This window comes from Hippocampus zosterae, chromosome 2, assembly GCF_025434085.1.
Source record: "Hippocampus zosterae strain Florida chromosome 2, ASM2543408v3, whole genome shotgun sequence".
Classification (NCBI taxonomy): Eukaryota; Metazoa; Chordata; class Actinopteri; order Syngnathiformes; family Syngnathidae; genus Hippocampus; species Hippocampus zosterae.
In genome coordinates, this window is record NC_067452.1 from 41,268,454 (window position 1) to 41,399,182 (window position 130,729).

The 130,729-nt window shown below is 55.5% G+C and overlaps 16 protein-coding genes and 1 long non-coding RNA gene across 37 annotated transcripts in view; 11 read left to right on the forward strand and 6 right to left on the reverse strand.

The window, feature by feature from the left end:
* Positions 1-324: 324 nt before the first annotated feature.
* Positions 325-8,244, forward strand: LOC127593626 (monocarboxylate transporter 1-like). Its single transcript, XM_052055207.1, has 5 exons — positions 325-470; positions 3,438-3,719; positions 4,974-5,117; positions 5,197-6,003; positions 6,761-8,244. Exons 2-5 carry the CDS (start codon positions 3,503-3,505, stop codon positions 7,024-7,026), a joined length of 1,434 nt encoding a protein of 477 aa, XP_051911167.1. The 5' UTR covers positions 325-470; positions 3,438-3,502; the 3' UTR covers positions 7,027-8,244.
* A 2,043-nt stretch (positions 8,245-10,287) lies between these two features.
* On the forward strand, positions 10,288-25,389 carry LOC127593146 (constitutive coactivator of PPAR-gamma-like protein 2). 2 transcript variants are annotated; one of them, XM_052054395.1, is made up of 17 exons: positions 10,288-11,845; positions 14,605-14,851; positions 14,978-15,060; positions 15,171-15,299; positions 15,617-15,719; positions 16,745-16,818; positions 17,229-17,503; positions 18,064-18,226; positions 18,327-18,410; positions 18,497-18,698; positions 19,082-19,331; positions 19,498-19,612; positions 19,680-19,889; positions 19,967-20,195; positions 20,287-20,422; positions 21,054-21,117; positions 21,199-25,389. In XM_052054395.1, the coding sequence occupies exons 1-17, from the start codon at positions 11,318-11,320 to the stop codon at positions 21,424-21,426; spliced, it is 3,120 nt and encodes a 1,039-aa protein (XP_051910355.1). In that variant the 5' UTR covers positions 10,288-11,317; the 3' UTR covers positions 21,427-25,389. The 2 variants fall into 2 exon arrangements, with proteins under 2 accessions (XP_051910355.1, XP_051910365.1); XM_052054405.1 differs by having other exon boundaries at positions 18,497-18,668.
* Positions 25,390-27,746: 2,357 nt separating this feature from the next.
* Positions 27,747-29,473, forward strand: LOC127594112 (uncharacterized). The gene is made up of 3 exons (XR_007960601.1): positions 27,747-27,957; positions 28,851-28,972; positions 29,055-29,473. It is a non-coding gene; the product is annotated as an uncharacterized LOC127594112 (long non-coding RNA).
* Positions 29,474-30,565: 1,092 nt separating this feature from the next.
* Positions 30,566-33,697, forward strand: LOC127593853 (3-hydroxyacyl-CoA dehydrogenase type-2-like). 2 transcript variants are annotated; one of them, XM_052055578.1, is made up of 6 exons: positions 30,566-30,719; positions 31,714-31,878; positions 32,033-32,197; positions 32,469-32,597; positions 32,714-32,822; positions 33,370-33,697. In XM_052055578.1, exons 1-6 carry the CDS (start codon positions 30,696-30,698, stop codon positions 33,558-33,560), a joined length of 783 nt encoding a protein of 260 aa, XP_051911538.1. In that variant the 5' UTR covers positions 30,566-30,695; the 3' UTR covers positions 33,561-33,697. The 2 variants fall into 2 exon arrangements, with proteins under 2 accessions (XP_051911538.1, XP_051911528.1); XM_052055568.1 differs by lacking the exon at positions 30,566-30,719 and adding an exon at positions 30,798-30,933.
* A 1,294-nt stretch (positions 33,698-34,991) lies between these two features.
* LOC127593963 (SAP domain-containing ribonucleoprotein-like) lies at positions 34,992-39,463 on the forward strand. Of its 2 annotated transcripts, none has more exons than XM_052055754.1 (11): positions 34,992-35,120; positions 36,102-36,201; positions 36,689-36,738; positions 36,819-36,889; positions 37,295-37,346; positions 37,470-37,543; positions 37,862-37,899; positions 37,986-38,011; positions 38,117-38,185; positions 38,618-38,704; positions 39,339-39,463. In XM_052055754.1, the coding sequence occupies exons 1-11, from the start codon at positions 35,088-35,090 to the stop codon at positions 39,378-39,380; spliced, it is 642 nt and encodes a 213-aa protein (XP_051911714.1). In that variant the 5' UTR covers positions 34,992-35,087; the 3' UTR covers positions 39,381-39,463. The 2 variants fall into 2 exon arrangements, with proteins under 2 accessions (XP_051911714.1, XP_051911724.1); XM_052055764.1 differs by having other exon boundaries at positions 36,695-36,738.
* A 2,120-nt stretch (positions 39,464-41,583) lies between these two features.
* On the forward strand, positions 41,584-48,355 carry LOC127593366 (cyclin-T1-like). 3 transcript variants are annotated; one of them, XM_052054769.1, is made up of 9 exons: positions 41,584-41,789; positions 42,835-42,916; positions 43,008-43,136; positions 43,469-43,529; positions 44,175-44,243; positions 44,358-44,403; positions 44,528-44,691; positions 45,196-45,266; positions 45,922-48,355. In XM_052054769.1, the coding sequence occupies exons 1-9, from the start codon at positions 41,617-41,619 to the stop codon at positions 47,140-47,142; spliced, it is 2,016 nt and encodes a 671-aa protein (XP_051910729.1). In that variant the 5' UTR covers positions 41,584-41,616; the 3' UTR covers positions 47,143-48,355. The 3 variants fall into 3 exon arrangements, with proteins under 3 accessions (XP_051910729.1, XP_051910739.1, XP_051910747.1); XM_052054779.1 differs by having other exon boundaries at positions 44,175-44,237; XM_052054787.1 differs by lacking the exon at positions 45,196-45,266 and having other exon boundaries at positions 45,922-47,103.
* A 407-nt stretch (positions 48,356-48,762) lies between these two features.
* Positions 48,763-52,953, forward strand: LOC127593636 (KAT8 regulatory NSL complex subunit 2-like). Its single transcript, XM_052055218.1, has 10 exons — positions 48,763-48,812; positions 49,756-50,016; positions 50,138-50,286; positions 50,406-50,523; positions 50,682-50,845; positions 50,919-51,082; positions 51,357-51,453; positions 52,099-52,352; positions 52,430-52,612; positions 52,689-52,953. The coding sequence occupies exons 2-10, from the start codon at positions 49,763-49,765 to the stop codon at positions 52,722-52,724; spliced, it is 1,419 nt and encodes a 472-aa protein (XP_051911178.1). The 5' UTR covers positions 48,763-48,812; positions 49,756-49,762; the 3' UTR covers positions 52,725-52,953.
* A 1,013-nt stretch (positions 52,954-53,966) lies between these two features.
* Positions 53,967-63,873, forward strand: LOC127593061 (nck-associated protein 5-like). 7 transcript variants are annotated; one of them, XM_052054318.1, is made up of 13 exons: positions 53,988-54,128; positions 58,047-58,129; positions 58,321-58,452; positions 58,600-58,668; positions 58,759-58,797; positions 58,881-59,000; positions 59,143-59,235; positions 59,315-61,665; positions 61,737-61,863; positions 61,926-61,983; positions 62,228-62,494; positions 62,784-62,938; positions 63,172-63,873. In XM_052054318.1, the coding sequence occupies exons 3-13, from the start codon at positions 58,321-58,323 to the stop codon at positions 63,430-63,432; spliced, it is 3,672 nt and encodes a 1,223-aa protein (XP_051910278.1). In that variant the 5' UTR covers positions 53,988-54,128; positions 58,047-58,129; the 3' UTR covers positions 63,433-63,873. The 7 variants fall into 7 exon arrangements, with proteins under 7 accessions (XP_051910231.1, XP_051910249.1, XP_051910278.1 ...); XM_052054297.1 differs by having other exon boundaries at positions 53,989-54,128; positions 58,212-58,452; XM_052054312.1 differs by lacking the exon at positions 53,988-54,128 and adding an exon at positions 56,568-56,824.
* A 105-nt stretch (positions 63,874-63,978) lies between these two features.
* Positions 63,979-69,290, reverse strand: LOC127593891 (probable Bax inhibitor 1). Of its 4 annotated transcripts, none has more exons than XM_052055639.1 (10): positions 69,134-69,290; positions 66,979-67,055; positions 66,796-66,904; positions 66,357-66,477; positions 66,222-66,270; positions 66,054-66,151; positions 64,958-65,037; positions 64,725-64,825; positions 64,575-64,650; positions 63,979-64,502 (listed from the first exon to the last, which is right to left on the reverse strand). In XM_052055639.1, exons 2-10 carry the CDS (start codon positions 67,032-67,034, stop codon positions 64,479-64,481), a joined length of 714 nt encoding a protein of 237 aa, XP_051911599.1. In that variant the 5' UTR covers positions 67,035-67,055; positions 69,134-69,290; the 3' UTR covers positions 63,979-64,478. The 4 variants fall into 4 exon arrangements, with proteins under 4 accessions (XP_051911599.1, XP_051911618.1, XP_051911609.1 ...); XM_052055658.1 differs by lacking the exon at positions 69,134-69,290 and adding an exon at positions 68,663-68,778; XM_052055649.1 differs by lacking the exon at positions 69,134-69,290 and adding an exon at positions 68,227-68,369.
* Positions 69,291-70,418: 1,128 nt separating this feature from the next.
* Positions 70,419-77,507, reverse strand: LOC127593863 (carboxy-terminal domain RNA polymerase II polypeptide A small phosphatase 2-like). Of its 2 annotated transcripts, XM_052055591.1 has the most exons (7): positions 77,240-77,503; positions 75,441-75,607; positions 74,446-74,547; positions 74,131-74,187; positions 73,521-73,613; positions 73,065-73,250; positions 70,419-71,653 (listed from the first exon to the last, which is right to left on the reverse strand). In XM_052055591.1, exons 1-7 carry the CDS (start codon positions 77,298-77,300, stop codon positions 71,528-71,530), a joined length of 792 nt encoding a protein of 263 aa, XP_051911551.1. In that variant the 5' UTR covers positions 77,301-77,503; the 3' UTR covers positions 70,419-71,527. The 2 variants fall into 2 exon arrangements, with proteins under 2 accessions (XP_051911551.1, XP_051911559.1); XM_052055599.1 differs by lacking the exon at positions 73,521-73,613 and having other exon boundaries at positions 77,240-77,507.
* A 4,144-nt stretch (positions 77,508-81,651) lies between these two features.
* Positions 81,652-88,252, reverse strand: LOC127594101 (natural resistance-associated macrophage protein 2-like). Its single transcript, XM_052056036.1, has 16 exons — positions 87,967-88,252; positions 87,080-87,166; positions 86,744-86,883; positions 86,438-86,560; positions 85,934-86,053; positions 85,754-85,860; positions 85,615-85,685; positions 85,484-85,551; positions 84,860-85,015; positions 84,625-84,783; positions 84,459-84,545; positions 83,918-84,037; positions 83,693-83,842; positions 83,420-83,493; positions 83,184-83,337; positions 81,652-82,149 (listed from the first exon to the last, which is right to left on the reverse strand). Exons 1-16 carry the CDS (start codon positions 87,986-87,988, stop codon positions 82,042-82,044), a joined length of 1,746 nt encoding a protein of 581 aa, XP_051911996.1. The 5' UTR covers positions 87,989-88,252; the 3' UTR covers positions 81,652-82,041.
* Positions 88,253-88,711: 459 nt separating this feature from the next.
* On the reverse strand, positions 88,712-96,080 carry LOC127593801 (E3 ubiquitin-protein ligase MARCHF9-like). Its single transcript, XM_052055451.1, has 4 exons — positions 94,596-96,080; positions 90,884-91,039; positions 90,434-90,626; positions 88,712-89,514 (listed from the first exon to the last, which is right to left on the reverse strand). The coding sequence occupies exons 1-4, from the start codon at positions 94,950-94,952 to the stop codon at positions 89,183-89,185; spliced, it is 1,038 nt and encodes a 345-aa protein (XP_051911411.1). The 5' UTR covers positions 94,953-96,080; the 3' UTR covers positions 88,712-89,182.
* Positions 96,081-97,928: 1,848 nt separating this feature from the next.
* Positions 97,929-102,935, reverse strand: LOC127593975 (tetraspanin-31-like). Its single transcript, XM_052055776.1, has 6 exons — positions 102,667-102,935; positions 101,507-101,674; positions 101,351-101,431; positions 101,107-101,247; positions 100,853-100,963; positions 97,929-100,435 (listed from the first exon to the last, which is right to left on the reverse strand). Exons 1-6 carry the CDS (start codon positions 102,727-102,729, stop codon positions 100,361-100,363), a joined length of 639 nt encoding a protein of 212 aa, XP_051911736.1. The 5' UTR covers positions 102,730-102,935; the 3' UTR covers positions 97,929-100,360.
* Positions 102,936-106,580: 3,645 nt separating this feature from the next.
* On the forward strand, positions 106,581-117,783 carry LOC127593121 (arf-GAP with GTPase, ANK repeat and PH domain-containing protein 2-like). 5 transcript variants are annotated; one of them, XM_052054350.1, is made up of 18 exons: positions 106,581-108,530; positions 109,940-109,998; positions 110,076-110,163; positions 111,763-111,848; positions 111,929-112,064; positions 112,684-112,818; positions 112,878-112,996; positions 113,769-113,915; positions 114,062-114,136; positions 114,216-114,320; positions 114,714-114,888; positions 115,117-115,251; positions 115,729-115,788; positions 115,931-116,082; positions 116,177-116,267; positions 116,500-116,722; positions 116,806-117,058; positions 117,159-117,783. In XM_052054350.1, exons 1-18 carry the CDS (start codon positions 107,525-107,527, stop codon positions 117,357-117,359), a joined length of 3,246 nt encoding a protein of 1,081 aa, XP_051910310.1. In that variant the 5' UTR covers positions 106,581-107,524; the 3' UTR covers positions 117,360-117,783. The 5 variants fall into 5 exon arrangements, with proteins under 5 accessions (XP_051910310.1, XP_051910320.1, XP_051910337.1 ...); XM_052054360.1 differs by having other exon boundaries at positions 114,714-114,858; XM_052054377.1 differs by lacking the exon at positions 115,117-115,251.
* A 1,798-nt stretch (positions 117,784-119,581) lies between these two features.
* Positions 119,582-124,299, forward strand: LOC127593265 (zinc finger and BTB domain-containing protein 39-like). The gene is made up of 5 exons (XM_052054582.1): positions 119,582-119,717; positions 120,698-121,700; positions 122,081-122,137; positions 122,270-122,572; positions 122,807-124,299. Exons 2-5 carry the CDS (start codon positions 120,723-120,725, stop codon positions 123,683-123,685), a joined length of 2,217 nt encoding a protein of 738 aa, XP_051910542.1. The 5' UTR covers positions 119,582-119,717; positions 120,698-120,722; the 3' UTR covers positions 123,686-124,299.
* Positions 124,300-125,028: 729 nt separating this feature from the next.
* LOC127593751 (G-protein coupled receptor 182-like) lies at positions 125,029-126,250 on the reverse strand. Its single transcript, XM_052055404.1, has one exon. It carries the CDS (start codon positions 126,228-126,230, stop codon positions 125,154-125,156), a length of 1,077 nt encoding a protein of 358 aa, XP_051911364.1. The 5' UTR covers positions 126,231-126,250; the 3' UTR covers positions 125,029-125,153.
* Positions 126,251-127,365: 1,115 nt separating this feature from the next.
* The window catches only part of LOC127593673 (phosphatidylinositol 5-phosphate 4-kinase type-2 gamma), a 6,857-nt gene continuing 3,493 nt past the window's right edge, over positions 127,366-130,729 (forward strand). For both annotated transcript variants that reach the window (XM_052055263.1, XM_052055272.1), the window contains exons 1-4: positions 127,366-127,705; positions 128,788-128,885; positions 128,963-129,059; positions 129,228-129,377. In XM_052055263.1, the coding sequence (XP_051911223.1) occupies positions 127,532-127,705; positions 128,788-128,885; positions 128,963-129,059; positions 129,228-129,377 (519 nt within the window). In that variant the 5' untranslated portion in view covers positions 127,366-127,531. The remainder of the gene's footprint in view (positions 127,706-128,787; positions 128,886-128,962; positions 129,060-129,227; positions 129,378-130,729) is intronic.

Genomic DNA, 130,729 nt, shown 5'->3' on the forward strand with positions numbered 1-130,729 from the left:
CGATTCAAAACATGTCACGTGGCTTTGATTATTTTTATGAGGAACGCGCCTTGTCTCGAAACGACGCGTCCCATCGGGGCTCGCCGCACGCGACCAGCTCCAGGCGGGATTTTTTTTTTTCTCGCCAGCCAGCTCCGACGCAGCACGCCCATTAAAAGAGAAATGAAAGAAAAATCATCTCTGAGCGGCCGATGCATATGAGGGCAATGGAAGTCCCCCGAAAGGACAAGTGGGTCCCCCCTTTTCTTCCACCGGTTTGGAAGCGTGGCTCGCTCGTGCGCATGCGCGCCGCTTTAGTCATCGTCGTCGTCATCATCCCGACCCCCCCGCCGCCCCCGCCCCTTCCCATCCCTCCACACATGCACTCGTCCGCTCTTCGACCGCCGCGGCTTGTTCGCTTGCTACCGCGAGCACCGAGGCGACCTCCGCACGTCAGGAGCGTGTGCGCGACTCCAATTCCTCAACGCCAGGTCGGTGCTCCTTCCTTCCTTCGTTCGGCGCCTTGAAGCGCCTTCGGCGTTGGGCAATTTGACGGGGGCGTAGGGGGGGGGCGCTTTTCTCTTCCACTTGGCATCGCGTGCGAGCCGCACGGAGCCTCGCTTCGTGCCTCGGCGGTGGCGCGATGGATCGTGATGCTGCGGGACACGCGATTCCCTCGGGCGCATCTGGGCGGCCTGTGGAGCACCACGCGGGGTCGGCACCGAGCCAGACACGCTCGCCCCGCGCGGGGGGGAGGGGGGGGGACTGACGACCGTCGCGTGTTGGCCTCGATCTTGTCCTTGACTTTTTAATTTTGGCCGTCGGACGTCCAGCTTGAGAAGACTGTCCGCGCAGTGGTCGGGCGCTCGTTGTTCTTCTCATGCAGACGAATCGGTTCGGCGCGCAGGAGCACCGGTGCAAGTCGTCGTTGCGTGACGAGCTCGAGGCCTCCCGGCGCGCAGCCGATGGATGACGGAGATGAGCACTGAAAGCCACCACTTGATTCAGCTCACGTTGAAGCGAGCGCTTTGGTCACGACAATACGAGAACGGGAACATTTGGCATGGACGGAGGGAGCGAGCGAGCGAGCGAGCGAGGGAGGGGGCTTTGACACGTCTCCTCGAATAATGTGGGGCCAGCGCTCGTTAGGGTCGACGCGTGCCCCGCCATGGGCCGGTGACCGCTTCGGCGCACCCCCCGCCCGCCCGCAGCCCGTTTGCCTGCGCGGCTGACTCTCATGAGGAGAAAGCACGAATCACAAACGTCAAGTCAAGAGTATTTCTATTCAAAGAGCCACGGCTGCACACAAAGTGCTGCACACGGAGCAATTGAACATGCACAATATATTTGTTGTCTTGTTAAGTTGAGGAATGTCACGTTGCTATGAGTACTACTGATACTCGTCTCTGTCCTAAACGACTGCTAACGAACTTCAAAGAAAGAATGTCAGGTGAAGTTGGGGTCCTATCTCCCCGAGTGTCTTCTTTTGCGTCCCCCACCTCAGGAAAGTCCCCGAAGACTGGAACCCTAATCTCAAGATCTATGGCCCGTACTTTGTCATCATGTCAAGATCAAACTTTGTTTGTGATTTTTACCGCCCGCCCCTAATTGACATCACTGACATAGGAGGCCTCCAGATACGTGCGACTGCGGTTGCTCGGGGCTTCCCGATGAACTCGCGGGAGCCCCGATCGATTGGTGTTGCCTTGCGGTACGCTGAAGAAAGGACGAGGCGGTGTTGGGTCTTCTTTAAAGAACCTGCGTCCAAGGAGGGCCCAGAGCAAATTGAAAATTCCTCAACACTCCCCATTTCTCTTTCTGCTTCGCTAGCTAGCTCTGTGGCTAGCTCTTTATCAAGCGCTCTCTCTTTCTCTCTCTCTTTCTCTCACTCTGACAATCATCCACCCGCTCCCATTGGACTTGGGCCCCGACTCCAAGTTTGCCCGAGCGAGCGCTCGCCGTGCGTTTGTCTCCAAGTGGAACGGTCGCTCGTTGACCCCTTTGCGGCCGCGTCGTGTTGCGTCACGCGCTCCTCTTGGATGCTTGGCCTCCTCCCAAGCCATCGTAAACCACACAAACGTCTGTTTGTTTCCCTCACGTGAAAAAGTCTGACCCCCCCCCGCCCCCCGTACGAAGGCCAGTTCTGAGGGCCAAGATCGATGGTTTCAAACGCATCAATTGTGCGTCGTTCCCCCCTCCCCCAACAGAGAGAGAGAGTAAGAGAGAGACATCTTTTCAAGCGTGGGAAAACGACCCACTGGCAATTGTGAACTTTTTTCTTTGTTAGTTTTAGCGACGGCCGTTCAGACGCATGGCCAACATGAAACTGACGTCTCCCAACGGAGGGACACGCCGATGATCACGCCAGCGCGGACCTGACGGGCTGCGGCCGGACGGCTTTTGCCGAAGTCGTTTGGTGTCGGGTCGCGTTGCGTCATCGCGGCGTAATTGGGAGCGGCTGCGCGCGCGGGGGCCCGCCGCTCTCCCCGCCAACTCAACCGCGCGGCCGTTTCGTCCGTTTGCCGGAGCGGTCGACAAAGTTCAGCGCTCACTTCCTCTGCCAGAGCGGGAGCGAGCGGCCGCATTTAATGACCTTCCTGTTTGCTCGCTTGAGTTTCGCCTTCAGGCCAACTTCCTCAAGCGCGTGCGCTAAATGTTATTTTTTATTTTGGGTGCTTTGTGTCACGTTGTGCTGGTGGTGGAGCCCCCAAAAAGCAGGCGGGAGGGAGGAGCAGCTTGTACTTGACCAATTAGATTGAACATTCATTGGGCAAGCCTCCTCGCTGGCCATCCCTCCTCCACTCCAAACTCACTTGTATTCTTTGGCATTCCACTCGGCATGACTTTGATTTGTTCTTGCTTTTACTGTTTGCTGCTTTCTTTATTGCCCATGTGTCTTACTGTTTATTGTGCATTTGCTCCATGTACAGCACTTTGTGTGCAGCCATGGCTCTTTGAAAGTGCTCCACAAATACTCTTGACCTGACTTGAATACAAAAGAAAAGTAAATCCAAAACAAAGTCCAAAGTAACCAACAAAAACTTCAACAAAAGCAATCAATAACAGAAACATGAGAGGAGCAAGAGCAAACAATGAGCCGACACCGAGCGTGGGAGTCATTTGAAAGCCCCAATGACCTAAAGACCAACAGGTGTGCAGCTGCAGGGGGAGCCCTACAGTGCCACCTGCTGGTCACAAACGCAATCATGACGCTTTGTTTGGGCTTCGGACCTTTGTTTACGTCGGGCAAGGGCGGCGAAAGGTTTTCAGCGCACGCCTTCATATCATAACGCGTCGATCATTTGATGACGTCTGTCCTCTTTTATGTCACCCCTGTCGGCCGCCCTCTCGTCCCGCCTCTTGTGGCGGCTTTTCCATCCTGGTGGCGAGCAGGCGCTGGTTGGGCCCGCGTTCCCGCGTCGCCGCACGGAGTGACCCTCGTCTCGACCTCTCTGCAGGTGCCGCTCCCGTCGAGGCTCGTCGCGAGTCGGTCCGTCGACCGCCGCCCTCTCCCCGAGCAGAGATGCCTCCTCCGGCGGGGGGCCCCGCAGGATACGCCCCTCCCGAGGGGGGCTGGGGCTGGGCCGTGGTGGCGGGCGCCTTCATCTCCATCGGCTTCTCCTACGCCTTCCCCAAATCCATCACCGTCTTCTTCAAAGACATCGAGGTGATCTTCGACGCCACGCCCAGCCAAGTGTCCTGGATCTCCTCCATCATGCTGGCCGTCATGTACGCCGGAGGTGAGCCCGCCCCAGACTCTTCACAAGTTTTTCCTTCAGAATCAGGACGTGGGAGCTTTTTGAGACCACTGAGGAAAGAATAGCAGGAGTGCTCCGAGGCATAACAGGAGCCAGATGTTGAACTGCTTGTGAGATCCCCCCCCACCCCCCCCCGACCCACCCCCCTTTGAATTGCCCTCCTCTGACAATTTAGTCTGTTCTCCTGGGCCACTCAGAATTCAGTTGCTGGCAGGGCGGCGCCTGCTCCCACGGCCGCATGGCACCAGGGGTTGGGGGGGGACAGATGTGTCATTTGCGACTTGAACCTTGGAGTCAGATGGCAAAGAGCGCCGCCGCTCAACGTTCAGGATTGTTGGCAGACAAAGGCCGTTCCAGTGGGCGGGCTCGTAGTTCACATCTCGCGGGTGCCGGGAAAGGCCTGACTTGAGTGTGGAGGTGTGGGGGGGGGGGCACATCAACAAAGCCGAGCCAGAGTAAACGCAGAATGGACGTACGTCTCCTCTTCTTAGCCTTTTTCTTGGCTCGCGTCGCTTCCCTCGGGTTTGGGGTCCCTTGACGGTGTTTTGTCTGCCAAAAACAAAAGTCTTGTCTTGTTTGTATCCTCTGGCCAATGCTTAAATGTGGGAAAGAATGCCTTCTCATGTTTGCCCCCCCCACCCCCCCAAAAAAAATGTGTCAAGGGGCACATCGAACAACAAAATGGACGGTGCCTGTTGAGCGGTTTTCTTTTCCCCTGCCGTGGCACAATTTCATTTCCCAGCATAAAGCATGAAAAAGCCACGAGCAAGTCTGACCTCCGCTTTCACGACGCGGAAGCACCGTGCGCTTGGCGCCTCCCCCCCGTCCTCGTCAAAACGAGCAGACGTCCGTTCCGAATGGAACGGGGCGGCGGAGACCAAAGGTCACCACCATCTCCCCCCGACTTGTGGGTGCGAGTCGCCGTGTGCTGCTGCGCCGGTGGTGTTTTTCTTTCCCTTTCCGATGGCTCGACGGGAAGCCACTGTGCTCTTTTTGGCTTTTGAGGCGGCAATTTTGCTCCTCTGCAAGCCATTGCGGGGCTTTGATTTCTTCAAGCGACGCGTGAAAAAGTGGTTTTGTCCTTGGATGAAAGCCCCCCCCCCCCCCAATGTGTTCCAGTTGTGGTAAGGCATCATTTGGAATTGTCCACACCGCTGACGGTCCATATTGACTTTGTATGTCAAGTTGTGAACAGACTTTCAAATGCCCCCCCCCCCCCCCCCCCCATGCCCTCAGGTCCCATCAGCAGCATTCTGGTGAACAGGTTCGGCAGCCGACCGATCATCTTGCTGGGCGGCTGCCTGGCGGGCTCGGGGCTGGTCGCCGCCTCCTTCTGCGACACGGTGTCGCAGCTCTACTTCTTCATCGGCGTGGTGGGAGGTGGGCACTCGCTCGCTGGCGTTCGGCCGCTCGCGCGGCCCCCCCCCCCCTTCCTTCAAAGTGTGCCCCTCTGGTGCAGGACTGGGCCTGGCGTTTAACCTGAACCCGGCACTCACCATGATCGGCAAGTACTTCTACAAGCGTCGCCCCATCGCCAACGGCATCGCCATGGCGGGCAGCCCCGTCTTCCTGTCCACGCTGGCGCCGCTCAACTCGTGGCTGTACGACCGCTTCGGCTGGAGGGGCAGCTTCCTCATCCTGGGGGGTCTTCTGCTCAACTGCTGCGTGGCCGGCTCGCTCATGCGCCCCATCGGGCCCCGGCCCTCGCCGGCCGTCGCCCGGGACGACGGCGAGGGCGAGGGCGAGGGCGAGGCGCGGCCCAAGAAGACGGCGCTGCAGACGGTCAACTCCTTCATCGACCTGACGCTGTTCCGGCACCGCGGCTTCCTGCTCTACCTGCTGGGCAACGTGATCATGTTCTTCGGCCTGTTTGCGCCGCTCGTCTTCCTGTCCAATTTCGCCAAGAGCAAAGACGTCAGCAAGGAGAAGGCGGCCTTGCTCCTGTCCATCCTGGCCTTCGTGGACATGTTTGCCCGGCCCTCCATGGGCCTGCTGGCCAACACCAAGTGGGTGCGGCCGCGGGTGCAGTACTTCTTCGCCGGCGCCGTGCTCTACAACGGCGCGTGCCACGTCTTGGCGCCGCTCTGCAGCGACTACACGGGCTTCGTGGTCTACGCTGTCTTTTTCGGCTTCGCCTTCGGCTGGCTCAGCTCGGTGCTCTTCGAGACGCTGATGGACCTGGTGGGGGCGCAGAGGTTCTCGTCCGCCGTGGGCCTGGTCACCATCGTGGAGTGCGCCCCCGTGCTGCTGGGCCCCCCGCTGACAGGTACGTGGCGCCGCGTCTTTGGCCGCCAGGACGGGCTCGCTCGCAAACAAAATTCTGCCCGCTGTCGTTTGAAGTTTTCATCTCAGCCATGACCACTAGGTGGCAGTCATGTCTTAGTTGCGTGAATAGGCCCCATATGCTATTTGACGGATTTGGAATCAATCGTAACATTTGGCAGGAGGGGTGGGGGGGGGGGGGGGTTGTGTGTGAAATTCTTGCTCTTCGTGGAGGAGGGGGAGGGCGGGGTACTTGTTCAGCGTTTTGGGGCCATTTTAGAATGGCAGCCGGGATCAGCTTCCGGCACGCCATTCTCAAGCCCCCCTTTGGAGAGGGGGGCATGGAAAAATGGCCGCTCACTCATGACATCTATTCAGCGCACGTAGCCTGTGCGCATTTTTTCAAGAAATGTGTGCTCCGATGTCGTCCCGCCAAAAGCAACACTGAAAGATTGCAGGCCCCCTCCTCCACTCAAGTTGGCCGGCTCCGCTATTTTCCGCAGACGTGGTGGAATCATTTGGCTGGGATGTTGCGGGGGCTTTCTGGAATGTTGAAGGGGGTAGTTCAGGTCTCTTCATACTGCGTCTTGCCATCTTCAAACGGAGTCGTTCACTTCTTCTCGCCCCCCCCATACCCCCCCCTTTGATGAAAATCTTTCCACTTGAATGAAACGTCACCCATCGCAATTTGTCGTCCGAGGCGGGTTGCGGAAAAGGGCCCCCCTTGTTGCAAGCTGACGCTGTCCCGTTTCCTCTGGCAGGAAGCTTCTACAACTACTACCAGCACTACGACTACACGTACATCTCGTCCGGCGTCATCCTGATGGTGGCCAGCCTCTTCCTCTTCGCGGGGATGGGCATCAACTACAGACTGTTGGCGCGAGAGGAGAAGGACAAGGAGAAAGGAGAGCCCAAGGAGGAGCGCGCCGCCATGCTGGCCCCCGCCTCGCCCCCCGAGGCCCAGGCAGACCCGGAGGCCGCCGGCAAGCTGGAGGAGGATTCCAAGGTGGATGAGAACACGGTGTAGGAGCGCCCGCCGCAGACTCGGCGAGACCGACGCACGGCATCACGCAAAAACGCCCCCCCCCCCCCTGTTTCAGTTCCCAATTTGCAGCGCACTCTCATCTGGTTTTGCTTGCCTGCGTGTTATTGTCGTGACTCTCAGGGCCTCCGGCTGCCAAAAGGCGGCGCTCGCACTCACACGCACACACCCACGTCATCACAGAGTGGTGACGTCAGCACAGTATTTGAAAGATGTGAAGCGCACGCACGTCGCGTAGCCCCGGACAAATATAGGAGCTCCAAGTAGATGGACGATCAAATTCCAAGGTGCCACTGTGGTGTTTTTTTGTATTTCACTTCCAGAAAGTGTCAACTTAGTTTTAGAAGCGACCGAAGTCACCGCGTGTCGTCTTTTTTTTTGGTTTTGTTTTTAAGTTTAGGAGAGGAGCGTTTTGTTTGCACACGGCCAATGGCGGTGATGAAACACGTGCCAACAATAGCCCGCGCTTGCCATTAGCGAACACCAAAAGCGGTAAGAGAAAATAGCATTTATCGTTTGTTTCCCCTCCTATTAGCCACGTATTTGTGAATGATAACTTGGTTCCTTTTCTCCCCCGATCTCCTCGCGTTGCTCTCGATCTTTCGCTAACTTTTTGGCTTCTCAAAGCGCGTCGGTGCATTTCCCCAACGGTCGGCCGCGTTTTACAAGCAAAAGCGTTTCATTGGACAAAAGTAAACCCGAATCTCCTCTTCGTGTGCAATGCGGGCCTGTTGGGATTGATTCAAGGCTGTCGTTCCGGTGTCCGTATTTGGACGGCATCGAGTGATGATCCACATCGTGCCTTCTGCCATCGCCCGGAAGGCTCGCTCGTGATCGTTGTGCGGATACACAAAGACACATGATTTGGAGTCGGCGAATCCTTTTCTGAGCAACCAAATGAATTCGCGACGACCACAGTGCCGCTTGCGGTCCGACATCGCCCTCTGGTGGCCAAATACTTGTGTTTCCGCTCCAATTTCGTCACACCCACATATGATCGATACAACTTTCCACGCTGACCTGCCCAGCAGGATCAAGACGCAAAATCTGAAGCCTTTCGCGGTGAAGAGGGGATGGGAACAACCAAGTTTTCTTTCGTACATATATACTGTATGTTTTTTGCCTTTGAGTTTGACATTCTGGAGGAGAGGCGTTTTGTTTTCATGAAATGTCTGGAAAATAGGCCGTGTTTGGGTTTTCAAATGTCATACTAATTACCGTGATTAAAGGAATTAAAGGTTTTTAAATCGTGTCACAATGTATCTTTTTTTTTCGACTGTCATCCTGAAGACATACGAATCAAACTTGACAAAAACAAAAAAAAGGAAACTTGCCACAGTCGACTTTGGAAGAGGAGCGGGGGGTTGCGTCCTACCTTGGCCAGCAACCGGTTGCTAAGCCGAGGCTTGATGTAGTTGAAGACGCGAGCCGTCATGCTGCCTCTCCTCCTCGCCGGTGGGTTTGGAATCTTGGACGGCCCAGAGACGTACGCGGCCACTAGTTGGGCGCTCACGAGTCAATATTTCTGCCACGCGCCGACCGGCTCATCCACGACAGAAATCCGATTTTAGCCAATCGAAGTAACCGAGACCAAATACGTCTTGACCGCGTTAGGTAGAAATAATTCGTGATTGATCGACGACTTTGACGTCATCCCTCACCACAAACAGCGCTCACGGGACAACAGCGCTATCTGTCGGGACATTTGCTGCACTACCACCGAGGAACCCTTTTTTTTCTTTGATTATTGAACAATTCTGTTGTCAGCGGCTTACTTATGCAGTATACCCGCGTGTTCCCCCTCAAGGCGGCTGGATAAACGGAGGAAAAATCTGCGTCTACGTGACAGTATCTTGCTTTATTAGAATTGGTCAGTAGTCAAGTATAACACACAGTATATATAATGGACAAACCGGACGTTGGAACACACCCTTCAAAGTAAAACAGGAAATAATTTAGAGCATATTTGTCTGTTCACAACAAATTCCATTCGCGAACACTCCTTCGGTCCACAGCAGTAGACGGGGGAGTCAGTGGAGAAACCAGTCAGAATGTAGTGATTAGTACGGTACAATATTTGGTATTTTGTGGACGCGATCATGGCTTTCCCTCATAGGAGCTCTTTCTAAAATATTGTGCCAATTGCTTTTCCATTTACCCAGCTTGAAGTGGACATAAGAAAGGCTGCGCATATGAAATTTGGTGACGACTGATCACGCTTTTCAGACACGAGATCAGGGGTCAGCAAGCTTTTTAAGAGCGAGAGCGACTTCACGTGTGCTGATTGTCTGAAATAACATCTGTACAAATTCCATTTATTAATGTGAGAATGTGTTCTTTTTAACACTTAAAATTACTTTTGTGTGCAATGACAATATAGGCAATTCATTTCATGATGTTAATTTTCAGGCTCTGATCATCTTAAAGATGTCTCACAATACTGCCAGTGTTTGCATTTTTAAATCATAATCTCTACTAGCAAATCACAATCCTCGCAACCCTAAAGCTTGAGTATCTACTTGGACAGTGTTTTAATTTGAAATGTGTCCATTTTTGTCATTTGCTTTTTCAAATAACCTTTACATTCATTTTCATTGAATCGTCAAATTTGAAATGAATATGTTTTGAATGTCAACAAAAATTTGTCGGTCATTCGCTAGATAAAAAAAGGTTCAAATAAACGACCGTGCTCTTATGCCAGAACAGCAAAGTGCCATACACTTTGACCCGGAAGTTGATGCTTCACATTTCCGGCGTCAGGGCTTGCAGTGCCGCTTATGACCGACGAGGGGAGACAGACACGCCAACTTGAACGGAAGCGAGCCATCCTACCTGTTACTGACGGAAGATGTGAAGCACGGCATTTTCGTGGGGGAAATCAACACTTAGCCAACCCCCTCGCGGCAATACGTGAATGTGTCAAGCTTACGAGTATCCAGGTTATCTGACCAATATCGGTTTTTTAAAAAAGCACTTGTAAATATTCACATGTTGGGGAAGACACTTGCGGGGCGCATTTTGATGTTGTCACACAAACGCCGTTTACTCGTTTCATTGTGAATTCCAACACTTTTGGGAGAAATCGCCTCTCGGCTTGACGAGTCTGGTACGATCGGTCGCTATCTAGCGTCGGTATTTGTAGTTTTTTAGGGGAGGTGGATCCCCAGATGCGTAATGGCGGCGATGTTAGGATGGCACTACATTTCCCATGTGGCGCCGCGGTGACTCCTCCTCCTCGCGTTTCCTCCGCCTTCTCTCCCACTCGGCTGGCCCGCGAGGAAGTCGCAAGATGGCTGCTGTCGCTTGGAAGTGAGCTTCTCCTCCGCAACATGGAGCCGTGAGCCCGGACGACAGCGAGGGAGGCACCATCGGGCTTTTCGCGTTCTCTTCTTTTACTTTATTTTCTTTTAATCCGTCAAACATCCACCCCATTCCGCGTCGGATCCGCCCCGGACTTGTGTCGGGAGTTGACGCGTCAAAATCACGCCGGGGACCCTTGCCAGCAGCTAGCCGCACGCACGCAGCTCACACACTCACACAACCCAGATGCGCGCGCACTCGCTCGCTCGCTCGCTCGCGTGCACACATACGTACACACTTGGCAAATACAACACGCCGCGAGTTTTATTGCGCATCGTCTTTCAGAGCTGGTCACTCAAATGCGGAATTTGAACCCGCTTTCGAGCTGACGGCGTGGCCAATATTGTCGCTGTCAGTTGAAAGAGTCGCGCTAGCCGCTCGCTTCAATATGTCCGCGAAGTGTCCGTCCAGCCCCGCTAACTAGTGCGCAGTCTCGCGTTCGTTGCACGCGTGAGCATTTCTCCACGTATTGTGTCGACATCGGACACTTTTGGGACACGACCCGACGAGCGACCGCGTCCGAGAGAGCTGGCGATGGTGCGTTTGGAGCGAGCCCGAAACTGACAACTCCTCGTAGCTCCACCGGCCTTGTGGCTCTCTCGGCAAAACCCACAGAGATGGTGGACGCGGCGCTGCCAACGAGCGCCTAAAAAAAATCGGAAAAGCGTAATTGTTTGGTCGTGCGGAGGGGGGGTTGACGAAAGTCGTCAAGCACAATCGGGCGGCGATCGCGCATGATCGGTCGCCTGACTCGTTGGGGTGTCGCCAAAGCGGACCACTTGTCACTCAGTGTTTGGGCAGACGGTTAGCTCGCAGTTAGCTAGCTCGTCTCGCCCCTCGCCCCGTTCCAACCACGGCGTACCGAACGTATTCCGAGCCCGCTCCCGGACACACGCACCGGCTCAACACCACCGTCATGGGCGTGCAGGGCTTCCAGGAGTATCTGGAGAAGCGCTGCCCCGGCGCCGCGGTGCCCGTGGACCTGCTCAAGCTCGCCCGGACCGCGGCCCGCCAGCCCCCGCACCCCCACCCGCACCCGCACCATCATCCGCACCACCCTCACCACCCGGGGCCCATGCCTCCCCCGCCCCCGCCCGCCAGGATCTTGGTGGACGCCGACTCCGGCCTGCAGCGCCTCTACGGCGGCTACCAGACGGACTGGGTGTGCGGCGGCCAGTGGAACGCCATGCTGGGCTACCTGGCCGCCCTGTCGCAGGCCTGCCTCTTCCAGGGCGGCCTGGAGCTGGTGGTGGTCTTCAACGGCACGCTGGGCAAGGAGCGCTGGCCGGAGTGGGCGCGGCGAGCTCAGGGCCAGCGACAGACGGCGCAGCTCATCGTCAACCACGTCGGCGGCAAGGCGACCCCGCCTCCCCGGGCTTGGTTCCTGCCCCCGGCCTGTCTCAGCCACTGCGTCCGCCTCGCCATGTTCCGCTTCCGAGTGCGGGTGAGCCACCTCGTCGTCCTGCTCCTGCTTCCCGCTCTCTCCCTCTCTCTCTTGCCGGTTTTCCTCTCTTTTGCTAAATTTGGCATGCCCCACCTTCTCCCCCCCCAAAAAAACAAAACCCAAAGCCTTTTGATAACTTGGCACTCGTGGTGTAACAATCACTTGCCAAAGTTATCCACAACAATTTCGATCATAGATGAATCATTTTGGAAACATTGTCCACATTTCATTTGGCCTCTCAACAGTCATTTATTCTCCATTTTATTTGGTCCTCGATGATCGCAGATAAGAAGACATTTGTCTACATCTACAGAACACCACTTTTTTTTTTGAACAACAAGCACAGTGGCCCCTAACCTCAAATTTTATTGCCTCACACACGCTGTAAGTTGACATGCACAGTCAAGACTAGATGAAAAATGTACTTGCACCGTCTCAAAATTAATGAGCAGAATGCTAGCATTTAGCAAAAATCAACATTTTGCAGATTTTCTGACCGATGTTACCGTCCACGACAAAGCAGTGACCGAATCTTTGTCAATTTATGGAGGAAAAAAAAAATGAGGTGGCTTAACCTCTGCCAAATGAATGGTTATTTGCACCCGTGGTATGCGTAACCCGTCAGGGACATGGAAGCCGAAGCGGCTCGCGTCACAGCGCAAACTAGCAGCCCTGCCTTGGCATGAATCACGAGCCACGTCGCAGCTCTCTGCTTCAAAAAGGTTGCCGAGTACATCAGTCCCTCTTCCGTGGTATCGCGCAATTGTTTATTTGTTCTTTTTTTTCACCGTTCAATAATGCCAAATAAACACCAGTCATCGCTTCACAAACGGATGTCGGGTACGGGGGTGGGGTTTGCAGTCGACCTCTGCACGTGGTCAATTTTTATCCGATGGATCAATCGATGGAATAATCATAGAAATATTCCCCGGCGACGGGTGGAATTACTCGCCCGGGATGCAAATTCTGCCCGTGTAGCTGCATCGATAGCATTTCTCACACATATGATCTCACAAAGTACATTTGTGTCTGTACTAGCATGGATTTCATTTCTCCTCCGGACAAAAGTGTCCGTTCATCACGTAGTCGATCTTCACCACTCGCTCTAGTGTCTAGAAGAGTCCAAAATGTTTCCTGGGAGGAAGTGTGTTTGCATCCAGCCGTCACACGCTATGTTTTTGACCAAATTGAGCCCTAATTAAAGTCGGCATTCAAACGGTCCCGCTCGCTTAGGAATTGCATAACACCAACTCGGTGAACTTGACATACATAGTTGGAGAATTGTTGAGTGGCTATTTATAAGCTCTTGGTACCGGACGGTGGCTTGTTTGGAGTATTTTGTTGGATATGGTGTGGGTGTGGAATGATTCCTTCATTTAAAAAAAAAATCGTTCCCCCTTCCTGCCTGACATTTGCTTTCATTTCAGCGGGGCTCCTTTCTTGCAAAATGTGAAAGAAGTGGTCCTTTGGCTGGTGGCGGTATCTTTATTTTGAGATGTATATTATATTTCTATTTTTCCCCTCCCCCAAGTACTTAAAAGATGTATCCCAATCCATGGAAGGGATTATTTTAGGACTCTCGGGTGTTTGCGGTGAACACCTTTTGTTTGCGCGTCCATCTAAAAAAAATCTCGGACTTGTCCAAGTTCACAGAAAGCGTCTTGAAAACGCGTTTTGACCAAACGTGGCAGGACAGCCGCAAATCAGACTCGTGCTTGGTGGCGTATGACCAAAAGAGGCCTCAATGTAGCCAAAGCAACAATTGGCAGTTTTGACTTTGGATCCGTCATTTTCGCATCAGCAGTTTGCGGGAGGATATTGCACAAATCGCTTTTTGCGTCGGTCTTGGAGCCGGCTTGCTCCGAAGCTCCCTTGGCCTGTTTCCGCACCCCAGCTGATCAGCAAAGAATCTCCAAATAGATCTCGTACGCGGCGGGTGCCGTCTGTGACCATTTTGGGATGAAGTCTCACCTTAAGCAGTTCACGCGTCTGGGGCAACCTACAGGGGGGGCGCTCTCTCTCCTCGACAGCGTCACCTAATTGAAGCGCGTTGAGAAACCCGGTCCTCTTTGGCCGCGCGTCGACACGGATAACGCCGTCATTGATTTCTTTGCCGTGTGACACGTAAGCGTTCCTAAGCTGCCCGGCGCTCGCTCGCTCGCTCTCTTCCACTTTCTGCAACATGACTGACACGCATTCTTGAATGAATAATGAATGAATTCTTTTCAACTGAATGTTACCGGAGGACTGCATCAAGACCACTTTTGGGGTGGGGGGGGGACACTTGAGTACTGTACAGTGATCCCTCGCTATTTTGCCGCTTGTTTATCGCGGCTTCAGTGCATCACGGATTTTTTTTCAAACATTCATTTTTAAAAAGTTCTTTTTTCATGTCATAAAGTTCTGTTGCTCTATGTGAGTGGCTGTTGTTTTCCGACTTTCGCAGGTTCTCGCGGACCGTTTGCGGACTTTTTATGGACTTTAAAAAAATGTAATGTTTACTGTATTTTGTTATTCATAAAGGAACCTAACTTATACATGTTTACATCTATTAGTATACAGCATTAGGTCAAAATGTACTTCTACATGCATGTATTCCATTAAATTTGGCCTCATAAATATGATGGACATGTACCTATATGGGGGGGGGTTTCGTTTATCGTGGGTGGTTTACTGTACTCGCTCATACCAAGTAGCAATGCTTTCGGCGAAAGACCCGCCGGCAAAGTTTGTGACGACCTTGTGCGCTCCCTCCGCAGGTTGTGCAGACTTTGGAGGATCATCACCAGGAAGTGCTGTCCCTCTACAGGGACTACGGATTCTGCGGCCTGATCGCTCAGGATTCGGAGTTTGCGCTGTGCAACGTGCCCGCCTATTTCTCCTCGCACGCCCTCAAGCTGAGCTGGAACGGCAAAAACCTGACCACGCACCAGTACCTGCTGTCCGAAGCCGCCAGGCAGCTGGGGCTCAAGACTCAGCACCTGCCCTGCTTTGCTGCTCTGCTGGGTAAGGAGCGACCCACGCCGGCTTGATTTCCCAAGGCGCTCGCCTACGTCCGCGGCGTCTCCGTGCGTAGTACGTTGGCACCCTCAAAGGGCATCTCTTTGTGTGTGCCCTCCTCCTTCGGCGAAGGAAATCATATTCTGCCTGATGAAGACCTGGCTGCCTTCCACTGGAGCCTGCTGGGACCAGAACACCCACTAGCATCCCTCAAGGTAGCGTGCCTCTAAACGGGTTTAGCTCTTCAATTTGATCTCGCTGTGGTTTTGCACAACGTTGCGGCCCGCGGCGCTCAACGGGCCCGTTGGCACTGTCGCCGTCACAGGTGCGAGCCCATCAGTTGGTGCTGCCGCCCTGCGAAGTGGTGATCAAGGCCGTGTCCGAGTACGTCTCCTCCATCAAAGACCTGGGCAACCTGGACGCCATCGCCAGAGATGTCTTCAAACAGTCACCGGTGGGTCACGTTCAAGGAAATGCGCATTGCATCGTTGAAAAAAAAGATCGTGGGAACGTCCTCCATGCTTGCGGCTTCGTCGGCCGTTCCGTGCCGTTCGCTTTTTTTCCATTTCCAATTCCTCAGGGGCGAAATTCAATTGACGGCTCTTCTGTACTTAGCGGTCACCCCCGCTACAGGTTTCGGCAGCTTTTCAGATGGAAAAAAGCCTCTTTAGTTTTTCCCGCTAAACACTTGCATCTTTACTTTTTCTGTCAGGAAGTAAAGCTTTCCACTCTAGGAAAATAAAAACACGGTTGTCTGTTTCCCCCCTGCAGTCTCGGATGGAGGACAAGGTTGATCGCTTCAAGAAGGCCGTGGACTACTTCTCAGCGGCCTCCAAGCCGCGATCGCCAAACGTGGGACCTCCCGCTTTCATTCGTGAGTCGCACCGATCGGGTTGATTGACTGAAGTATTAACGTGAAAATAATTGGGTTGGGTCGTATGGTAATACCATCGCGAATTTTAGACCAAGTTCAAATGGGTTGCCCCCCCCACCCCCCCGAATAAAAACCCATCCAATTTGATCATCATCAGGAAATGAAGAGCACTTTTCTGGTGCTTTATCCACACCATGTGTTGGCCGAAGCGCTTTTTGACTTTTTGGGGAATGCCTAGCAACATGCTAACGACAACCAAGCATCACCCTTGAGTTGAAAGTAAGCCCGTCCTTGAAAAAGCCGCACCATCCCTCGGCGTACACTCGCCGCGGGCTGTTCTTCCAACCAGCCAGTCAACCATTTTCTGGACGGCTTCTTCTTCTATGGAGTGACTCATTTGTTGCGAGCCACCCAAGTCCAATAAAAGGGGTGACTGTGATTTGCGCGCCTGTGACGTTTGAGCGCACGCGGCGTGTTGCCGCTTGAAAGCTGGTCGTCAAATATTCCCAGGGTACATTTGGCCCGATGTTTCGGAAATAAACCCAAAGACCGGCTAAAAGATGTTTAATCAAAGAGAGGTCGAAGAGCGTCATGCCTCCAAAGATGTTCCCTCACAAGCAGCCATTAATCTTACTTCTGCCTACCCGTTAGCGGGTGTCATGGTCCAATCTGGAGATCGAGATCGATGTAGGCTTTCATGTTTGTTTTATGATGTTGCCTGAGTGAATCGCAACTTTGAGGGGGGAAAAAAATTGCAATTGCGTTCTTCTCTATCATCATGCCTTCAAATTGGCAGTTGAAAAGCAATCATTGATATTGGATGATACGAAAGAAAGCAATCACGCTCGTTTTTGGGGGCTAAGCCAAGTAGTTCCTTGGAAGTATGCTCACCCCCCCCCCCCCCCAACCCCTCCTGACTATGAACACGATTAAACCGGCGCCTCTGGCTGCCGTCATTTCAAACAAAGCAATACACAAGCAAACGACTATTGATGTCCATGGCTAATGACCGCGTCTGTGTTTAGTACCTGGGTTTGGGCCCACTCCGTTTGGGGGACCATCTTGCCACATGGGACTGATGCATCCAGGAAAAAATCAGGTACTGCAGTTGTCTTTTTTTTGTTTTGTATGAACCCTACCTGGTGTGTGGGCTTGTTTTCAGTTGAGCAGAGTGATGCGTTTTCTGAAGCCCCCCTCAGCCCCCCCAAATGACAGTCTGTGAAAATGGAACTGCCGCCAATGCAGCGAGGTGGAACGCTCGCAAGGGCTTTGGTGTACACGTGCCACAAAAACGGAGCCTTATTGGTGTGAAAGAGTAGAATAGCTCACGTCCGCCATTCATCCATTTTTGTCTTTGTTTGTGTGCATGGATGCGTTTTGGAGGATTTTGGAAGCACGTGAAGTGCTCATTTCATATTTCTTTGTTATTAAACTTTTTATTGATTGTTTTTAATCACTTACGTGGTGACGGCGCAGCGTCACGTTCATTCTTTCTGTCCTCGCTCCCAGTTCCCCCCTCCACAGGTGGCCGGCTTCAAACCGCCTTTTGCAAACGCTCCATTTGGACCCGGCTCCGCCCCCCTGTTCCACAACCCGCCGCCGCCGTCGCAAGAGTGCAACGATTCGCCCACAGCAAAGATGGGCTTTTCCGATTGGTCGGCGCCATACGATTCCTCTCAGGGCGGAGGGCGTTTGCCCAATCACCACGCGGGCCCTCAGTCGGGCGCTTCTCCGTCACCTTCCTCGTCATCGGATGGAGACGAACCCAATGACAACAATGCAAAGTAAGGCGCATTTCCGTGACGCGTACTTTGAACGCCAGAAGAATTTTGGTTCCGCGGTGAGGGCTTTTTAATTGAATGTTATTTTTTTTAGCTCATTCTCTGCCCCCGCGGCTCCGGAGACCAGCAAGTCAGCAACTTTGTTTGCTCCCTTTGTTGTTTTTCAATTTACTGACTTTGATTTTTGCTCTCGCTGTTGATTCGTTGCCTGATTGCGGATCTTCAGCCCTCATTCCCAAAGTCAAGTTGCCACACGTGTGGCAAAAACCGGCCCACTTTTGAACAGCTCGCAGACGTCGCCGTCCGCTAGCACGTTTGGTGGAAAGTTTCGGATTAAAGGATTTGCAGCTTTCCAGGAGACGGCTGGAGGTTAATCGTCCCAGTAGGATACACTTGCGCCTCGTCGCGCTGGTAGTCACACAAATACTGGTTTAACACCCCCCCACCCAAAAGAAAGAACGAATGAAAGAAAAAAACAACAGCAAAGCAATGGAAATAGTCCTGCAACAAAAGTTTGTTGTTGTTTGTTGTTTTCGCATCTTGACCGTTGCCGGTTGTCGCAGCCATTTGACAGACAAGTCATCCCGATGGGAGGACGCCGGCGGAAGGGAGCGCTCGGCCTCCGGAGACGCTTCCCAAGGCAACGGGAGCGGCTCGAGCATTCCGTCGCTGCTTTCTATGGCGACTCGCAGTCACATGGACATCACCACACCCCCTCTGCCTCAGGTTTGTCAGCAACCCCCCTTTTTCGAAAATAGAGGACCTGAATGGTGCTGAGAGGAACCACCCCCTCCCCTTCCCAACCCCGCAATGTTTTTTTTTTTAGGTTAGTGCCGAGGTGCTTCGTGTAGCTGAACACAGACACCGAAGGGGGCTGATGTACCCGCAGATTTACCACATCTTGACCAAGGTGAAAGTCCCGCCGGGCTTCCTTCTGCGCCATTTGGCGGCCCGCTCTGCCCCCGTTTTGACAGCCGACTTTCTTCTGGCCTACAGGGAGAGATGAAAATGCCCGTTTGTATCGAAGACGAGTGTAACGCCGAGCTGCCCCCCGCCTCCCTGCTTTTCCGCGCCGCCAGACAGTACGCCTACGGCGTCCTCTTCAGTTTGGCCGAAACGCAGCGGCGGCTGGAAAGACTCGCCCTGCGCAAGCGAGCTCCCTTGGAAGGTTGGGGCTGGGATGGTCAAGTATTCGGAGGTGGCAAACAACGTCGTATTTTTCAAGTTGTGTCAAAGGGCTATGTTCATACTGAAGGTCGATTCAGTGGGTTTTTTGTTTGTTCCCAATGACCCCCCGAGCCCACATCAATGCAAACGGTCCAATTGGGATTCACCTGGCATGTTTTGAGATTTGGCCATAAAAAGATGGGCTCAAGTCCAAAAGGGGGCCATCATCCCTTGCAGTGTGAACATGGCTCCTCGAGCGTCTTGGCTCGCAGATGCTTTTATTTTCTTGCAGTTCATTTCGCAAGATGCAACGGCCATCGGCGCCGTTGTCGCAATACGTTTGACTCTGTTTAGAGACGCACGCGTATACCGACTGGATGAACTGCTGCAACTGGACCCATGTGCCACTTTCAGTTCCTCCGGTGATCGTCAAAGAGTGGAGCAGCGGCAAAGCCAAGTCGGCTCTGACTCCGGAACTGATCCCGGCGCTGTGCTTCCGGGAGTGGACCTGCCCCAACCTGCGCCGCCTGTGGTTGGGTCGCGCCAGCGAGGACCGCTCCAGGAGAACCCGGGCCTTCCTGGCCTGCCTGCGCTCCGACTGCCCGGCCCTCCTCAACCCGGCGCAGGTCCCGCAGCATCTGCTGCTCATGTGTTGCGTGCTCAGGTAGGGGAGGGGCTCGCCGCCGCCGCTTGTTCCACGGCAAACGTTCGTACGCGCAGCGAATTGATGAGTGACAACGGTTTGGCCATGTTATTGTTTGAAAAGAGGGATCGGTAAGGAAGATGCTTTGCACATAAAAGGATGGGGGGGGGCCTTCCTTGTTGCTCAGGTATATGATGCAGTGGCCTGGAGGAAGGATCCTTCAGAGGAATGAGCTGGATGCCTTCTTGGCCCAGGCCGTTTCCAACCAGCTCTACGAACCCGACCAGCTGCAGGAGCTGAAGGTACGCAGGCGCAGGCACGCGCGCAGGCACGCTGCATTTTCTGCCTCTCGCTTTGTCGGGCTCCCAGGTGGAGAAGGTGGACGCCCGCGGCGTGCAGCTGGCTGCTCTCTTCATGGCCGGCGTGGACACGGCGCTCTTCATCAACGACGTGTGCGGCCAGCCGCTGCCGTGGGAGCACTGCTGCCCGTGGGGCTTCTTTGACGGCAAACTGTTCCAGAGCAAGCTGGCCCGCGCCACCCGCGACCGCGCCGCCCTGCTCGACATGTGCGAAGGCCAGGTACGGAGCGCCGCCGGAGGCCTTTTGTTGCGAGAACGCCCGCCCACCCCCGCCCCCGCCCTCTTTGCGCTCGGCAGGAGGAGCTGGTATCCAAAGTGGAGAAGATGCGTCAGGCCATCCTGGAGGGCATCAATCTGTCTCGCCCCCCTCCTCCCCCTCCCCCTCTGCCGCCCCCTGCCTTCTTGCCGCCCGCTATGGTGCCGCCCTTCTACCCCATGCCCCCCCTCTACCCGCCCCGCCCCATGGGCGGCATGCCTCCTCATCATCCGCACCACCCTGCCCAGCACAGACCCAGAGCCTTCCCAGGTACGCTCACGCCAGAAGTTTTCGTCATAGGACTCGGTCGTCATCCCTTGATGGATTTCTCTTCTTGCCTCCCCCCCCATCCGCTCCCCAGGCATCCAGTCGATCCCCCCTCAGGGAGGAAAGTTGGAGATTGCCGGCATGGTTGTCGGCCAGTGGGCTGGGAACAAACCCATCCGCAGCAGAGGCGGCTTCAACATGCAGGTGGTTTCGGTCGGAGCCGGCAAAGGGTGAGCCACGAGTCGCTTGCCGTCAAAAAGAGTCGGGCCTTCAATTCACAGTTGAAACGAAGTCGCCTCGGATGGTTTCTTTCTGGTGGAGAGCCTTGGAAATGACTAAAAATGACCTTTTTCGAGTCCCGTTTCTAAAAGCACGCCATGTGAGCACGAGCGCAATGCGCCAATTCCCGGCGGTGTGACTTGTAGCCGCATCAAAGCAAAGCGGCCCTTTCAGTATTTTTAATCTCGGCGCGTGTGGCGATTGGCGCCATTCTTTGGTGGCTCGCCCAATGACGTGACTCAAGCTGCACTATGAAGAGCCCCGCCGCCGCCACGCATGCAAACGCGTCAAAGGTACCGCTTTCGCTTTGGAACGGCCCACGTTTCCAATGTCAGCCGCCGGGTGTGGACCGCTTGGACCACATTCCGAAATTGGCCCTAGGCCTGGATTTGTGGCTTGATATCGATGCTCTTACGCAGGCGGAAAGATGCCAAATTTGTATGTAATTAATTAATTAATTAATTAAATGTACCGACCCGGACCGCTTGGGATCAAATTTGGGGGCGAACGAGGCCCGTGAACTCAAATGGGGTGGACGCCCGTGCGCGCCGATTGAAGTCTTGCCCGTTTTGCTCACCGCAGGAGGGGTAAAGAGATCCCGGCCAAGCTGAGGGGAGGCAAAAAAGGAAGCGGCAACAGAACGCAGGTACGGACGGCCACCTTTGAACGCGCAGCGCTCTCCAAAGGAAAAGCTCTGGCGCCCCAACTTGTTCTCCTCTTCCCCCAGACATCGTCGCCCCCTCCGCCCAACAGTCCCCCCAAGCCCTCGGAGGAGGCGGGCTCGGCGCCGGAGGTCGCCGCTCGGCAGCTGAACGGCAGCTCGCCGGCCCCCCTGGCCCAGCCCATCCAGTGTGCCTTAGCCAGCAGAGACAACCAATCAGAGGGGGTGCAAGCCGAGGGCCCCCGTTGCCTTGACGACTGCCCGTCGGACGGAGCGTTACGGAAGGAGGAGTGACGGACGGCGTCCGCGGAGAGCGTTTGTGTTTGACTGCCTTTCCCCCCCCGTCTTTGTAGCCCCTCCCACCGACCGTCGCGTCATCGCACGGAGCGGCCGCGAGCGCGTCCGCCGCTCCGTGCGATGCGTCCCAACGGTTGGCCCATTTTTAGTTTTCTCATGTCGTTTTATATCGTTGGGGTTTTGGGTTTTTTTGAGAGAAAGAGAGAGCGAGATCTTCTCCATGAGCCTGTAAGCACCCCGCCCCTCCAAAGATGCCCCCCCACCCCCCTCCCGCACACAAACTCCAAGAAGTTCTGCCCCCATTGCCGCCACGTAAGCGGGCCCCTCCTCCAGTACGGCCCAGCGCTGTACTTTGTCGGCACGCGCGGGTTGGATGCGGTTTCCACGGTTACGGCCCGCCAGCCCGCTCGCTCCGCGGGCTAGCGCGCGTGTCGCCGCGTTTTGCCATCGCGGTCTCGTGTGAGGTTTGACTTCCGGGAGACGTCGGGCCATCGGCGGCTTCCAACGCAATCAAGTGACCGACGGCGCCGCTAAAATCGTCCGCCGCGATATTAGGAGGCTCTTCTACTTTGAGCCGTGTAGCGGAGCCCTTGCGCAAAGAAATCCCACCAATTTACGCACCTTAAAGTATGCGAGGTTTGACCCCGCCCCTCCCCCCAAAAGTGCATTATATGAAATCCCCCCTGGCCCTCCCGCCCCTTCCTTCCTCCCGAAAGCTTTGATTGTACTGTCCCAACACAAGCACTTGATGTTGTATTTAAATGTAAAACGTTTTTTTTTCTGAAGAAAAAAAACAAGCCCAAACAACAACAACAACAACAACAACAACGACGACAACAGAAGCCCCTGCGAGCGATGAATTGACCGTTTGCGGGGTGCGCGCATCTCGGTCAATGTTCATGATGAACAGAGAACTCCGTTTAAAGCTAGAGATCTATTTGCCAGACGTCAGAATGTGCGCAGAGTGGTTCCACTTTGTTTTCGAGATGTAAAACCACACCGGCCGATCGTCCGCCAGGTGATGGACGAGTCAAACACCTTGAAGCACCTTTTGAGACTTCCAGGCCCCAAATAAAATAAGACTGCCGCCAAGCAGACCCCGCAAAGTGGCCCCAAACGTTCGCTCAAGAACTTTTGAAGGACGCCCGATTTTTGGTTGTCCGGTCCAAAGTGTATCTGAACACCGGCGATGGAAAAAGGGGTGCGCCGGCGTAGCCCGAACGATCCTCGGGCGGCCGTCGAGAAGCGCCGACGGCTCCGGCGCGTGTCACTTTAGACCAATAGAATGCACTTTTCCCGCCCGACGGGAGCGAGGCCGAGGCCGAGTAGACGACGCTCGGCAACCGTTTGCTTCCGGCACTTAGCTTGGGATAGAAGCCGACGTCCCGCGCCGGAAATACACGTCACCTTGACGCAAGTGCGGCTTTGAAAGCCGAGCGGCGTGCGCGCGCGTCGCAGACTCGACTCGCAAAGGAGAGTCGACAAAAGAAAGCACCTTATTTTCAGACGACGTCGATGACTTGAGCGAGCTCTTTCGCGCGACACGGATAAATGGCAAACGGAACGATGAGTGTGTGTGTGAAGCGTCAATATCGTCGCGTCAGACATCCCCCCCTCGTTAGCAACGCAACCATTACATTAGCCGCGAGCGGACGGCCCGCCGGGGCCGCGCTCGCCCTCGCCTCTCGGACGCCAAACGAAAGGAAATGATCGGACGCTCGGACCGGCGCCGTACCTTTTCAGAGTCATTGGATTTAAACAGCCGTGAAGAGATCGCGGCTAGACTCGAGAATATCGCTCCGCGGGCCAAGAGCGCCCGACGGCCAGACTTCTCGGGAGCCGCGGAGTACTTAACCGCTTTCAACTATTTTGACATGAGGACACGTATTGCTATAGTACGTGTTCGAGGACAGCGTTCCCGTCACGGGTCAGAGCGTGATCTGCTATACGATGCCCTCTACCCATTTGCTCGCCACTTGTGCGCATACACACACACACACACACACACACTGGACAAAGAGATATTCAGTTGCGTTTGTTACCAGCAGCATTCTCTCTGCGTTTGTGCCGACGTGATATATTTGTGCAGTTTCAGTTGCCAGTGGCGTGCTCGTCAGTTCATTGGAGATCATTTGGTAACACATTCGACTGACTCGCAATCCCGACACACATGAAAAATACACTTTCCAAGTTTCCGGGTAGGCACACGCATGCACAAACACACACACACACGCGTAGATGTTAAACCACCCGAGTTACACAGTAGCTAGTATGCTTCAAACGGCGACGCAACACATCACGTAGTTCTCCCTCTTTGGTCCCTGTATGTTTTCGTTCAATAGGGAGTTCATGAGTGATTTAGGATGATTATTTTTCTTACGCTTGCTAATTCAACCACCCTTCCTTCCCCCGCCTTGACACGGCGCCTCCTCTACCGACAGTTTTCTTTTGCTGTGCTCTGCTCGTTATCTTCCTTAGCACACACAAACACACTCACACACACACACACACACACACGTTTTGGTCCCCACAAAGCAACAAGACGACTTAATAAGGCTTGGGCTCTCCAATTTCATGTCGTGTATAAGTGCAAGTGTTCACAGCCTTAAACGTAGGACCTTTGGACCATTTTTCCAAATATTTTTACGTCATTGTCTTATGGAGTAAGCGTCGTTCGGCTTGATAATACGGTACTTCCAAATTTCAAATTCTTGCAAGACACAAATGTGCTCACATTCAGTTTGAAAATACTCTGTAACACCTCCATGGTGAAAACCCTCCCATTCAAGCAAGGTTGTTCATGGAGCTGTTTTGCCTCATAGCTAGTCAGCGATTGCTTTGCGGGGATCATGTTGTCACTTGTGGCAGTTTTCTAGTTCACACACACCCCCACACACACACACCTAATGATATAAAGTGTTTCTGAATTTCTCCGTTTTTCCCCCCTCCCCACGCCTCCTCGCTTGTCCTGTAGCCCTAGGATGATTTGTATCGGCCGCTTTTCTCTCTAGGCTGCCCCGCCCCCTTAATCAACCCGACTAACAGTAAAGGTTATATTAACGTTAATAATCAGTTTCTGTATGTATCTAGCCAGAGTTCAGAAAAAAAATCTGAAAAAAATTCTGTTGTGCAAATGTGTTTTTCTTACTCTTTTAATGTTATCGCATCTTCTAATCCTTCTACCATTGCTTCAGTTAGTACTGAAATTCGCTTAGCCAACCTAGAGATTTGAACTGTAATCATTGCGATTTTCCTCACCTTTTTATGGCATCTTTAGACACTCTCACCATTCATGTACGTAAGTAACTATTGCCCGTTACCGATTGACAACCATCGTCTGCACTGTTGATTTTCATAATATCCCCGATGATAATTTTGTGGTCGATCCAAGCTGAACTCTGCACCCTTGCACAAAGCAGCGGAACGTCTCACTTGAGAGCCAAAGTACACCTAGTGTCCCCCCCACCCCGAGCCCACGTAGTCTATCCCCACCTCCTGCAAACGTTGACAGCTTGCCCCGAGTTTACAGACAAGGTTGTGAGGTCAGGGCGGCTGTAGGCCTCGGTTGTCTTGGAGACACAAACAGGCAGGGAAGTGTGAACAGCGAGCGCCTCCAGGTCCATTTGCTCATTCCGCACGGACGTGCCAACCACTGCGCACGCGCGTCAAGAAACGACGCTCGACAATCAGTCGGCTTGTTTGTGTCCTCCTTTCTCTCCCCTGGGATGTTTTTTTTTTGGGGGGGGGGGTGGCGGCCAATTGAAGTGCATTTCATGTCAATTTGTTTCCACTCGTCACCAGCTGTTTTAGAGTGGAAAGCCCTGCCTAAGATTGCAGAGGCCATTTTATACTCGTCAATTTTTACATTTTGTAGGTTGAAAAAAAAGGAGTTGTTTTACCAATTGGGGAATAGATTGGGCGTTATCAGGTTAAATGGCAAATGGTATTGTTTCAACATTCGGCGAATAGATTGGGCGCCATCAAAATCTCGCCCGTTGTTTGGCGAGGACAACTGGACCGAGTGGCCAAGCCACGCGGGGCGCTCGTCTCGTTGCCCCAGCTGGCAGGAGGCGCTCGTAAGAGCCCGACCAACAATGTTGGAGCAGCTCGAGTCTCGGCCGGGGAAGAAACGCGCCGTGCGGTGTCGGCGCAAAACGTGAATTGCGTATTCGCGTGTGGAACGGCGTGCGCTCGTCTCTTGCGCTGTCCTGATCTGTTTGCAAGATTCTCACAGCATTTTGTCCGGTTTGAACAAGGTCCAGATCCGTCTGTCTCTACACTGCCACTGCGCCCTCCCGCCCTCGGCATCCCTCCGAACTCCGTATTAAGAAATCGGCTCGGTGCCCCGATCGCCCCCCCCCTCCCCTCCCCTGCAAAGGTGCTCCTCGTGACCAATGTGGGCGTTTGCAATGCCACATTGCTCTAGCATGCCTTCAGCATCCGCATCAATACCCAAGACCGCCTGCCGAAGCTACCTGTGCAGCAAAAAAAGGGTTCCGATATATAGCCATGATATTATTGTTCGAGAGATATTATCATCATCATCATCATTGCTGTTATAACTATGGTTGGTATCATTTGTCATCAATGTTAGCATTATGGAAGCACCAGACTGTTTGTGGAAAGATGAGAGGAGGAAAGAAAGAGTCAGTGACATTTTTTTTTTCGTCCGGGGTGTTGGTGGTCTGATCTCACAGATGGAGAGGAGGAGGAATGGTTCGGAAAGAGACAACCACGGCAGTCATATTTGTACTGGTTGGGAAATGACTTACAGTGCTGAAATAAAATTTATTCTTTTAGTAAAAAAAAAAAACAAAGGTCTTATTTTTGGGGCGTGGGGGAAATGGGCTTTGATCAAGTTTTTACTCCATTGTGGCCTGCACTTGGTGGTTCTATTTTAAATGTGCAGATGTGGAAAAGGTATTGAGACTCTACTTAACCCTCGTGGCGCACCGCTTGCGATAAATGTAAAATGATGTCTTTGAATCAAAGGCAAAGCCATTCAAGAAAAACACGAGAGAGCTGAAACGTATGGAAGGGTTCTAAAATGGCCTAAATTTCATGACGTCACTGGCTGATAATTCTCAGGCATTGCAGCAATAATAAAAAAACGTTTTGATACCTTAATCTTCACAATTGACATATTTTGCACCATAGAGACCCATTATAATTCATATTTTTGAATGCATCGTAAACCTAATGTGTCGGGTTGAGGTCATTCCAATTGTGCAACTTTTAGGTGGCGCCAGAGGATCGCAAATGAGTTTGCCTTTTTGCAGGAGGCTTCAAACCGATGCATTTGACACGAACACGTCCGGTCGGGATTGTTAGTAGGGCTCGGTTGGGACCTCCAGACACAATTTTTTTTTCCCTTTTGCAAAAAATAAAGAATAAAAAATCCCAAAGAACTAATAAAAACAATATATGTATGGATAGCACAGATGCCTCTGAACATTTTGAGTGTTTGGAAAAAAAAAAGAATGTTTTTATAACACAAAATACATCATTACAAAAATTGTAAAATGCGTAACTTAAGGCCTTTTTCATTTGGAGCACACAAGGGTTAAGCAGAATACAAATAGCTTTTGGGGGTTTCTACAACTAATTCAACCCCTTTTAAGTTTTTTTTTCTATTATACAGAATTGTACTCCAGTACATTATCCCTGTCAAATGTATATACAGGTACAATGCCCATATTGGTAATTTGAAGATTGAGGAAAACAAATTCACACAAAAATACACATTGTCCGGTTTCAACTGAGTAAAAGTTACATGTCGTTTGAAAAAAAAAACCCAAACAAGTACAGTACGGCTCTCAAGTCCAGGATTGAAGTACTGCATTTGTATTTGGTTAAATGCTACAACTGTAATATTTGAGGCAGTTGGCAGAAAGTGTTGCATTTTGACGGTCTATCCATTAAAATACCAGTTTTATTTGACCGTAGATTTAAAACCATTTTTCCCACATGAAAGTGGTACTTGAGGACACTACGATTAGAAATGATCTTTGAAGTCTCGTCGCCGAGAGCTTCAAATCTCGTGATATTTCCCAGCCTGCTTGCAGAATCACGGGGGTATGTTTTTTTTCTGAAAATAAGATTCTGGATGAAATGTATGGATGTTTTAGCAAAAAAATAATAATGCCGAATGTACAAAGACTTAAAAACTGGCATACTGTAATGAGATTCGAGACTACTGAGTATGTACTGTATTAGAACGAGGTTAAATATCAGGCAAGAAAATACAGTACAGTACTGTACAATAGTCATCCCACGCACTCCTTTCAGACGGTGGCGCTAATGCAGCAACGGTTGTTTGCCAAGCGCCAAAAGAATGTAGAAGAAGAAGCCTAAAAAAAACAGAATGGCGAGAGACAATGACAGTCTGAATCGAAATGGAAAGCGAACAAGCTGTCTACTTTTTTGTTTCTTGTCACCTTGAGTAGGCTTCTTGGAGCATGCGAAGACCTGTTTTGTCCATGAAGGAATAGCCGCGGCTAGGCTCGCTCATTGCGCGGCGGACTTGGGGTAAGCACCGACCGCTGTTAGCTGTCGGCTAGCCGCTCGACAATCGCGCGTTCACGGACGCGTGAAGCCGTTTTGCCGTTCAAAGCTTATCGACAGCTTGGCGGGCTGCTTTCGAGATCGTTCACTTCCGCGGCATTTCGCATTTCGCCTTCCTTCACCCGACGACGAATCAAGAGGCGACATGTTTCTTTGGCATCAAAACAGAACGACAGCACTGAGAGGTGTACCTCTGACGTTGCCACTCTTCACTCCACGGATACTCCGAAAAGGCAAGTGATAAAAAATAGAGATGGGGGGTTGGGTCGACAATGTACCGAAGAATAAAAAACAAAGTGGTGTTGGGTTGAGCGCACCATCGGGGACCAAGACCGAGGTTATTAGGAGTCGAGAACAAGACAGACGGCATCAAAAAGAACCATGACAGGGTCGAACCGTTAAGATAAGATATCTTTTATTCGTTAGTGTGATTTAATGAAAATGATCTTTGAAATACATTTGACAGCTGTTAACAGAGTGTGCAAGGTTTGCAAAAATCATTTTTTTTCTCCAACGACATTTTTGATTAAAAAAAAAAAGATCCCTGTATCGTTTTAAAATAAACAGTTAAAGAACACCAAACGGCGTTTGAGAAACACGAGAGACTGCAGCCATCTGTGGCCAAATGATGCACGGTGTGGTCTCGTCTGCTCAAATCCTTCAGTCACAACACCGGCAAAGTTGCCTTTTTCCCTGTCGCATATGTTTTGGCATTGCTAAAAGAGTAAACCTCATGAGAGTTATTGAATACAACTTTATTGTCAAAATGTGATGACTTAATTTCAATGCCAATATTTTGATGCGAACCATTCGTGACCCCCCCCCCCGCCCCCCGCCCCCTTCTCCCTACTCCACAGGCTTGGCAAGATCCCCGTTTCCCCGCTTGAGAATGACGGCGTGCGTCCCTCACAAAGGCTGCAAGGGCACGTCGGTCATTTGGCGTCCCGGACAACGGCGGTGGGGCTGTCTGTGGGATGAGGTAGTAGTTTGTATAGTTTTAGGATCACACCAGATCTGGGAGATGACTATACAGCCTACTGTCTTCCTCACGGCAACCAAAGCATCCCGTTGATGTGACAAGAGGCCACCGGCGAATCCGGCGCGTCGCCACGTCGGCCACGGCGGGAGGGCCCTTCGGTGGCCGTGCCGACTTTGAGGACGTTAATCGGTGCTTGTGGCTGCGCTGTACTGCGGTGAACTTCATCTGGGGCAGCTCGCACGTGAAACGCGCATGTTCCTTTTCTCCCTTTGCTTCGCTTTCAGGGTGCAACGTAAACGTTCAGTCCAGGAATGCTGTTGCAGAGGTGGCAAAATTATTCACACTCTCGAGTAGAAGCACAGATAGTTGTGTCAGAAAATACGAATCGCGTCCCAATTCAACTCCTGCCCTCAAAGGCAAACCAAAACCAGGATGTCCAAACCTGCTATTTCAAATGCGCACGTTAGCCGCATTAGCTTGCCGTTTGTTTCTGTGCACCAAGTACTTGAATTTTCCATACTATCTCCAACCCACGTTGACAACATGGCACAAATAGTTGTGAGAGGGGCCATCTTTACACACAATTTGTTCCCCTCTCTTATTAACTGACGGAGAGGGAGAACAAAGTACTCCCCGTCCCCCCACCCCAAAAAAATGTAGAGTTGAAGCCAAAGGTTGTGTGAAAGATGATGTTCGGATAGACTGGAGCCTTGTATTCCAGAGAGCTTCCGTCGGAATCATTTGACTCGGAACGACGAGTAAACTCGGCTCGTCGGCGCCTCGTTTTCCAGACGGCCGCGAAGAAAGAGACGTCGGGCCTCAATGTCATATTTTCTTTTGTGCTAAATAAAGGCCTGGGTTGAAAAGTCTTTGTGCCGTGCGAATGGCATTTGCGTTCTTCTGCCTTCGCTTGACCATTGGCAATTTCGGCAGTCTCACACTTGTTTTTGTCACCCGGGTCACTTCAAACTGCTTGCGTCTTATGTGGACAAATTTGCTATTCAAAATGAATCAACAACAGAATATTTTTTGATGTATTTCTTTTGTAAAGCAATGTGATAAAAACACCCCGTAGGACATTTATTAGTGGTTCGGCTCATTCTTCGGGGGAAAAAAAACCCCAACAACAACGCTTGAAGTAGCATTTGAACAGTGCCGCTTTATTTTTATCTCTCACAGCTAGCGATGGCAGCCATCAACTAGAAGCTGACCCAAACCGTGTGCTTTCATTTTATTGGTGATGCTTTTAGAACACGATAGCTTGGAGGAGAAAAATTCTAGTCAAGTCAAGAGTATTTGTGGAGCATTTTCAAACAGCCATGGCTGCATACAAAGTGCTGTACATGGAGCGATTGAACATGCACAATAAACAGTAAGACAAATCGGTAATAAAGGCGCTAGAAAGCACCAAACAGTAAAATCAAGAACAAATCTAAGTCATGCTGAGTCGAATGCCAAAGAATACAAGTGAGTTTGGAGGAGGGCTTTAAAGATGGCCAGCGAGGAGGCTTGCCCAATGTTCAGTGGGAGCTCATTCCAGAGAGATGGACCAGCAACAGAAAAGGCTCCATCTAATAATTACTTTGAAATGAAACGTTTGCGGCGTGTCATTTCAGATTTTTAATTATGGCAACCTTTTAAAAAAAATAGTCGTCAGAATTGACGTTTCGTGACGCTCGCGTTCCTTGCTGGCACGTGACGTCACGGCCGCCTGCAATCCAACATGGCGAACATCCGGTGTGTGAAGGTGAGTAAAGGAGAGGGGTGAAAAGGTAAAGAAAGCTTTGTCATCCTCCGTCGCGCACGTATCAAAGTTGCCCGTGTGTCAAACAGCAGATGGTGTTCGTTCCGTCGCTCGTCTCGCGTACTGCGCGGCGGCCGCGGGCTGGGCGGGCGAACATGTTGACGCTACTAGCCTCATGTTGTCACAAGCGCTCTCCATTCAACCCAAACTCCTAAAGGTGCCCGCAAGTATGCCGCCGTCCTGCTGTAGAGCTGGCGCCACGTCGTCTCGTTGGAGTCGCGTGAAATTCAAAAAGAATTTGCTCAACTTGGTTGCAACTTCAGTGTTGGTGAATTTGATGCAAAATGGAGCAATTCCTTCCGGTTCGCCTCTCGAGCGGAGCCCCGCGTGGGTTTGCGTGTCTTCTTCGGGATTGTGAAGAAAAAAAACTGCAAGCGTTGCGAGACAGCATAGCTCGTAAGCTGGATCCATAAGACACAAAAAGGACTTTGCCAGTCACCTGAATCATCAGAATCCCCCCCCTTTTTTTAAATTTAAGCCAGTGTGGGCGGCAACGGCCTCCGTAGCGGTCGGTCGAGTATTTTGCACCCGGGGACCATTGTAATACGAACGCCAGATGCATACGTGTCAACTTTTCGGAGCGCCAACCTGTATAAACTACCAAAAAATCCTTATCACATGTCAAAATAAGGGCAGAACCCCCCCCCCCCCCACAAAATGTTCAATGATATTTCTTGTAGATCTCCTTAATAAAATGTCCGGTTAATGTCTAATCATCATTCTACTTTGTGGCATTTCTGTATTCAGAGTTGTATTCCTGCGTTACTGGGGGGTTCCACCAACTCCAAATCATTTGGAGTTGGTGGAACCCCCCCAGAAATGTTCAGAATCCGTATGATTTGTGCGATATATCCGGCCATATACGTAAGATTCCCCACAAAATCTATGGCTAAACCGTACGAGTTGACGGGTATGCTTCTTTTCCCCGCGTTGTCAGGGCATGGTGGGCCTGGTGACGGGCGGGGCGTCGGGCCTGGGCCGGGCCACGGTGGAGCGTCTGGTGCGCAGCGGAGCGTCCGCCGTCATCGTGGACCTGCCGTCATCGGAAGGGCCGGCGCTGGCGGCCGCCCTGGGAGACCGATGCGCCTTCGCTCCGGCGGATGCAAGTACACCGATGACACTTTCCCCCGCGGGGCCCTAACTAATCTCGCCGCCCTCCATTTCCACGGCAAGGGTCTTGAGTCGCGAGCGTCTTTTGCCTTGAGAGCGCAGAGGAGGTTTGGCGCGTGACGCGTCCCCCCGCTCTTGTCCCGCAGGTGACGTCGGAGGCGGACGTGCGGTCGGCCGTGAACTTGGCGCGAGACAAGTTTGGCAAATTGGACCTGGCCGTCAACTGCGCCGGCATCGCCGTGGCCGTCAAAACGTACAACTTCAAGAAGGAGCTCCCCCACAGCTTGGAAGACTTCCAGCGCGTCATCAATGTGAGAGCTTTAGCGCCCCATTTCCCCTTTCGGCGTCCACCTCCAATCAAAAGGAAAGACGTTTGTCCAAGCAAGCCTTGATTCGGGGGGAGGGGGGGGGTCTCGTTCCCTTTGTGGAAAACATCAACTCGGATCGCTCCGTCTTCAAGCGGGAACCTTTAGCAACGTCACAGAAAGAGTGACAATCTAATTCTCCTTTTGTAATTGAACTGAAAAGGGGGGGGGGGGGATCGTCGAGTCGATTGTGACGGCCTCTGACTGTGCGCTGCAGGTGAACATCGCCGGAACCTTCAATGTGATTCGTCTGGCGGTGGGAGCCATGGCCAAAAACGAGCCGGACGCAGACGGCCAGCGGGGCTGCATCGTCAACACCGCCAGCGTGGCCGCCTTTGATGGGCAGGTGAGCCGGGGGGGGGGGGGGGCACTCGGCACATTGCCATCGGGGCCCGCAAAGCTTTGTCGGAAGACCAAGATGAAGATTGGGCGGCATTGAAATGTTTTTTGTGTGGCACGCAGGTGGGCCAGGCGGCGTACTCGGCGTCCAAAGGGGGCATCGTTGGAATGACCCTTCCCATCGCGAGGGATTTGGCCCCCATGGGCATCAGGGTGGTCACCATTGCGCCGGGTAGGTTGGCCCACATCACGTTGCGCAAGGCTCCCGGAATGGCAACAGTCCTTCAAGACGAAAGTGGCATGAAAGCACTTGGACCCCCCCAATTATGTCAGAATCGTTCCTGGGGCGGGAGGGGGGGGTTCTTATTCAATTCGTATTTTTTTGCTGCCAAATGTGGCACTTCGGAAAAAGGATTGAAGGATCATTTTCATTGAACTGCAATCATTTTTTCTTTGTGCATTTTCTGCAGCATCGATTTCAAATAATGATCGTCCCCCCCCCCCCCTTTTATTCAATGAATCAAACAAATAATTGGCCGGTGAATCGCTTATTATAATCATCATTGTTTGCAGCCCTACTTCAAATATATCAAAGTCAGGGTGGTTATTTTTTTTCTGTGCCCCCCCCCCCCATACCCAAATTGATATGTCGTTCATTGTAACCATCTTGAAGAGGCGAGCGAATGTTTGGCATCGCGAATGTGTGTTGAAGCTACGCAGAAGAGCGAAGGTGCCCCCCCCCCTCCCCTGAGCGTCATGTGTGAATTTGCCGCCCCCAGGTCTGTTCTCCACCCCGCTGCTGGCCGGGCTGCCGGAGAAGGTGCGCTCTTTCCTGGCTCGCCAGGTGCCCTTCCCCTCGCGCCTGGGCGAGCCGGCCGAGTTTGCCCACCTGGTGACGGCGCTGGCCGAGAACCCCATGATCAACGGCGAGGTCATTCGGCTGGACGGCGCCATTCGCATGCAGCCCTGAGGCCGCCGCCGACGGGCCCCTTGGCGGTGAGAAGCCCGACTTTGGCCGCCGGACCGTCCCTTTGCAAAGTTTTCAGCGCGCGGCGCTACTGTCCACTTGTTTGATCGACCGCTTGGAAAATAAAGCTCCAAAGGGGACGCAGTCTTGCTTTTTCAAAAAGTCAAATGGCGGGCGGGAGGGAGGGATGCGAGCGCGGGCCTCCTTCGGTTGCGCCTTGCCTGTCACGGCTCCTCCGTGGTTTGTTGTCAAAAGGTGCGAGTGGCCCGCATTCTGGATTGGGGTCGGGGGGTCTCAACGTCATAGCACGCCGACACAGTGCCTCATCGCCGGGACGGTGATCGAAAGGGAATGAGGAGGTAGGAAATGTGGGGAGCTGCGGCGTCTGGGGGCATCAAAAGTCCCAAATCCCCCCCTTGCTTTGGGAACGGGTTGACAACGCTTTCGGGCAGGCTCGAGTCTTTCGCCACGGCTCTCCACAAATGTCCAATTCCGTTTTTGACTTGCCATGTCAGTCCACCTCAAAATCAGTCGTGCCGGCCTGCCTAACTTCCGCTCCATTAGCAAAGGATGTGTTTTTTTTTGGGGGGGTGGGAATCACATTTCAAATTCATCCTCACTGGTCGCCGATGATGTGGGCATTTTTCCATCCTTTGATTGGTTACAATCGACTTTGACTGGCAAAAAGCAGCAGCGGTGATCCGCACACGGCACACTTCATTATTTCCTGGTCAACTTTTTGGGAAAAGTTAGTTGGAAGAAAAGGTCTGCGAGTGAAATGAAACCTGCCATTGACACTCTAGATGTACAGTATTTTTCTCGGAGCCTCGTGTCTCTGTCTGAACTCAAAGAATGATGGCGACTTGCTTTTGAAAAGCTGTGACCCACAAGTTTTGGAATCCCAACAATATTGGAAACAAAATGTGCCCTCTGAAAACATTCAAAATTGTTGTTGCCATCTGCCAATTGTTCTTTTTTGCTGGGCTTCTCCTGAAACCGGTCGTATCCCGTAGCCAACTGTGAGACGTCGGAAGGATGTAGCAATACTTAGTGCTTTGTTTTATAAGCAGTTTGGGGTTCTTTTAGCAAGAGTGAAAAAAGACGATTGTGAGAAAGTCCCTGTGGTGAATCTGCTTATGATATGAGTTTTACATACATCCAGGTCGACTTGGAAATCACAAATCACTTTTGTTTGGGGTATTTTATGACGACTTGGTATCGATTTGAGCCTGCCAGAACAAGAAGGCCAAGACTTTGACTGCATGTGTGGAATTTCAATTTTATGCATTAAAAACAAATCGTTGAATGTATTTATTTTTGAAGGAGAAGGATAACATCAGGCGTGTGAGGGAAGCACTTTTTACATTTTTGTTGGGGCCATAAGTGTTGCACCCGCGTGTGCACTAGGTGGCGGTATGCACCTGACCGTTGCGTGCACTCCGCCAAAGATTGAGGTAGAAGAAGAAGACAGAAACGGCGGCAGCGGAAGAAGCGGTTTGATTGGAGGAAGGGCTTGATCAACAAAGAAAGATGGCTGAAGTGATCGAGCTGCACAAACTAAAGGTTGGTCGGGCCGTTTAGTATCGAATGTCGGAGCGCAGATGTCTAGCTTTGACAATTGTTTGGTGAACGGGGAGTCTCTCAAGTTCTCCGTTAGGGCGGCGAGAAAGCCAAAGTGGTCGCGTCGGTGTAACGTGCGTACGCCGGCTGCCCATGCTAATGCTAAAGCTAAGCGTGTGCTCACGTTGCCCGAACGTTCTCCGCCCAAGCTCGAAACACGCCAATTATCTTTCGAAATAGTACTCGGAAGGTTCCACTTTTCGGACTGAAAACGCGAGTGGGAGCACTAAGTGCCAGTGGCTCAAGGTCAAATGGAAAAGGGAATCTTAGTTGGCTCACGTCGAAGTTGAACACTGAAAAACGCATCTTACCTCTTAAATTATTATTCACGCTTTCTTTATGGCTGTATATGTATATAAATATATATATTACACACACAGACGTGTTTCATTGGTCGGATCTTTTTTTTTTATCTTGACGACTGTTGTTCAATTAATATTTGAAGGGATCTGGTGAAAACAATGCTCAAGATGTAATATCTGTTTTAAAGCATTGAGTGAAATTTCCCGCTAAGATCAAAATAAACCTTTTATGCAAGTGACATGAAGTGGACACACCTGGTTTGCTCTCGTGGACGGAAGGCATGATTGAGAAGCACACATTTATGTGTATTCATTTTGCAAAACACCGAGGGACACATCCATGTTCCAACGAACTTTGAAGGTCGTGCCAAATTCCCACTGAAGCCCGAGGCAAGATCTGCCAAGAAGGTTGAAGCTAGAACATCGGGCACATGCTCGTGCAGCTTCGGTTTCAGCTCCGCAGCCGCTAAACGGACCGATGCAGACCGCCGATGTGGCAACGAACGCCGAGATCGTGTGTTGAGGACCACCAAGCTTGCGATGTCTCATGAACCCGGGCAACGGGCCCTCTTCACAATGCGCAGTTGCAAGCATTTGTGAATGTTTCTCTGTTGGCTTTCAGCTTGCTGAGCTGAGGCAAGAATGCGATGCGCGAGGTCTGGAGACCAAAGGCAACAAAGGCGACCTGGTTGCACGCCTGCAGGCCTACCTGGACGAGCACGGTGAGCCCCGCGAAGCAGCGCGCCGGAGTCGGGCTCAAAGTTGCGGTGGGGGTTGTTTCTTTTCGGTGTAAAGCGGTCAGACGGCGCAGCGGGAAACTTTTCCAATTTGGACCTGTAGAAATAGTGTGACTACATTTTGAGCGAACGCACGTGGAAGGGGTTTCAAGAGGAGCAAATGGCGGAATTGTGGCACTTCTCCTTCCAAGAGCCACATGCCAAGTGGCCGCGCTGCGAGCGCAGTTGGCTCATAAACATGGATTTTGGGCATTTTTTTAAAATGGTGGATTTAAAAAAAAATGTATTTTTTTTTTTATCTGAAACCTGCGTCGCCGACAGAAGGGGTTCCCCAAAACTCGTAGATATGTGGAGAAAGAAGCAAGTTCTTCCCTTTAACTCTCATTTGATGGGGTTTCCGCCGCAGTTTGTGGAGGCGCTCGCGTCCGATCGACATGCTGTGTCTTATGTCTTGAATGTCTTTTCACGCAAGCCACAGATGAAGATGTGGACGTGGACGAAGTGCTGGCGGACGATACGGCGGTAATGTCGTCGAGTCTGCAAAATGCCGCTTTGATTGTGCGCCTGTGTAAAAATGACGAGCCTTTGCGTTTGCCCTGTAGGACTTCCCCAAAGGCGAGATTGTGGACAACGGCAAAGACGTCAAAGAATCGCCATCGCCTGTGGCCAAGCTGTGAGTTTGCTTGCCGATGGCTTTTTTTGAAGCGGTTTGCTTCGTCGTAACGGTCGATGACTTTGAAACGCGATGAAGCCCGAGCAGTCCCGCAATGCCAAAAACAGGGAGGCGGGGGAAGTCCGATTGCGAACAGCGGAAGGGCTGCCGGCTGCGTGGCACCGCGCTTCACTATATTCGCAATTATGGCCGCCCGGTGACGAGACCGATGCAGCGTACCCGCTAGGCGGTGCGCGTAGTTTGTGGCTTCTGACAACATGGTGCTATTAGGCTCTCGTTTCGTCAGACAGGAAACGATGTGAAAACGGGGGTGCTCGAGGACCCCCCCCCCCCCCCCCCAATAATCTAACAAAGGAGTGACTGCTAAAATTGGATGCCATTTTGTTCCCGCGTTTGTGTTTTCAGGTCTGCCGAGAAGAAGATGGTGAAGATATGTCCTCCGGCGACTGGCGGTGAAGTACGTGCGGCCCAGCGCCACCCTTTTGTCTTTCCCCTGTCCCTTTGTTGCGGCGCCTCCCGCTTACCAGCAAACGCCGTTTTTTTGTTTGTTTGTTTGTTTGTTTGTTTGTTTGTTGAGCAGCAGCTCCAGAAACGCGCCGAGCGTTTCAATCTGCCTGCGTCGGCCGAAGACAAGAAGGCCCGGCGTGCCGCCAGGTGAGAACCGGGGCCACTCGCCGCTTTCGGCTCCTCTCGTTTGGCCACAAAGCCAATTGAGATGGACCCCCCCCCCCCCCTTTCGCTTCAAGTCGCATTTGGCAAACGGGAAGCAGAAGTGCCATCTACAGGCCAATTGCGGCCAATCAACTTGAACGTTGGGGGGGGGGGGGTTTGACAGCCCAGTTCCATATTGATATAAGCCCAACGATTTGACACAATAAAAGCAAAATGATGCGATGGAGCCCTTTTCATCAAAGCTGTCATATATGTGACCGGTATTGCTCACTCTTGTCTTTTTGTGGAACTCATTTCTAGGTTTGGTTTGGCGATCGGCGCTTCGGATGCATCCACAGGTGCGTATGACGACTCTCGGGCGCCACGCCGCCGTCCGTCATGTCCAAGTGCCGCGCAACATCAATCCTTTCCTTCCCCCGCGCAGGCGCCGCCGTGGCTAGAAACGTGCCGGTAAGAGCCGCCGCCCCGAGCGAGCCCCCGCCCCCCGCCCCGCCCCCAAACGCATGCGTCGGCACCCTTCCCCTGACGCGGGAATCCTTTTGCCATCCATCACAGGTCAACGTGGACCAGCTGAAGAAGAGGGCGGAGAGATTTGGCATGAACGTCTCGTCGCTCTCGCAAAAGGTGGGCCCACCTGGCTCGGAAGCTTTCCCGCGTATCACCCGCACAAACGGTTTACGGGGCCCATTCAAGAGTCCCCCGCCCCTCACGCCGCGGGACAAAATGATGGAAGCAAAACAATAACTTGAGTTGGACTTTATACGGTTTAACCGTTGGCAATACACGAGCATTTATTTTTTGCTTTATTTTTGTCCTCCGGTTTTCTCCTCCTACAAGTAGGGGGGGTGAGGGGGGGCATCAGAACACATATTGCCAATTCCGTTCATTTCCACGGGCAAAATAGATGAGCCAATCAAGTTGGGGGCGGCTTCCGCAAAGGAATTCGGCTCCTAACGGAAGCTTAGAGTTTATTTGGAGATTGAGTCTGAAAGGCTACTTGTTGTCTTTCCATGGTGCTGGTGCTGGTGGTGTTGTCGTTGTCGGCGCTGGCGGCAGCTGGAAGCAGACGAGAAGCTGATGAAGAGGAAGGAAAGGTTCGGCATCCTCACAGGCGGCGGAACGGCCGGCTCGGCGGACGTCGAGGTATGTAGCTTCCCGTTGTTTTGTTTCCCGCCTGGTTGAAAGTAACGTAAAAATAGCGCCAATGATGAGCCTCAAACACTTGATTTCCCATCCCCCTTTTGACATCGTTGCACTTAAAAGAAACGAGAAGGTTTTCAAAACAAAAAGGACAAATTGTTTGGAGATGAAGGATTGGCCAGAATTGAATCTTCTGAAGTTTAGCCCTCCCACAATGCCATAAAAAAGCTCGCTCCTCTGGGAGGGGCTCAAAGGGGAGCCGGATGAGGTGGCTCGGGCATCCGCTTAGGACGCCTCCCCGATCAGTCCCATTGGCGGAACATACGCGTGATGGTAGAAAGAAACGACCGTCCAGAATTTGGAGCGTTTCTTGATTTGGGGGCGGGGAGAAAAGACTGCGAGCGCGGGCGTCATCGCTTTAGCCACCTGTTGAAAATGCGCCACTGTCCCGTTTCAGCTGGAGCTTTTCACCATCCCTCCTTCCTTCACACCCGTGACTGCTTCCCCGTTCGCCAGAACTTTGTTGCCGTCTCCGAAATAGGCCGATGGGCGATTTGGGCAATTTGTGCGCAGCAAATAGTCGAGTCGTGGCTTTGTCATGTGTATTTATGCCACATTTTTTCCTTCTTCTTCACAGGCAAAGAAACTGAAGCGTGCTGCTCGATTTGGAATAGTATAGTGGGTGTTTTTTTTTGCTTCCTTTGGAGTGTTTTTTTTTTTTTTTTAACATTTTCAATTATCACGTTTCTAAGTCATGTCAAAGGTCTTCAACTGTGACCTTGCTAATCATATTGAAAAAGAAATATTTGGAGAGCTTTTGGAACCCAGAAGGAGATTTTTGTTGTCGTTTGCCTGCTTACATTTAAATCATTTTCCCCCAACTCCTCCAGGCCCTGTCCACACTTGACAAATATCAGACATATTGAGTGGCCATGACTGATGACTCAAGTTTGTCTTTGCTATTTTGTTGCCCGTTTTTTTTTTTACTCTCTGTGAAAGAACGCAATCTCAAACGCGCCCCCTAGCGCCCAGTGTCTATCGGCAGTTTGGGACAAAAAGCCCCCCAAAATGGGCATCGTAGTGCTTCAAAACATGTTGGACACTTTGTGTTCATTGTGGCAATGATGTTCCCCCCAAAAATGTAAACAAAAACTTCAACTTCTCACGATAGTGAACTTCACGGGGAAATTGGAACATTTGGCCAGGGAACTTGAAACCGCGTCATCACTTCAGACCACTTATGGAAATGACGCGAACGCGGCTTCATTTTTTCACGAAGCAAACGCCGATCGGAGGCGAGCGAGTGTTTTTAGAGAATGACTCGTTAGGATGAAACTCTGTCATCTTTTATTTGTGTTTGTACATTTGACTCCTGTAAGCGCTCGCTTCACCGCTTCACTTGTCTGTTCATTTGATAAAATATCACGTTTTCATCTTTCTGAGTCTGGCTTCCTTTCGTTGGATCCTCTCCGTGTTCGCAGGCAGTATTTGGCCCGAGTTATCGGCAACGTATCGCCATCATCTCGGCGCTGTACTTCTGCATTCCGAATGCTTCCAATCGCTTGCGTGTCGCTGACACCAAACTGTCACAAGAGCGCATGAGAAGCGACGCATCCTGAATTGCTATTCTCAACTCAACTGTATTATTAGAGCACCTTCAAACAGCCATCGCATACTATTGCCACCACGTCAGTCAAGTCGATGCTTTGTGATTCAAGTCAATTATAACGGCAACTTGACAGCGTTGTGCACGATAATCAGTCGTCTCCCGAGCATTGTCTCTCACCCGCACAGTCTCATCTTGAGCTTTTGGTGACGTACAGGGCCAATCTGGGTGGAGGAGCCTTAACGCCACAGAAGCTTTGCATACATATTCAATATATAGTCACAGATGATAGATCACCAGGTCGGATTAAAACAAAAAACAAAAAAAACGGAAATTGAGCTGCAGTGTCAATAGCCTTATTTGCCTGGTGATCCATCCATCCATTTTCTGATGCGCTTCTTCTCAGAAGGGGCAGGCCGGAGCCTATCCCCGCTGTCTTCGGCCAGTAGGCGGGGGACACCCTGAACCGGTTACCAGCCAGCCAACCACAGGGCACACAAAGACCCACCGTGCTCGCACTCGCACTGCGGGACAATTTGGAGTGTTCCATTAACCTGCCACGCATGTTTTTGGGAATGTGGGAGGAAACCGGAGTACCTGCAGAAAACCCACGCAGGCGTGGGGAGGAATCGAACCTTGCACCTCTGCACTGTGAGGCCAACGCGCTAATCGCTCGTCCACGGCCGCCCTTTGCCTGGTGAATCAAAATGAAAATCTTATCATTATCATACTAAATTCATCATGTAACGTCAAGTCATTGTTATTGAAGTAAATGATCTTTTACCAGTGTTCCAAAAGGAGTGGGGGGGCTGACTTTTTTTTTTTGTGCTTGGCGCTGAGTTCCGGTGTGTAGCAGGCCCAGTGGCATTTCCATTCCATCCAGCGGGGAGAGTTGATTTCAGTTGCGAATGCCTCGAGGTAGCCCTCGACTGTATTTGCGGCAATGGGCTGGCTGGACCGTGAAGAGCAAAAATCGGCCATTAATTCACGTCCGTTTTAATTACATTGAGGGGAGAAAATTATTAACCCCCCCAAATTCTCGAATAAGCTGGGACATACTACCATTAAGCGTTTTTTAAGAAAAGTAGGTCATCCCCTCCCCAAAAAAACACGCCCGTACCCCCCAAAAAATCTATATTAAAAAAAAAGATTTGGGGAAAGGGGGGGAATCGCGAATTGGTCCACTGTATGAATAAGGTGGTGGTGGGGGGCGCACCTCCAAACGTTGGGGGGGCATGTTGGCGCATGACGCACTTCCGGTGACGCGCTGCAATTTTTAAACTAGTGCCCCCCCCCCCCCTCGTCAGTGATGGCGGCTTCGCTTCGTTGTGTCTCCGCTAGCTGTAATAACAAATGGTACTACAGCCGGCCAGAGATCGACAACAACCCATCTCGGCGAGCCGGGCTCGACCCGGACAAGGAGCTGTCGTACAGGCAACAGGCGGCCAACCTGCTGCAGGACATGGGCCAGCGGCTCAACGTGTATCCTTTTGGCCGCGTTAGCCTAGCCGCTCGAGCTCGTTAACGGCTAGCCGGGCTAGCGGCGGCTCCGGTCGTTCCGTTCGACTCGGTCCCTCCTGCTTTCCTTGCCATCTTCCTTCTTGTCCCGTTCATTTGTTTACGTAGCTCGTGTTTTTTGGCCGCGTTTTTGTGACTGTCGTGCGGAGGAACACGCCAGAGATTTTGATTTGGCAACAGCCGAGCCGTGAAGGCCTCGGGCCTTGACGCGAGCGCGTTTTCCTTAGCTTTAGCTCGCGCTGTAATTCCACTTTTTTTTAAAGGATTTTGCCGACTTCCCCTCCGACCTAAGGAAGGCTTGGCTTCCAGCGCGTTGTTTCGTGCACTTCAAGTAACCCGGAATCGTTTTCACGAGCTAAATCGAGAGAGGCACAATTGTCCTTGCTTCGCAGCAGACCGCTATGCGCGTTCCATTTCTAAGCGCAGTTGATTTGGACGAACCAACGCTATCCGGCAGATCATCTAAAAAGCATCCCAATGGAAGACGTATCGTTTTCCCGCTACCAAGTAATACAGTAACGACTGGAAGACGACTCGATGCGAAGACGTCGTTCCGTTGCGGTCCACATTCGAGGTGGGACCTTTTGTTTTGGACCAGAGCTTAACTCTGGCGTAACCTAATCTTTCGCGTCTTTTCCAGTGGTTGCTATCGTCTGAAAGCTTGCCGAACACAGAGGCAGACACTCTAGAATGATGAAGAACTTGCAAGTAATTTTCGAAAATCAAGGCCCTGGGTTGACACAAATTTCTCGCAGCGTTTGCGGGTGCCGGCGTGCTTGCTTGGCACTGAAGCAACGAGCAAACGCTCCATGAACCGGTCCCGTACATTGGAAGCAATCAACCGAGGGGTTTGAAGTCTTGAGATTTATTGTGGATTGTGCCTCGTATGTAATGTTGGGGGGGGGGGGGGTCACGCTGTGGTGTGAGTAACAGGCCCGACGTGACCACGTTCCATTTGATCAGTTTGACGCCATTCAAATGTTGACGCGACTTAACGAGCATACGCTAGGTCCCAGCTGACCATTAACACGGCCATCGTGTACATGCATCGCTTCTACATGGTCCAGTCGTTCACCAGATTTCACCGAAACGTGAGTATGATGCTACTTGCGTGCTTGGCAACACCTTTTCATTTGGCGCCTGTTGACCCCAGCGCCCCCGCCCCCCTCCCCCGTCTCTCAGGTCATTTCTCCAGCGGCTCTTTTCCTGGCCGCCAAGGTGGAGGAGCAGCCCCGAAAGCTGGAGCACGTAATCAAGGTGGCCCACGCCTGTCTCAATCCGCAGGAGCCCTCGCCGGATGTACGCAGCGATGTAAGTTTGAGCTCGTCAAAAGTGTCTCCCTTTTGGAACCGGCGCACTCCTTTTACCCAAATGGGCACCGTCGTGTCTTCCGGCCCGCGTCAAATCAACCTGCGGGAAGGTTCGACGTCGCCTTTGGCTATTTGGTTCCAAAGTGGCACGTGCGGTCGGTCACCGGGCATTTTGAAAAGATGGATGGCAGAAAAGTTGGCTTCCCGGGATCGCCTCCGGAAGCCGTCGCGATCATTTGACATGACCGAGAGCAAACTGCATGAGCGACCGAACTCGCGCGCCGACGCATGGCGGCCTTGCACTGAGTAATGTGCCTGTCCTCTCAACCTCAGGCCTACCTGCAACAAGCCCAAGACCTGGTCATTCTTGAGAGCATAATACTCCAGACCTTGGGTAAGTTGGGAAGGAAAGCCTGGCTACCTTGAATTCTTTCTCTTGTTGTTTTTTCATGCCCCCCCCCCCCCCTGCCTGTCATTCTCAAGAAGTCGTAACCTGTTTTGACTTTTGTCCAACAGAGACGCCACACGCACTTGGCAATGGCGCAAAATAACGTTTGTGCTTCACCAAGCCACTGAAATAGACAAATCCTTACAACCCCCGCACCTCCCCCCCCCCCTGCCAGATCCCTCCCCGTCCATGTATCCAGTCCGAGGGAAAATGGCATCAGGGATGGATGCCATTTTCCGCGGAAATCCGCCGTTTTATTTCTTAAACTGATCATTTTTGTGAATCGTCTAAATCCGTTGAGAAAATTTTAGGGGGGGGGGTTCAGGTACCTTATGGTCGAGTTTTCCCAAGCTCTCCCGATCAGTCTTTCCATCTTCCGATTGTAAACAGCCCTGCGATTGGACGTGTATGACGTCTTACTTGTTGTGATTGGTCGCCCCGTCCATGCCACGCCCCTTTGGGGATGTTTCCCCATCACTAGCCATTGCCATGCGTGCCTATTGGTTCTCGACCGCAGCGGATTTGGAGCGCGCCTTTTATCGTGATTGGCGGCGGACTCACCGTTTTTGTTTTGTCCCCCTGCTCTTGCAGCGTTTGAAATCACCATCGACCATCCGCACACGCACGTTGTCAAGTGCACCCAGCTGGTCCGAGGTGAATGTCAACGCCCCTTTGACTCATTTTTAGTCGCGCGTGCGTATGGGGGGGGGCCGGCGGCGTGCGTCGAACTGCCTGGTGTTTAAAGTGCGCTTTTGTGTTGTGTTGTTGTTTCAGCGAGTAAGGATCTGGCGCAGACGTCTTACTTCATGGCAACCAACAGGTAAGGGCTTGCTCACGTGCGCCGCAGGCGATTGCAAATCCAAGTCGATACACTGAACCGGCTTTCCCCTTCCCTCGTCCTGCTGCTCTTTTCTTGCTCTCCCGGGACGCACGCCGCCGCGCAGCCTCCACTTGACCACCTTCTGCCTGCAATACAGTCCGCCCGTGGTGGCTTGCGTGTGCATCCACCTGGCCTGCAAGTGGTCCAACTGGGAGATTCCCGTGTCGACGGACGGCAAACACTGGTGGGAATATGTTGACCCCACCGTGACCCTCAAGCTACTGGATGGTACGTGCGCCAAAGACACTGGCACAAGGTTCCTTTATTTTTTTTTTACAAAAAATCGGATTATTCCTCAACATTTCGACCTGACCCTTTGGTCTGTTTCCCATTGGGTAATCCGACGGAACCGAAAAACGGTTACCGTGAATTTCCACAATCCTCGGGCCTGCCGCTGAATTATTTGTTTGTTTATAATTTGTTTAATTTGTAAGCATTTGTTTATAATTGTACAAGTAGACCGTTTCAGAATTTGAAATTTGGGACTCTCAATGCATAATGGGACTCATACTTTTCTGATCAGCGAGTCCCCCGGGACTTTATGATCACTGTGAAACGGCTTCACTCGCCCTCGACGTGGGCTGACCGAAGGCTCGGCGGCGTGCATCTCGCCGCCGGCGTTTGCTGTCAAAATGTAGACGCGAGGGAACGCTGGATTCTGATGTTTGAATCGTCCTTCTCCCCCCTCCCCGCTGACATTGTTTTTCCCGTTTCTTCAATGACTTCAATCAGAGCTCACACACGAGTTCCTGCAGATTCTGGAGAAAACGCCCAGCCGATTGAAACGGATTCGCAACTGGAAGGTACATAAAATTGTGTTTCCAGTGTGTGATGAGCAATCTTGCTGACCTCGGGGTCCCGAATCGCCCCCCGTCGGCTGCCGGCCCCACCCCCTATAGTCGGGTTCACACGAAAGAAGTCTCATATTTGGCGTCTTTGTAGAAAACATGACTCATGTGGTTATTTTTCCGTGTCATTCCGTTGCCAGAGTACGACGGCCGGCTCAACATATTTTCTGGGCTTGAAATTCTGTTCTGTCCGTTCTGTGTCATGATCGATGCTGATTGGGCAAATGAAGTGGACGCGACTCGAAATGTCGCTCTCCAAATAACGTGTTGATGATTGCACCTAGTTTGGAATTTTTTCAAACATTGCGTGGCTGCGCACGGAGAACCTTGTAAATATTTCCCCGGCAAGTGAAAGTGGGGAACTTGGGAACGACTGTATTCCAAATTGGAAACGTCCCACGGGAAGGAACTTGAAATGGAGGCCACCTTGATGAACTGGAATCGCGGAGGGCCTTCCAGATAAATGTTTGCTCGTGTCATAAGTTGACCGTCGGGCCGCTCGTCATCGGGGGTGTGAAATGTGCTCGATCCCGGCAGGATCATGCACAAATGCCGTTTTTCTTCACGCGCGCAACCTCGCTCAGCGGCCCCGTCTGTTATCTCTTCTCAGGCGGGAGGTCAGACGCCAAAGGCCAAGCCGAAGGTCCAGGAGGAGGGAGAGCAGCGGGACGCCATGTTGAGCATGATCTCCATGGCCTCGTCGGAGAGCACCGTGGCGGGCCTGATGAGCCTCTCGGCGCCGCCCTCCGCCTCGGCGGCGGACGAGGGGAGGGGGACGCCGGGCAGCGCGCCCACCTGGAGCGGAAAAGGCCAGGGGGGCCCCGAGCAGCCATCGGGCCACGAGGCGCACGCCCCCGCCAAGGTGTCGTTGAGCGAGTACCGCGCCAAGAACGCCGACGTGCTGGCGGCGCAGAAGAGGAAGTTGGAGAACATGGAGGCCAGCGTCAAGCGGGACTATGCCAACGCTGCCCAGGTTCTCATTGGTCAGCAGCAGAGGAAGGAGAAGCAGCAGCAGCAGCACTCGGGCTCGTCTTCCTCGGACCCGGCCAACCCGTCGCCCATCATTCTGAAAATCCCGCTGGAGAAGGAGAGACACGATCGGAGCTCGCTGAAAATGAGGTTCCCCCTCAGCGGCGGAGGCGGCGCCCGGGGGCCGGAGCAGGACATCAAGGTGCGCATTCGCGTGCCCGACAAGCAACGGGGGAGCTCGGCCGAGGACGGCAAGAGCAGGGACAAGCACAGGGGGGGGGAGCGCTCCAACCACCACCACCACTACTACCATCACCACCACCACCACCACCACCCTTCCTCCAGCAGCACCTCCCTGTCCTCTTCGCACAAGCACTCGTCCGCTTCCGCCGGCGCGGTAGGAAGTGGCAAAAAGCTCCCCGGCGACTCATCCCGGACGACCTCGTCGTCCTCGCGCAAGAGGACGCATCCCCAGGACCCGTCGGCGGGATCCCACCCCGCCGCCAAAGTGAGCAAGGCTTCCCGCAATCCCTACCACCTGCCCCCCCTCTCGTCCTCCTGCGACATCCTGCCGGCGCTGGGCCTCCCCGCCCACCCCCCGGGGGGCTACTCGCACCCCAAAGGCGACAGGACGGACACCAACGGGCACGGCGCCGCCCAGTCTGACGAGTACCAGGACACGTTTGAAATGTTGAACTCTCTCCTGAGCGCCCAGGGGGTGCAGCCCTCGCAGCCGTCCGTCTTTGACTACAGGTCCCAATACGGGGACTACAAGTACCCGGGCGGGACCCGGGGGGCCGGCGCTCGACCCCCGCCCCTGCCTTCAGACCCCCCGCCCCCGCTTCCGCCCTTGCCCAAATGACTCGCCGTCTGCTTCGCTCCGTTCGAAGGTTTTCACGATTGTCAGATGAGCCGCACGTCTGTGTAACGTGCGGCACGCGTGAATCATGCGTGGCAGACGACTTTGATCCATTTTTATTTTTGCTGAGAAGGCTTGAAAAGCTTCTTCGTGTCCCCAGGAGGGTGTGCTTTGGCTGCCATTGTTCACCCCCCCAATCCGCAGATTGAGAGGATATTAAGGACGTTCGATTTGATCGCCACGCACAGGTTGTTGTTTGATCCTGTTTTTTTGCCCCCCCTCTCTCTTGCGCTGTCGTGCCCCCCCGACACCCCTTTCTTCATAAGATACATTTATAGACACTCGTTTTTTTTATCCCCCCCCCCAACCACCACAACAATCAACAATACATACTGTGTAGACGTGACTGAGTCAGTCTCCAAAGCAGCCGTGACCCAAAAAGATGGCCGTGGTGTGTATTTGCCAAATTTGGTAAATGTGTGCAAAGATTGTAAAATGTACAAAACATGACATATTTTTACACTTTGTTAAAAAAAAAATCACGATGTAAATGATCAGCTTTTTAAAATTGTTTCAAGTATTGCAGTCATTGTTTTAAATGGTTGTGAAAAGATGTTCAGCATACTTCTGGGCAGACATGTTTTGTGGGTCAAAATTGTCGAACGCATTGTGCCGATTTTGAATGGTTGAACCTTGGAATTTCTCTTGTCAGGTTTAGATTTAGGATGAGGGTGACCATAACAAGTTTCTGATTAACCAACTGTTGGCTGTCTTTGGTGTAGGTTTTTTTGTGGAAATCCAGTTTTTGCCTGTGAGCTAATACTGGTCTGATGTAATCCTATTCAAGTTGATGTCTCGCTCCGTTTGCGTTGTACGCTGAACTAACCTGTTGAGCTCCAAGGTCTGGTTCTGTCAAGAACGATCCCGTTGGCCTGTGAGGACAAAGAGGAGGATGGTCAATCATCTGTTGCGAGGATGCATTCAATCTTGTTGCGTTTCAACATCGGCTGTGGTTTTCAGCTGGGCTACAAATGACCTCTTTTATATATTTTAGATTGTACGTCGGCTTCATGGCTTTGAAACAACGCCACACAACACACGGTGTTGTAATCATGTTTATATCTGGAGAGAGTAAATGCACTGAGAAGTTGCACTGCGGTTTTTCTGCAATGCAAGTGCGAATCTAACTTTGTTTTGGGGGGGAATAAAAAAAACATTTAACCTGACAACTGCCATGCAACACAGCAATGCAAATCACTTTCTTTACCAGAGCTTTTCCCGCATTTTAGAGTTTTGTAATGTACCCAGGACTGGTCGTCAAGGACGTGTTAGCGGAAGTTCTTCCAGGTAACCTGTTGTATGTGAACTCATATACATCTCTCTCTGTCTCTCTCTATATATAATTTTTTTCATATTAAAGTCAATGCATACTTTAAGGGAATATTTTAAGATATATTTTGTGATATCATTACAACAGCGGTTTTGTAAGACAATAAACCGTCTGCCACGTTTAATTGGCAGCCTTTTAGATAAGTGAGCCCAATTGAAGTGAAGGCACTCGGACCAATCAGCGCTCTCGGGGGGCGGGCTTAAGTTAACTTGGCCTTTGTAGTAAACGTGTGGCGCTTCATTGTGCTTCAGCAGCTCGGCGACGGCGAATCTTTCGGTGAGAGGTACGTGGCGCACTTAGGTTTACCTGTCCGCTTGGAGCGAATAACTATCCTATTGTCGCGGGGATAATGATCGCCCTCTGTGAGACGTTGCTGTGCTTCACGGGCACAGAAAGGCGCAAAGTGTTGGCCGCAACCTGAAGCTAACGAGCGTTAGCTTAGCTACGACTAGCAAAGATGGCGCTGCCATCAGAGTGGCGCACTGAAAAAGATATATATATATAACTTTATTGACAAATGTACCGCATACAGCAAATGGGTAAGCGATGTAAAATGTGCTGTCCTGAAGGAATATAATTTATCATATAACATATATGATACTTTTTCCGAAAGTATAGATGGCTGCATCAAAGGGTAGAGGCGGGGTTGAAATGCGGCGTGCTCGGTTGGGTCTTCGGGAAGAAACCACCGAGCAAAACACAGCAACTTTCCTTTCCATGACTGCTCCTGTTTTGTTACTATAGAATTTTACGCACGAGTCGTCCACGCCTTCCGACCTTTTGTTGGCGTGTGTCCTGTCCGCCGTCCTACGTCACGTTACAATTGTCCAAACCGTCAGAAAACGTTAAACATAAGCAACCATACAAAACAAATAAAGACAAGCGGACACAAACGGAACTCACCACTGGGCCACGCTGACGACGAAGTGAGTGTAATAATTTAACGAAACAAACTGCGATGCCGTTTTTTTTTAACAAGTATAAGAACGGTCACCTGTCAGTGGCAACCCCGCCCCTCTGAAAGCACCAGGTGAACATCTCTAACGTCAACAATTGGCAGTGTTTGTACCTAATCGACACATCGTCGTTTGTTTAACCGGATACAAAATAACAAATGAGAAAGGGTTCACTTCAAAGTAGGGTTGATTTATTTATTCATTTTGGGGTGGGGGGCACTTTTGATCTCGGCCAGCCTAAGACGCACATTGTTGTGAACTTGTTGGCAGAGTCGCCATGAACAGGATCCGAATTCACGTCTTGCCGAGCAGTCGGAACCGACTGACGCCGCAGCCAGCGCGTCCGCAGGAGGCTCAGACTTGCGCCTTCGCCCAGCGTCTGTGCTCGCAGCCGCGGCTGGACGGCTTGGATTTCTGCATCAAACACGTTCTGGAGGACAAAAGCGCCCCCTACAAGCAGTGCAATTACGTCTCCGCCAAGAACGGCAAACGCTGCCCCAACGCCGCGCCCAAGGTGGAGAGGAAAGACGGGTAAGCGCTGCGGGAAAAGCTCGAGTCTCCTTCTCCGTTGCATCGAACGCAAATATTCTCCGTTTGCACTTACTCCGTCATGTACTCACGTCTTGGCTTTCCGTCTCTCTTTGTTTCGAAGCGTGACGTTCTGCGCCGAGCACGCCCGGCGGAACGCCGCGGCCCTCCGCGCTCAGATGAGGAAGGCGTCGTCCGGCCCCTCGCCAGAGGCGCTCTTGTCCCAGCTGAGCGGATACGATGGCGGTCGCTCGGAAGCCGCTCGCCTTCTCGGTAAAGGCCTGCCGCTGCCAGATGAATGGGGGGGGTTGGGGGGGAGCGCAGAAGCCTCGGAGCGTTTTTGACGGTTCACTTTGGGCCGCTGTTGTCATGCGCGTCTACGTTGCATCCAGATGAGGACAGTCCATTGAGTGAGGAAGAACAGACTCCGCTGGTACTGGATCAGACGTGGAGAGGAGACCCCGAAAGTGAGGGCGACAGCATCGACAGCGACCACGAGGATCCGCTCAAGTAAGATGGCTGCTCACGTCCGGCCAAGCTCTGAGCGGCCGCGGCCTCGGAAGCGCAAGCTTGCTAGCTTGGGAAGACGATGTCGGACGGCTGTTTGCTTTTGACAAGTATATTGCGACGTGTCCCCCCCCCCCCCCCCCCCCCCCCCCCCCCCGCAGACATGCCGGCGTGTACACCGCCGAGGAGGTGGCGCTCTTCACCCGAGAGAAACTCATCAGACTGCAGTCCCTCTACATTGACCAATTCAAACGCCTCCAGCATCTGCTGAAGGAAAAGAAGCGCAGATACCTGCACAACCGCAAAATGGAGCACGAAACCATCGGTAAATATGGAGCCGCCGCCCCCTCCCCGCAAAATGTCGGCATCCCGACCGGGCCTCTGCTTTTGGACAACAGGTAGCAGTTTGCTGACCGGACCCGAGGGCCTGTCCTCCAAGGAGAGGGAGAACCTGAAAAAGCTGAAAGCTCTCCGGCGCTACCGCCGGCGCTACGGCGCCGAGGCGCTGCTGCACCGCCAGCTGAGAGAGCGCAGACAGACGCTGACCGAGGGGGCGCCGCAGGTACTCGGAGCTGTCATTCTTGATTTGCTACTCAATGACAAAACAAAAAGGGGTGACGGTTTACTGCAAGCAGACCGATGCATGAACGTTGTCCCAAGTTTGCTTTGTCACGCCGCCGTGGGATCGCCGTACTTGCGCGTGCCTATTCAAGAGCTGATCAAGGCCGCTCCTGCCATCGAGTGACGATTGATCGGACCGGGGAGCTGCACCAAGCCCCTTTAGTCCATTTTTGGAATAGACGGACGGCCCCCTGACGCCTTTCCTCATTTTGCAGGCCCAGTCGCGAGCGGCGCAGGAGAAGTGCGTTTCCTCGACGGATGGCGACCGCTGCCCCAATCCCTGCCTCCCCCTGAGCCGCCACTGCCTGGCCCGTATCCTGGCCAAAGACGAGCCACGTTCTTGAGCTCGCGCAGAGGATCCACCTTCGCGGCGGACAAAAACCTCACACCCCGAGCGGGCCTTTTATTTTTAATTTTTTTTTGGTGCCCCGCGCGGGAGAATCTGTGTCACAGTCGCAGCATCTTGGGAAATATCAAGTGCAAAACGCCATTTTTAGAGGGGTGGCGGGGGCCATCAACAGCTCATCAATTATCATATGCATCAATCATTCTTTTGGCCACCGATGAATCGTTTAGGCGCCTGGCTTACCTTAGCATTTTTCCCAAATTGAAAGACAATTGCCAACGTCTGCTTTTACTTTGGGGTGGGGGGGGGGGATGGCCAGTCAGCCAGAGGTGGCCGCTTCACCTGCCTTTGCCGTTCTTCGTCCTTCCTGACCACCTGATCGGGGCGTCGTGGGCCGCGTTTGCCTTTTGAAAATGTGGTTTCCTCCATTGCGCAACGATTGGCGTCGCATTCAAGAGCGTTTCCGAGCCGGCGGCAAGGCTTGGCTGCGCCCCCCCCCCCCCCCCCCCCCCCCTCAGGCGGAGTCGCGACTTGGCCGCTCGGCTCATCTGCTTGGTTTCTTCTCTTGTGGTTCGGGCCCCTTTTTTTTTCCTTGACGGCGCCCCCCTCAGATATCTTCCAGGACGGCAACCAGGTCCTGTTCAAGAGCTGTCCGGGCACCAAGGACGTCCCGTGCGAGCGTCCGGTGCACATGGGCCAGTCGGACGACCCCCGCTGCCCGCTTCACCTCCCCCTGCCGCCTCCCATGTACCGGCCGGAGCGGGAGCCCCCCCAGCAGGAGCATCCCGCCCCCGGCGCCAGAGAGCTGTACCTGAGCGCCGCCGAGCTCCGGCCCACCGAGAGCCTCCCCCTGGAGTTCAGCGACGTGCGTGCAAGGGGGCCGGGGGTTGGGGGGGGGGGGGCCTCTCCGGCGTTTAACGGGTCCGTCGGCCTCTTCCGCAGGACCTGGACGTGGAAGGCGACGGGACGCAGGGCCCGCCGTCCCCCCTGCAGTTCGACACGGCGCTGGCCCTGGAGGACCACACCATTCGGGCCATCGCCGAGGCGCCCATGGACCTGCTGACCGCCGACGACCCGGATCGGGCGGACCCCGACGTCGACAACGACGACGTCGCGGGCGAGCAGGTTCGTCGGGGTCGCTCGCCGCGGCCGGGTGCCCGGCCGCTTCGCTTCGGGTGACTCCGCCGTGTCGTCCCCGCAGGCGGAGGCGCGGGCCAAAGACGACGCTCCCAGATGAAGGAAAGCCGGCCCTCGCTTTTGCTCTCCGCACAGACGGCGGCGACCCGACTCGACGCTTTTTGAAGCGTTCGCCGACCGCTCTTTGATCGCTCGCGTTCGACGTCGCCCCACCTCGGCCAAAATGTTGATTGGCGTTTGCCGCCGCGGGGAGCGAAGCCTTCGGCGGAGCGCTCCCCGTCGTCATCGGCGACTCGGTAAACGTATCGCTGATGTGCCGCTTTCCTCGCCGACGGGCCTTTGAGGGTGTGGAAGCGCAACGGAGTTTCCGGCAGACGGTGAGGAGGTCCCCAGATCTGAATACCGCATCGGATCTTTTTCTCATCGGGCACTTTGGTGCTGCTCTGCCGCATCTTTAGAATTGATTCATCCATCCATCCATTCATTGAATAATCTGGGGGGGTGGGGTGCGTTTTGGATTAAAGTCGAGTGCAAAATCATTCTCCCCCGTGACTGATGATTGTTGGCATTTTTGAACGGTGAAGCCGAAGTCTACACAGCAACGCTCGGCGGGCGCGACGTGGCGCAAAGGCGACCGATGCGGTTGCCGACTCATTCAGAAGGCCGGCCGGCGACCGATTCGTGCCAATTGGGAAAGGACGACTCGTTTGCACTCTTGCGCTTGGGGTGAAAGACGATTCCCAGAGGGTTAGTGATGATGGCTTTTTCCTCATTCTTGTGCCACGAATGGATGTCGCTTCAGCTCCCGGTTCGGTCCGTATCGCGTCAATCGTCAAAAGCGTTGGGCGCAACGTGTGCTTATTTGGCCGCTTCCGATGGACGACAACAGAAAAGCGGTCGGGTGAGTTGCCGAGAGGCCGAGATGGCCACGCGATGAAGGTCTCCGGCATCGGCAATGAGCCAAATAGTTGAGAGTTGCGAAGTTGTTGAGGAATGACCAGCGCGCCCCTTCTGCTCGAAGAACCGCGACCACGCGGGCTTCGCGTGGACCACGTCTCACCGGACCCCTTTTTAATTTTTTTCTTTTCACTTGTGAATTGTGTGTCAAATGAATGGAAAGATTTGGGTTGGCGGTCGTTGGTGCATTCGAATCAAATGACACTCGATCGATCTTTCTTTCCCCCAATATGCGGAAGTGTCCCAAACGAGAGAGCGCCAAATAAAAAGAGGACATGAAAAAGATGATGAAATGTTGGCACGAGTATGTGCCGGAGTTGGATTTGGCAACAAAAGGACGGCGTGTGTGTGTATGTGTGGGGGGGGGGTAGAGGGGCGGCGGGAAGAGCGGCTTCATGCGATGACATCACTTTTCCTCAACCCAAACACGCCACAGAGGAGCGACGGCGACGGCAGGAGGCGAAATGAGCCCGGCGACGGCGGCGGGAGCTTCTCTCCTTTTCCATGTCAGCCCCAATGGCGTCGACGAACCTCCCAAGAAAATGAGGTAAGCGCCTTTGTCCTCGTGTCCTTTTCGCAGCCGTGGACCAAGAAAGAGCGATGGGGGACTTGCTCCCGACTTCCGGCCAAAGCTTGGCCTGCACGCCGCGTAAGGGCGGTCAAGTTTGGAAACGGGAACGGGAACGGGGGGGGCCTGCCTGCCCGTCGGAGCCCCCGGCCCGGCCTTCTGGATCTTGGGCCCCATTATATCCCCCCCCCCCTCTTTCCCTTTTTTTCTTGGGCGGCTGCTTGCCACACGTCGTGAAGAATGCTCAGATGACTGAAGCAGAAAGACCCAAGTTGCCTTTCGGAACAGGATTCCTTTCAAGATGGGGTGCCAAACGCACGTTACACTTTCAAGCGTTTATGTTGGAGGGGGGGGGTGCTTGTCTTTCTTGTCACGGTTAAGTTCGTTGTGCCGTAAATCCTTCCAATGGCTTCGTTGATCGATTTAGTTTTGTAGCTGGCTAAGTGTTTTTGGACACATTTTGCGTGCTGGGGCAGCCCCCAAAATGCGGCTTTGACTCCTCACCATTCCTCAGCCCACTTTGGAAGAGAGCAGCCTTCTTGGCTTTCCGCTCACTCCTCTTGAACAGAGTAGAGCTGTAAAATCGTATCCGTGTGTTGAACATAGGCAGTTTTCATTTCATTTCATTTCTATCTTGCTTTGTCGTCATTCAGAAACACTCGGTCAAGTCAAGAGTATTTCTATTCAAAGAGCCACGGCTGCACACAAAGTGCTGCACACGGAGCAATTGAACATGCAAGACAAATGGGCGAGAAAGGCGCGAGAAAGCCCCAAACGGTCACATGAAGGAGTTGTTCTATTTTTGCAAAAGCGGCTCACGGCATGCCCGCGGCCGAGTGGCAGACGGGCCGTCATGATTGTGAATCGCTTTATTTCCCCTTCTGGAAATGGTCATCCGCGCGGCGTGACATTTTGGTCACGGAGCAAGAGCGAAAAGAAGGAAGTCCGCTTGCGCAAGTTTGCCGCCGCAACTGCGCGCTTGGCGTTTTTGGCTTTCAAATTGCTACAAGCAAAAACGTCACGTCACGTTTTAGGAAGCGCTGCCGACCGCCCTCCCTTGGGAATCCAGATTGCGTCGTCCTGGTTTTGAATGATATAGCGATTTTGGCTCTGGCCCCTTGATGGACGGCTTGCCCGGCCGGGGAGTAACGCCGCGGCGTCATTTTGCGTCGACTACCGGTGCAAAACGGCGCTCCCCTGAAATGGACAAAAACGCGAGCGTTTCACCGCTTGGCTCCTGTTCCACAAAGGCCATATTCATCAGAATGCCGCCGTGTTTAGACTAGGGGGGGGTGGGGGGATGCTGCCATTCCTCCCCCTGGAAATTGGAAACATGGCTTCAAATACCAAGCCAGACTCGAGAGAGCCAAAATCGAAAAGTACTGGTGGCTTGAAAGCCTTTGAGAGGAGTGTTTGGGAGGCCAGTTTTCGGGCCAAAAAGCTCCTTTCAAGCGCTAATCCCGTCCGCCGTGGCCGCTTGACAGCCGGCCGACCTCGGAGCAGCTCCAACCTCCCGAGTTCCCTCACCTGCGCGTTCAAATTTCGACTCCCATGTTACATTCACAAACGATTCCAAAATTTCATTCACAGCTGCGAGTTTCCTGAACGCAACAGACTCTGAGCCTTGCTACGTGGCTCCGCCATTGGCTGACCGAGCATCATCCAACAGGGACCTCACTGTCTAGTCTATGTGTGTGGATACGATTAGCCGCTCGGAGTAAATTGCTTGCGGCTCGACGGACAGTTGAGGAAAGCGACCTTTCCTGGCATGCTTTCCTTTGGACTTGTTCTTGTGCTGACTTGACTGGACTGCAAACCTTGCGCTAACCGGAGCGCTAACGAGAGAGAAGGCGAGTTTTGTGGCGCTCACTCTGGCCACGGAGGGCTTGGAAGCGTCCTGTGGCTGGCTCCGCAGGTTCATTGCGCCACATCAGCTGAGCAACGTTGTGTTGCGTGGCCATTGAGGCGAGCTCCAGTTAGACAACAGTGAGATGGAACTTTCCAGCAAATAGTCCGACATTTGTTGGACTGGATTTGGTTCTTTCTTTTCTAGCAGAATATTGACGGTATAGCGCAAGAGGCGGCATCTCGCCGCCTTTGCTTTGGCCGCCGCGTACGTCGCCCCGTGCTCCGAACATGGGGCTCCGGCCACCATCGGGCAGCTCCCCCTGAGCCCGCGGGCCCCCCTCGCCCCCTACTTTTGGCGTGGACTTTTCTGCGTCGTAAGACCCCGCCGCTGTCCGTCCCAAGCGGTGCGGTACCGATCCGTTTTTCCTAGTTCGTCCCTGAAAGGAGAATCCCACGGCTCCCCACGGAGCCCAATCTCCTTGCGCAGAGACACAGCTCCGCCCCCCCCACCCCCCTCCCTCCTCACGTGCAGGAAGGATATCCTCTCTGCCATTCCTTTGTGCTCTTCACCAGCGCAACCCCCTTCCTCTCTCTTCCTCTCGCCTGGTTACGGCAGCTGCGGGGTTAATGTTTAGCAGCGGCAGGGGCGGGATGCTGGCGAGGAGCTGAGGGGGCGGGACCACAGCCGTTGTCGCGGAGAGGCCGCGCCGGCTCCGAGGAAGGAAGGACTCGCCGGCCGCGGAACAACGGCAGAGGCCCGGCCGGCCTTTAGGCTTCGTGCTTCTTGAAAGTCGGGCGTCCGGCCGCCGCGGAAAATGCCGGCAAAGGTGAGCCCGGGGGAGCCCGTTCCGTCCTCGCGAGTCCCCCGACGGCGGGGGCCGCTCGGATGGCGCGCGCGCGCGCGCAGCGTCGTGTGTCGAGGCGGCGGCCTGCTTTTGCAAGGAGCGAACTGACAAGGTGCTTTGTCTCCAAGCAAAACAAGACACGGTCGTGGCCGAGATGCGCCCCCCCCTCGTCCTCTGCACGCATCGGATACGGCTAGCATCCAATACTCCCCCACCCTCCCCCAATATTGCATGTGCACCATTGGTCACGGTTGGCGCAGCCAAACGTCAGACAGGAAGCGGAGCGACCCCCCCGCGGGCCGCCCCGGCCCACCCGCCCGCGTCTTTCTCCCCCCGCGGCGTCGCATCTCTTTGATCGTCATCCGAAACTTGAGCGTGCTGCCAATGGCTTTGGCCTACATTTTCTTTGCCGGGAAGATTTGCCCGCATGGCGGCGCCATTTCAGGAGCTGTTGTGCACCTGTGGTGGTTTTGCCCCCGTCCCTCCCCCCTGCAGAAGCTCCTGACACATGTGTCCGTCCGCGGTGGCTGGCGATGAGATGTCGCGCTTGCGCTCTGAGCTCGGGCCCGGTTTTTGCACGCTGCAACGCCGGGAGCCGGCCCCCGCGCGTGGTGGGGGCCAGACGGCGAGGGCGGATGCCCCGCGCCTCTAATCTCATTTCACTTTGACCTGAGCCGCGAGGATCAGGCGCGGCTGGCTGGAAGACGCCTGTCGCAAAGGAGGAATTAAGGCGCCGGCGTCCCATTTAGGAGAAGTGACGGACGGGTCACTGGGTGGGCGGGGGGAGCTCACCTGGCCGCCGGCCGGACCATTCCAATGAATGGCTCCCCTTTCAACTTGCCGCATGAGGCCGTGACAGCAAGGCGAGTGTCCCGTTTTGAAAAGGAGGGGGCGGGGGGGGGAAGCGGCAGACGGCACCGCAACCCGCTTTCAAGCTAGGCCGTCCACGACGTCCCGATTTGGCCTCGCTTATTTTCCATTGGCCAATTTGGCGCACCACAAACACCTCCATCGCGTTGACTTCATTAGAACGACCCCACTAATTTAAAAAAAAAAAAAAAATCACCGGCCATGGCCATGTGACTTTTGCCGCTCTATTTATTTCAATGGCCACCAAGCGACGCAGAGTTTGGCGCGTGGCGGTCCGAGATGGCGATGGCAAAAAAAAGTGACCTTTTTTTTCTTTTTGGTCTCGCCTTCTCAGCTGGTTGCTTCTGCCGTCGGGAGAGCGAGGCGGCACGGTCTGACGCCAGAGTGACGGCGCCAAAGGGGGAACGGAAACCACAGGTGAGTCCGTACGTGCGCGTATGTCCATTCTCACAGGCACCAAATGTTTGTTGTTCGCTTGGCTTCTCTTTGCCTCATTCAGGTGCCGTCCACCGGCGTCTGCGTTCAACGCGAATGCGAGCGACGCCAAAAAGTGGATTCCCGAGCTCTCGTTGGCGGCGTCAGAATTGCCGGCCCGTCCGGCGTTGCAGATGACAAGCATGGCGGCCGAGGCGCAGCGCCGAGGGAGCGGCCGCGACTTTGGCCCGGACGACGAGGCGGACGCCGAGTCGTACATGGAGGACAGCGGCGGCGAGCTCGCCGTGCGGCTCAGGGAGCTGGAGGTGAGCCACGCCCCCAAAAATAGCTCTGCTCGGCTAAAGGGGAGCCGTCGCGTGTCGACTCTGCCGCGTCTCGGCTCCTTTGGCTCAAATCGGCCCACTTGGGCGCCGTGCAACCCAAAAACATTAATGTCCGACCTTCTCTCTCAGGCGGAAAATTCGGCCCTGATGCTGGCCAACGAGAGTCAGAGAGAAGCGTACGAGAGGTGCCTGGACGAGGTGAGCTCAAATGAGCCCCGACGGCCCAATGGCGGCCCGATGGCGGCCCGATGGCCGAGGTGCTCTTTGCTTTTGTTTGTTTGCTCGCAGGTGGCCAACCACGTGGTCCAAGCGCTGCTCAATCAGAAGGTAGCCAAGCCGGCGCGCCGCCACCTGCGCCGACGCGAGCCGTCCGTAAAAATGCGTAAACGTGCCTGTGTGTCATGATTCAGGATCTGAGGGAAGAGTGCATCAAGTTGAAGATGTTGGTGTTCGACCTGGAGAAGCAGAACCGAGCCCTTTGTGAGCTTTTTCAGCAGAAGCTGCCCGACCATCCCGCCGCTCACTACCAGGTGACCCGACGGCCTCCTTTTGGGACGCCCGCCCGTCCCGCGCCGCGCCCGCTTTTGTGCCATCGGCCAAACCGTGAAAAGGGGACATTGCGCAATAGCGAGCCAGACGCCCGCCGCGTCACCGCCGTCTGCCCGCCGACAGGTGCGGGCGGGACCCCTCCCGGATGACGACGCGCAGCCGGCCCATGACTCCGCCCCGCATTCGGAGGCCGCTCAGACCCAAGCGCAAGCCAAGGTGACCGTTGCCAGCCGGGGGTGGGGGGCGGGTAGGTCGTTTGTGCAGCACTGACGGAATTGTCGCTCTGTGTCCGAAGGGGGACGGCCGCTCCTCGCCGGGCCCTCGAAGCCCCGCCCCCTCCATGGAGGCGCTTTCTCCTTTCTTCAAGAAGAAAGCCCGCATCCTGGAAGTCCTGCGCAAGATGGAGGAGACGGACCCCCTCAAGTTCCACCCGGTCACGGCCGGCCTGTCTTTCCGCGACTACGGCCGAGCGCTGGCGTCGGCCGAGGCCGCGTTGGCCGAGGCCGAGGCGCTCCGCCGCGAGTCGCGCCCCGCCCGCTGCCACTGCCCCCGACCCGACGCGCTCCGGCGCGTCAACGGGGACGGGGGGCGCGCCTGCTGTTTCCACTGCAACGGGTGCCCGGAGGGAAGTCTGAAGCCGCGCGCCTGCGCCACCCGCAGCCGCAGTGCGCCCGCGGCCGACGGCTGTTGCGCCGAGCGCCGGGAGGCGGAGCGCGTTCCGCCGTCGGACGGCCCGCAACTGGATGGCTTCTGTCCGGCCCCCGAGCTTGACCCCGAAGTCCCCGAGCCGGGCGACTCGAGGACGGGCCCCTCCCTCGACGGCGCCGATCCGCCCGGCCCGATTCCCTCCTGCCTCGGCGAGGTCAAAAGCGACTCGCCGTCCAAGCTGCTCAAGTTCCTGAAGATCCCCCCCGCGGGGGACGGGCGCCAAGACTCGGGCCCCGCCGTCCGCCTCAGCCCCCAGCTCACCCGCAGCTCCAGGATCCCCTGCCGCAGCAACAACTACGAGGTGTACCGCTCTCCCGTCCCCACCCGGCGAGCCACCACCACCGAGCGCTGCGGGCCGCCCCCGCCGCCGCCGCCCGCCAGGTCCGAATCGTACCCCGCCGCTCGCTCGGCGCCGACGTCCCCCCCGCAAGCTGATGCCGCCCACCCCGCGTCCGTGAAAGACGGCGAGATTGCCGCTCGCCCCCCCGAGCCGGCTCGGGGCATCCCGCATTATGAAAACGTCTGCGGGCTATCGCCCGCTCACGCTCTGGAGAAAAGGTCCACCCTGCCCTCTCAAAGCAAAGGCGAGCGCAAGCTGGTCCAATCGCTTCCCGAAAGCGTCCTTGTCCCACCCGCTCAAAAAAAGCACTCGTCGTCCTCCGCGTCCGAGTCGGCGTCGGATGATGACAACGACGACGACGATGACGTTCCGCTGTGGGCGAACCACCACAGCCTGCCCAACTCTTTGGCCCTGGGCCGCGCCCGCCCGCGCATTCCGGAGGAGGAGGAGGAGGAGGCCGCCCGGCCGGCGCTTCCCGCCCGAAGGAACGACTCGTCCTCCATCCCCAAGAGGCCCGCGGCCAAGTCGCAAGCCGATTCCGGTCGCCACGCCTTCCAAGAGCGGCTGGCCGCGCTGGGCAAGCTGAGGAGCTCGGAGGAGGCGGACGCCAGCGACCCGAGGAAGACGGCCGAGAGGCGCGCCGCCGACGCCGAGCCCTCGGACGGGAGGCCCGGGCGCCCGGGCTCCACTCAGCCCGGGCGCCCGGGCTCCTTTCAGCCAGCGTCCCGCGCGGGCGCCGACGGCGGGTGCCCCGGCTCGCTCCATTTAGCCTGCGCGGCCAAAGGCGGGCCTCAGAGCGGCGGCGCTCCCAACAGAGTCCCGCCCAAGTCCCCGTCCAAACCCTGCGGGGGCCTCGTCAGAGCGGGCAAAGGCGCCGACGCCCCGCGCTACTCCTCCAAGTCGGAGGAGAGAGCCAAAAGGGGCGAGAGGAACCCGACGGCGGGGGACAGCCTCCCGCCGCCGCCGCCTCCCCCCCGGCCCGCCGCGCCGGCGGAAGGCGAGGACCCGGCCCCCGCCCCCGCCCCGCGCTCGGCCATCGAGCAGAAGGTGATGCGGGGCATCCGGGAGAACGCGCTGAAGCTGCAGGAGCAGGACCGGGGGGGTCCGCGGCCCGCCGAGGCCCGCCACAAGGCCTCCAACGGCATCGCCGGCTGGTTCGGCCGCAAGAAGAGCAAGCTGCCCGCCCTGAGCCGCAAGGCGGACGGCGCCAAAGCGCGCGAGTGGAAGATCAACATCCCGTCGGCCGGCGGCAGGGGCCGCGAGGGCCTGGAGGGCCTCAACATCTCCACGCTGATGGAGAAGGCGGAGGGGCTGCGGCGGGCGCTGGAGGAGGAGCGGGCCTACGTGGAGAGGTCGGCCAGGGGGCGCTCCTGCGAGGTGCTGCTGGACCAGGCGCAGGGACAGCTGGCCGTCGTGTACCGGGGGGGCCGCTCCGACGGCTTCATGCGCCAGCTGCTCAACAGGTGGACATCGGGCACCGCATGTTGCCGCGCCGCCGTTTCCTCGTACGCGCGTTTCCTCGTAAGCGTACGCGCGTGCCGACGAGGCGCTTGGCCTCCGGACAAAGACGACGCCGTCCGTCGCCGAGCCCCTTTTGGGTTCCTTGGCCACTCGGAATGGTCTCCCAATTGCGGGAGCTGACCACCCACTGCTTGCTTGGTGCTTGCAGAGTGGACGGCAAGGAAGATGCGGGCGCGCCGCGGCGGAGGCTCTGCTTCGACCGCAAGACAGCCGGGCCCGTCTTCCCTCAGCAAAGCGACGCCGTCCTCGCTCATGCCGGCGACGACGTGGAAACGGTACGCCGTCGTCGTCGTCTTCAAGCCTCGCTGAAAAATAACGAGCGGCTTTTGTCCCGCAGGCGTCCCATCGACTGGGCCAGATCACGTCAGATGAGAACCTGACGCAACGCTTTTCAGGTGAGACGGGCCGCCGCCATACCATCGGGATCGACGTCAAAATAAGCGCGTTCCGCTTGGGCTCCATCCGACGCGTTCCGCCGTCAAGCCGCGGCTCAAACGCCCGTCGGCGGTTTTGCAGTTGGGTTCCTTGCTGTCAGACAACCGCTGGCGCAAACCGAAAAGGCGTCCTGGAAGCGTTTCTCTTTCAGAGGACTTTATCATACCCCCCTCATGCTCATGACCCCCCCCCCCTCCCCCACAGGTTCTGGCGCATCCACCTACACGCTGGACAGCGGCATCGGCACCTTCCCGCTCCCCGACGGAGGGGCGACCGGACGGGGGCCGTCCAAGAGCAGGGCCGAGCAGCGGCCCTCGGGCTCGCCGGGGAGGGCCGGCCGACGGGCCCGCACCTTGGACCGGGAGCCCGCGTCGCAGGACGACTGCGAGGCCGCGCGCAAGCGGGCCCTTCCCGACGCGCGACACCTCGCCAAAATGGAGGCGAGAGGCTCGGCCGGCGTCCTCGGCGAAGGTGAGCGCGCGCCAGCGGCCGATGCTGCTCTGTATTTCAATCGGACAGATTCGGCCTCTGACAGATCATCCAATCATCATGCAGAAAGGCTGAGCGTCCCGTGGGCGGGCCTCATGTTGTCTTTTTTAATTACCGACCGATATAACTGACGCCATTTTACGAAGCCATCAGTCTAGTTGGAAAAGTGTCAATGATTGTCTCCAAATTTGCTCTCTCATGATGTCGGCGGCTTGAACCTTTTTCCTGGCGTGCGCTGACGGTGCTCGGCGTTGCCTGTGTCCGTTGACAGACCAAGAGGCCCCCCCTGGGGCACGCGTGTTCTCCCCTCGCTCCAAGACGTGGACCTTCCCCAACCTCAAGACCCCGGCGGGACCCGCCGTGGAGTACCTGGCCGTGGAGGAGGAAGAGCGGGAGGCGGCGACCTTCGGCACGCCCTTCAGAGCGGTGCGTTTGCTGCCTCCTCACACGTCAAATTCCACACACTGCCACGCTCTCACGTTAACATGTGAAACTCGGAAGGGGGTACCTGGCGACGACGTCGCATTCAATTGTGACAGCTGGCCGTCAATCATTTGTCCAAAATACGGACGCGGATTTGTGAAAAGTGACATTTGGACGTGGGTGGTTTCAAGCGCGCGCTCGCTCATCGTCCTCCCCGCTATGCCGATCTTCCGCAGGGCTCAAAGGCCGGCGGCCCGTCTTCCAGCCGCGCCGGCGAGCTCGGCGGCCCGCCCGCCCCGGCCCCGTCGGGACCCAGCCGCCGGGGGAAGACCCGCGCCCCCGCCGTGGCCGAGATGAGCCGGGACGCCGGGCTGGAGCTGCTCAGGGAGCGGCCGGAGGAGGCGCCGTCACCGGGCCGGCCGCGGGTGCCGGAGACGCCCGAGTCCCTCAGCGACTCGCTCTACGACAGTCTGTCTTCCTGCGGCAGCCAGGGATGAGCGGCCCCGCCCCCTCGCCGGGACGGAAACTCAAAAGCGCCCGAGGTCCGCGCCGGACTTCTCCTAGCCGCCGAGAGCACGAGCGGCGGCATCGTCGGGCTTCTTTTGTTGCGCTTGAGGAAACAAAAGAGGGGTGCTCCAAAAGTCCAAAAATGTTTTCCCTCAGTTTGTCGGGGAAAAACTAAACTTTGACCACGCCAAGGCATTTCAAGGTAACGTATACACGGCAGCAATAAGAAGAAAGAGAAATGGCTCCGCCAGTCCACGAATATGACAATTTATTTATTTTTCAATGTACATGGCTCTCATCTTTTTGTAAGCTTTGGGTGAAAATGGCTCCGTTTCGAATGTCAACCCCGTCTCGCTGTTCATCCTTTGGACGAGGGCTCCCCCCCCTGGCCGCCCCTTTTTCAACTTTCTATTAAAAGCCTTTCATTCAAACGTCACGCCGCTCAATTATTTGCCGCGCTCACGTTTGACTATCCAAATCGAGTTAACGGGAAATTGCGGGTCCGCCAAAGCACCGCACCTCGCTTGCGCCGGGCGTGCTCTCGACACTTTTATTCGGGCAAAAGGTATCAAATGAACACATGAACAAAATCAATTCTTCACAGTATGCGCTGGAAAAGGGAAGCTTCACTTCACTTTGTTTGGCAAACCATCCGACATCGGCGGGAGGGGAAAAGAAAAAGTCCGAGAAAATTCAAAGCGTGACGCGCGAGGACATCGGAGAAGGGCATCCAGTGTCAAAACCACACTCGGCTAAACATTTGAGAAGAAAACGACAACTAAGGGAGTAGCGGCGACTCGCTAAATGGGGGTCGGGCGTCCTCAAGTGACGCGAGCCGAGACTCCCCCTACAGGCCAAGCGGCGGCCCACACGGACGCAAAAACAATCACCCATGGAAATGAAACGAGAAAGAAAGATCAAAGCGTTTGCCATCCCGCCGTCGGATGGCAACAAGTCGGCCGCAGAAATTCAATCCAAAGTAGCGAGCGAGCGGGCGGGCGGCGCCAACTGGCAGCACTCGCGCGCGCCAAGCGCTCTACTTCTTCTCCTTCTTCTTGTCCTGGAACAAGCAAAGAGCAGAGGCAAGATGAGGCCCCGGCGGACCCCCGGCGCGCCCCTTTTACCGACGCACCTTGTCGCCCAGGGCAAGGATGACCATCAACTTGCGGAAGATGGTGAGGAAGTCCAGGAATAAGTCCACGCAGTGCCTGCGCCGGGCGACAGCGCACCAACGTTTACGACGGCAAGAAGTGTGTGTGTGTGGGGGGGGGGCCTCGCTCACCAGACGTAGTCCTTGTCTCCGTTCTCCGCCTTCTCAATGATGAGCTGAGTGTCGAAGAGGACGAAGCCGCACATGACGAGCAGGCCCAGGTACATGTGAGCCTGCGGCGGGGGGGGGAGGGGGGGGGGACAAGCAAAGGGGACGTGGGAAGAGGAAGGAACGAACAAATTCACAAACATGAAAGGTGAGGCGGACGCGAGAGCTGGCGGTTGACAAGGACGGCGGCGACTGACCTTGAAGAGCATCACGGACCCAAACAACATGTTGAGGAGCGACATCAGGAAGAGGATGGACACGCCGGACATCAGCGTGCCTGCCCGCCACCGCCACAAATCACACACACACACACACACACACACACACACACACACACACACACACACACGCACACACACACGCACACACGCACACAGATAAGGGTGATGACATCCCAAGTCCCGGGAGCTCTTTGCTTTTGACCGGCGAAAAAAACGACCATCTATAGTAAGCCGTTTTTAGCCCCCCAAAAAAACGACCATGTATAGTAAGGCGTTTTTCGACAAAAAAACCCAACCATGTATAGTAAGGCGTTTTCAGCCGAAAAAAAAAAAAAACCCATGTTTAAGTAAGGCGTTTTGAGCCGAAAAAAAAACGACCATTTATAGTAAAGCATTTTGAGCCAAAAAAATGACCATGGCGTTGTAAGGCGTTTTTAGCCCCAAAAAAACCCAACCATGTATAGTAAGGCATTTTGAGCCGGAAAAAACGACCATGACGTTTTTAGGTCTTTTTTTTCCCGGCTAAAACGCTTTACTGTACATGGTGTTTTTTTTCGTCTAAAAATGCCTTACTATACATGGTCTTTTTTTGGGCTGAAAAACGCGGTCGTTTTTTTCGGCCTTACTATACATGGTTGGGTTTTTTTGGCTAAAAACGCCTTACTATACTTGGTCGTTTTTTTCCTGATAAAAACGCCTTACATGGTCGTTTTTTTTCAGCCAAAAACGCCTTACTATACATGGTCGTTTTTTTGGAGGGCTAAAAACGCCTTACTATATGGTCGTTTTTTTTTTTTTTGGCTGAAAACGCCTTACTATACATGGTTGGGTTTTTTTGTCGAAAAACGCCTTACTATACATGGTCGTTTTTTTTTCCTGACAAAAACGCCTTACTATACATGGTCGTTTTTTTCGGCTAAAAACACCTGACTATACATGGTCGTTTTTTGGGGGGGGCTAAAAACGCCTTACTGTACATGGTCGTTTTTTTTCGGCTAAAAAGGCCTTACTATACTTGGTCGGACAAGCGAGCCTTTGATGCGCTGCCAGTTGGCAAATGAGGTCGGCTTACCTCCGAGGAACAGGTAGCTCCTGCGTTTGGCATAGAGGGCGCTGAGCGTGAAGCAAATGAAAATGAGCGAGGTTCCCATGAAGGCCGTAACGATGATGCTAAAGACAAACGGGGGACAAGGTCAGCGACCGCCTTACAAGACAAACAAATCATCCAAAAGCGGCTTACCTGGGGTTGACGGCGATGACAAAGTCCAGTGTGGGGCCGAGACCCACGCCTAGAGGGAAGAGAGCGGACAAACGGCGGGCTGAGTTTGCTCTCGCTATCCGGAGGACAGAGCGGAGGCCTTTGGCGAGCGCTAACCATTGAGGAAGGCGAATCCCGCCAGGATGGCCAGCCTCTTCTTCTCCGTGCGGGCGTCGTGCGGCGTCGCCGCCAGCCACACCATCATCGCCAGGGATGCCAGGGCAAACAGCACGCCGCCCTGACAAACGCGCCAGGCGTCATACGTCGTATGTCGCTCGCCCACCGTCTTCCGCCGCTGCCCCCCCACTGACACCTTGTGCGCGACGTATGCTACTTGCGCGCATTTTGATCGCCAAATCCGCACATCGACAATTTCCTTAACTAGAGTTTTACAACACACAAGATTGTGCAGTGTTGGGTTTATGGTTTTGTTTTTAGCAAGGTGTAAAATGGGTTAAATGGTGCTACTGGTTCTACCATCATCATCATCATCATCAGACGCGCAACATGCAAGAATGCACGCGGAGGCCGACCGAGGGAGCGCCGTTCAGAGTACCTGGAAGAGGCGCAAGACCACATGCGTGTAGGCGCCGGCCGCGGCCAAGAACATGCACGCCGCCAAGCTGGAGTAGACCTTCTTCAGGTGCACCTGGGTGGAATGAGATCTGCGGGGGGGGGCAGAGGCACACGTCTGAGGAGCGCGGCGCGCATCGACAACAAGTCTGATGTGCTAACGTACATTTGGGAGAACTTGAAGAGAGCATCCAAGTCGATGTTGCGGTCAAACACGTTCATGGTGCCACGAGAAGATGAGATCTGGGGAAAGAGAAAGCGATTACACGCCGCTCGCCATCCCTCAGGCCGAGGCGCTTCCGAAAAATGGCCGCTGAACTTTGCTCGAGATTTTGGAGGCGAGGCGTCGCGAATGCCGGAACTGCGTTTGCCGTCATTTGTCACGGAACGGGGGAAAAAAGTCGGCGGCTCTCGAGAAAAATCTCAGATCTTAAGGTCTTACAAACAGAAAAATCAAAGTACAATAAAAAGAAAACATTTTTCAATTGCCACTCCTCTATCCAAAAACAGGACATTTTATTCTCCTTTTTTTCTGTGTTCGTTGGCCAAAAACCTGCATTGTCCATTAATGCGCAACATCTTCGACCGTTTTCCGTAGGCTGGCCTTGAGTGGAAAGGAAAGAACGACAACACGTGCAAACGAGGCGGTTCGCATTTCGTTCCCGCTGGTTTTGTCGGATTAGATCTCTTTCGCTTTTGGGTGTGTCCAGTGTTGTGGGCGACGTCCGTAATGGTTGGAAGCCAGGGGCTTCCAACTCCTTTTTGCCGCGGGGCCGTCACGAATGTGAATCCAAAAACACCGACGATGGCCGTCTATCGCAAAGAGAAAACAAAAAAGTGTTGAAATACAATCACATTTATTTCTAAAGTCGGATTAGGAACCAAAAAATGGCTGCGATCTCTCGGCATCTTTAGAGGTGAGGACACTTTTCAGTTGTAGTATTTGAGCGAGAAACATCGAGTCAATGCGCATCATTTGCTTTCGTGGGCCAAATAAAACGAGTGACACCCGTGTTCTACAGTGTAAACGATCACTTCTCAAAGTTGTCAATCATGAATTATTTGATTCATCACTTGCTGCGCCTCAACGCGTTTTGAAATTGAGCTTTTGACAATCGCCGAAATACGAATAAAAAAATAGCCGGCAAAAGAAAAATCTCAAATAGATCAACACAAACAATGTGCGCCGCCATTTTGAAAAGGAGTCGGAAGAAGTACAAAGTCCTGGCCGACACTCCAGCATTACCCAAAAGAAATGTTCCATCAAGAAGTGCGCTCCAAAATTCCAAAATAGAACGTCGTGTTATTTTAGTCCAGGAAACGAACGCGTAAACGCCTTGTTTGTTGTCGGCTTTCGTTTCAAACTGCCCGACTCAAATGAATTTCTGTTGATATACTCCGTGTCACTTCCTACTTTGAGAAACGTTCCTTTCGTTTTTCGCTCGGCTTCCAAAAGAGTGTCTTTGTCGATGCCGATTCTTGTTCTTGTTCGTCGGCAGCGCACAAGACACAACGAGCCAGAGCAGATGCGTCGGTTCGCCCGTCCATTTCATATATTAGCAAAACTCGCCGCCCCCAACACTTGACTCGTGTCGAGTCGCTTTCGAGAACAATTTTGTGTGTATTACGTACCAAAAAAGGGAGGAAAACAAGTATTTGAAACGTGGCGATCACCGGTTAGTTGTTTGGTTTGTCGCTCGCCCGCTACGCGTTCCTAGCCCGCCAAGCTAAGGTCGGCAAGCGAGGCCGCAAATTGCAACATTTCGCCAATTAACTCGAAAACACCAAACGTCAAGTCATCCGTGCAATATTTCGAGGTTTCCCGAGGGCGCTGTGTGCGCGTCTTTCACCTGGCCTGTGCTTCTGAGGTCCCGAGTTTGGCTTTGTGGCCCTTTCGCGGAATCGTTTCGTCTCTCTCCGTTTCGCTTTGAGTCGCGTCTGGCAAGCCAGGACGTGTCACGCAAGCGCAAGCGCTGTGCGGCGACGTCACTGCGGAAACGCCCAGAGACGCGCACGCCACTTTTGCACGATGCCTTTTTGACCCATGGTTATTTCACTCACTCCAAATTTGAACACTCAACCAAAATACATTGTAGGATGCGTGTACTATTTGGACTGTACAAATGTGACGAAATAGAGGTTGAGCTATATGTTATTAATAAGCTAAGCAAAGTTTCAGATTTACCGTGTGCGAACTACACACGTCCTTCGTTTTGGAACCCCAAATTCGATCGGGACAAGAAAATTGCAAATGATCTACGATCCTGTTCCGGGTCCCGGGGCAGCAATTTATACGAAGGAAAGAATTTTCCACCCCTCACCTATCATATGCGCGTCGAACGGTCACCGCTATAGTATTATAGTACGCATTCCACATTGTATGTTGTTGGCATGATGAAGCTAAGAAGAAAAATCAAAAATGAAGTACATCACTTCCGGAAAGTTAAAGGGGGCGTGGGGGAGACGACGAGTTGGTCATTACGACGACGACGTCATTGATTTATACACAGTGGGGCATAAGGAAAAAACGCGAATCTAGCAATGGCGTCGATAAGATCACCAAAGTCGAAGAAGTAGTCACACCCCACCCCCCCCCCGCCCGTTGGCTATCGAGCGTTCGCCTTCGGCCACCTAAAATGGCCGCCGCCGCTTTGTACAAGTGACGTCACTTCATTCCAATTCTGCTCGTCGCCCTCCGAACTTGAGAATTAAGAACAGCAGTTATTCAAGCCTCGGTCACGCCGGATCTCTGGGAGAAGAGTAGAAAGTCACAATTTTGCTGTAACGCAATAGGCGATGATACAAACCTTATCAGTTGATTCAAACGTAGCGTCGGGTGTAAACTCTTGAGTTTAAAGCCTTTTCAGCCAAATGACGTTCGATCAATGCGAGGGGGAAAGTAGTACAAAAATACTCGAGTACACTACTCCAGGAAAACTAGGACCCATTTTTATTTCAATTAAAAAAATGTCAGCACCTTTGTCTTGAAAAGCTCTGATAAGATATGGGAAACAAAACAAAACAAAGACAACGGGTGAACACATACCTTGGATCGTCACATCTGGTATACTTTGCTTTTTTTCTAAACTAGTTAACATTGGGGGGGGGCAGAATTGTATTCGGTGTTCAACAGAACAGAAAACAGCCCAGGAAACTCAGCCAAAAATGAAACAAACTGCTCACTTTGGCTATGTTGTCACTCTTTCGGCACAAACAAAACCTTCCCGTCCAAGGCCAGCCTTAAAGTTGGCAAATGGAAAACGGTTGAAAATGTTGAGCATGAAAACTTGCTCTCCACAGTGCGATTCCTCACTCATGCCCAGCATGACATGCGTTCAAGTGTTGAAGCCATCAAATCTCTTTCAGGCACAACACTTTTATTGCTCCAAATTGCAAAAGGCACACCTGACTCTCTCAATCAGGATTGTTTGCTAATATCTAAAAAAAAAAATAATAATTCAGTCGCAAAGCTTGACTGAATGTGTGGCGTGTGTATGTGCCAGCGCGTTCCAGTGTGTCAGCTGCCTACAGACTCTTCATGATTATGATTTTGTGCTCCTTGCTCAGTCTGAAAGCTCCATATTGCCACCTTCTTAAAATAATGGCCCCCCTCCAGAAAACACATTGAGAAAAAAACACACACACACACAAAGAAATACCGATGATATTTCTGAATTTCATTTCAGGGGTCGAACAGAATGATGGATGCGACTAAAGATTTTGCCGGTTTTAACAGGAGGTGGCCAGCACCGTGAGAGCAGGTTGAAGGCAATTCCTTCTTTGGTCTAAAGCTTAAAATATGACTCCGGCCACTATTTTAAGACGGTCCCAAGATGACATCCAATCAAAACAATCAAAGAGTGACATTTAGAAAAATAGCAATCGAGAACCGGACACATTAAGACTCCATTCATACTGAAAGTCCATTCTGATCGGTTCAGGCCCAATGTGACACGTAGTCGACTTGTTTTTTTTTTTTGGTCAATGGGAACAGCACAATTGCAATTTAGCGTTTCCAATCCGGTACGCGGATATTAATGGGCCAACAGTCTGGACATTGTCATCCGAGCCGTATGTCATCAAAATCCAAAAGAGGATTTTGCACAAACATCCTTGACGTGTCCGGACTGAGAGCGATGTGATGGACGCGCACGGCGCCACATGACGTTGAGGTTTGTGCGAACGCATGCCGCTTCACGGATGCGTTTTGTTCACGTTACAAGTCGCGTTTGCTTTGTAATGCGAAGCGCTCCACAAATGGATGGGAATCCCGCAGCGTGACCTTTGTTTTGTTGCTTATTTAAAAGGCCAACGCCGACTTCCAGTTCGATGAAACGCTGACAGAAGCGGCTTGCATAGAGGAACGAGTTTCAAATTGGATTTCCATAGAAAACAACGAATGGTGTATAAAACCCGGTAGTGATTTCAAAAAAGCCCCCAGCGGTTCCTTCAAGGCACTCGATAAAAAGGACGTAGAACAGCCAAATGAGGGCATGCCAGCAACCGTTTTGGCACCAGAACAATTGGCCTACTCGGCTAAATAGGAGCGACGGTGGCGCTCGGGTGGCCGTTGGGAAGATTTGGAATCGTTCTTGCCGCAATCACAACGGCCAAGCAAGCGTCATCGGGCTTTGGAACGTCTCGAAGCCCACGCGGGCGACGACGCGTCGAACAGCTGCCGTTTCAATGCGCGACATGCGGCGGAAGGCGGTCCCTTAATGGCCGCGAAGCTGGTCCAGCTGGGTGTAAACGTTCTCCGCCCGGCTGAGTTCTTCAAACACGGGTAAAAGGTTGAGCAGTTCGGCGTCGTCCACGTCGTCGAACCACGACAGCACAGGCACCTGAGGACCACGCACACGCACGTCACCAAGAGCGGAGGCGTGAGACCTCAATTCATCGTACGCGGTGGCAGTCGCTCAAATCAACGTCCCTAAGCACTGGGGGGGGGGGGGTCTCCTGGAGCGCCGGCAGCATCCGTTTAAAACGGTACACATGAGCTACAGTACCATAAAGTGATGCTTCTGCACTTAAGCCACTCCAAAAGCGCGTGACTGCCTCCTCGCGTCAAGGTCGGCAGTGATGACCTTCTGCAAACTCAGTCTTGTCTCGTATGTTCACGTTAGGGTCCACGGCGGCTGGTTGGGCACCCCTCCTCTCAACCGCAATTTGTTGCTTATTTTGAGCATTTTTCATTGCACAGTGAATCTCCTCTCAAACGAAAGACATTTTTCACAACAGGGGGTTTTTCACTGTAGCAAATTTGATCTCGGATGTAAACGCACACACAATCGTAAAATCGTAAAAAATCGTAAAAAAAAGAAATTGTGAAATTTACGATCAGCATTCCCTTTCACTTCCATCAATTTCTTGGATCACGTCTTTTATCTTGCTTAGTCCGTCTTTCATTTTGATCACTTTTAGCCTCTCTTCCAGAGTCGGAGCGCTTCTGGTCTTAGCTGCTTGACATCCAAAGGTCCGTTTTGTAGCCATTTTAGCAATGCAACGTTCACGCTACGTCCGCATCTAACAATAACAGATACTTCCTGGACCCGGCGGCTTTTCTTTCCACCGTCTCACTGTCTCTAACTCGACCTCCCCTCGATCGCTACCAAAGCCAGCGTTGCTCAGTTGATGTCATGAAATGAACTTTTAAGTCAGCCACGGGACGCCTTGTAGTCCTCGATGGCCATAGTTAGCGCGATGGAACTCGCCTTCTCTCTCATTAGCGCTCCGGTTAGCATAAGGTTTTTAGCATGATAGCAAGGAAAGCATTCGATGAAACGTTTGTTGATTTGAATGTCCGTCGAGCCATAAGCAATTATGACTTATAACTTATAAGTGCTTATAACTGCTTATAACTGAGCAGTTAATCGGACGCATTGTTGAAATGAATCTGTTTGCGAGGCTAGAGCAGAGAAAATGATTTCGTAAAACGCAACAAGGTTTTGTTTTTTTTCCGTCATATGGGGGGCAGGAGAATGAGAATGGTGTTAACGCACGAAGATTTTTTTTCACATTTTCGCCCATGTAGGTTTCGTTCTAGAGGAGTTTCACTGTATGCAAACAAATGGGCACGTTTGGTGCTCATGTTCCGAGTAAGTTATGGAAGGGGCGAGGGAAAGGTGGCTTTTACTCAAACGAAGCGGAAATATGAACATCAGAACAACGGCCGGGCTCGCGACGGTTCCCATATCCTTTTTGTTCCTGAAAGCAAAGCAACTGGCGGCAAGCGGGCGGGAACCGTGAACTCACAGCATTGTTGGGGTGGAAGATGTAGGACGCGGGAGAGTTGTCCAAGATGAGCGTCTTGCGAAGGTCTCGGCCCAGCCGGCTCAAGTCTTTCACGTAGCAGCCTTGGTGGAAGACGCACGACTCCCGGAAGAGGCGGGCCCGGAACACGCTGTACTGGTCCAGCAGATCCGTCACGGGGTCGGCGTACTGGCGGAGAAGAAGCCGCGACGAGCGGTCAGTCAGCGTTGGCCGCAGACGAGGGAGACTTTACATTCGTGGAGAGTTAAGTCAACCGAGTTTTGAGGGCCGGTCGCTGAAATGGCCCTGACCGCTGCTTGAGTTTTCAACCTCCTGGACTGGGCGGGGCGAATGTGACTGCAACTAATCAAGGGAGCGATTCTTTTGCATATGGTGTGGCGAGCGCACTGCGGCCAATGAGGCTGGCGATGTGAAGGTGACGCGTCTGCCGCCGGGTACCTTGGCCAAACTGGCGGTGAACAGCACGCACTCAAACAGCTCTCCCATTCGCTGCAGGAACTCGTCCACGTACGGCCTCTTGAGCACGTACACCTGCCCACGCGTGGGGGTGGGGGGGAACAAAAGCAAACACATCACTTCTTTCCGCCGATCTGCGAGTGAAGCTTCCAAAAGAAGCGTCGTTTGACTCCTCGCGAGCCTGCCCGCATCATTTGAGCGATCGCTCGCTCTTGAAAAAGTACCTGTTACTGTGAATCAATGAATCCAAGTAAATATTGGCATCAGCCTTCTTTAAAGTTAAAAAAAAAAAAAAAAAGTCCCAACCGTGACCCTCATGAGGAAAAGGGGAAGCCCCGGTCAGCCGCCAACGGCCCCTTCCCGAAACAAGTAATCAAGAATAGGCCGGGCCGGCGTAAAGCAGCCTATCCTGGATTACTTGAACCAGGCAGAGGCCCGCACCAGGCCGCGCCTCGGCGGCACCGCCTCCCGCCGCCGACCCGCTGGCCGTCGAGCTCCCTTCCCGCCGTCCGGCCAGCAGGGGGCTCCGTCGCACGGGCCGCGCGCCTTCTGCCGGCTGCAAATTGGTCTGCGCGCCGCGGCGGCCGCTCACCTGGTGCGTGGTCCCCTCGATCTCCACGGGCACGATGAAGTCCGCGTTGCTGATCGGCTGCGGCGGAAACAGAGAGGGCAGACGTTGGCTTAGCGCCTGCGCCGGGGCTCCGCGCTCGCGCATACGTGACCTCACGTAACCTCACGTAAGGAAATATTTGACTCCAGGCCGCACGCACAATACATAGTCATTCAAGAAATTGTCTTTGGGTTTTGCGAGAGAAGATGGTAGGGGGGGTCTGATAAACATCTAAAACTTCTAAATTTGAAACAAATGTCCAAAACATGCGAATGGGCGGTGCCAGCGGGGGCCCACCTTGAAGGAGCTGTGCACCAGCGTCTCGTCCAGATCGATGACCACGCAGATCTTGCCTTGGTCGCGGGCGGTCACCCGGGGCAGGAGGCCGGCGTCGCACAACTGACGACACACGGACGGCCGTCAGCCTTCGGCGCGTGTTCCAAACGACGACGACGGCGTTCAATGAAATCGATCACGGCACACAAAAGGAACGTGGCAACACCACCTTTGATGTGGAGCACGGGGCCGTAAAATGGCACCGCGCAGCGCGCAAATGGCCCCCGGACCTCAGGTTTGATTGAAACCGGCTGACATGGATTCACTAACAAGTATGACACCACTAGAGTACCTGTTTTTTTCTCCCACCCACAAGAATTGATTGAAATTAAACACACACAACAACACTGGCAAATTGTTGGAGAAAAAGACAGCTTTTGACCCCTGGGCCTTTCAGTGACCTTGACAAAAAGTTGCGGGTGCCGGCCATGAGTTCAAGTTTTCCTTGAACTTCCTCCGACATGCCACTGCCGAGTCTGGAAGCGCCGTGCGCTCTTTGGGAGAGTTAGAAAACCAACGTGTGGATTGGAATGAACATTTAACACACGCAAAACGGGAAAGTCTATTTGAGACGCTTCAAGGTATTGAAGGCAAAGTTTTGCAATGGGACCTTTTCAGATGTGTTCTCCGGGCCACTGCTGACATTTGGAGCCCATTTCCATTCGCAGGTCAAGGGAAGAGAGCGCGGCAGGCGTCGAAATTTGGCAAAATGGCAAAGTTGAGGCCACGTGAGCGCAATTGACCGGGCGAGCATTTATGGCCGTCCGTCCGTCCATCACGTGGGCCACACGGGAATCGTTTCTCCGTCGCGGCTTTCCGCCAGGCCGACGTGAACTACTGTTGGGTTACGACGCCTTTCTCGGGCCCGGCGAGCGCACGCTACGCCCGCGCGTCGCCCGACGCGTTCAAGATCCGACGGGCGGGCGAGAGAGTTTCTTGTCCCATTTGATAGTTACCTTAACGAGCGCCCCATTTTCCTGCGCCTCCAGCAAGGCCTGCTGGGAAGGCGGCGGCGGCGGCGGCGGCGGCTGTCGGGACCCATCCGGAGCTCGCAGGCAGCAGAAGAGCGCTTTGAAGAGGTTACAACTCCGAGGCTGCTTCAGGGCCGAGCGGCTCACCTGGCCTGCCGCGCAAAACACACACAAAAGCTCAGCCGGCGTGCACGTCGGCCTTTGCTCACAGCAACTTTGACAAAAAACTTCAAGGACCTCGCACGCGGCCCCCGCATTTTTCTTCTTTGCCGCACGCGGTTGCTTTTCGTCTGTCTACGGACAGCCCGGGAAACCAAGAAAGACTCCAGCCAGCGAGCTTCCTTCTCCATGCGGGCAGGCGGACAAAGACCAATCCCACGATAGACGCTCACTTGATGAATTTTCACCACTTTTCACCCCCCCCCCCCTCCCGCTAAAACAGGAGGTCACTTCAAGATTTGAACGCAAGCCTTCAAATGAACTGCACAGAGAGCCAGTGGAGGGAGGCCAGAGGTGGACTTGGAGGTGCTCCCTCTGACGAGCAACATTTACGGAAAGAAAACAGCAAGGCAACATCATCGTTGAGGATTTGTCCAACTCGTCGTGCGTCCGCGTGTGCGTAGCTCGCCAGATCGATCGACCGATAGCCCGATAGATCCGTAGATCCTCGTGACTTTTGCAAAGAGGAGCGAGTCTGCGGCCCCGCATGAAATCCGCCGCTGGAAATGGCCGGCGCAGGTTACATAATCGCGCGGGCAGGGCGGGAAAACGCACGCCGGCTTGGCGGCGCGACCTTCCGCCGACAGAAAACATTCCGAGGCCGCCCGGCGCCGGGACGGAGCGTCCCTCGGTCACACCTCGGCGCGCTGTGCGGCCGGCTCGGAGTTTTGTTTGGCGGAGCGGCCGAAAGTCACAAGGACGCGGGGCGCGGCGCGCCTGCGACCCGGAGAGCCTTGCCGTCGAGCTTCCCGGGAACAGGAACGGACGAGAAACGGGACAAAAGTGCGCCGGCGCGGCACGATCGAGACGTAGCGCGCCGTCGCCCGCTCCAAGAGACAAACAACATTTGTTGATTCGCACACCCAAACAAAAGCCCCCCCAAGGCTCACACGCGAAGCAACTTCATTGATTAAGAGTATCTTTTATTTTTGGGCGTGTGCGGGTAGGGCCCGGGTGGTGGAGGGGGGCGGGCTGGGGTGCGGGGGTGTTGCAGCATTCCGCTGTCAGCGCGCCCCCGCCCCCCCCCCAACCGTGCACATTCTCCAGTGCAACGGCGAGATTATTTACGGTGTGTGTTGGCGTTATGCAAACACAGAAAAAAAACAAGCACCCCCGCCCCCACCTCCAGAATGCGACTCAAACTGCCGAGCGCAGTTCGAAAGGGGAGCGAAGCGAGCGAGCATGTTGTTGTCGCGCAGTCGCGCGCTAGTGGCAAAAGCAAAACGAAGGGCCGCTCTCCCAAACGAGCCGCAAGCGGACGCTGGCCGAGGCTCGGACGGCTTTCGTTTCTTGCTCAGCAAACTCCAGCGGCGTCAGGAAAAGCGCGGCGACCTTTTCCATCCGAGAGCTCAAGTTCCGAGTTGACTCGAAATGCGTCGCCGAGCGTCCTTTTGGTCGTCTCCATTCAACGTTACTCGGGCCGCTCGGAGCGACTTGAAATCGAAGCGCCGCTCGTTTGTCAAGTGTCAAACGAACGCGGCCCGATTCAAAGTGGCGGGACGGCAGCGACCGAGAAGCGCCCCCCCACCCCCACCCCCTCCCCGACACGTCCCGAGGCGACTCACCTGTTTTGGGCGACACTTGGACGTCTTCTTTGTGCACTTGGGTGATAACCGAACTTTCCATCGGACAATCGCGGAGCCCTGAAAATGCTCAATTCCTGTCCTGTCCCCGGCCACCGTCATTGGCTTCCGTCTTGACGGTTCCGACCCAGCCGATGGTTCGCCGAGAACGCCTGTCACTGGCGCCTTTCTCGTGCCCTCCCGCGTGGCTCGGCTGCTCTCCGTCTGTCTTTCTTCCCCGACGCCTCTACTTTTTTTTTAGTTGGCCAGCCAAATAAATAAATAAATACACTGTTTTTAAAAAGCGGGCTGAGCCCGGAACACGGCTTTTCGACGGCGATAAGAAGGAGCCAGTGGGCGGGGTTGCTGGCGGTCTGTGGGGGGGTCCTTCCTTGGCTTCCCGCGGCCGTCGAGTCGTCACCTTTGCAGCAGCGGCGCCGGCGGCTGCGGCGGCGGCGGCGGCGTCAACATGGAGTAGAATCCAGCGGGCGCGAGCGAGCCGACGAGGAAAACAAGCGAGGAAATGGGGCAAGCCTGGTCGGTTTCAAGCGCCCCCTTACTACACGTAAACAACCTCGGCCGGACGCGCTCGGAAGGCTCTCAAAACGGCAGCCGCTCGAGGCTACACCTCGCCCCCGCGCGGAAAAACTCCACCGCGGCCCCAAAGGACATAAATAGGACTTTTGTCAAATAGCCCGCGCGTTGTTTTTCTCCAGTTGGCGGCCGGCGGGTGCCCTGAAACCGGCCACCTTTTCTGATTGGCAGAGCCGCGGAGAGGGGGCGCGGTCGAGGCATTCCTCCCAGGCCCGCACGCGTCACATTCCAGCCCCGCGAAGAGCCGCTGTCATTTGCTACCTCGATTGTTACGTCCGAAAAGAAACGACAAACAAACGACGATCGCGGCTCTTCCGTGCATCGTCGTCGGTCGGCCTACGGTATTGAGACTGAAAATTGGCCATTGTTGCACGTTTGGGGACGGGATGGCGGGTGTCGCATGAACATCTCTCAGGTCATAAAAGAGCCTGTGAAATGTAGGATGCGACGCTGAGAGGCTGTGAGAATGGGCTGCCACCTTGATTGGTGTCAATTCGAAGTTGAAACAAGGCCTTTGCGTTGCCTCCTCAAACGCAGAGGATCTCATCTCATCCCGCCGCGCCAGAGTGGATTCGGTGGCTCCGTGGAAAAAAATAAAAACCTCGAGCGGACACTCGATTGAACGACAGAACTCGCACGGCTAAGCGGGAGTGCCGAACGAAAGTGAGGGAAAAAACAAGTTGCGGCTCTCTTATGACATTTGGACCAAACGCTGCCATTTTTCTTCCGAGGCCAAAAGACAACATTTGTCAAACCCAACTCAGGCTCATCGTCCAAACCCACGTGTACAATTGAAAAGTAGTGATTCGGTACCGAAACCCCATCAGCCTTGCAACAGACACCCCCCCCCCCCCACCATCCCCTGCGGTTTTTCATTGAGAAGGTTTCTACAGCTCGGACTCTCGTTTCAAATGCCACATTTGACGGAAGGCTGGTTAATCCGTGGGGGCGGCGTGGGCAGGTCGGAGTCGAGTCACTACTTCCTGTCGAGAGGAGCCAGACGAGGTGGCTCGGGGGCGTCTGTTTAGGATTCCTCCCCATCCCAATGAGGTGTTCCGGGCACGTCCCACCGGCCGTTTGAGAGTGACGTTTGTCCCGGAGGAAGTTTGCAGCAGCCATAATTGATCGTCAACGGTGAGTTGTTCCAAGGCAAAAGTTGGCTTGCTGTCAACAAAGCGCCTTGGGAATTATGTTTGGAAATTGAAAATGTGCAAATGGAACAAGTGGTGAAATGACGTTTGGAAATTGAAAATGTGCAGCTCTGCATTTCTCGTTCAGAAAACCGGCAAACTTACAAGCTTGACGACGTGATAATTGCAAACAACGGTGACGTCATGAAGGTGCGCTGGCATCTCGGAGGCCATGTTTGCAAACACCGAAACTCATCTAGTGCGTTGCCATCGAGGGGAAGGCATTCTCAAGCGCCTTTCAGAATCGACGCGCTTTAGCCGTCGGTGAGCGTGCCGGCTATTTCCCCCAAATCGACACGTGACTTTGAAAGTGAAAAATGACGACGCCGAGTTCCATTTACGACCGGTCCAATTTTCTTGAAAGAATTTATCGACAGGTAACATACTGAAAGTTCGTGTCGGAGAGGGAACGTATAAGTCAGAAGGAAATTGTCCTCTACCATTCAACTCTGAAAAGTACCAGCTTCTTTGTCTGTGCTGTTCAATTGCTGAACGCTCTAGATTAGAATGGAAAATTGCATTATTTTAATGATAACCCCCCCCCCCCACACACACACACACACACACACACACAAAGTCGATGGGAGATGATACACCTCCATGGGCCACATGAAATGACGTCGCGGGCCGGATCCGGTCCCCGGGCCGCGACTTGGACACCGATTACGTAGTACATGTCTGCATGTGGGAATTCCAACTGAAAATGGAAGCAAATTGAATTTGACGGTGAGATGTGTGCCATTTGGCCAATGCAGCAGTCGGTGATGAATTTTGAAGGGGCAGGATGTGCAACTTTTTGGTTGAATGTTGTTGAATTTTGGGGAGAGGGGCCATGTGGAATTGTACAAAACGGTGAACTTTAGGAAGGAGGAAAAACAACCTGGCTGGCGGGAATTTGGGGAGGGAATATTTTGAAGTTGGAGTGGTTTGAATTGGTTGAGAAATATGAAAGTATAAGTGTAAGGTGGTGGGAGGGGGAACAAGAATCCAAGTTTTTGGGTGTGGAATAACATGCGTATGTAAGGATGGCAACAAAAAAAAACGCCACCGCCGCTGAAAAGGAAGCGCTGGCCGAGAGCGGCCGGGCCGCTCGGGTCGGCAGTCACGTGATTTGCTGGAAGAGAACGCCCACTCCCGACAGCCTCCGCCACTACCGGAGCCGCGCAACCACCGGCGCCACCCCCGCCCCAAACCTCGGGCCTGCCCCCGGTCGCCTCTGCTGGAAGTTTCCAGGAAAGGGGCCTCGCGCACAGGCTCGGCGGGGAGACGTTTGGCTCATTGAGAAAAACAAAAGCTCGCAGGCGGGAAGACTCTCCCTCCCTCTTACATAAGTCGGCCTCCGTGACACCAGAAGAAGAAAACAAAAGGAGACAAACCCGTCCGGCCGCCACTCCTCAGCTCACTTGAGCGCGCGGGCGGCGACCGCAAGGCCAGCAAAAGGGAAAGCGACGAGCCCGCATGGGAATCGCACAACGGCGCTTGGCCACTTGCGCATCCGAGTGATGGCAATGGGACAAATTTGTCACGAGCGCCATTGACGACGCGTCTCGGCAAGCGTTAGCGCGCGTCCAACCACACGGAACCCTGGTCCCGGACGCCTGGCGTGCCCCAAGAGATCGCCGGTGACTCCAAAAACACGACAAAAAAAAGGTCTCCGATTCCAGTCATCTTTGACTGTTGAAATTGACGGCAAATGCCAATCATCCGTCCCCGCCCGGCCTCGCCGTACTTCGACCTGACTTTTCTCCTCTACGTAAAGAGTTGTGCCTTCAAAAACAACAAGGTCAGAAAGTAGAACGCGGCCAATGACACCGTTTGCCGCTCACGAGTTTGCGCTGCGGCCAATTGATGGCGCTCCGCTCGCTTGGCCGCCGGGGGGAAGTGTAATAGCCTTCTGTGGAAAGAAAGGAAGACTTTCTGGACTACTCCGGACAAAAGTCGCCATTCTCCCATCGAGGTGGAAGAACATACGCCAGTGAGGATCGGAAGCGTCGACACGTGTCGCTCCACTCTTTGCGTTCGAATATCCGTGGCTTCTAAAACCGCAACTACTGATGCTAACTGTGACCACGCAAAGAATAACATGTAAGGGCCACGCGGGAATACGCAGCGGCCGCGCATTTCGCCTTTGTCGTATTCAAGGCGCTTGGCCTCATCGAATGCAACGACCAAAGTTGAACTCGGTTCACTTGACAATAAGCGGCGCTTTGCGAACATTCCGAGGCCACAAAACAAAACATGAGACAATCACATAGCTTACTTCGATGTGATTGTCATTAGCTAATGCTAAGATAGGGTGGGGAAACGCCCTTAAAACAGAGATGTTTTTCGTTTGAAAGAAGAGAAGTTGCGTCCCTAGCATTTTGAAGTACAGTTTGTGGTATCGGGAGGCAAAAGAACCCTGGCACAGTGGAGCCCAACACGCCAGTAGTTCATCTCAAGAGTATTGGTTGAATGGCAACACCGCCCCCTAGCGTACAATCAGAGAAGTGCCTCCGGAATCGGGGCGTCCCCCGGCCTCCTGGCTCCGGATTGCCCTCAGAACACGGACGGGGGATGATTTCTTGGATGGGAGCTTCCAGGCTTGAGGAAAATGCCTTTCCTCCCCCCAAACATCACATTCACACGGCACTGTTCAAGAGGCTGCTTAGCATCGCCACTCAAGTGTATTTAGCAAGCCCTTCCCAACATCCACCGCTGCATACAAAGTGCTGTACATGGAGCAACTCACATAGACAACAGTCAATCAGTAACAATGATGACAGGAAGCAGGAAACAGTCAAATGCCAAAGAATACGGGTGAGTTTTCAGGTGGGGTTCAAAGATGGCCACAACTTTTAAGTCATCAAAATCGTGTGAGCAACAAGTGGAAAAGGGGCGTTTTTTTCTTTTCAGATTAGCACCAGATTCACATCCAAACGGGGCCTCAGTGGCGACACCCGTTGAGGAATTCGCTCCGACTCGCAAAGCGCCATCACCTGCGCGGGCGACCCTGGACCCGTTCAAAGGCCGTCGCGGCCGTCAGGAACCAAACTCCGGCTGGGGCTCAATCAGGACGCCGACGTCGTTCCCTCCGAGGCCGCTCGGATCCGGGCGGGGCGCCCCCAGAGCCACCAGGCACAACCACGTCTGCAAACAATGCCGAGAAGTGGAGTGAAAACTTTTTGCAGCCGGCATTTGCCACAGTTGTGGCTGCGGAGGAATCGCTTTGGGCTGGGACACGCGCGCCGAAGCTGAATTCAAGCACTTTCCGTTGAGTGCGGCCTGCTGCTCCGGCTCAACTCAACGCATTTATCAAGCCGAAGCACAAATTTGAGCTCAGAAACTAAAAACCTCTCACGAGACACCACCGGAAGAAAGCGGCTCAAAATATGAACGCAGAACTAACGATGACCTCATCTCATTTGACCCGGTCGGTGTCAAATGTTCAAACCAAAGAGCTACACGTTGAAGCTAGTGATGGGAATTACGACTCTTTTGGCTCGGCTCACTAAAAAGAGCCGGCTCTTTTGGCTCACTAAAAAGAGCCGGCTCTTTCGGCTCCCAAATGGCTCCTCAGTTTTTTGTTTTTTTTTGTTGCTTAAATTAATTTACTTCCAAAAATAATGTCAACCGATGTGTCAACATACAGTACAACATGGAGTGCTATAAAAAATAAATGACAAAGTACGGGAACAAAGAGCCATCTCAAAAAAAAAGTTCCAATCTCTGATTGGGTATATTTTTAAGCTTGTAACCATTTACAGTAAAACAACACAAGTAAGCTTTGATTACCACACAACAAATTATGAATTTAAATTTGATATTGGATATTTTAACCTTGCGCAGTATACACCAGGGGTGGGCAAACTATGGCCCGCGGGCCAAATCCGGCCCGCCGGAGGTTGGTACGCGATTAAGGTTCGATGTCAACGACTGCATTCATTTCATTTGGACTTGTAATGACAGGCACTTCAACGCCAGGTGGCGCAGTTACTTGAAGTTGCAGAGCATAGGGAAGAAGGGGGGGGACGCGAATCCCGTTCGATACGACGGAATAATGTACTCTTAAAGTCTGAAAAACGTGCCCAAAAATGCCAAATACTGTGTGCACGCGGCCCCCCGGGACCGGACCGAATTGGCCGAGTTGTCATTTCAGTGTGTGAAAGGGGCTTAGAGCTTACCAAGTATCCCACAAAGGCCAGGTACGCGGCGGCCAGCAAGGCGGTCAGCACGTAGAGCCAGGCGCTGCTCAGCATGGCCACGTAAAGCGCCACAAAGTAGATGTTGATGGCGCACACCGCCAAGATGACCAGGCCGCCCCACATCTTCCAAAAGCTGCGGGGACAAAGCCACGCCGGCCTGCCAATTTGCTTTTCCAACGCAACAAGCGGGGCAACGCGCAGGGCGCCGCACTCACAAGCCGTTGGCAAAGTCCTTCATGAGAGACGGCAAACTGGTGAAGGTGAGGACGGGGATGAGGGCGAACGGAAGCTGCGGGACACACACAAAAAAACAAAAACACACTCGTGGCTCCACTTTCCTGATACGGTGCCGTCTCGCCAAGCCACGTCTTAGCGACCGACTGATCTCATTTCGCAGCCAGATCACCCCCCCGCGACCACTCGGGGTTAGCGTATGCATCGTATCCGACGGAAAGCGAGTCGGGAGGAGGATGGGAAACGCGGGCCACCTGCATGCTCTGCAGCACGTTGAGGAAGTCGTTCATGCCCGTCAGATGGCGCACGTCCTGAAAGACGGCGACCAGCAGCGTGGGCACGATGGCCAGGGAGCGGGTCAGCGACACCCGAGCGAAGCGAGACCAGCGCAAGTTCAAAAAGCCCTGCGGGGACAAAAAAGATAAAAGGCATCGCCGGCGTTCTTCGCTCGGAGCGGCTCGGGGCTTTGGGGCGCCGACCTCCATGACAAACTGGCCCGAGTAGGTTCCCGTCATGGTGGAGCTCTGACCGGCCGCCAGGATGCCCACGGCCCACACGTAGAGGGCCGCCGGCCCGAAGAAACAGCCCAGCACCGCTCCCTGAACACAAAAGGACGCTCGTTCAAGCTCTTTGGCGCCGCGCCCACCTCCAGTCCGCCGCGCCCACTCGGCCTCAGATCAGGAGCGCTACGGCTGCCCGAGCGTCAAGCGACTCGCAGCCGATCGAAAGTTGAAAGCTCCGACAACCATTGTGACGGCGGAGCGGACGCAAAAGAGGAAGAGAAGCCGACGCATCTGTCAACGGCTGCCCGCGAGGGCGTTACACTGCCGCCCGGTGGCCAAGCGGGGCACATCGATGACGGCGGGATTACAGGACCGCCTTCCAAAGCAAGCGCCATTCCGCATGAGCCGTTTTAACAACACCTGGACTGTTGGACTCGGCTCCAAAGTCTCGTTTTTGGGACGCGAGAGGAGCTTCACCTGGGAGTTTGCCAAGTCGTGAGAAAAGAGTGCGGCGTACCCCCTTGTAGATGTCCACTTGGAGAGTGCTGTTGTCCAGAGGAAAGAGGTGCGAGTGGGGGCTCCCCGTGCGGTTGCAGACAGCGTTCTGCAAGCAAAGCGCCCCGCAACTGAAGCGGGGAGAAAAAAAAAAGCAGAAAGGCGGGACTCGGGCAGGCCGTACTCACCACTTGCGCGTTGGTGCGCTCATAAAAGGCCTCGGCGAAGACGGCCACCACAAACACGTTGATGACGAAGGACAGCGACAAGGCCAAGCAGGACTCCAGGAAGAAATACTTGTTGGCCTCGCTGATGCTCTTCTTGCTGGAGCGATCCACCTCCCGACTCTGAGGAGGACAGTCGGCAACGCTTAGCGGCTCTGGCGTAAAGGAGGGTGGGGGGGGGCGTCCGCCTCGGCGCCACCTTGACCAGAGCGGAGTGCAGGTAAACGTTGTGGGGCATGATGACGGCGCCCACGACGCCCACCGCCTGAGCCAGCTGGACGGCGCCGCAGCCTCGGCAAGACGGCACCAACATCCCCCTCAGCAGCTGGCTTTGGTCCGGTCGCACCGTCACGTACTGCCGGGGGCCAGGGGCCCGGAAGACAAAGACAAAAAAAAAACGCTGCTTTGATGTCCTTTTGTTTTTCCCTCCTCCTCACCCCGGCCCTCAACGCGGCTCCCTCTAGTGGTAGCCGAAAGGATCGCTGCGCTTGGTCAGCAGTTGCAGTTGAATTCCTTGCGCGGACACGCTTGCAATTCAAAGCGCTCGAATCAGCTCCCCCCCCCCCCCCAACCCTATCCTGATGGGGGTTTTGGGTTGGAAATGCTCGCAATGTCGCTTTTCAAGCTCCGGAATGGCTACTTTCCCTCATGAATGCTCACGATGGCATGTCACTTGTCCGCTTTGACGGGCTTCGGTTTCTTTTGGCACATTTCTGTTCCCCGTTTCAGCCGCGGGCCCGTCACGAACCCGAAAAACTCCGTCGAGGTCGAGGCCGGTGCAAGCAAAGCAAGAAAGAAACACGAAAAAGAGTCGCGTTTGTACCTGGTATCCGAAGGCGACGGCCATGACGGCGATGAGCAGAGCGAAAAAGGCTTCCAACCTCCTGAGGCCTGCGAGAGCGCCAGCCAGCGCTTTAGGTTGCGGGCGGGGCCTTTGGGGGCAAAAGCACTCACCGTACTTGTCCAAGAAGAGGAAGGCAAAGGTGTCCGCCACGGTGATGAGGACGCCGCCCCACAAGGGAATCCTGCCGGCGGGGGCCACGAGCACAGCGCTCAGCGAGGACGGGCGCAAACGGCACGGCGGCGCCCTCACCTGCCCGACGAGAGGAGGTGGAAGGCGATGGCGCAGCCGATCACCTCCTGCATGTCGGAGCCCATGATGGCCAGCTCCACCATCAGCCACAGGAGGACGCGGGGCACCTGCGCGGGCAGCGACACGCCGCTCCAGCCGCTGCGGCGGACAGAGAGATGGAGACGGCGCCGGGACACTGACCGTGCGGTAGCGGCGCTGGCACACTTGGGCCAAGTGCATCCCGGTGACCGCGCCCAGCCGGGCCGACATCCTCTGCAGCAGGAGCCCGATGACCGTGGCCCCCAGCAGCACCCACAGAAGCTGACGGCAAGCGACGCGACACCGACTGTTATTAGATTTGCCGGCCCCCGGGGGGCGGACCTTGGGGTTTTTTCGCTTTTTTCCATTGAGCCAAATGAGCCAAATTGTGGCGGGCGGCCGCTCGGGCTCATTTGCGGGGCGCAATTTTCTGCCAGCAAAACCTCAAAGACGGCTGACTTGCTCTCACGCCAACTTTGGACGTTGACAACGTCTGCCTGAGTCGTTGCGCTTTGTGGAAATAAATGAGGCGCAGGTCTCCATGCGCGCTCCGAAGAGCCCGCCAACCTGTTTTGCGGGTCCGGCCGGCCCCATCTTTCCTTTTTCCCCTTTCAAAAAGGGCTGACGACAAGGACAAGGACGAGGGCGGCATGCGCGCACGCGTACCTTAAAGCCGGCCTTGGCTCCAGACTGCAGGTCCGACTCGATGTTTCCCGGGTCCAGATAGGCGATGCTCATGAGGAAGCCCGGCCCGGTGAAGGCCCACAGCTTGCGCAAACTGAAGCCCCTCTGCGGGCAACACACACGCCACATCGAGAAGTAAGCGTCCGCGGCGCTCCAAGATGATCCCGGCGCCATCCCATAAAACCACAAAATGGGCGCGGCCGACCTCGGCCCGTCAGCCGCGCCGTCCCGGATTGCGTTTGGTGCTCAGATCAACCTCGTCGCCCGACGGCGGGCTTTGCGTTTTACCTCGGCGTCCTCTTGACGCGTGGGGGCGCTCTCCTCCAAATGCGTCGCCGAGGCGGCTCCGGGGTCATGTCCGCCGAGGAAGGCGCCCCGCTGCGTGCGCCCCGTCTGGATCACCAGCTTCTTCCCGCAGACGGCCCCCTCTGAATGATGGCGCAAAAATGCATCAAGGCGAGTCACCGAGACCAAAGCGCCCGGAGCCCCTCCCGGCCGTCGGCGAGGCACGCCCGCAACCGGGACCATTTGGAGCCTTCCGCGTCTTTGGAAGACGGGAGACCGAAGGACGCCGACTCGAATCAACGCAAGCGAGCGGCCCCGTGATTAAAAAAAAAAAGCTACCTCGTCCGTCGCCGTCTCCAGGCTCGTCCGCGGTGGGGGGCAGGGAGGAGATGCGCACGTTCTCAGGCGGGAGCCGCCCCGCCCTGGCTGGAAGCACAAAGTCAAGACGCAGTTGGGACGGTCCCGAAAGCCGCACATCTCCGCCCAAAGGCGGCACTTTTCCATCCGCTCCGTGAAGCGCAATCGAGCGCGACCCTCCAGCCAACGGAGGAACCATTTCCGTCGGCTGGGAAAACTGGATTTGGGACTTGGATTTTGGTTGGCACTCTTTGTTGGACTCTCCAGCGTTCATCCGCAGAATTGCGCTTGGCTACTTATGGATCGTCACCCATTGAGCTTTGGGCGGTCGGGGGGGGGGGGGGTCTCTGTCCCACTATTGGCAAAGCACGCACGTTTGTTTTTTTTGAAGGTTGTTTTGCGCGGATTCAACGACCTTCTGCCATGGAGCGCAAGCCTTTGACGCTTGGGCCTGACCTGATGCATCACCGGCAGCCAGAGATGAAGGGCCAACGGACAAAAGAACCGGAAAAGAACCGGAAAAGAGCCGTCCCCAACGATCCCTCCGCCTCGGATGCCAATCGCTGGCTTATTGCCAGACAGAATTTGCCAGCACATTTTGGTGACAATCAAGTCATAACAATCAAGATTTTTTTTCTTCAGGATCAGAGTCAACTTTCTTTCATCCACATTGAAAAGTTTCAAATGTGAAAAGGTGGCCCCCTGAGCGCCCCCCCCCCCTCCCGTTCAAGTGCGCCTATAACTCAAAGGATTTCTCTGTGGTCTCGTCGGTGATCGGGTGAAATGGCTTGCGGGGTGGGCAAAAAAAGCCAAAGCAAAGCCCCCGCCCCCCCTGTAAAGAAGAAGGAAGCATGAGAAAGGCAACTCACCTGCTCGAAGGAAGGAGAACATCGCGACCGACGGCCAAATTGCTTCACTTGTCGTCTGCGCTTCGACGGCGGCGGAACGGCCAAAGTTGCACCGAGGGGCAGGAAGTGGAAGGACCCCTCGAGTTTGGACATCGGCCCCTCCGCGCGGGGGTGGGAGTCAAGGTGATTCACCCCTCCCCGCCACCGCCTTGCGGCCGGCAAGGAGGAGCGACCGCTCACGTGGTGGCCGGGGCGGGGCTCACTCGAGGGAGTGAATTGCCACTTTGCTTCACGGGGGAGACCCACTGCCGGCGCCCCTCAGCCCCCCACCCCAATAAACGTTGGCCCAAGTGAGTCACGAAGGGACGGCATCTGGACGAATCGTTTTTCACGTGACTGCTGCTGCTTCTTCCTCCTCTTGTCCCATTTGAAGCCAATCCAGCTGCACCAGCTGCAGGCACTGGGAGACGGGCGCCGGAAGTGGCTGGCGGAAGTGGAGGCAAATTGGGTTTTCAAAATAAAGTCCCAAAGTGGCTAGGGGAAGTTGAGGCAAATTGGGTTTTCAAGCCCCGGAAAAGTCGAGGCTCATTTATCTGACTTACTGAGGGACTTGGCTACAAAATAGATCTATATTTTGAAGACATTTCATCTGTGCACAAACGGTACATTTGACAAGAAAGTTCACCCAATCCAAGCCAATAAAAATGTTGATGCGGACTCGCTCCTGCCCCGACTTTCTCACGAGTGAGCAAAAGAAGTTGGCGGCTGCTTTGAAAGTGTTTATTTTGCCAAGCACCATTGGAAAACAGAGCAAATAGGTGGTGGTGTTACGTGATCCATCAAAGCATATAGTCATGCAAAAAATGTACACAATATGGATTTATTGCGGGGGGAGATGACGTCTCGTCCATTTCTAGCGGAGGGTTTTTTTTCCTCTCGCCGTCGGCAGTGAAAAGGAAGCCCGTTCCCATGAAGAATTTGACACGGCGGCGTCGGCGTCGGCAAAGGTGACGCGCTTCCTTTCGCCGTACAAAATCGACGTCGGAGTAGAAAAGAGAAGCAGAAGAGGAGACGCCAAGCCAAAGAGAAATGTCTGCGCGCATCCCGACAGTCTTGAGCCTTGACTCAACGTATTTGGTCCCGTTGCCGCGACTCCGTTCCGTGGAAGGCGCCTCCGGCCTCCTTTGGAGTCGTCGGAAACAAGAGAACAACGGGCGGGGGCGGGGGGGTCCAGGTCTCATACGGTGGTGACCCTCATCACCACCTCCCGGTTGGCGGCGGCGCCGAGGCGCGGGCGGCTCGGCCGCAGCCGGCCGAGGATGTGCAAGACGGTGTAGCCGCACTGGCGGTTCAGTAGAGTTCTCAGCCTCCCGCCCCGCAAGGCGACGCCGCCCGACGGGACGCGAGGGGTCCCCCCGCGGGCGCCCCGGGCCCCCGCCTTGCCGCCCAGGCTCGGCGGCTCGCCGGGGTCCTTGGATTTCTCGTAGTTGAGCACTTTCCACTGCTGGTTGACGGCCTGCCATCGCTTGAAGATGCGATACACCGACGAGCCCTCGTGGATGATGAGGCCTGCGGGGGGGAAAAGCGAGGAGGAGCCGTCACCCGTGGCCTTTGTCACAACGCGCCTTCTCAGAAACGTCTTTTTTGGCTTTGTTTGGATATCTTGCCATCGCGAGACTTTGACAAACGTGGCGCGCCGCTCTTTGCATGTGTCAAGTCAAGTCAAGCGCATTTCTACGGCCGTCGGTGACAGCAAAGCACGAATTGCTTCTCGGCTCTTGGGCGCCATCTGCGGGCCGGCTGTCTTGACATTTATCCGGACCCACGCTGGCTTTCAGTCCATGATTCGGGCCGGTTGGATTGCGACTTTGGCCGGCCGAAGCGCTTCGAATTGCCGAGACGGGGCGTCGGAAGCGAGCGAAGCGCTCAGTGAGCGCCGGGACGGGGAAGGCGCCGCGCCGTTGGGCTCCCTACCCGCGCGCCACCCGCCGCTCTCCGACCTCGCGTGACCTCGAGAGCCGCAGCCAACGCTCTCGCCACCCCCCAAAAAAAAAACCAACTTTGCGGCAGCATCGGGGCTCGGTCACGTCGTCGGCCGTGTCGCACCGATTCCTCGTTTGAAAGAACCCACTGACTAGACACCCATTTGAAATTGAAGTTGGCTGGTTAGGGTTCGTCATTTCTTTTGCCCCTCCCCCCCCAAAAAAGCAATTCAATGGGCATCAATTGCACGCGGGGTTTCGTTACTCGCAGGCTAGACCAAAGCGTCGAGTGCTATTTTTCTTATTAAAAAAAAAAGTGACATTTTTAGGGGGTCGGGGGGAGACTAGAAGGGAGTCATGGCCAAGCAGGTCCATTCATTTCAATGGAGAAAGACGATCTGCGTGATGAGACTTTGGCACAAATTGGAAGGCGGCGGCGCGCTTCTCCGCCGGCGTCCCAGCGCGACTTTGAACACGTCAGCGTCGCGTTTGCCGTCGCACTTTACCTATGCAGACGATGTCCATGAAGCCGTACATGCCGTAGCAGATTTGGAAGAGCAGGTCCTGCCGCTGCCACTTGGCCGAGGGGCTGAAGGAGGACCAGACCAGCCAGGAGATGCTGGCCATGAGGAACAGGGAGCCCAGGACGATGGCGGCGATCTGCACCTTCTCGATCACCGTCAGAGAAATGGCCTGCCACTGCGCCCACGCAAACCGGCACACGGTCAGACCGCGCCAAAAACGCTCGCCCAAACCCCACCCTCCGGCAAACATACGGCCCAATATGTCATTCGCGCTAGGCCCGAAGGTCTTATTCCATCAAAGTACGTTTAAGATGGCGGACCACCTTTTCAACGGTGACACATTTTCTACCCGACGCGGTAGATTCCGCTCCCATTTCACAGCCAAGCGTGGACGGCGGCGGCGGCGAGGGAAGACCCCGGCGGATGGCGTACCTGCAGGGGGTTCTTGGTGCTGATGGCCAGGACCTGGTACTTGAAGTAGCAGAGTTCGCAGCTCCAGGAGCCCCTTTCGCTGATCCAGCGGATCAGGCAGGGCTGGTGGGTGCAGCGCACCGAGCCGTCGCAGCGGCACGGGCTCAGCAGCTCGCCCTAAGGGGGACCGCAGACGGTCAGGAAAAACATCCGCGTCGCCGCGCCGGCCGCCGCCGGGGCCCAAAAAGGAGGCGGGGGCGAGGAGCCGGCTCAACTTGACCACTCGTATTCATACGCGGAGAAAACTAAATCCAAAACAAAGTCCGAACAACAAAAAAGAATCCAAAGTATCAGAGCGAGCCAGGACCGAAGCTAAGCAACGACCAAGAGCAGAAACGTGACGGGACCAACAAACAACGAGCCCACATTGAGCGGTTGTCCTTTGAAAGCAAGAATGACGAGCAAGGGGTGCGCAGCTGCAGAGCGGGCCCTACGGTGCCGCCTGGTGGTCGCAAACAGAATCACCACCATCCGGTCAGGATGGCGCGGGACAGTGGCAAAGTGCCGAAAAGCGGCAAAAAAAGAGATGAGGTAGCTCGTACGCGCTGAGGCGAATGCGGCCAAGTCCACGTATCGCCATGAGCTCGACGAGTCAGCATCGCATCCACGGGGTCCCCACCGGAAAACGCCGTCGGTCACGTTGACGACGTTTTCTGGCCAGGCCGTTCAGAAAGAAAGAGGTCACGCCAAGCAGGAGCCACGGCCTGCCGGCGGGCTTCAGACCGACGCCAAAAACCGAGCGCAAACGTTGCCGTCCGCGAGGCTGGAGGGGCGATAAGCTCTCGCTCGATGACGCCGGCGCCCTTCGTGCCGAGCGAGTGTCAATCGGCAGCCGCGACTCCAGCGCCTTCCCCAGCGTTTTGGACGTGGGCTCGCGTTCTCGGTGGAAACGTCGGATTCTTCCCGTTCGGCACGGCCCACGCTCCGGACCGTTAGCTTGACGCATCTTGGGGCGCGGCCAACTTTGGGCCAGAGCGCCATGGTGGCCGTGACAACAGACGTGAGTCATCCTGGCGCCATCGGGCTTCCGGAGCGTTTGTTTGTCTTGTTGCGGAAGGAAGCTGCCGACAGCCATTTTCTGACCGTGAAGAGACTTTAGCGCCCACTCCAAACCTCACTTCAACGTCGGGGGGGATTCGTACAGTTCGCTTGGTGCCCGATGGAATTGGAGACGCTTCGATGACTTCTTGCCGTGTTGTTTTTTTCCAAACGGAGGCTTTTCCTCAGCTGGCTGACGCATGTGGCCCCCAAGGGAAGGCTAATTGGGCCACTGACAGCGCCCCCCCCACCGTGTGACCTCTTCAATGATGAAATGACAAGAAAATGTGGCACTCCTCTGAACGGGGGCATGACCGCAGACGCCGTCGTGTGTGGCCGGCCAATTCTCAAGCAACGGCTTTGCGAGCCATAAGTGGGTCACGGTCCCGTTTTGGCCGGGCGGCACCTCGGCTGAGCTCATTTTGCGCCCGCCGCTCACGTGTCACGTTGCCTTCATTTGGAGGCTCGGGCCCTTCCGTCTAGGTCGGCCGAGAAAGGCCAGAGTCCAAAACTTTGGAAGCGCTGGCGCCTAGCAACGGAGACGCACACAATGAGGCAGATGGTCCGCAAGGACACGTATGCGCATGGGAGGGGGTAAGGGGGGGTGACAGAAATGGAAAGATCCATCTGCCCCCCCACAGAGTTTCCAAGCAGCGTCTCGGTCTTCAGGTGGATCTGCCGCCGCTTGATGCCTTTGGGCACGCGGGCCGACATTTGGGCCAAGGATGCGACTTGCGTCTGCGTTTGGGCCGGGAAATGTGGACAAAGCCAATGGCGCAAAACTCGCGACGGCTTTCTGGGATGACGGCAGAGAGAGCTGCGAGCGAGGCGCCGTGCCGCTCCCTGGCTCGTGACTCATTCTCACCACCTTCCTTCTTATTGGCCAGCCTGCTTTGTTGCCATGCTGACGGGATGTCGCCGCCGCTCTTGCGAGCTTTCAAACGACGACAAATCGATGGAGATAAGCAGCTGTCAACTGGCGCGCAGTTGTGCCTCACCAGTGACGCGTCCCACGAGCGGCCCAAATAAGAAATGTCGTACAGCAGCGGCGGCGGCGGCGGCAGGAAGGACCTCCGGTGGGCGTCGGGCGTGCCTTCCCAATCAAGGAGCAACAGTCGGGTTTTGGGGTACCCGGGATACGGCAGCTTTAGGAGCCGCTTTGGGAGCCACTAGGAGGCGCAACAGCAAAACCATGAGTGCGCCGACTTGTCTTCATGCCGAGGATGACAAACGGCGCACTGGGACACCCGGCCCGAGTTGCAGACCGACGGAAGGCGAAACATAGGCCCAAAGGCCTCGGACAGTCTTGAGATCCAGCTTCTGAGGACGCGCTTGGTCGTCACAAGTAAGACAGAACCACAAGGAGGCTTTCGGCACAGCTGACGAGCGGCTCCGCAAGCGCGCCGAAGGCTCTCACGGCTGAGGACGAAGAGCCTTGGGCCGAGCATTCCTCGTGATACACTCGCCAGACCGGTATTGGGAAGCGCCTTACTCGTTGCAACGTGCCCCGGGGCGAGCCCCCGCGCAGTGAGCGGACATTCTCGTCCTGGTGAGGCCGAAGGGCAAACCGGGACGCGGACCTTCCACTGGCTGTCCGTTAAGGACGGCTCAAAGCGAATCCCGCACACTTTTTAAACGGCTGTCTCCAAAAACAACAAGAAAAAGAATCGGTGAGAAAACGGACGGACTGACGACTTTGCTTTGCCCATCTTTTGGTTCGCTTCCCCAAAATGGGCATCTGGCGGTGACGGACAATTGGTGCCACGCTGACGCCGATCCTTTTTTCTGGGAGCCAGGGGGGGTCCCATGCAGAGGCGATTGTGCTAAATGTGCGCTACAACACGCTCAACTTTTGTTCCAAATCAGATAAGATCTCCTTTATTTGTCCCACACTGGGGAAACCGAACGAGACGAGTCATTGGATAAACGCTGCTTTTGTCCCGCCCATTGGACGCTCAGCCTCTCTGCTTGATTGACAGCAAAATGAGCCAATAAGCGATCTTTTGCTGTCGGCATCCGCGGGAGCATTTTTCAACTTCTCTCTTCCAACCCCACGGGGATAAATACAAGTTTTCGGAATCTGAATTCTTCTAATCATCCGAGCGACACTCCCTTTGTTGAAAACGACGAGCGACAGATTAATCTTTTATTTCCGGCGTGTTTTAGTGTACAGTAGTTGCTCGTGTGCGCAGAGCGACTTGCACCAATCGCCACAGTTAAGTCTCTGGAAAAGACGCCTTGTTGGCCTGACGGGGTGACAGAAAAAAAGAACGGAGACGAGAATTGACGTCGAAATCAACGGGCACGTTTGCTGATGAGCTTCCCTCCTTGACGGAGCAGAATCCGCCACCGGCGCCGCGATGGCGCTCTTTTGTGAACGCGCGGATTTAGTTAGTGACGGAGCGAGTACTTTTGATTCGTCAAAGGATGGGAGCCGATTGGTCCAACTTTGGACGTGACCTCCCACGTTTGAAAAGGTGACCCTTACCGCGGTAGAACGCGAACCGTAAGCCACCGCGGCGTGCGGTTCAACCGCTCTTTGGTTTTCAAGCGCGCTTCCGAAACTCGTCAGCTCGCAGGAGAAAGAAAGGCCAGACGAAGCGCTCGGCGGGGACGCACGCGTGCGCTACGGTACCTGTTCGGGGCCTTGGAAGCAGATCCTGCACTGGGGGCTCCGCAGGCCGCTGGCGGTGCTGGCGAGCGAGACGGCGTCCATGCCCACTTGCGCCTTGGGCTCCTTGTCGTCCGAGGCCCGCAGGCCGCGCGGCCGCGGCTCGCCGCTGCCGTAGTAGTCCTCGTCGTCGTTGCGCGAGCGGCAGTCGACGAAGGGCGGCCAGCCGCAGCCCCCCATGCCCATGCCCACCCCCAAGCCGCGCATGGCGGCCGCCGAGAGCTCGGAGGAGCCGCCGTTGCCGGACGGGCTCGATTCGGATCGCGTCAACACCAGCACTTTCAGTTCGTTGAGAAACATGCGGATCCGATACTTGAACATGTTGCTGGGCCGCTACGCGCGCGCGCGCGCACGCCCATACGATGCCTGTTTACGCTCTGCGCTCGGTGGCGGCCGAAAAAGGAGCCGCTGCTGGCGTGCGCGTGCCGAAAGTCGGCGTCCGTCCCTCACAGGGCGCTCGCCATGTCATCGGCCTCGACCCCCCTCCCGCTCCCCCCAAGAAAAAAGCAAGTCCGAAAAAAATAGCCCGGAGCAAAACGAGACGGCCGGCGTCGATGCGCGGCGAGCGGCTGGCGACGGCGGCGTCGATGGCGATGGCGAAGCGAGAGAACGACGAGCCGACACGCTCGCCGGCCGAAGCGGAACACCGAGCGACGCCGACGCCGACGCCATCTGCGCGCTCACATCTGCGAGCCCGGGCCGCGGTCGTCATCCGACGAAAGAGCCCGGCGGGCCCGAGCGAGCGGGGCTCGCGAGCCGCGTAGCGCCCTCCGGACAACAAAAGAGTCGGGCCCAAACGCCGCCGCTCGCTTTCTCACTCCATCTCCTCCCCAAAAGACGATCGTGTGCGCTGCTCCCCGCCCGCCATCCGAGGAGGAAGAAGGCGAAAGGGCGGCCACGAAAATACAAAAACGAAACAACGCCCCAGCACCGCCCCCCCCCCAAAAAAAACAACAACAACAAGAACCCAAGGCGTCCTCGAAAGACGGCGTCCCGCGACAACAACGCCACGCCAGGAGCGTCGACGCTGCCGTTCAGGATGCTGCTCGCTCGCTCGCTTCCCCTCCTCCAAATGGTCGCTCGCCCGAGCAGCTACTTCCGGAACCAGCCTGCTGGCATCCTGCCGGAGCACGCGGGACTTTTTTTTTCAAATCGAATTTTCTTTTCTGTCGAGAGCGCAGATGAAGCCTTCCGAGGGGAGGTCGGCTTGTTGAGAGGGCGCTGTCCGCGGTGCTGACCGCCCCCCCCGCCCCGCCAATTACAAAGCGTGCTCTGCCCTGCCCCCTGCATCGCCCTTTTGATGTTGACACGTTTTGCGCGGTGGTGCCGGTGGACCCCAAAAAGACGGAGGAGCAGGGCGGACTTGAAGTGCCTTGTATTGATGGAATACAGAGACAACGAAATCCAAAACAAAGCCCCCCCCCCCAAAAAATAAACGAAGCCAAAGTATCAAACTGACACCATGACTAAAACAAAAGTGCAAGGTGTTGGTGGTGGTGGACCCCAGAGAGCAGGCAGGAGGGAGGAGCAGGTTGTACTTGGTGAATTGTATTAAAACAGAAAACTAAATCCAAGAACAAAACGAATCCAAAGTAACAAACAAAACCGTGGCAGAAGCTAAAACCTCAAGAACAGAAAAATGACCGAAACAAACATGACGGGAACAAACAAACATGACAGTAGCCAAGAGCAAACAGCAACTATGAGCCCACAATGAGCGGTCGGGCTGGGAGTCCTGTTGCACTAATGACCTAATGACCAACAGGTGTGCGGCTGCAGGGGGAGCCCGACAGTGCCACCTGCCGGTCCCAAACCCAATCATGACACTATCAATAACCAGAATAAAAACAAACAATGAGCCGACTCCGAGTGGTCGTGCCGGGACTCCTTTGAAAGCATCCATCCATCTTCTAGCGCTTATCCGGGGCCGGGTTGCGGGGGCAGCGGCTTTAGCAGGGAAGCCCAGACTTTCCCTTTCCCTGGCTACCTCTTCCATCACATTTCGCAGCTGCGCCCCCCCCCCCCCACACATTTGCACACAGTTGCAGGCACACGCCAGGCTCCTCCCTGACAAGCAAGCAAGGAGCATTCCTGCTCCGTTTCATGACGGATGGGCCTTATTGAGCCGTTTGCCTTTCCTCAGTGACGAGAACAATTTGACGAGCGGCGAGAACGACTTCCATCGCCATCCCGAAAGCGAACCGCTCGCGCTGCCGTCTGTGTCGCCGGCTCCAATAGAAGGGGGCGGGGAGGGGGCTGTCAAAAGACGTCACTCAGAAGGTGGAGGTGGTTGTTATTTTGCCCTGGTGCGCATCAAAGAGATTATTGATCGGGAACCTCGTTCGATCCTTTCAACGTCTGCGTAGACGAGGCAGGAGCGCGCGTCAGACGTTGCCCTCGGGCGGGGAGCTTTTAGCAGGCGCTGCGTGTAGACTGAAGGCCGTTCTTTTCACCAGCGCTTATACAAAAAGAATCCTCAGCTAAAAAAGAAATGGTGGCAAGATTTCACGGGGGTGCAACGTTGGGTGGAAGGACGACACCCTTTTGGTTGTCGTGCTTGCAGAGCGTCTCCTGAAGCTTAGAGAGGACAGATGGCCACCTCGCTCTCTTTCTCACTCCGGTTCTTTGCGATCCTCCAGTTTCCGCCAGCTCGAGTGCCCGGCCGGCATATGGGCCCGCATGGCGGGGCGGGGACTGGCACAGGGCCCTCAGGAGCCGTCATCCCCCCCACACCCACAACATCGATGGAGATTTTCTTGGAAAAGACATTCCCATACGGTTGCCCTGACGAGTTGCTCGCTCAACGTGTCGTTAGCCACTAGCATCACGTAACTGGATGACTTTGACCACTCCAATACCAAATATGCGAACGCCGACTGAAAAATTGATTTCACGATGCATCTGGACGTTTTGGTCCAACCCGCTTGTTGGTCGGAAAGCGTTCGTAGCCCAAAAGCACACCCGACAGCGAGTTGCAGCGGCGCCACGGAGGTCGCGGCTTTCACAGCGGCTCAAGCCAGGCGACGCTCAGGACGACGGGCGGGTCCTGATTTACTCGCGGTTCCCCGGCACATTGTCGAAGATCTCCCTCTGCTGCCCACGCTCATCTGAGGGACCAAGCGCCATCTGAAGAAACATCACGCCCATCCATTTGCGCTCTATCCTGGTCCGTGGCGTGCGTGTTGACGACTCTTGCTTTGAGAGGGCAGAAACAGCAGCTCACAACGCGGCACGTCATTGATATTTTCTATTCACAAGCAACGTGACGCGTACAAAAAGCAAGAGACGCTCCAAACGTACGGACCAAGGTGAAAATTTATTTGTAAAATGAGACGTCCCCAAAAGACGGCGGGGGATACAACGGCAGCACAAATCAACGGCACAAGGCCAGGGGAGAAACGGCGGCGGCGGCAAAAAAGTTCAAGTAAGCCACGGAATGAAAGTGTACGCTCATCTCATCTCCAAGGTCAAAGGTCATCAAAGACAACTTCAAATAGACCTGCGACATTTTTCACAAACACATTTGCACAAAGCATTTCTCAAACAACACCGACGAGCGCTAAAGGACAAAAGCCGAAAAAGGAGCGGAGGCGAGGCCTCGCCGCGCTGTACAACAAAGTTGGCTACGCCACGCAAAACCATGGCTGCCGTCGCCGTTCCGCCGAACGTAGCCGGGCTTGCTTTTCATAGCGGCGCGGACGCCCGCAGCGGCTCCTCTCGTTTATGTGGAGAGGGAAGAAATGTCACCTGTGCTGACACATACGGTCCCATTTCACAAGAAAGTCGATCCCATCCAATGGCCCGACCGAGACAGATTTTTGGAGTTTGGTGTCTCCAGTCTTCACCGCCCCCCGTGCCCAAAAAAATCCACTGTCTGGTCAAAAAGAAAACTTCAACCCATTTCAACTAAAAAGAAGACAAGATGAAGGCCACGGCCATGTTTTCAAAAGCCAAAAGTGTGCGAGTGAAGCCAAAGCCTGTCCGGCGCGCGACCGGGCGAAGCGTAAGAGTTGGCCGTCAAAGCGATATCAAGGTCAGGAGCTTCCGCGGCATGAACGCAAGACGATGATCGTCGCCGATGTTTGCGCACGGCCACGCGGGGAATGACGACAAAGGTGGTTGTTGGCCCTCCTGGCGCCATCTAGTGGAGAAGCGGCGCAAGGACTTCATTCCACAAGCGCCGCTTGACGACCAATCGGAGAAGGTGACAATGATCGGCTAAAACTCGGGCCACTTGCGACGTAAAAAGGGGCCGCCCGACGGCGCATCGGACGGGACGTAGCGCGCAAAGCGACGGCGTCGCGCGACAGCACGTTTACTCTATGTACAAGATCACGTCCGCGGTCCGTTGGAGTTCCAACATCATGTGACGGCTGGCTCAGCTGCAGTTCATAAATATTTGAACGCCATTGGCTTGGCAACTCATCGTCTAATCACGGGTTCAATAGCAACGTAACACACGCGCACACACTAAAGTCTGTAAAAAGGCTGCATCTCCCGGCAACTTGCGCAAGGAAGATGTCCAGTTCGAACGGCTTTGTCGTGATTCGGGACGGCAAATTGAACGAATGATCGCAAACGCGGGAAGCGCATCCGCAGTTCCGATCGCTTCCTCCCTCATCACCGGAAGTGACGCGAGGAAACAAAAGATGGCGGGCAAGTCAAGATGTCAAGCGCGGTCGGGAACGAGCCGCCTCGAGCCGAGTACAAGTAACACTTCAAAATTGGAATGATTCAGACAACCGACGGACAGCCCGACTCACGGAAAAGAAACCATTTTTTCGCTTTTGATCCCTTAAAGGGGAAGTCAAGTGTTGTTTGCAGGACTACGTTCTGTGCGCCCATTCCATTGCGTTATATGCAGTATGAGTTCAGCAAAACCAGACCCATCCGTTTTTTCAAATCCATCGCAGGGGCGGCCATTTTGTGGCAAATTGGTAGCGCACGACCGCAATATGAATCCTAACTTCATCTTTTGACAAGACCGCGCTGTTGTGACGACCATTTTTGACTTGGCTTCCCCTTTAACACTACCAACAGAAAATTTGAAATCCGGAGAACGCCCCTCCCCCATCAGGACATTTTCTCATCTGTTCGTCAAATGCCGTGAAATTAGATTCCCCGAGGGAGCGCCACTCACCCGCTGCGATGCATTACTACCAAGTCCACCCAGAAGCCGGCGCGGCTCGGACAAGCGTCCAAAGGCGTCGGCCGTTTCAAACTCGCCGTAAAATGGCCACTTTGAGCAATTGCGGTTTCGTGCCCTGAAGATTTCGGCATCAATAATCACCCGCGATCATCAGTCCGATTTCATGAAGCACAACAGAAAGTGGAGAGGTGCAAATTGCAAGGCCGCGGGCAATTTGAGGGCAAGGGCCCTTCCGAGCCACTTTGCAGTGATTTCTTCCCATCTCACGCAAAAGCGAGACGAGCGGCGAGACGCGGGCAGTCCAATAGGACGCGCGCACGCGGTGGCCATTCCGCGCCCTTTGAGAAGATTCCACAAAGATGGCGGCCGTTTTGTTGGACACGCCCCGTCGCGGTCTCGTCACGCAGAACATTTCGAGGTGCGGCGTTACGGGCGAGGGGGCCTCGGCGCCCAGGCGTGAGCTCGGGTGGCTTCTCGGTCTCGGGTGGAGGAGGCGCGTTCTCGCGTCGGCGGCGCGGTGTACCGGTGTGTCGGAAAGGGCGCCGGTCCCGCGCCGCGCCGCCCGAGCGCAGGGACGCGCTTAGAGGAAAGCGCTGGGGTTCGCTCGCGGGTCCTTCTGGTTCCTGTAGCGCACCGCCAGCCAAACGCCCAGAATCTGGAGGAGGGAGGACACTCATCAAAGTCAGCTGCCAAAGGTCACCTCTGGGGGCAAACGACATTTGCTACACGCGCAAACATTCGAAGAAGTGAGCCCATCTCTTCTTTGTCAACGGACGCCACAGCTTCTTGTTGACTTGGAAACTGAGCTCGTAGCAGACGCGGACGCATTTTCAGCGCCACGGCTTTCACCGCGAGAGGACGTTTGGATTCTCTCCTCTCGCATCGCAAACCGCTTCAAATCCCAAATGGTGTGCTTACGATGGCACGACTCTCCGTGTCTCACGTTGAATTATTTCGCTATTTTATGTGAGCTGTTCTGTCGCAAAAGCGCTCGATTGACAAAGACGGATGGTTTGGCGCTTTGGAGCGTGGGTCCCCGAGATGGGGCGGGGTGCGCACGGGTGCCGCTCACTTCGGTGAAGCTGAAGAAGAGGCCGACGCCTCCCAGGATCTTGAGAGCCTCGCTGGCGTGGTGCAGCATCATGTCGCCACAGGTGTAGCATGAACTCGTATTCTTGCATAACTGCCGGCCAAGACACAAAAATAGCGGATGAGGATTTTGGGCGGCAAGCTGTCAGCTGAGCTCAAACGCCGACTACTTGCTTGGCACCGGCCACCGGGACAAACCGTGCGGCTAAAAGGTCAAGTCGCGAGCGCGGGACTTACGGCGGGACAGCTCTGCACGTCCTGCTCAAACTGCGCTCGCTTGCTGGCCACGTCGAGCAGCCCGCAGCAGTTGAGCTGGCTCTCCAAGTCCGTCTTGGTGTTGTTCTCCAACATTCCCCACGCGGAGTTCAAAAGCGCTTCCTGCCAACACAGAGCAAGGGGGTCTCGGCCTCGGACATCTCCGCAATCAAACGCAGAGCCTCGAGAAAAGTCGCCTCTCGTCTTTGCTTACAACAAGACTCACCTGCTGGCTGCGGTTCATCGCCAGGCAGGAGCAGGAGACTCCAAATTGAAAGAGGAAGACGATGAAAAGAATGACCATGTACTGGCGAGGCGGGCGTCAAAGAAAGCAAAGCGCCAGCGCTCCGAATTTCCGGCGGCCCAGGCGGGCAAAGGATACGAAGAAAAGCAGGACTTGGTGGTGGCGAACGGCTCCGACCAGGCCCACCATGGCGATGAGCAGGAGGAAGACGCCCACGGCAATCACGCCGCCGATGATGTGGATGCTGGAGACCAGGCCGAAGCCCTTCCCCCACGCCGCCACGCCGATCAGCAGCAGGCCCACCAGCTGCGCGGCGCACAAAGACAGCGACTTAGCGAGAGCCGCCGGCCCCCCCCCCATTTCAACCCGTTAGCGACTTTTTTCTCTCGCTGACCGATGACATCATCCAGCTGCAACTTGACCTCAAAACTTCAGATGGGGTTTTGTTTTTGACCATGTCAGATGATGTCAGGTATACACATTTATCCTAATCCTTATCACACCCGCTTGAACAGCCAATCCTCCATTAAGCGTCTCCAGTTGGTCCAGAACGCCGCCCGTTCCCGAATCCCAAGTAACGCGGATCTCCTTCGCCCTCGGCATTGTTCGAACGACGACACAGCCGGCGTGCACCGTTTTACGGGCAACCGAGAAGCGCCTTGTGCAATCAAACGCGAGACTAAGATGGTGAGCGAGGAAAAAAAAACACATTCTTCAAATACGAAGCGGAAGTGATCTGAGGTGAAAGTCAGACGTAGTGCCCGTCTCGCGCGAAGCCGATCCAAAGACAATTTTGCACCTCAGCGGTCGATAAACAAGTCGGCCATTCCGTTGGTGACGCTGGGCCACATGACACCATGTCGGCGAGTCAGTGCTGGCGCCCAGGCCCCGAGTTAGGCCGCGCAATGTCCGCTTTGGCTACTGTCGAGGGACGGCACGTAACACGCCAATAACCGCTCTTCCGCGAATAATCGGCCTGAAAAACGTGGCCGCGGAGCGGCCAGGGTGTCAGCATGAAGAGGGCCCGTGGCGCGCGTCGCTTTCCCAAATGTCTCGCGACGACTCCGTCCAACCTTCCGAGGAAGAGCTCGCAGGCTGACACCATCGGGCACATTCAAGACTTGCTACGAGCTTTTGGCGACGTCAAAGCCCCCCCACCCCCGAGTTTGACTTCAAAACGGAGACGTGGAGGTACAAAAGCCAAAGTCTGACTCATTGTTCTGCGTCGCGGCTAGGTTGCTAGCCGGGCTAGAGGCTAAGGCGGCTAGCGGCGAGAAAGCTAGCGCCAAGACGCTCACCATGTAGACGACGTTCAAGGAGCACAGGGCGTTCTTGGAACACGTGAAGCCGCCGCAGACCATCGCGGCTCTCTCGGCTCGGCCGGGCGACCGTCGGAAGGCCAAATAAAAGGAGCGCTCGCCGGCTCTCGGCTTTCGGCTGGTCTTCAGACGAGGGCGGAGAGCGAACCTGACGTCGGCGGCGGGCGTGACGTCACGTCGGCACGTGACCGGAAGCAACCGTCCTTTTCCTCTTCGGCTACGTTTTTTTTTTTTTGGGGGGGGGGGACTGCAAGCACGACGTGTTTCTATGCGTACCTATGGTGGGACAAAAGCAGGTGGAATACTTTCAAGGCAAGTGTTGGAATTTCATGGAAGGTTTGCGATTTCAAAGCAGGGCCTGGTCGAGGCGGAGGGAAGAGGGGGGCCTGGCCCCCTCAAATAAATGTTGTGCCACCAACACTATATTTCACATGTCACGCCTCTCTCTCTTCCACTCCACTTCGTATCGTGCTGCTTGCCCCCTCAAATATGATCGATATGTTTCTCGTGTCATGTTTCTCAACTGCACTCCCCCTTTTCACTCTGCTCAGCGTCTCGCCGCGCCGTGAGCGATGGCCGTCTGCAACGGGTGAAGACCCGACTTCCAATCCCCCTTCACCAAAGAGCAAAATAGCCCGTGCCGGAGCAAGAGCCTCCTTCCCTGCAGCGGGTCCGTGCGCACACGGACACTAGGCGGTGCTCAAGCACCCGCTCATTTTGGGAATAAACTCTTTGCGGCAGCCCCAATTCGAGTCGCTGCTCCGTTCATCAACATTCAACAAAACCACAAGTTCGGGTCATTTGTTTCTCTTTCTGCCCCCATCTGTTTCGTTTTCATTTGAGTCGTGTCGAAGAACGGGTTTCCAATGAGCTCTTTTCGCAAATCGCAAGAAGCCGGCCTTTTGAACAGGGGCGCGGAGACGCCTCGTCGTCGCATCCCCTCTCCACTTTTGCGAATCCTCGGATTACTGACTGTGCGGATTGCCTTGCCAGAAATTAAGCCACCTCCCGTATGCCACTGTATTTTCCGTAATTGTACGACACGTGTCGGCGAAGAGAGTCCTTCCTGCCTCAAAACCGTCCGCGACTTCCACCCGGCCGCCCGTAATCGGGACACGCAACAAGTGCAGGCGGAGCACATTTCCTATCGGCGGTTGCTGACAAAGGAAGTGAGGGCGACGCTCTGCGAGAGTCACGCTTTGAACCGCAGGAGCGTCGGCTGAGAGACGAGGAAGTGAGTTCAGTTGAGCTCAACCGCCGCAGGACGCTTTGAGACCAAACAGCGAGACCCGTTTCGCCAGTCGCTCCGGCGTTTCCATGGGCCCCGGCGAGCCGAGGCGTCCTCGCGCCCGACGATGAGCGGCAACGGCAAATCGCTCCACTCGGCCCCGATCAAAGCGGAGGTCAAGCGCTACCAAGCGCTCTGCGCTGGCATCGGCAGACTTTCCAAGCAGCTGGAAAGGGTCTCGGATCCGCAGCTGCGCTCGGGCCTCAGAGATTACCTGCGCAGTATCGAAGGTAAGCCGCTCCTGAATATGCTCTCCATTTATCAATGTATTTAATTTTTTCTTGGGGGGGGGCAAAATAGCGCGTGTGTGCGGAGGCGCGGTGCAATGCGGCGGCGAAGCGTGCGTTAGCTCCACTCTGTGGCTTTTGGCGGGGACCTAATCCGCCTCTTCAGAGCGACACGCGCACATCACAATGCGATCGCACGCGCTCGAAATGGAAAACGCAACATGCCAACACTCAAGCGTGGCACGTCGATCATCTGGAGCACCCGAGCATCAACGAGTCCGTCAAAAACCCTCATTCGGATCCGCGGGAAAGCCACAAACGGCGGCTTTTTCATGGGCCATCTGGCCAAGGGCGCACTTTGAGTCGTGACAATAGTCGAGCACAATTGCACACGGAAAACGAAAAAGACGAAGCGCATCCCGGGACGGGAAACGCTCGATCCCGGGCAAGTGTACAAAATGGAAGAGCGGCGCCTCGCTGGAAGATCCGCAGAAGGAGACGCGACCGCCATGGAGAAATTCAGCAGCTTTTAGTCGAAAGCAACGCGGCCCATTGAAGTCGACTCCCAGTTGGATTTGAAGATTCGGGGCCGAGGCCGCGGATCGCTTCTTCTGCCTGTCTTGTCAGCCGATGGCTGACAAGACTATCTATACTCTATACTGCTATATCTCCGGCGGGCAAAGCGACGACCTGCGGGAGCAGGAGGAGGAGAGTGACGGGCGGCCTACCGACTTCCTGTCTGCCGCTGCACGACCGCTCTCAAAGCCACTTCCTCTTGCACAGGCGCGCCGTTGAATTGTAGCTCCTCTGCGCACTTGCGTCACTTCTCATCCCCTCTCGTTAAAAAAAGCGACGGGAGCAATTTGGGGGTAGGACCGCGACTTTTGAGGGATCGTGCGATGGGAAGGGTGGCAAATCGCAGCTGAAAAAGCCCAGACTCCCCCACCACCACCCCTTCCTAGGGCACTTGATCCGGCTTCTCAATTCAATTTGGCCGACACGGATGCTTCTCGAGCAATTTTGCCTTCCTTTGAACGGCGCGCGTGTCCCCTTGATCCAACGGCTCGTTTGTATTCGGTGTGAGGCCTAACTGGGCACAGCGGGGGGAGGGGGCGGCACGCAGCCAGAGCGATCGAGACGATGGCGCGTGGCATGCATCCTCGGATGTCACATCAAAGCCTTTTCGTTTTTTTCGAGAGGCGGACGCGTCGTCGTCGGAGCGGCGGCCGCTTTTGCTCCTTTTCAAACGCCTCCGACTAAAAATAGAAATGCCGCCTTTTTCTTCTCTTTGCGTTGCAGGCGTGATCCGAGTGGATTGGAAATAGGGCCCGATTGTCGGGACTCGCCGATGTGACGACGTGGCGAAAATTTGACATGGCGATGTTGCGTTCGGAGGCCTGCCTTTGACGGCTTCGCGACGATTGCGTCTGAATCGGGTCCGCAATGTCACGGACGCTAAGGAATCCGGCGCCACGCCCCGCCACCCAAAAAGTCTTTGATTTCGGCCATGATTCCGCTCACGGGGAGTGACAGACAGACGGACGCCGAACACGGCTGTGAAAATGCCACACGGGCACCAAAATGAATGTGAGATTTTGCTTTCTTTATAATCACACGAGCTAAACCCCGGTGGGACGAAAAAAGACTCGGTGGACGAGACTATTATTGGAGTAGAAAAATAGATACCTGGACAGGAAAAGAAAAGAAAAGAAACATACGGATTAGCGGAGAGCGTGCCCGTCTGTACTACTAGCTTAGCCGTCGTCTGGGCTAGGCTATCTTAGCTGGCGTCTTAGATCAAAGCTCTTTGATGTGTCACGTCTGCTGCGCCAGCGCCGATTGGTTGAGGCCAAAAGAGAAGCGCCTGGGCGGACGTGGCCGCGCACGGCGCCGAGCGGCGGGCCATTGACCGCCTATAGCGCCTTTGCTGGAGTGGCGTCGCTACAAGCCCATCGCCTCGGGATCTTTGATCGGTCAGAAAGGAGTGGCAAGGAAGCGCAGGTCTACGTAGCCTTCCGCTCACGCTTGACAAACCTTACACAGGCACACAAAACAAAAGAAAGGACTGGAAACATCCGCGGTGTGTGTTCCAATGACTTGCTTTGACTTCCACACAAAGATCAAAGTCAACGTGCGCTGGCCGATGGCGTCGCGCGGCCCAGCTCCGCACGTCCAATGCGTTCCCATCGTCCCTCTTGTGCCGCCCACATCGACGAGGGGGAGGCGGCAATAGGGAATGTGGCGGGAGAGAAGGAAGACGGGGGGGGGGGGGGGATGATTGCGCCGCCATTGCCGGGAAGATCGGGACACCTTAGCAACAAACGAGCCGAGCCTCCCGCGGGGGAGGAGCTACGTGGAGCCGCGCGCGCGCAGACGGCCGAGGAGAGACAGATGATTTCTGGGGGGAAAATAGCCCCCGGCTGGAGCGCTCCCATTCCCCGCTCCGTCCTTTAGCCACCCCCCCCCCGACATTTTCCACGGTCTCCGCTCATTTAGCGGGTTCTCCGACACCCAGCCCCGCACCCCTCCTGCCCCTCGCCCCGTCGACACCCCACCCCCGCCTCGGCGGCAAACCGGGAGGGAGAAAGATGGAGGGGAGTCGGGGAGAGGAGGGATGAGCGAGAAAGGGAGGAGAGCGAGCGCGCTCCGCCAGAGGAACCGCGCGCCGACGGAGATGGCGAGCAACACGCGCGGGAGACGGGCTCCCGGCTCCTAAGGCGCCTCCCTTGTTCTCCGCCTCGTCACGCTCCACGACACCTCCCGCGCCGAGAGGACTCGGGCCAGCCGGCAGCCGACGAGAGGGGCGGGATGGCCAAATGCGCCCCGACCGCGTCCCGCGCCCCCGCATTTCCGCCGGGGCTTCTGCCTCCCCGCACGCCCGCCTTTTGAATCGCCGCCGCCGTCAAGGCACCCATCGGGCTCGCGGGAGCTGACGGAATATCCAACGACGCTACCTTGCCGTTCCACGTTGGCATCCCGCGCGGGGCAGCGCAATCAACGAGGGGGAGCGCCACGAGGTCCGCATCGGTGAAGCCGGATCGGCCTCGGCGGCGGAGGTGCCTTTTGCCGGCGACGGCCGCTGGAACGCGCTGATTCTCCGTGACTTCAATTGAAAGCCCAAACAAAGGAGAAGGCAGATTCGGGGCATGGACGAGGCCGGCGCTCCCTTTGCCCACGTCAGGAGGAACTCCGTCTCCTGCTCTGCCGGTTTTTTGCCTCCGCGGCACCGTCGGACCCTTCCGCGTCGGACAAACCCTCGCCCATCCCCTTTTGCCGCGTCCGCTCTCATTCTTCTGCCGCGCGTCACCCCAAGCTCGATCCCATGAGCGAAGGCGGCTCCCTGCAGCAACGCACCACCTACCTCATCTCCCTCACCTTGGTCAAGGTAGAGGCGGTGGAGGAGAATGGAGGGGCGGTCCGGAGCCTTTCCTCGGGGGAGGGAGCCACGGCGAAGCCGCAAACCCGAACGCCGGGCCGGGCCGGCCAAACCCGCTCCCGAGCGCCGGGGGCCGAGGCTCCCGGACCCGTCCGAGGGCCCGAAGCCAACGAAGCCGCAGACGAAGGCGGGAATCCTCCGAGTGAGTCGGCCCCCGTACGGCCCGAGAGAGCCCGTACCCCAAAGCCTGCCGAGCCGGACTCGAGCCCAACAGAGGAAATCTGTTGCGCCCCTGAAGCGAAGCAATCCCGGCCTCCCTTTTTGACCGGCGCCCCCCCAACAGAGACCCCCGAAGCCGCTGGCACTCCCGCCAGAACCGGCCCGCCCATCCGTCCGGCGGCCCAGAGGCCCGCCAGTCTTCCAAAGTCCCGCGACGGCGCGGCCCCCCGAGGCCGGGACACCAGGGAGGGTCGGGATCGCGGCCCCGCCTCGGCCCAGAGTCTCGATCGCAAAGACTGCCGAACGCCGGCGCGCTCCCCGGGCCCCTGCAGAGCCTCGTGGGCCGAGGCCAGCGGGACCCGAGCGTGGAGGGACGCGCCGGACGAGGTCCCGGCCGAGACGGGCGGCGGGGCGGCCGCCGCCCGTCTCCGAGACGCGCCCGGCAGGGACGGGCTCAAGTCGGGGTCGGCCTCCCTGCCGGCGCCGGCCACCCGGGCCGGCAAAGCCCCGCGCAAGGGCAAAAGCCGCACGCTGGACAACAGCGACCTGAACGGCCTTTCCGAGGACCTGGCGCGCAGCGACGAGGCCCGGCGGGGCCAGCGCGGCGCCTCCAAAGATCGCAAGATGCTCAAATTCATCAGCGGCATTTTCACAAAGAGCAATTCGGGTCCGGTCGGCTCGGCGACGTCGGCCGCTCCCGTCTTCGTTCGGAGGGACTCCAGCGAGGAGGAAGGTAGGTGGCCGCTAACCACGCCCACTCCCGCCGCCTCTCGCCGCCTCTCGCCGTCCCGACGGCCCTCTCGGAAGATGTTTCTGGGCAACGCCGGCGCTCCCGCATTCAGACCCCTGAGGGCGGTCTTCATCTTCAACCCCCCTCTGAGCGTGGGCCGATTTCACGCCGCCGCAGGATCATCTGCGTGCGCGCAAAACCGGCGTTCCCAGCGTAGCTCCAAATCATCGGATGATGCGGGGTGGTGATGGGAGGAGGTGTTTAGGGCGACAGATGGGTCCCGCCGCTTGGAGCGATTTTGAGCTCGCAGAGCTGAAACGGTCGCGTCGGCCAAAGGCACGAGGCGAGATGGCCTCACCGGCGTCAAGAGGGGAATCGACCCTCGTGCGCCCGCTTCTTGCGTTTCCTTACCCCTGGCCAGATGTTGGCTTGCGTTCACTCACCTCATTTTTGTCACGACTGACAAATCTTTTGCAATTGTGTGCATGTGTGTGTGTGTGTGTTCATTCACTCACTGGGCATTTACACGCCCATTGACTCAAGCCGTCAGACTACGCGCGCGCACACGCGCAGTTTTGCCCAAGGCGGGAGGAAGTGTTGCCATGGCAACGGGCAGGACGACTGCTGCCGCTCGCGAGGCAGAGTCTGATGAAACAGAAGGGCGGAGGACGAGCGGAGGGGGGGGGGGCGGCTTGTTTGTGTGCGCCCGCCAGAGTGACACACGTTGCTTGTCACAAAAGAATGAAATGGAAAGTACTTGCTGTTCTGCATCTCGGAGACGCCGACATTACCATCAATTCAAAGAAAAAAAACATTTTAAAAAAAAGAAGAAAAGGCTCTGACGTGAACATGCTTGCTAGCAAGAAGGCCTTGAGGTTGAGCTGCGGTCGACTGGCGTGTCATTTCCTCTCGCTCTCTGGCTTCCTCCCCAAGTCGAAAAAAACCCATTGAAGACCAAAGAGCGTGTCGGTGCCATTGGGTCTCAACACCCCCCGGCCCCCAAATCCCCTCAATATGCATTCTTTCGAATGGAACCTGGCCCACGGCTCACCGCATATAAACAAGCCTGATTTCACTCTTGTTCAACCAGTCCAACTTTATTGCCGTCGCACTTTTCAGCCATGAGAATGCGAGTCCAAGTGCCGAGGGAACGCTTCGATTTGGGAGCTTTTGGATGAGGGCAGCCAAGCGGCCCGCGAGCAGTGTGGCCGCAGCGCGTCGGAATTGTCCTCCTGCCCCCTCCCGCCGTCGTCGTTGCGGAAAGGTGGCATTCGTTAACGCCGTCGGCCGGGCCGCGCCCGCGCTTCCGACGCCCCGTCGGGGAGCCGCGACTTCCGGGCTGCGGCGAGGGCCGCTCGCGGTGAAAGCGACCGAGCCTCGCTGACTGTTTTTGTCTCTCCGGATGTCCGCAGTTAACATCGCCAACAGTCAGGAATGGAGCCTGAGCGCACCCGTTCCCGAGCTGAGACTGGTGAGGCGGCCGCTCGGCTGCGATCCGAGCAAAAAGGAGGACCGGAGCGTCTCCAATATTGCCTCCGTTTCTTTCAGGGCGTCCTGGGAAGCGCGAAAAGCGGCAAGTCGGCGCTGGTGACCAGATACGTCACGGGCTCTTATGTGGCGCTCGAGAAAGCCGACGGTAAGGGCAAGTCAACGTTTGAACGGGAGGTCGCGCTTCGTCATGCCAATGTCAACCGCCGTACGATGCGTCGTCGTCCCTTAACTTGGAATTTGTTCAACGTCTCGCATTGTAAAATGAAAACAAAGCGTTTGAAGTGTCTCCAAATGAAAAATCAAGATGAATTTCATGGGTGGGACGAAGCGTATTTGTGAGTTACGGACATGATGGAGTCAAAGTAGCAAACGAGGCTGAAATCACCTTCAACAAGGGCGGAAGGCCAGCGGAGGCACGCGGCCTGATGGGGAAGCGCAGCGCAGCGACTACAACGGAGCGCCTACAACGGAGCGCCGTCTTCTTCAGGATAACAACCGAGTCGAGCGACGCGTCCCGCTGACTTTTTAAATGCGCGCAGACGAGCTTGCGATAAATGTAAAATGATGTCTTTGAATCAAAGGCAAAGGAATTCAGAAAAACACGAGCGAGCTGAAACGTATGGAAGGGTTCTAAAATGGCCTAAATTTCATGACGTCACCGGCTGATAATTCTCAGGTATTGCAGCAATAATAAAAAATTGTTTTGATACTTTAATCTTCACAATTTACATATTTTGCACCATAGAGACCCATTATAATTCATATTTTTGAATGCATCGTAAACCTAATGTGTATACATAAATTTCACGCGATTTTTACGTCAATCGCTTTGTTTTCGCTGGGACAGACGTAAGCATGCCACATTGTTGGGTTGAGGTCATTCCAATTGTGCAACTTTTAGGTGGCGCCAGAGGATCGCAAATGAGTTTGCCTTTTTGCAGGAGGCTTCAAACCGATGCATTTGACATGAACACATCCGGTCGGGATTGGTAGTAGGGCTTGGTTGGGACCTCCAGACACAATTTTTTTTTCCCTTTTGCAAAAAATAAAGAATAAAAAAATCCCAAAGAACTAATAAAAACTATATATGTATGGATAGCACAGATGCCTCTGAACATTTTGAGTGTTTGAAAAAAAAAAAGAATGTTTTTATAACACAAAATACATCATTACAAAAATTGTAAAATGCGTAACTTAAGGCCTTTTTCATTTGGAGCACACATTGGTCGATCTTATAAGATAAGATAAGATCTCCTTTATTCGTTCCACACTGGGGAAATTTACAGCCTCCAGCAGCAAGAATGTATGTAGATGCTGGAGAGGCAGCCACTCAGGGGGCGCCATCATCATGAAATGGTCCGATGTTATAAAACGTCAAACGTGTCTCGGTGTTTGCGGGAAAAGCCCACAAACGGTGAAATGTCGCGCGAGAAGTCGGCTCGCCGAGGAACAAACAAAAACGAGCGCGTCCGACCTGCTGTTGCTCTTTGTATCAAAGTGGCTTTTCCGTCGCGAGGGCGTTTTGACGACATCCTCGTTTTCCGTCAATCCGTCTTCTTCTGGGAAAAAAAAAAAACATTGACCCATTTTATCTGCTCATGTTTCGTCTTCTTCGTTTTTCTTTAATCACACAAGATTTCGATCTTGGAGGACTCCATTTAACATGAGTGCTGGAGCCAAATCTTAAAATGTGTGTGTGTGTGTGTGTGCGTGTGTGTGATCCTTGACGACTTGTCTTGGTCAGGTGGCCGCTATAAGAAGGAGGTGCTGGTGGACGGGCAGAGTTATTTATTACTGATTCGAGAGGAGTGCGGGGCACCTGACGCGCAGGTTTGTGGACAGCCACACGGGGGCGGCGTGCACCCCCCCTCTTCCCCCCAACCGATCTGATCATCTGCGCCCTTCTTCAGTTCAGCAGCTGGGCGGACGCCGTCATTCTGGTGTTCAGTCTGGAAAACGAAGGCAGCTTCCAGGAGCTCTACCATCTCTACGGCAAGCTGGGCTCGCTGCGCGCCAACGTCCCCGTCATCGTTGTCGGCACTCAAGGTGAGAGCGCTGGCGGCGGAGCGCGCTCGGCGCGTTCTCCCGATTGCCGCCGGTCGGCAAGTGAGGCGGGTGGGAGGAGCGGCTCGTGCTTGAGCAATTGTATTGATAAAAAAAAAACAAAGTCCACGCTATCAAGCAAAAAGCATGCCAGAAGCTCAAAAGCAATCGGAACGGAAACATGAGCGGCCGTCCTTTGAAAGCAAGAATTGGAGAACGAGCCACAGGTGTGCAGCCGCGGGGCGAGCTCTACAGTGCCACCTGGTGGTCACAAACACCAACACGACAGGCTCGCTCCATCATGCAAAGGCAACGGCGGCGCGTTCCCCCGCCGATTGATTGGTTGGGTCCGCCATGTTTGCGCTACCAGTTGCCTTCTCCTCATTTCACTTGTAGTGATGACATTTGGGGCGGGGCGTTGCCCCACCGCTTTGCCCCTTTCTCCGATGAGCTGCAGGCCACTTTTTGCAGGAAAAGCTTTTGACTGTCGAGCAGAAGCGCTTTCACGTCCAGCACCGTCCTGCCATTTCTTTCTTCTCCAATGTGGATTTGTGAAAGCGGTAGCGCGGCACAGAGAAACGCGGCGCTCTCCCGGCGCTGACGCGAGTGTTTCCGCGTTCAGATCAAATCAGCAGCAGCAACCCGCGCGTGATCGAGGACCAAAGAGCCCGCCAGCTGTGCGTGGACGTGCGGCACTCGCTCTTCTACGAGACCTGCGCCACCTACGGCTTCAACGTGGATCGGGTCTTCTCGGAGGGTGAGTCCGGCCGCCGGCGCTCGAGTCGACCGAACGCCTCACCCGCTTTTCTCGCCCAGCTGCCCAGAAAATTGTGGCCCAGAAGAAGCAGGCGGCGCTGCTGGCCTGCAAGTCTCTCCCCAACTCTCCCGGTCACTCCGGAGGTTCCACGCCGGGATCGGCCTCCTTCCCCGGCCAGGTTGGAAAGCCCCACGGCGCCGTGTCCCGCACCCTCATTTTTTTGCTTGTACCCAAACCGCTTCTGCCCGAGACCGAACGTGCGCCACCGTTGGCGTGCTTCTGCCACTCACTTTGGGGAGTGAGTGGCAGTGAGTGAGATCTGAATGGCACGGCAACGGCAAAATGATGTTTCCGGGCACAGAGTGGGGTACTGACAAAGTCACTCCCAAATTGCAAACGTACACACATATTTGCAGTTTTGCATTTGCACATTTCTTCTGCTACAAGCTACAAGCTAGCTTTGAAAGTCAACAAGAAGCCGTGGCGCCCACTGACAAATAAGAGATTGGCTGACTTCTCCTGTCCCGTGTCAATCCGCTTCATTTCCAAGCGGCGACTCTCAAATGCGCATCTGCATCCTCCGGACCTGCGCAAAGGGAAAACAACGTGGCCATTTTCCAAGTGGCGCCGCCCTTCAGCTCATGACATGAGAGCGACAAAATCGTTGGGCATTTTTATACGCCGATACCGCCGCTAGGGTTACGTTCCCGCTTTCCATTGTCAAATCCTCACTTTGACGACATTCCTCGGAAATCCCCACGTCCTGTCACCGCTGAGTTGACCGGCCCGCAGGCTGGCCACACGCGGGTGCCGGTTGTCAATTGCCAAGCGGTGCGACGGTTTGGGCGTCTCGGACTTTGCCTCTCCGATGCGGGAATGGCGCGTGGCATTCCACCTTCAGCGTCTCCATCCTCATCATTGCCGCCGCACCCTGTGACCTTTCCTCCCAGGTCAGTAACGGCGTGAGCGGCGGCTACGCCTGCTCCCTCCCCTCCACCCCCGTGCTCGGTCACAGGGAGCTGAGGGTGGCGCGCGGGGAGGGGGGCGGCGGCTCCCGTTCCCTCAAGGGCATCCCCCGAAGACCCTCGCTCTTCAAGGTCAGTCCGCCGCCAGCCGTCGGAGCGCCCGCTCGCTGCCATCTCACGCCTCTGTCCTCATTTCACGCCAGCGGTGTCCGCGCGTCGCGCTTCGGGCGGGTGGGAAGGGCGTCGCGCATACTCCCGCCGTTGCCTTTGTCTTTCAGAACCGGGACTCGGACAGGAGAGCCGCCGACGCCAAAGGAGACGCCGGCGCCGCTCGAGCCGTTGCCATCAAGCAGGTTGGCGCCGGCCCCCGTCCGTGCGTGGCGCTCATTCTTTTGGCCCCTCGCCCAAAGTCGCCCGCTCGTGTTTCCGCAGAGCATCCTGTGGAAGAGGAGCGGCAGCTCTCTGAACAAGGAGTGGAAGAAGAAATACGTCACCCTGTCCAGCAACGGCACGCTGTGCTACCACTCCAGCTCCAGCGTAAGGAGACGCGGCGCGCACGGCCGGCGTTTGGCTTCACCTTGGCCCTCGCCAAACTGGAGACTTGCGGTCCTCGAGTCAGCGGCCATTCCAATGGTCCAAAACACCCGTTAACAAAAAAATGATGATGATTTGGGGGGGGGGGGCACACAAACGCAAGATGGATTGCTGTTTCATCAGTTTCAGTTTCATTCGCCATAAGCGGCCTGCGACGTGGCAAAAAAGCCCCCAAACAAACTTAACAACTAAAAAGATGACATTAGACAAGACAAGTTTCACAGTATCAAGTATGAGTCCTTAGTGGAGAACACTAAGCTGTACGCATCTTTTTGGCGCCTGCGCATTTTTGACCAAACCAAAGAAAGTGACCAAATGCTGCGTTGCGGATTTCAGGACTACGCGCAGAACGCGCACGGAAAGGAAATCGACCTGCTGCGCGTGACGGTGAAGGTTCCCGGCAAGCGTCCTCCGAGAGCCGTGGCGCCGGCCGGCCCCTCGCCCGTGGCCCCCGCCTCCTCCTCCGGCATCAACGGGCTCAGTAAGGAATCGGCGGCGGCCGAGGGCGCAGGTAGCGACGACCTTTCCGCCTTCCCGTTGTTCGGGCCGATGTTTCTCCACGCGACCAAAGCTCGGATGGCGTACCAGTCGAGTTGTTGTCGTCACCTTCTGCGTGACGGTAGTTGTAGGAGCCCGAAAAGCAGGCAAAAACGGAGGCCGTCAAATTCCAAAGCGGCACTGCGCGTTCTCGCTGGTTTTTGCCATGAAAGACTTGACCGCCTGCGCCCACTCTTGTCAGATGCCCTCGAGGGGGCGTCCGGAGCGTTTCCCGGAAAGGACGCCGGCCAATCGTCTCCCGTGAGCGAGCGCAAGAAGAACAGGAGGAAGAAAAGCATGAATCAAAAAGGAGACGCGGCCGTCGGCCAGGCGGAAGGTAATGGCAAAGCGAGGCGTCAATTGAATATGCGTCCGTTGGGGCGGGAGAGTAGCCGAGCGCTGGGCACGCCCCCTCCGCCACTTGGCTCCCCAAAACCTTTGCGCAATTGGGCCCGTCCTAGCACGGCAGCTAGCGGCTCGCTAGTTATCTGCCTCGCCGGCCTTTCCGTTCAACCGGAGAGGCGCGGCGTAGATGAACCTGAGCCCATGTCAAGACCGAGTCGCTCCAAAGCGGTACCGGGCCGGCGCCGGGCCGCGGGTCTCTCGGACCGGCTCCCAGCCGCCGATGCGGTCCGGGGGGTGGCCGAGCCTCGAGCCTACCTCCCGTCCCAAAGTCACTCGGGGTGGGATAGGCGCCGGCTCAAGCTGCTTGCAAATGAACTGCGACTTTCTCTGCCTCTTTCTAACGTCTGCGCTCTCTTTCTTTCTCTGCTTTGTCTTGTGCTTCCTTCCGCCTTTGTCCCTCGCTCTGCAGCCAAGCGCAAAATGTGGAAGCTAAAGAGCTTCGGTAGCTTGAGAAACATTAACAGGACAGGTAACGTTTGCGGCCGGGTTTCCTCCGTTCGAGCCGCACGGCGGCGCCGCCGGCTTTCTTGCCGTCGTCGGACGTGCGCGCGCTCAAAAGGGCTCGGGGGAGGCGGCGGCTCGCTGACCGGCGCGTCCTCGACGTCTTTCAGATGAGGAAAACGCCGACTTTGTCGTGGTGTCCTTTACGGGTCAGACGTGGCACTTTGAGGCTCCCAGTCCGGAGGAGAGGGACTCGTGGGTGGCGGCCATCGAGAGCCAGATCTTGGCCAGCCTGCAGTCGTGCGAGAGCGGCAGAAACAAGGTGCGTCGTGCTCCTCGCGTGCCCACAAAACGTATGGCGCCGCTCTTTGCTTGCCATTCCATTCGGCTCTGCATGCGTGTGTGTGCACGTTCAGGCGCGACGCAGCAGCCAGAGCGAGGCGGTGGCGCTGCAGGCCATCCGGAACACCAAAGGCAACGACCTGTGCGTGGACTGCCAAGCGCCAAGTGAGTGCCCGCGCGCTTCTGCGTCCGTCCGTCCGTCCGCTTCCATCCGACCGCCTGCAGGAAGATGGCGCGGGAGAACGCCATCGCCTTTGCCCAATCCCACCATGGGAAAGTGACCCCAGCTCTGAATTCAAGATAAAACAGCCATGAAACCCCGCCCCCCTGTAGCGCCGCCCTTATCGCGTGAACAGTGCCAATCAGTCCTTCAGCCTTGCTCTTGTCTCCCCCGAAGACCCCACCTGGGCCAGTCTCAACCTGGGCGCGCTGATCTGCATCGAGTGCTCGGGAATCCACCGCAACCTGGGCACTCACCTGTCTCGGGTGCGCTCGCTGGACCTGGACGACTGGCCCGGGGAGCTGACGCAAGTGCTGTCGGCCATCGGCAACCGCACGGCCAACGGCGTCTGGGAGGGCCGCACGCTGGGCAGGGCCAAGCCGGCGCCCAACGCCTCGCGGTGGGTGCGCCGGCTCGAGGACGCGCGCAAAGACGGCCGGGCGGGGTCGGCGCGTGACCGCTTTCTCTCTTTTCTCTGAGAAGTGAGGAGAGGGAGTCGTGGATCCGCGCCAAGTACGAACAACGGGCGTTCGTGCCGCCGCTGCGGCCGCAAGCGGACGACGACATGCCGGCGCGACTGCTTTCGGCGGTGACCGAGCGGGACCTGGCGCGCCTCCTCCTGCTGCTGGCCCACAGCAGCAAGGAGGCCGTCAACGCTGGGCCCGCCCCCGCCGCCACCGCCCTGCACGCCGCCTGTCAGCTGGGCGACGTGGTCATGACGCAACTGCTCATCTGGGTACGTTTCGTCGTCTCCTGCTCTCTCCTTTCTTCCTCCCCTCCTCGCTTTTCTCGGGGTGCGACCGCATCAAATCGCCGTGTCGTTTGTCCGCCCCCAGTACGGAATGGACGCCAAAGCGAGGGACCGCCAGGGGCAGACGGCCATGATGATGGCCAGAAAGGTCGGGAGCGGAGGCTGCGTGGATGTTTTGCTGCAACACGGCTGCTCCGACGAGACGCCCGCCGCCACGCCGGTCCTCTCCCGCCGCTCCAGCAGCGCCAGCCTGGGCGGCGGCGGCTCCGGGCGGCACGCCTCGTAGCCCGGACGCGGGCGCCGGCCCGCTTTGGCAACTCTCGTCAAACGCGCTGCGGTCGGCCGCGAGAGACAAAAGGGCGACGGAGCTTCCGGCGCGGGTGGGGGACGCCGCTCGCGTCATTTGAGCCCAGTCGCCCATTTGGCCAGGAAAAATGACACCGGACTCGACTTTTGGACCGAGGCTCGGGCCGCGCGAGTCGGCCGCGCTCACATTTGAAAATGTTACCGCCGCCGTGTTCCGATGAGGCCCTCCGTGTGTCAACGCCGACCGCTCTTTGGGGGGGGGGGGCGACCGTGTGACGTCTCACTTCCATCATCGCCATCACGCAGACGGCCGAGCGAGCGGACGGGAGGCGATGTCACCGTTTGGCTGCCCTGAATGTTTTGCTTCGTGGAGAAGTGAACAAAGCAATAAAGCCGGCAAACGCGATGGCGTCCAACTTCAAGACAAATTGGGCGACGTTTCCCTCACGGTTTGGCTCGGCGACGGCTGGTGAAAGACAAACTCGGCGTCGCGGTTTTGTCGAGACGCCGGTCGCGGAAGAGGCCCGAGCGGCTTCGGAGCGTTGGCATCCGGCGCCAAGGCGTTAGCGCGGCCGAGTGACGAGCGACGGGCGGACGGATGGAGCTTTAGCGTTGAGCTCGTTGAAAGCCGAGCTGGGCCCCGCTTTCTTTCTTACTTTCTTTCTTTTCACCTCGGTCACTTGGGACTTATTCCAAATGCTGCCTGGCACGTGCGCCACTCCAGCGCGCTCGTGGAGCCCTTTCAAGCAGCCGTCATATGTACAACAATAAAGCAACAAATCCCTAACAAAGGCGCTACGGAGCACCGAAGGCTCCGACTAAGATCATAATTGGAGTCAGAAGTTCCGCAGACTTGAGGGGCGTGTGGGGGCAGAGGAGCTCGGAGGGGTCGTTTCCAGATTTGAAAACAAATACGAGGATCTTGAAAAGAGATGCCAGCCATATGCGCTCCCTCTCACGAGTAGCACTCAAGCGGAGGGCGGCGTTCCAAAGCAGCCGCAGGCGACTTCCTCCCACCTCCGCTCGGAAGTCGAGCCAAGTGCACCCGTGAAGACGCAACGACCTACGGAAGCGCTTCAAGCGAGCAATATTCATCCGGCACGGTGGCGGTGGACTTTGGTCGACTCTTTGCAGCCGCAGTCGTCCTCCTCGCCTCGGACTTCTTCTCCAGCGATAACAGGGCAGCGTGCGAGGATCCCTTCGCGACCTTCGTGACCTTCGCACCCGCCTTTCTTCCTTTGAGCTCCGAGCCGCCTGCCTGTCGCGTGCCAGCCGGCCAGCGCTCGACACCTGGTAAAAAGGGAAGGTGTCGACGTTGTTGCCCCCAAGAGAAGCGTTTGGCCAAACTGCAAACGCTCCCATTCAAAGACACAATGGAAATCCCTTTTTTTCCAATGAGTTCTTTTGAAAGGCTTTTGTCTTCCTCGTTGTCTTTTTCTAGCTCCATGGCAACATCCGTGTTCCGTGGCTTTGTCATGAATTGTGATTTGAGACGTCCCAAAATGAGGGGAAGCCTTTCCGCGCTTGCTCTCCTGTTCCTGTTCCTGTTCCTGTTGTCTCGGTCTACTCCACCAGTTTACTGTGACGAATGAAGAGTTGTTCTTTCCGACGCGTTGCGGGTCGTGTGAATCCCAGTAGTCTGTATTCAAGCAACCTTTTTTTTTGGGTGGTGGTGAGGGGGTGTTTTTTTCATGTTGAATTCATAACCGATGTTTTGACTCATTTTGTGCGGCGGCCAGATTCAATAAACGCATTGACTCATTAAGCCTCATCATGAAAAAAAATACAAAATTCGCCCCTGCGGATGGATGGATGAATGCAAGCATTTCTTCAGGAGAGAAAAATACAAACGGAATCACAGCTAATCTTCTTTTTGAAAAACACAAAAATCAGAGTCAAAACGTCTGGCAGGGCCAACCGCTTGGCGTGTCGAAAAACGCCTCGGAAAAACGTCAATGACACAAAGAACATCGAAAATAATCCGCCGGAGATGAAAATCAATTGACGAAATCACAAAATCAATTCTACGGGGGGGTGAATCCACAACAAAGGAAAAAACAACATTTAACAAGACGGTCCAGTCTCCTACAAAGAGAACCGGCCGAGCGATTGAAACGTGCCGAGCGAGGCCCTCCGGAATGTTTGGTTGCATTATTCAAATGCGTCCGCAGAGGGCGCCCTGAGAGCGAATGCTTACTAGCGTAGCGTCATCGCCGCGCGACACGTGTCGAGAACGCTTGGTGGTCAGGCGTTGATGACGTCACGGCCCCTTGAAGGATGGCTCTCGTCAAGGCGATCGCGGAACGAGCGAGCCGTAACCCGATGACGGTTCAACTGGGTACGTTTTTTTTTCAATCGCGCAAGCTGCCGTTCGCTTGCTTAGCCGACGCAAGTGACGCGCCGATGTGTCGTCGCTCGGCGTTTTCCACTTGCGCTCGTGAACCGCCCGCCGTCTTGTTTGTGGCATCCGACACGTTGTGAAGCGGCGCGACGACGACGAGCGGCTGGCTGGACCTTTACACTGTCGTTGTTTCCCCCGTTGAGATGAACGCAAACGCCCCCCCCCAAAAAAAAGAAAAAGCCCCTCTGTACTGTACTTCTTTTGAATTATTGTTACCCGCCAACAGTTTTCAAGCATTTTGACGGCGCTTCAAGATCCCCGGCATTTTATGTTCTGCGCCAACAGGGCACATCAAAAGCAAGAGTAGAATCTCTTCTTTCAGCAGGAAACATAAAAAGTCTCTTTGGGGCTTTTTTTTGGGCATCGTCACGAGAACATGGCCACCAAAGTCACCAGTTTGTGACCAAAAGGCGTTTGACTGTTGAGGTGGAACAAGTTGTTGGCTTCATTGGCAACTCATCGCCGATCAAATGAAGCAACTACTGGTGTGATAAGCGGCAAATTGTTTCGAGACCTTGTTCAAGTCAAACGTCCAAATCCTTGGACATTTCAGGCCCTTAAGTGGTGAATATTCTCCGTTTTCCGTCGTCCTGCATGAACGCAGACCGATTGTGGTCGCGGTGAATTAAAAGAAGGCGTTTGCAAACGGTTTGGAAATCGCAATGGGTCACATTTTGGACCTGCGCCGTTTTCCTTGTTGCAACAGACCCCCCCCTCCAAGTTTCAGGTCACGGAGCCCCGTCCGAGAAGCGCGCGCGGGAGGCAGACAACAATGCACGCAAAGGAGGTTTTTGACACGTTGGGTCCGAATCTTGCGGCACGCTCCCCCCCGCCGTCGATCCCGGCCGGGCGTCCTGCGGAAAAGCCCGAGTTTGTGGAAGTAACTTGCGCTTTCCCGGTTTTTTCCTTTCCTTCAGGTGGCCCGTAGGCCCGGCGGCAGAGATGAGAATCCGGCTGCGGGGTCCCGGCCACGCCGGAAGCCTCCTGGCCGAGCTGGACCGCTGCCGGCGTTCGGGCCGCTACTGCGACGTGTTCCTGCGCGTGGGCCGGCGCACCTTTGCGGCGCACCGCGCCGTGCTGGCCTGCGCCGGCACCTACTTCCGCAACCTGTTCGGCCAGGCCGCGTCCGTGCCCGCCGACGCCGTCTCGCTGGAGTTTGTTTCGCCGGCCAACTTTGAGAAGGTGCTGAGCTTCGTGTACACGGGGGAGATCCTGGCCGATCTCATCGACGTCGGCGTCCTTTGCGAGCTGGCCGAGAGGCTGGGTGTGAGCGAGCTGGCCAGGGCCTGTCACGCCACCTTCCCGGACCTGCCGGGATCGCCGGCGCGCGGCGGCACGGGAGAGCGTCCGGCCGCCTCCTCCGCCGCGTCCCGCTCGTCCGCGTCGGCGGAGGGCGGGGCGGCGGACGGCCTCCCTCCTCCCGGGACCGCGTCGGCGGACGGCCTCCCTCCTGCCGGGACCGCGTCAACGGACTTGAAGATCGAAGACATCCGGTCTCTCGTAGGCTACGGGCAAATTCTGGCAGAGGGCGCGGCACGCCGCCTTTGGAGCGGCGAGGCACCGCCCACGGGCCCCGAGCTCGGAACAGAGAAAGAACTGACGGAGGAGGAGGCGGTTCCGGGCGCCGCGACGCTTTCCCAGAAGACGGGCGACTCTGAGCCATCCGGACGCCCTCCCTTCCCCGAATGGCTGGCGCGGCTCGGCGCGGGGAGCCCCTCGGCGAGCGGCGCCGAAGACTTGACGGCTTCGCGGGGAAACGAGGAGCGGTGGGGGCAACTGGCCGGCGAGATCATCGAACTGAGCGATGACGAGAACTTCAAGGTGGAGGGAGAGGACGAGGACCAGGACGAAGACGAGGACGAGGAGGAAGACGACCTCGTCTGCGCGGAAAACGGCCACGGAAGCCAATCGGGCGGCCAGGTAATATTTGCATCGCTCATTTATCGGGAGCTTGTCTTTCCATCTCGCCGTCTTGTCCGCTGAAAGACAAAAATCTCTGCTCCGCGTCGTTACTGCGGCCAAACTCTTTGTTTTGTTTGGGGAGGAAGTGGATCGGGCAGTTTGGTAAAGCGCCGTTTGGCCGGGGTGCCACTTCACACTCTGGAGCGACTTTCGGATGGGATGAACACCTCGTGTCCTTTTCACGTTGATTCGACAATTGGATTCGACGCATTAGCGTACCGTACGCGTATTCAGCCTGTTCTTGATTTTTATTTGCCTTTCAAGACCGCACGTCTGTTCTCTGTGTTGGATTTGCCCCCAAAATGCGACTTGGAAATGTTATTTGTTTTTTTTATCAGGCATTTTCCGGCTGGCACGACTTGCACTCGGAAGGGACGTACTTTCCGGAAAATAAGGTATTTAAATCCTAACGAAGACATTTCGCTCGCCAAAACGCAAATTTCGTCAATGGCGGCGCGGTCCGCAACGTAAGCCCCAAAATGAGCGCTGCCCGGCCCCCATTGTGATGCTTTTGTTTTCCCGCGCAGGTCCCGGGAGGCGCGCCGGCGCGCGAGGCCTGCGCGGCTCCTCCGTCTGCAGACCCGGCCGCCGAGAGCCGCGTGAGCGAGCCGGGCCGCTGTCATCTTTGCGCCGCCGGGGTCTCCCGCTCGCTCACCCGCGCGGGCGCGCGGCTTTTCTCCTGCGACATGTGCCAGCTGGACTTCTGCAGCCAAAAGAAGCTGCTGCGCCACCAGCGGCGCAGCGGCTCGGCTCGCTACTTGGCTCCGCCCCGCCGAGGCCGCGAGCCGCGCTGTGCCGTGTGCGCGCAAGACCTCGGCAAGGACTTCAAGGTTTCATCCATCCATTTTCCCATCCGCTTTATCCTCATGCGGGGGTGTGGGAGGTTGCGGGGGGGGTGCTGTCATTGGGCAGTAGGCGACCCGGGGACCCTCGCCCCATCGGCCCCCCGTCCTTGTCCACATCATTCGGGTCCCGCGTCCCATCGGCCTTTGAAACCGTCTTTGTCCCAAGACCAACGCGGCAAGCGGCGTCACGTGATTGATGAATTTGTTTTCTGCCCGCAGGCGGTTCGAGAGCACGTCCTGAGTCACGTGTGCACCCGAAGCTTTCGCTGCGGCGTCTGTCGGCTGCCGCAGCGCTCTCTGTGCTCCCTGCTGTGGCACGCCCTCGCCCACCTGCTGCTGCCCGTTTTCAGCTGCCCGCGCTGCGGCCGCTGCTTCGCCGAGCGCCCCCCGCTGGACGCGACCGCGGGCGACCGGGACACCGACGAGGAGCGCGGGGACATCCGAGCGGTCACGGTCGGGGGGGAGAACCTTTCGGGAAGCGAGGAGCCGGACCGCTCGGCGCCGCCCTCCTCCTTCATCCTCCTCGCCGAGTCCTCGGGAGGGGGCGGGGAAGCGGGAGGGGCTCCCGGCCGCTCGGGCAAGCGGAAGGCCCGGCAGCCTCTGGATCCTCCGCCCTGGACTTCCTGGCGGCGGGGGCCGGCGGGTCCCGGAACGAGCGGCGGCGCCGGTTCGGGCCCCGGCCGTCCGGCGAGGGGTTTCCCGGGGCCCGAGCGCGCTGCGGCCGACGGGAGCGCGGGCCGGGACGGGGCCGGCCCTCCGCGCGGCAAGTGGTACCGCTGCGGCTACTGCGGCAAGCGCTTCGCGCACTCGGGGGAGTTCACGTACCACCGGCGCATCCACACGGGCGAGAAGCCGTACCAGTGCAAGGTGTGCCTGCGCTTCTTCCGGGGCCGCTCCACCATCATCTGCCACCTCAAGACGCACGCCGGCGCCCTCATGTACCGCTGCACCGTCTGCGGCCTCTACTGCTCCACGCTCAAGACCATGGCGCTGCACGTGGAGCTCCACGGCGACCGTCTGCCGCCCGACTTTGACATGGAGCACACCTTCATGTACAACGACCACTCCAAAGAAGCGCCGCCTCTCACCGACGCCTGAGCGGGTCGGGGCCCGGCCCGCCCGCTTCTTGATCTCGCAGCGACGCGTCGCGCCTTCGAAGGCTTTGGCGGCAGTCCAAAAGGGGAATTGCTCGCCACCGCCCCAAAGGGATTTTCGTGGCGATTTGGTTTGGGGAACGCCCGCTGGCAGATCCAAAGAAGCATTTTGACTGGTCCTCTTCTCCTGGGATTGGACCACCTACAAAATCTAAAAAGCTTCTGGACACAAAACGGGCAGAATGTGCTGAGGAAACTGGGGATCCCCCCCCCATGAAGAACGTGGATGTGCAGTTCAGGAAAAGGAGCGCCCCTTCTCCCTAAATAACTTGCCTCTGCAGTTCCTCAGGGCACCCGTTTCCCCCACTTTGCTGCGTGATGGTTGGGCGCAAAATCTGAATCGGAATCGTCTTTCTTGGCCAAGTATGTCGATCGCACAAGGAATCTCACGAGACCTCACAAATGGGCTCCCCGAAGAAGGAAAAGGTTGGCGTTGTCTTACCTCATATTTAAGATACTGTGAGCGTTATTTCGGACTTTGTCCACTCCTAGACGAAGCATTTCTGTCTTTGTAAATGTCTTTTTATTGACGAGAAAAGAATAAAAGCACGGAGGAAATTGCGTCGTCATGCATCATCGTATGAAGGCCGACGGCTCGTAATGTGTGAGCCCCCCCCCTCTAAAAAAAAAAAACGGCCATCGCCAACAGGCTGGTGATGACTTGGCACATTTGTGCGACCCCCTGAACCTCATCAAATTGCCGCTGTCCTCTTCCTGCCATTGTACGAAGGCGAGCGCTTCCTCTTGCTTATCGCTCAAACTGTCAAGTCGGGCAAATTCACAACAAGGGGGAGAAAAAAATGGTCAAAACAAAAACTAGATTTGCCGAAATAGTGGAGAGAGCAGCTCAGGTTTCGCTCCAATCTGTCCACTTTGATTGACTCTTTTTGACATTCAAGAAGGAGGAATGAGCCGGCGCTCGTTTATGACTTGCAGAAGGAGAAATTCGGTTGCAGGAGGGCTCGCGGCCAGCTTGGATCGAAGCATCAAGTGATGCGGAAAAACACCTTTGCTTCCCCGTATCAAGTTTAAAAACATTTAGCAAGTTTCATAGTGTCATGTGTCTTGTTTTTTTTTTCATCTAAACCCACAGCTTATCTGCATCCACGTGCTCACCCCCAAATTAAATCTTTTTTTTTTTTAACCTAGCCCCCAATTTTGCCCTGCAAAATGAAAATGTGAAAATGTACGTCAAACAATGAGAAGCCGCGGTCCACTTTTGTGCATTTTAGGTTCATCTGGAAATGTGACTGCTCTTTTTTTTATTTTTGGGGGGTGGTGGGGGGGTTCCTGAGAAATGTGTTTTGCGGTCACAACTGAGCATCCTGTTCGCCCTTCATATCGATATCGTAGCCACGATTTGTCATGCGAGGGGCCTTTGTATGTTTCCGAGTTGCCAAGCGAAGAAGCCATCAGGACCCGACTTCAGAATGGCTGGTGCTGACGTCACTCGGCTTGCGGCGCGGGCCCTCGCCGGCGCCGCCGCCGGCGCCGGCCGTCTCTCCTCCTCCTCCCCGTCCTCCCCGGGGCAGCCGGCTGACCACGGCGTTGACAAAGTGGTCGCGGAAGCTCTCGCTCAGGAAGTTGTAGAGGATGGGATTGGCCACGCAGTGGAAGAGCGACAGGCTCTGCACCACGCTGAAGGAGAAGTAGACAAACTCCACCACGTTGCAGCTGAAGAGGTGGGGCGACAGGTCGCTGATGATCATCAGCATCATGACCAGGTGGTAGGGCAGCCAGCAGGCCAGGAAGACCAGCGAGTAGACGTGCACCAGCCGCACCTGCCGCCGGCCCCGCGCGTCGGGGGCCCGGCGCGCGGCCCGGGCGATCAGCGCGTTGCAGGCCACGATGACGCAGGCGGGCCCCAGGAACTGGAAGATCAGACACAGGAAGGCCACCGAGGCGAACCACTCGGCGTGGCTGCCCTCGGGCACCATGTAGCAGCCCGGCTCGTTCCACTCCAGCAGGTCCACGTGCACGTTCTCCAGCAGCGCCAGCAGCAGGGAGAGGAGCCAGAGGCCCCCGCACAGGGCCCAGCGCCGCCGCCCCGCCGCCGGGAACAGGGCCGGCCCCGACGGCCGGCTCAGCGCCAGGTAGCGCTCCAGCGTCATGGCGGCCAGGAAGAAGGAGCTGCTGTAGAAGTTGACGCCGTAGACCAGCGTGGTCAGCTTGCACAGGAAGCGGCCCCACAGCCACACGCGCTCCACCGTCACCTCCATCATGAAGAAGGGCAGCACGGCCACCACCATGCTGTCCGACAGGCTGACGTTGAGCACGCAGAAGAGGACGCCGCCGGCCGAGCGCCGCCGCCGCCAGTTCACCCACAGCACCAGCGCGTTCCCCAGCAGGCCCGCCACGAACGCAAACAGGTAGAGCAGGAACAGGCAGATGCGCCGGTACTCGGCGTCCAGCTCCAGCGTGCACTCGTACACGAACCACGGCGAGCCGTTGGCCGCCGCCTGCGAGCCGTTGCGCTCGGCGGCGCTCATCTCCGACGCCGCTGGAAACCACAGACGCAGGCTTGGCGTTTTGCGTGCGCTCGTCAAGCGAACGGCGGCGCCTGCTGGAGCTCGCGTGCACCGTCCGCGTTTTTGGATGGAACCTTTACTCTTAATCCCGAACCGTTTGCTTTCAAATTTTTCATCAAAACGTGTCAATAATAAATCAAAGTGAGCACCTGATATGGAAACTCCAGCCGGGAAGGTGGAAAGGCGGATGACTGCTGGGCGCGCCCGCACGTACCCGCTCGGATGCTGAAGTGTCGCAGCCGATGCCGATGTCGACGGATGTGTGAGCTGCGCGCCGGCCTCTGCCGCTTTCTCCCCCACAGAGTCAACAGGACATCCTGTGGGAGTTGCAAAGTGGGGGCTTCACCTTCAAAATCATCCCGATCAGCACTTTTTCACACGGGGCGCTCTCGACCGGAGCGCGGTGCTCCCCGATGTTGATTGCGCAACATTTCGCATCACATGACCACCCCAAAAAGTGGGCACTCGGCGCCGTCCTGGAAATTGTCAGCGATTTGCAACCCGACCCTTGGGCTCGTCGCTCCCGCGGGCGACGAGAGACTTGGCGCAGTCAGCGCCTTCTGTCCTCTCCGCTTGGACAGGAAGGAAGCGGTCAGCACAAGTCCTTCTTCCTACACAAAGCGGGCAAACAACAGTGCCTGACCTCCACGTGGCCATCGTCATGGCCCTCTCCGAGCACGTGACTCGCGCCTCCGGCGCAAAAATGTTCACGCCATGGACCTTTCGGCTGAAATTCCAAAATGCAGGAGCACCTTTACGGCTTCTCGAAACGTCCCAAAGCAAATCTTTTCAACGGGAGTGCATTCGCACCATGCATCGATATACTGTACTACGGATGAACAAAAGCATCTTTGGAACGAATCGACAACGGTTTTCCCATTTGCTGTCATCTGAATTCTTCTTATCCTTCTTGAACAGCGGCGGTTTCTTTCAAATCCTCTTGAAATGAAGCTGGGTTGAGTTGAGATTTTTCAGGCCAATCTGGTGATGTTCCAACGGCGAGCTTCCACGCGCGCTCGGGAATCGGCGCGCGAGGTCGTCCTTCGCACACTCCCGAGCGGCAGGGGGCGCCCTGCCCTCTCGACGGCCAGCGAGGCATTCCGCAATTTCCGCCGCCGAAAGGAAAAGTCGACAGACGACGGAAAAGGCTTCGACTCGATCGGCGGCCGATGGAGCGCGAGTTGTTTTGAAGCCGCTTCGAGAGCGTCCGCGGACGTCGACGACCCGAGCTTTCCTCGCCCTTTGCCCTTCGCCCCTCGCCGATGGCTTCGCTGGGCAACTCGGCGGCCGCTTCGTCGAGCGGCGGCAGCAGCCCCATGGTGGTGCTGGCGCCCAAGACCAAGACGAAAAAGAAGCACTTCGTCCAGCAGAAGGTCAAAGTGTTTCGGGCCAGCGACCCCGTCCTCAGCGTCTTCATGTGGGGCGTCAATCACTCGGTGGGTCGGAAGCTAGCGAGCTAACGCCGCGCTGCTAGGCACCCTTAGCTTGGACGTTAGCCGGCGCCCCCAACGCACGCGCGCGGAAAACGCGCCTTCGTACGACGCGGCCTTCGAGATTGAAACCAGACGTGACTTTTATTGGGGCCGAAGCATATTTGACACCAGAGGACGCCGCACCACGCAAACCCTTCACACGCGCACAGACTGAGTAGCTGCTATCTCAGCGTTTGGGATAATGCTGCGACTCGCGGTTATATCAACATTTCAAGAACAACGGATTAGTGGCTTGGTTATGTTTTCAGTTCATGAATCGGGTTAAAAAAAGGCAGTGGTTGTTGTGTCGCGAATGGCAACTCGCCCGCTGGCCTTCTCTTGCCGTGAACGCCGCCATTGGTCAAGTGCACGGAAAGAGGAATTGTGGGCCTGACGTCACGCGGCTCTTTTCTCGTGCGGACTGGAGCCTGCGTTACTTTCCTTCACTTGAGCGCAATGCCAAGGCTGCCCTGTTAACAGCCCCCCCTCTCCCCCTATTCCAGCTGGGGCCCCGAGGCCAATGTCAGTCCAGTCACGTTGTGTTTCCTCATCAGAATCCCACACTGAATTTGACAAAAACAAGTGTGCGTGCGCGTTTGTGTGTGTGTGTTTTAATTTTTGGGGGGGATACATTTTGCCTCGTTTTGTTTGTTGGCCACCAGAACGTGCAACCCCTAAAATAGACGAATATATATCAATACAATGAAATGAAAAGTTACAAAGTGGCATTTGAACTCACGACGCGAAGGAATGAAGCCGCAGTACGCCGCCAGCTGGCACACTTGAACTGGTAGAGAATTTGTCCTCGCAGTTATTGGGTTATTAGGGCGCCGGGCGCGGCAAACTCTCCGATGCATTTTCAAAATGTCCATCCCCTTTTCAAAAAACGGAGCCGTTTTCAAATTGACAGTCCAAGGCCGTAGATGAGCAATACGATGTGGATTGTTTCTCCGACCGAAGAGGGCTTTCTATTTATATGCCTTTGTATTTCTAGAGCACGGTAATGGCACTGATTTCCTAACAGAGCCTGTGGGCTTTTTCTCCAGATTAATGATCTGAACCAGGTTCCCGTGCCCGTCATGTTGCTGCCCGACGACTTCAAGGCCAACACCAAGATCAAAGTGACCAACCACCTCTTCAACAAGTAAGAGCGACGCGCTCGACGGAGGCCGCTCCGCTGACGGTTCAGTGACATGGGCCTGCTTCCCTCTCTTGGCGCAGAGAAAATCTTCCCGGCCATTTTAAATTCAAGGAGTACTGCCCTCAAGTCTTTCGAAATCTAAGGGAGCGCTTTGGTATCGAAGATCTGGACTATCAGGTAGGTGACCCATCACAGTTGGCGTCCGCTCCGCCGAGCCGCCAACGTCATCTCCCAAAAACGTTTGGACGCGGGAGGCTGGACCGTCGGAGCGGCCGCGGAAACGTACCCGTGGATTTGCGGGCGTGCCGAAAGCCCACCGGCTGTCTTTTTCCCCCGACTTCCCAGGTGTCTTTGACCCGCAGCCCCCCGACGAGGAGCGTCAACGACCAGGGGGAGGGGCTGCTCCTCAACTCGTACGACCGCACGCTCATCGTCAAGCAAATCTCCGGCGAGGACGTGGCCGACATGCACAACATCCTTTCCGAGTATCACCAGGTGAGTTGGAACCAGAGCGGCTCCCATCTGCCGCCGGCGCGTTGGCTCGTGACGTCCACCGCGGCTCTCGTGAATGAAAGAAAAAAAAAAGGGCCCGATGGAGGCGACGCCGTAAATATTTTTAAGGCGTGGCGGATAAACGCTCCACAATAATCTGGTCGGAGCTGCACGAACGCTGCGGCGTTTTCGAGAGCTCGTAATAAACGCGAGGAGCGTCCGATCTGTTGAACGCCTTGAAAATACGAGACAAGCGAGCATCCCTCCGCTCTTTGCCGTCCGTCCCGGCGTCCCGCTTGCGGCCGTGAAATTCAAAGTTGACGGCCATTTGCTCAAAGCGGTTTGTCGGTTTGGTGGCGTATTCAATGAGATGGAGCTCCAATGGCATTTGCGCGTCATTGAATTGGGGTTTTATTTCCACGTTGGGGAAAGGAATTGGTGGATTTCGGCTCCGCTGCGAGAATGATCGGGCGTCAACGGGCCTGTCTGAAAGGCGGGAGGGAGGGGGGTCTTTGGCATATTTTGGCCCAATTAAAACAACAAGAAAGCCGCAAAATGAGCCCCTTTTGAGAGGGCCGGTCTTTTGCCCCTCGCTGTTGACTGAAGACGGTTCACCTGATTTGTGACGGTGGCGAGCCCGAGGCCGTCACCTCATTTTCAGTCAGTATTTGCCCCTAAAAACAGGTGGGGTGGGGTGGGGGGTGGGGTTCTGCCCAAATCACATCCGACCAACGCAATGTTCATCCGAATGCCGCCCGTGTTGGCACAAGTAGCAAATGTTGACTTGATTTGTCATCCGATCTCTAAATCCCAAATGTGTCAACGGAAAGGGGACATGAATCTTGCGAGCGCCTCCGATTTGGGTTAAGGCCGCAAAATCCGCAGCCGCTGCAAAAGTCCCCGGGGAGGAAGTTCGCGTGTGGCGGTCGAAGGCGGCGGCGCGCGCGTCCTACTTTCGCTTTGACGTCACAAAAGCGTGAGCACTTGACGCGACCGCTCGCTGCCAAAGTCCGTCGGAGAAAGCTCGGCGTCCGAGATGACGCTGCAGGACTCTTTGGTTCCTGAGTGGGAAGAGGGATGTGAATCTCAGCACTGAGGACCATTCACATCTCCATGCACGACCAGCCATGCGATACTTAAACGACACATGGAATTTTCAGGCGACGCCATGCGATACGTTTCACCGTCTTCACGATGTGATACGACGCGATACACATTTAGTTCAAATCAATGCCATCCGATACGATTTAATGCAATTTGTTGTGATATTGTGCAATTAAACATGATGCAAATACGCAAAGAAAAAAAAAAGATGGAATTCGGTATGGTATTGCAAAAAGTAGACCACTTTATTC

Coding starts and splice junctions, on each gene's coding strand:
- LOC127593626 (XM_052055207.1), top strand. CDS start 3,503: ATGCCTCCTCCGGCGGGGGGCCCCGCAGGATACGCCCCTCCCGAGGGG. Junction 3,720..4,973: donor GGCCGTCATGTACGCCGGAG/GTGAGCCCGCCC, acceptor CCATGCCCTCAG/GTCCCATCAGCAGCATTCTG. Junction 5,118..5,196: donor CTTCATCGGCGTGGTGGGAG/GTGGGCACTCGC, acceptor CCTCTGGTGCAG/GACTGGGCCTGGCGTTTAAC.
- LOC127593146 (XM_052054395.1), top strand. CDS start 11,318: ATGGGCGTGCAGGGCTTCCAGGAGTATCTGGAGAAGCGCTGCCCCGGC. Junction 16,819..17,228: donor TGCATCCAGGAAAAAATCAG/GTACTGCAGTTG, acceptor CCTCGCTCCCAG/TTCCCCCCTCCACAGGTGGC. Junction 18,411..18,496: donor TTTACCACATCTTGACCAAG/GTGAAAGTCCCG, acceptor TCTGGCCTACAG/GGAGAGATGAAAATGCCCGT.
- LOC127593853 (XM_052055568.1), top strand. CDS start 30,892: ATGTTGTCACAAGCGCTCTCCATTCAACCCAAACTCCTAAAG. Junction 30,934..31,713: donor TTCAACCCAAACTCCTAAAG/GTGCCCGCAAGT, acceptor CCGCGTTGTCAG/GGCATGGTGGGCCTGGTGAC. Junction 32,598..32,713: donor TGGCCGCCTTTGATGGGCAG/GTGAGCCGGGGG, acceptor TGTGGCACGCAG/GTGGGCCAGGCGGCGTACTC.
- LOC127593963 (XM_052055754.1), top strand. CDS start 35,088: ATGGCTGAAGTGATCGAGCTGCACAAACTAAAG. Junction 36,739..36,818: donor TGCTGGCGGACGATACGGCG/GTAATGTCGTCG, acceptor TTTGCCCTGTAG/GACTTCCCCAAAGGCGAGAT. Junction 38,705..39,338: donor CCGGCTCGGCGGACGTCGAG/GTATGTAGCTTC, acceptor TCTTCTTCACAG/GCAAAGAAACTGAAGCGTGC.
- LOC127593366 (XM_052054769.1), top strand. CDS start 41,617: ATGGCGGCTTCGCTTCGTTGTGTCTCCGCTAGCTGTAATAACAAATGG. Junction 43,530..44,174: donor CATAATACTCCAGACCTTGG/GTAAGTTGGGAA, acceptor CTGCTCTTGCAG/CGTTTGAAATCACCATCGAC. Junction 44,404..44,527: donor TACTTCATGGCAACCAACAG/GTAAGGGCTTGC, acceptor GCCGCCGCGCAG/CCTCCACTTGACCACCTTCT.
- LOC127593636 (XM_052055218.1), top strand. CDS start 49,763: ATGAACAGGATCCGAATTCACGTCTTGCCGAGCAGTCGGAACCGACTG. Junction 50,846..50,918: donor AATGGAGCACGAAACCATCG/GTAAATATGGAG, acceptor TTTGGACAACAG/GTAGCAGTTTGCTGACCGGA. Junction 51,083..51,356: donor TGACCGAGGGGGCGCCGCAG/GTACTCGGAGCT, acceptor CTCATTTTGCAG/GCCCAGTCGCGAGCGGCGCA.
- LOC127593061 (XM_052054281.1), top strand. CDS start 54,046: ATGAGCCCGGCGACGGCGGCGGGAGCTTCTCTCCTTTTCCATGTCAGC. Junction 58,453..58,599: donor TGCGGCTCAGGGAGCTGGAG/GTGAGCCACGCC, acceptor CTTCTCTCTCAG/GCGGAAAATTCGGCCCTGAT. Junction 61,984..62,227: donor CCTGACGCAACGCTTTTCAG/GTGAGACGGGCC, acceptor CCTCCCCCACAG/GTTCTGGCGCATCCACCTAC.
- LOC127593891 (XM_052055632.1), bottom strand. Junction 66,905..66,978: donor CTCTTCAAGTTCTCCCAAAT/GTACGTTAGCAC, acceptor CCCCCCCCGCAG/ATCTCATTCCACCCAGGTGC. Junction 64,826..64,957: donor GGTCCGTGATGCTCTTCAAG/GTCAGTCGCCGC, acceptor CCCCCGCCGCAG/GCTCACATGTACCTGGGCCT.
- LOC127593863 (XM_052055591.1), bottom strand. CDS start 77,300: ATGGAAAGTTCGGTTATCACCCAAGTGCACAAAGAAGACGTCCAAGTG. Junction 74,188..74,445: donor TGGTGCACAGCTCCTTCAAG/GTGGGCCCCCGC, acceptor TTTCCGCCGCAG/CCGATCAGCAACGCGGACTT. Junction 73,251..73,520: donor TCACCGCCAGTTTGGCCAAG/GTACCCGGCGGC, acceptor CTTCTCCGCCAG/TACGCCGACCCCGTGACGGA.
- LOC127594101 (XM_052056036.1), bottom strand. CDS start 87,988: ATGTTCTCCTTCCTTCGAGCAG. Junction 86,884..87,079: donor TGGAGACGGCGACGGACGAG/GTAGCTTTTTTT, acceptor GCCATCATTCAG/AGGGGGCCGTCTGCGGGAAG. Junction 85,686..85,753: donor CACCTCCTCTCGTCGGGCAG/GTGAGGGCGCCG, acceptor CCCCGCCGGCAG/GATTCCCTTGTGGGGCGGCG.
- LOC127593801 (XM_052055451.1), bottom strand. CDS start 94,952: ATGTTCAAGTATCGGATCCGCATGTTTCTCAACGAACTGAAAGTGCTG. Junction 91,040..94,595: donor GCTTCCAAGGCCCCGAACAG/GTACCGTAGCGC, acceptor GGTCCCCCTTAG/GGCGAGCTGCTGAGCCCGTG. Junction 90,627..90,883: donor GCACCAAGAACCCCCTGCAG/GTACGCCATCCG, acceptor GCGTGGGCGCAG/TGGCAGGCCATTTCTCTGAC.
- LOC127593975 (XM_052055776.1), bottom strand. CDS start 102,729: ATGGTCTGCGGCGGCTTCACGTGTTCCAAGAACGCCCTGTGCTCCTTG. Junction 100,964..101,106: donor ACGTGCAGAGCTGTCCCGCC/GTAAGTCCCGCG, acceptor CTTGGCCGGCAG/TTATGCAAGAATACGAGTTC. Junction 100,436..100,852: donor TCTTCTTCAGCTTCACCGAA/GTGAGCGGCACC, acceptor TCCCTCCTCCAG/ATTCTGGGCGTTTGGCTGGC.
- LOC127593121 (XM_052054350.1), top strand. CDS start 107,525: ATGAGCGAAGGCGGCTCCCTGCAGCAACGCACCACCTACCTCATCTCC. Junction 116,083..116,176: donor GCGAGAGCGGCAGAAACAAG/GTGCGTCGTGCT, acceptor GTGCACGTTCAG/GCGCGACGCAGCAGCCAGAG. Junction 116,268..116,499: donor CGTGGACTGCCAAGCGCCAA/GTGAGTGCCCGC, acceptor TCTCCCCCGAAG/ACCCCACCTGGGCCAGTCTC.
- LOC127593265 (XM_052054582.1), top strand. CDS start 120,723: ATGAGAATCCGGCTGCGGGGTCCCGGCCACGCCGGAAGCCTCCTGGCC. Junction 122,138..122,269: donor CGTACTTTCCGGAAAATAAG/GTATTTAAATCC, acceptor TTTCCCGCGCAG/GTCCCGGGAGGCGCGCCGGC. Junction 122,573..122,806: donor ACCTCGGCAAGGACTTCAAG/GTTTCATCCATC, acceptor TTCTGCCCGCAG/GCGGTTCGAGAGCACGTCCT.
- LOC127593751 (XM_052055404.1), bottom strand. CDS start 126,230: ATGAGCGCCGCCGAGCGCAACGGCTCGCAGGCGGCGGCCAACGGCTCG.